Genomic DNA, 144,179 nt, shown 5'->3' on the forward strand with positions numbered 1-144,179 from the left:
ACCAAGAATGTATTTGCTACTTCAGCACAACCAGCAACTACAAATAAATTTTGAAATAACCATTAAGCAAAGTGGTTTCGGTGTTAAGATTTAACATGGGTGAGACGAGACAAGTAAGATGGCGGAAAAGGCTTGAAGCTTGTCTGTTATATTGGATTGATCTCAAAATCTGAATTTATAATACGTCGTTGAATCTTCTAGATCAAATCACATTGACAACTCAGTGGATCATGATGACACCTCATAAACATAAGGCCTACAACTCATGTCTCAGGCTTTGTGATTGTCTAGGGACTCGGTCTAACATTCGAAACTCAGTATGTCTTCAAATGGATCGTCCCATTTATCAACGTCTCAAAATGTGAACTTGAAACTTTTGTTCAGTCTAAGATCTCAGTATGTAAAGAGATAAAATAGCGTACTTACAGAAACTGCCTGGATCCAGTTCAAAATTAGAAAGGTCCCATTACCTATTGCCGCGCTTGATCTCAATGTAACTCACTTTACCAATGATGATACAACCTGGTAAATATATAATCAAAGACTGAAAAAAGAACTAAGCTATGAGATAGTGTGGCCTGCCAAAATTCATACAAGGGAGGCTAGCAAGTAATGAAATAGAACCGTTCGATTGTAATTTACACTTGTAGAAGAATTTTTTTTTAAATTATTTCACAAGAGCTATATCATCAATACCCAGAGCAACAATGACTCCAACTGTTTCCAAGCATTCCTCCAGCGTAACATCGCAAACAACAGCCTTTATTAAATCTCTTTGAACTTCAACTCCATATGACTTCTGAACCATGAGTGGTCTTGAATTCAAAATTGAGACCTAATCAAAGTTCTATATTTAGATAGACAATTGCAGGGGTAGCCACCCAAAAAATTAAATAATAGGATCAGCTATATGTGCACACTAAAATCTATCATGCCCGTGATTGGCAGTGTGTCTTCGGATGAGAGCTCACTGTTTATTGACAGCAAGAATACATTTTTCGCCCAATAATTAGACCAGCCAAATCCTGTGAAAACAAGAGAAACCTATGCTACGAGTTGAGCTGTTCATGGATTGATAATGGGGTAACCAGCTCCTAAATTTAAAGGTTGTCCCACACCATTAGCCACCATGTTCGAGTTCAATGGAGATGGCTGCTCCCCTGAGTGAGAAGACTTTCGAGACTTTGAATTCCTCGGTGAGCCTATATATGAACTTGGAGACTGGTACCCTCGTGCACTCAAATCACCATTCGCCATTGCATAGATGGAAGGCGTAAGACCATGGACCCTAGGTAGGCCTGTGGCATCCATGCTTGTGTTCGAATTTCTCGATGATGCACCAGCATCAAGCGGCAATTCATCCAATGTCTAAATTATCAAAACCCACAAAACACAATGAAATTACACTCGCAAATAAAGATAATTTACTGTAAACACTGAATTTTATTCATTAGAGCTAATTAAAGCATCTAGGTATAAGTTTTTGGATTCCATCAAATGCTTCATCATCAGCTACAGCTTATCCGTTAATTTCGAAACCAACAACTTATTGTACTCACCCTTGCTGCTTGTTGTAGAACCTGGAAAAGTTCAATGCTGCGGTGTCTCCTTACAGCTATCTCCTCCCTTTCTTGCAGCATCTCTTCGAACAGATTCTCCCTGCAGATAATATTTTGTGAATGACTCGTGACTATCTTAAGAAAACGAAAACAGAACGTGAATTGTTGTGTATTAACAAATAAATCCCCAAGCAACCTGTCAAACCCATAAAAATGACTAGGATTTCTATTAGAAACAAAAACACTCTAGGGTCTTGTCATAGGATACAAGGTGCTTACGATACATCTAATGATCCCAAAATTTTCCCATACCTCTGTGGCCTTCCCAAATTAATGATAATCAACAAAATAATTTAATACCCTACAGATTGCATTGGTTTAGAAAGTCAAAATATTTCAGCATGTTAAATGACTAGGGACCCCGAGTGAATTTTTATTTAATTCCTTCTGTACTCTATTACGAAATCAAAATGATGCCTTTGCATACCTATATAGTTTCCTGATAAAAACTCCATGTAAATCCCGCTTTGAATGATTTACCTAGCAATCATGAAAACCAAAATTCAGAATCCAAGAGAGCTTTAAAAATCAACAATTTTATTCATGGAATGTAAATGTTGGGAAAATCTCACATCTAGGAAAAACAGCTCAAACCATCCTTAAGCAGCTAAAAACCCCTCGATTCATTTCCTAAATTTTCAAGGGTAAAAACCAATCACTATATTTTGAAGGAGCAGAATTTACCAGAAAATGCATGATTGTTTTAGGCACCAAATCTTGAATGTTTTTCCTGACAATATCATAATATGATTTCAGAAGTAACTTTGTCACTGTTATTTCAATTGTCTCGTGCTCTGTCAGTGCTTCTGAGGGCCTTAGTAGTGGAGGAGGCTGAAAAGAACAAAAAACTTTACTCGTCACAAAAATAAATTGTTGACAGTATCTATTAGATGACAGCATGTGTGTGAACATTATTACTCATTGCTTGATTGGAGGAAAAAATACAATCTCCTATTAAGAAAAATAAATCTGATGTATAGCTTACCTCTTTCAAATGGATCATGGAAAACACCGGTTCCAGTTTATGTACAGAATCATTGTGTGTCTTGTTTGTTGAACCATCTTTAGCAGATGAACGTGAGTCACTGCCTCCAAAAATTGAAGAGATTCCCCAACTTCCACCAGAAGTGTTACCTATTTTGTTTTTTCTTGTAATTTAGAAGATTGTAACAGTAGAGAATCCAAAACATTCTAAAGTATTCTTTACCTGCTCATAACAAGGGCTTTGAAATGCATAGACTAAATCCAAAAGGAATTAAAGGCTTTCCAAAATATTGAATCTTTGTGGTTTACCTGTGCGAAGCTCTATCATGCTAATGTCACTCGTGTACAATGACATCAGTAATCATGCATTTAACTTTGATATAAATAAAATTATTTACAGACTGCGAAAAAAATTAAAATTATTCTTTACATGCATTTATTTGTGCAGAATTTTGTTGAGTCCTGATATTTTTAGATCTATATGGACCATTAGCAAAAAGCCACTGAAATTTCTATGATACTAGACAGTAGTTTATTTACCAGCTAAACCTGACTTATCATGGTTTGCAATTGGTCGCAGACCCTACATTCAAGATTTTAAAAAAAGGTTAGGCAGACATTACCAAAAGAAAGAAAGAAATGTACAGATTGAGAAGGCAATTTGTAAAGTAAAAACTCAAACAACAGACTAGTACATACTGATTCTGCAGCAACTCCAGATGCACTGGACCTTGCAAGTATAGCTCGTGATTTCGGACCTTTCTCAGAAGTTGAGATTCGATCAGAATCAGCATCATCCTGATTTCAGAAGTACATTGTGATACATAAAATGAGCATAAATGGTTACTATACTTATTGCACTGACAGAACATGCCATTTCATCTCAATAACAGACCTTAGATTTACCCATATGAGCTGATGTCTTGGATGACCTTTGCTGTTGTAAAGCAACCTCTACTGCCTTACTGCCACCAATAAATGTAGGATGTGAAGTATTTATGTAGTCCATCTGCAAACAACAGCAAAGAAATTAACAAACTCTGAAACATATGATCGATGAGTTCTTAAAAATCAATAACCAGTGAAAATTGTATAGTTCGCAATACATTATGTACAGAAAATACCAACATTATTCTTTGTTTATACTTCACATTGTGCAATAAAATTTGACAGCACAGATTGTTGAAGAATGTAACTAGGTTCAGTTTTCACATTTATATTTGAGTCAAAGAATGAAAAAAAAATATTATTATTACAATGACTTAGTAAATCATGGGTTTCATGCTTGGGTCATCATTTTATAGGTCAAAGTCTCCATTGTGGACTTCCCATTAAGAGTCATTGTCCATTTAATGAGACCCTTCTTGGGCTTTTGAATCATGTAAAAAGAATTATTATAGAGTCAAAAATGTAATTTGTCACCTCCACACCAAGTCGGCCCTAGCTTGATGAAGTCGGCCTACATGAGGACAATTTGACCCACAGAAGAGGCTATATATACAAGTGCAGTTCAATCTATTTAGACATCATCTCAACAAGTTCGATACACATCAAGGAAGTGCAGAAAAAGTGCAAAGTTCAAGGGGAAAAAGGAAGAAGTCCAAGTCGATGTTTCTAGGCTATCTCTATCTCTCTTTTATGCGAAGTTACTGGGCTATTTGCTGGATTGAATTTACGCTGCTGGGAGGGTCAAAATTATGAATGTGTTAGGTCGAAGATTCTGCTGCTGGAAGGTCGAAATTCTGGATTTGCTAGGTCGAAGTTCTGCTGGTGCAAAGTCGAAGATCTAGATCGAAGTCGCTGGAAGGGCTGACTTGGTGGTTGGGGGAGGTTTGTGTCTAGGTTGAAGAGTCTTGTATTATCTCGTCTCAAGTACTCAAGGAAGAAGTTTGACTAGGTTTTCCCCTTGATAGGGGTTTTGCCGTGGCAAAGTGCCTACATCTTGTGTCTCTTGTTCTTGTGATCTTCATACACATAATTTGGTAATTGCTTGATGAAAGATAATATAATAATGAAATAAAAGAAGCCAACATAATTCACAAGTAATAATCAAGAAAGAGAAATCTAACCCTAATTCTACTAGCATTGATTTCTCAATCCCATTGAACTATGGCATAGAAGATATGGAAATTTACATTACAAGGTTATTCCCTCTCTCGATAAATTGGTAAATGACATTCCTAATATTAAAGAAGATCGTGAAGTAATATGCAAGGGATGTGCCTTAGGAAAGAATACAAGGAAACCATTTACAAGCAATGAAACAAGGTCTAAACATATACCTCATTTGTTCAGATGTGTGTGGGCCTATGTCTGAAAAATCACTTGGAGGTCATCTTTATTATGTAACCTTCATTTATGATCACTCTAGAAAGACATGGCTCTATCTACTCAAAACAAAGGATGAAGTACTTGAAAAGTTCAAGGAATGTAGGTTTGAAGTAGAGACCTTAACCTAAAGAAGAATAAAAACTTTGAGATCCGATAATGGTGGAGAATACACTTCAAAAGAAATAATTGCATATTGCAAAGAAGTTGATCTGAAATGAACATAAGTTAACACTGATGTAGAATTGATTAGCCATTAATGAATAGAATGTTAACTGAAAGTGCGGAAACCGAGAGAGTTGCTTGAGAAGAAAGACTTTACCACTGCTAATAAAACATAAGTAAAATGCATAACGGAAATGAAAAGAGCAAAAACACAGCGATACCAAACAGCAAAATTGATTACGGAGTTCGTCCCTGATGGACTACGTCTCCGGGTCCGCTTTCAAGATGGGCGACCGCTTTATTAGGATTGAAATCAAGGAGGTCGATTACACAGCAATTTGACCGAACTGAATGTGCACGCAGGCACTTATGGTCACTGTCAAATGATAGCTCTCTGAACCAACTTTCCAACGCCTGTCACGGTTCCCAATTCCGACTCTGGATGCTCCTGTTACACTAAAAATAAAAATGACTATGACCTCCAGAACCTGCATACAAAAACTAAAATCACTCTCCTCTTTCCTTCAATGAACAAACTGCCTTTTAAAACCCACCAAGTGCACTCTAACTCCTTCATGTTGATTTTAGGAGTGAATCAACTCAAAATAGGGTTTGAATTGGTTCGGTCTTGTCATGGTTGGACACCTTAGGGTTAGGTTGCCATGGTCTTCGAATTAATAACTGCATAAAAACAATTAAAAACCCAAAAATACCATAGTCTATCCCCTCGAACCACCGGCGATTATCAACCGGCGCACTGAACAAGCAATTGTCACGTGACTAGGCGAAGTTCCCTCGGTGGTTGACTGGTTGACTACCACATAGGGGTTTATCCTCCGGTGGTTCCGATCAGCAGCGTGTTCATGTGATAGCTATCGTTACAACCTCCGCCCAATTATCCTGTCCGCTACAGTCCGTTGTAACCTTCGTCGTTGTCAACACACCGCTCACATGTCTACGGTTCCAACGCGTTTAGTGCTACGGTGAAGGCATAACGTTGTTACCCAAGAGGTGTTCACATGACTTAACATCTCCGACACGGTACTCTGTTCGCGGTCTAGGTTGATGCGACGTTATCTGCTAACTCCGCTCACATGAGTCGCAATCCCGCTGCGGTTAGCGATGGCAGTTAGGGACTGTGGTGCATTTTATATTGTAATGTTTTTAATGTTATATAGGCCGAGAGTTAACACATGGTTTACCACATAGTTTTGTGTAATGTGATGAGATTCGATAGGTTTAGAACTTAGGGTTTAGGTCTAGAGCTTAGGTTTAATGGTTTAATACATGGATTTGATAGGTTAGGGTTTAGGATTAGGTTAATTTTTAAAAATAACCTTTTACATCAAATTGTCACAAAGTGACATTCACCCACACACATATGTTCTACAACAAGCTGCATTTGCGATCACATGACGACAAATCCACGTCGACACCAATTCCTGCAAGGTGAATGGTCAACCCATATTGACAACCCAAATCCTACGAGGCGGACAACAAACACATCTCGACGACCAAATCCTGGCGGAACTGACAACAACCATATGTCGACAGCCAAGTACAAAACCACATCAACTGAACACCATGAAAAAACCATAAACATCACCTAAACAACCTGATCCATAACCAACACTGTCGAAGTTGATGACACTGAACTGAATGTTGACGACGACACTGATCACTTACGATGAACCTCTCCACTTGAAAGCTTTTGGACCACAAAAGTTTGACTAAACAAATAGTCGATGAGGATAGAGCTCCCTCACTTTCCACCTTGTTCTAATGATGTACCAATACATTCGATCAATCACCTACAAGTGATGACCCTGATGATGTTGACCATGGCACATTTTGATTTGGTGACCTGTTCCATCCATCTGTGGTATGAACAACATGCGACGACCGTCAAACAACCTGTCATAAACATGGCAATTGATTTCATTCCATGAAGAACCATGAGTTAGTGATTCATAATCATCTTTGAAAACAGTCTCTACAGGATATTGTTCAATACCATTGACATGTATTAACAATCTATTTTGCGGAACAACAGAGACAATCAAAGACATTCTTGACATCAAACCAGCTATACTTTCCCGATTCTTGTTTACTAAGTGAACTTGCTGCAATGAACCCTTCAAACTGGAAGGTGAAAACTGCTACAACTTAGTTTGTCTTTGAAAGTATTGAATTCGCTGTTGATTTGTTTGAATCAATGTTTCTTCACTTATTAAATGATGTTTCCATTGATTATCACTTCCCCCTGATGCATAAGTTTCCCTTAAATACTTTCACACTGCTTTAGAAAAAGCTTTGATATGAAAACAAATGGGCTTCCTCTCCACTTGAAAAGAGGCTTCCAAACTGTTCGAAACATGAAATGGTGACACAATACAAGAGAAATGTAACACTGACTTTTCCCAATACTGACCTGCATCCCTGTGACTGTTAACTTCCAAACTTGGACTGAATTGATTCATTCTGACATTAGGAAGAGGAGCTTTAGGCACAAACTGTAATTCATGTTGTATTCCCTGCTTATGAGTAAGATGTTTGGTTTTACATAGAACTGGAATAGTTTCTATCTCTTTAATCAAACTATCTTTAAGTTGAGTCTCATAACTTGAACAAACATCATGTTGTTTCTTATGTTGTTCCTTTACACACATGATTACAAATCTTTTATTTGAACTTATTAATCACTTCATCTGATTAGCAACAATATTCAAGTGATTTTTGTTTTGATGTGCCCTGACAATAAATTCAACCCCATCTTTCTTAAGGTGATATTTATGCTCTCTCCTGTAAAATACTGCATCACGATCATAAAGATAAGGACTTCCTAAGACAACTCCACATATGTCTACTGGAACCACATCTAATTCCACTTCATCAATGTAATTAGCTGTAATGGAAAATCTTAATCGACACTGTTTGGTGACTTTTATCTGAGTTGATTTATTTAGCCATCCTAATGGGTAAGGTCTTGGATGATTCCGTGTTTCCAAACCCAAACTCTTAACTAAATATTCAGATATTAGATTGGCCTGTGATCCACTGTCAAACATTGTATCTATCTTTGTGTGCTTCAACTCTTTTATCCTCATTTGAAGGATTTATGTTTGATGAAGATACAATAGTATTCGAATTTGAACCAGTGTCAGAAGTTTTACATGTCGTAACCATGGTAGTTATCCTCCTTTCATCCCCTGAATCTGAACCTAGATCTTGCTAGACTGCTGCAATTGCCTTCTTTTCATCCGTCTCCTTGGGGAAATTTTTGAGCTTAACTTCTGGATAAAATTTTCAACACTTCGATTCATCATGACCGATTCTCTGGCAATGAGAACAAGTAGGTCTTTCCTTCTGAGCTATCATTGATTTCCTTCTCTTAGAATTGTTCTTCCCTTCACTGCCATTGGAATCTTTGATTTCCAACTCTTTGGATGATTGCGATGAAAACTTGAATGGTCTGCCACCTGATTCAATACGTATGGTCTAAACACACACTTCATCAAAATCATCAAGATTAAACATCAATAACATATGCTGCAAATATGAATGTAAATTGTCGATGTATTTTAACAAAGTTTCACGTGTATCCAATGAAATACCAAGCGCCAATGCTTTCTTTCTGAATTCATGAGTAAACTCCTGAACACTTTGCCCTTTACCTTGCCTCAAATGCTGCCAATCAATAACAGCTTGTTGCATGTATCCTAAAGGATAGAATTGTTTCCTAAGAACTTTAAAAACTTAGACCATGAAGAGATGACTTTTCCTTTTCGCTTTACATCTATCTGAGTTTTACTTTCCCACCAGATTAAAGCTGTTCCCCCCATTCTAAGTGTAGCTAACTGAATTTTCGTTTTATCGTCAGAGATGTTCTGAATATGACAATACACTTCTAACTGCTTAATCCAGTTATCTAACTTTTCAGGATTCATTTCGCCATCATAAATAGATAATTCAAATTTTACATCAAGTTTCAAAAGAGATGTTTTCTTAGGTTTCTTTTCTATTTCAGATTCTGCACTGGAAGAAGAAGAAAAAGAAGAGGATGATGGAGATGATGGAGGTGAAAGTGGTTTATCTGCCTTGGCTTTACCTTTTTCCTTCTTCGATGTCTTTGAAGAAGTTGCATCTCTCGCCTTCTTGTCTTTGTACAGTTCTCCCAACATCTATTGCATAGTCATGAACGCTCACTAAAATTGTTCATCACTCATCTTAGTTTTAGTGTTTTCACCTGCATTAGATCCTGTCATGGTCGACTTATGAACAACTCATCACTTTCCAATCTCTGGATCAATCTGCTCAAGGATTCCTTCTCCACATTGCGACTTTGACCTGGTTAACATTCAATGGCAAACTCTACAAACGCAACCTGCTCTGATACCAAATTATATGATTTGAAATGATCATCAAGGAAGGAAGACATATCGAAGTAAGCAGGGACGTTATATTTGATGAAAATCATGCCTACAAAAGATCCAAAGACATTCCTATTGATTCTGATGACGAAGACATACCATTATTCAAAGAAGAAGAGCATCATGACAATCCTACTACAAATAAAGAAGAAGAAGAAGGACCAAGTGAGCCTATTCAACCTGTGACCATACCCGACACAAGGAAGAAGGCCAAATTGGTTAAAAGCTACTCTTGAAGATGCTGAAGGACATGGAGCTACGAAAGGAACTTTTAGAAAAAAGCAAAAGACCAAAAGGATATTTTGGATATGTTGCATACATCACAACTTATAGAAGCTGAACCAACTACATTTGAGGAAGTTGCTCATCAAGAACTATGGAAGAAGGCTATGCAGGAAGAATATCAATCCATCATGAAGAATAGGGTTTGGGAAATCGTTCCTAGACCAAATGACAAATCGGTTGTCACCTCTAAATGGATCTACAAGATCAAGCACGTTGTTGAAGGAAGCATAGACAAGTAGGGAGGGTGGCGTTGGTCATAGAGCTCTGACCTTGCATTACGCACCTAGTTCTCTAGGCCGATGGTTAGCAAGTAAGCCTAATGGTACCTAGAAAGGCTAAAAGCTTTAGTCCATCTTAGTCCCACCCGGATAGATTGCCCTAGTAAAGAATCTAGTCTTTGGAACCGTGTGTCAACAACTACTTGGATACAACACATTTCATTGTTGTCGTTATTTTAATCTCTTTTATTTTTAAAATATTTATATATATATATATATATAATATATATTCTCTCTTTTTTGTTTTTTGTCTTTTTTGAATTTATATCTTTCTTTTTTGTTCTCAAATACTTGGCCAAAGACTAGATTCTTTGGATACTTTGAAACTAATGTTTCAAGAGAATGAAGAAACAGTATAAAAGAAGCAGAAAGAGTTTGAAGATTTCATATCCAACAAAAACAAAGAAAATTCATGTTTGAAGGAAAATAATAAGAAACTACTTGCACAAGTCAAAAAATGTAAAGCTAAGAAGCACAAGTTAGAACAAGAAAAGGAAATTGTTTAAAAGAAACTCAATGAAATTCTATCAGAAAAAGAAAAGGATTTTTTTGCTTAAGGAACCTTAATCAAAGGTTATTAGAACAAATCAAGTGTTTAAAAGATGAGAAGCTTGAATACCAAAATAAAGTTGACTCAAAAAATGAGGAACTCTTATGTCTCAGAAACCATAATCAAAGTCTTCTCATTCAAATTAAGAAACTTAAGGAAGATAAGAAATCAAGGAAAAACAAATTAGAAAAACTTATCAGAAAAGAAGTGTCAAAGTCTTTAGTCCAAGTTGAAGAAAGAGCAATGAATACCGATCCAGTCAACATCACAACTCAAGAAGTTAACCAATCAGTTGAAGTAAAAACATATTCAAATATTGCAATTCAAACGATGAAAATTCCAAGTGAAGATTCCATAACCAACTCAATTAGATCAATACCTAAAGTAAGTCACGAAATTACCACACACATGTTAAAGGAAGGTCAAACAAGAAGAACTCCTTATCTACATCTAAATCACAAGAATAGACACTTCAATCAATCTACGAATCTATATCACTCAGAACATAAACAACAAACTTATGTTCCGAAGAACTCTGAAGTTTGCACAATTCAATCTGGTGATAACAATTCATCACAAGTTTCCAGTAACTGCAAGATTCCACAGAAGATTGATCTAGGATGGTCAGATCCCTTCTCAGTTCGACAATTTTACTTATCACTCAAAGGATCCTATAATCATGAATCAACGAAGACAACTAGAAGAACTATGTGTTGAGAAATCAAGGGGCAGCAGTAAAAGGTAATTTCTCATGCTTATGATAACTGCTTGTGAAGACTTTTTATTTTTTTTATTAGGTTCTTCTTTAACTTGATTATTATTGTGTTCTCTTCATCAAACGGCTACCAAAACATAATGAGACAAAAGAACACAAGATATAGGCGATCATCTAGGACCAAAACCTCTCCAATCTTGAGGAAAACCCATAAAATTCTTCTTATAGAATCTTTGTTGGGACCCAGAAATGTCATATTTTCATCCACCTTTTTCTTCACTATTCCTTACATTTCATCATCCCATTAACCTTTTATCATGTCACTTTCATACATACATTTGGGTTTCACCTTCTTATTTTCCATTTTATTCATTTGTGTATTATAAGTGAATTTATGATTAATTATTAGAAAATGTACATATTTTTATATATATCTCAAGAATATGTGAGTTTTGTGATGTGTAGGAAATATGTGGAGAATTAATATCTCCTCCACCATATCAAGGAGATAATTATGCAAGCCTTTTTCTAAGGAGAAAATCATGGAGGCATATCTTATCCTAAGGAGAAAATCATGGAGACATATCTTATCCAATTCCTAAGGAGATAATTAGGAGAAAAGCATGGAGGATTTGGTTGGCATATCTTATCCAAGATATGTGAGAGATTTGTGGGATCATGTTTGAGAGATTTGTGCGATGATATCTTGTAATAACGGGAAACTAGTTGAGAGTGCTTGAGGGAATATTGGATATGTAATTATGGAAAGGTTATCTTCTTCATGTATATAAGAGAGTGCTCTCTCTTCATTGGGATGAATAATGAATAATAGAGAATGGAGATTAACTTTGATTCATATTCTTATGCTTTCATGATTTGTAATTTAGTTTTTGTAATTTGACATAGTTTTATTGTTGTGAGTTCACATATGTTGTTTGTCGTTCACTTCTTCACATGTTGTATTGCTTTTCTTTAGGCAATTTCCTGCTTTCCTAGTTAGTGTTTCAATGCTTTAATTTGATTTCAGTAATTTTAGATTAGATTAGATTAGTTCCACTTCAGTCCTGCATATATAGTGCATGTGTCTCGTAAGTCTACGGACCTCGGATTGACAAATTAAATAGTTGGGTAAGTACTACAACGGAATTAAACGAACATAGTTTCACCCAACATTTTGGCGCCGTTGCCGGGGAGGCACGATGGATTGAAGTTTAGTTTGATTTTTCTGCAAGTGTGTTTAGACATGTTCCTAACTCCGAGGTGTTAAGGCGGTAAGACGTGGGGAATAGCCTACGCATCGCATTCGAGATACCGTAATGGGCTCGACCTCTTATGGATCAGGGCATGTAGGGTGTGTTTACATTTATGCAAGTGTGAATTTTAATTTCTGCAAGTGTGTTTGATTTTCTCAACTGTGAAGAGTGTTTGATGAATTCATGGCTCATGGTTATAATTGAAGCATTCGATTACTCAATTAATGAGCAGTCCTTGTAAGAGGGTTTAATTGAGTATTGAATTCAAGATTATTTCTGTGGTCCTTTTGTTTTTAATTCAATTGTTAGTGTGCTGATTTTTATTTGCTTTTCTCTTTCAACATGGTTTTATAATGAGTGTCAGCTTGGAACTACTCACTCAGATCCTTGCAGAAGTTGGAATCTCCTCTTCCCTAGAAAAGGAGATCTTGACAAAAATTGAAAGTTCAACTACTCCCCAAGAAATAAATGAAGATTCAACATCTGAAGAATCCTGTGTATCTGATGGCGAACAACCATTCGAACAGGAGATCGAGGAAGAAGAGCAGCAGATCGGAGAAGAAGAACAGGAGTTACAGCATAATCTGAGTGAGAGTAACTGTGCTTATCAAAGCTTTATCGACCAATGGTTCCAGGTAAGTATTAGATTAGATTCATCTTTTTATTTTTTAGTTGATTTGCAGTTACAGCAACTAGACTCATCCACTCTCGAATATTTTCATTTTTCATTTGAAAAATTGCTACTGAATCTATTGTTGTTACTGCTGCGTGAATGGCTTCATTGGAAGTTTAACTACACGTAACTAATTTGTAAATTCTAATTAGTATAGAGTAGGTAGGCTTTCAGATTTAGCTTTTGCTTTCATTTTCAGTTCTGCTTTTACCTAGAATAAGTATGCTCTCCTCCTGCGTCTTTGTACGATCTCGAGGATCAGAAAATAGGTTTCAGCGTTTGCTTTCATAAGTATGCTCTCCTCCTGCGTCTTTGTACGATCTCGAGGATCAGAAAATAAGGATGATATAGACTAGTTTCAAGAATAAATTCATGTTTTGCAATATGCTTGATCAAAAACATCTTTCACTCTACCAGTCATTGTGTCCATTTGTAAAAATAAAAAAATAAAAAAATAAAATTTAAAAATTTTCCTAAATTTTAGTTTTTCATTAATTAAAAGAAAAAAAACACTAACCATGTTCGTTTTTACCAAGCACTTCATATAAAAGTAATGGCGCTGGAGTCTGAGGCAGATGCACTCAATCACCTAAGCACTGATATCCTTGAAGGAAAGTTTGCATTGCTGGAGGGTGCTTCTGTCGACAATGACCTAGGGTAAAAATTTGTCACTTTAAAATTTGCATTCTCTGATTTGTCGTGTTGTTTGCTCTGCTCACTTCAGCCCAGAAGGAGACCTTCTTGTTCACATCGGAGTCCGTAAATGAGGGACACCCAGACAAACTCTGTGACCAGATTTCTAATGCAAAGTTGGATGCATGCCTCACCCAGAACCCCGACCGTAAGATGAGCATGCAAGACTTGCACTAAAACGAACATGGTCATGGTTTTTGGTGAAATCACCACCAAGGCCGATGTCAACTATGAGCAGTTTGTTTGCAAGACCTACAGGGAGAGTGGTTTCATTTTTGACGGTGTGGGTCTTGATGCTGATCACTGCAACGTGCTGGTTACTCAGAAAGCGAGCGAAGCTCACCGAGGTCAGAAAGAATGGCACCATCTCCACTCAGCACGATGAGACAGTTCCCAATGACCAGATTGTTGCAGATTTGAAGGAACATGTGATAAAGCCGGTGATTCCGGAGAAGTACCTGGACGAGAATACCATAGTCCACTTGAACCCGTCTGGTCGATTCGTGATCGGAGGGCCTCATGGAGATGCAGGCCTCACCGGCCGGAATATTATTATTGATACTTATGGAGGGTAGCCATCCAATGAAGGCGCGATCTCACCATGATATCGAACAAGTTTCCACTGCAGCATCGAACGGCAGATCAGATCTCGCCCATTATTGCCGAGAAGGTTTACATTACCACAGTTCAGGAGATCTGAGACCATCCCCGAAAAGAATGATGATCCTGTAAAAGTTGTTGTGGCAGATACTCTGCATGAAATGGTCAATCGCTTCTGATTAACACGGCTTCTTTTACTGCCTTGAGGTCTTGGGTTTATTTTCTTTTAATTGAGCTGTAGAATATGTTTCGGATGCTAATCTCCATTTTTCTTTGTGTTAACCGGAAAGAGGGACTGGTCAGGTGTGACGAGATGCAAGCCTTGATCGCGTCATGGGTTCAATTGTCTACAGGTGTGTGAAAACCTTTGCCTACATTACCTCGTTGACTCTTATCGCCTGGTTTTCCTGATTCGAGTGCTAAATGTTTGCGTTAAGAATGAAGGCGGTACTGTTGATTAAGAATCTCTCTATTCACTGTTTTTTTTTCCTTCATCATTTTCGAATCGCGTTACCAGAAATGATTTTCCTTTGATATGGTGAAAGCGGCCTCTGGGTTTGACCTGTTGTTTCTAATTTCTTATTTTGTGGCCTTTGGTCGGCGTAGAACCAATTTCCCCAAGAAATCGAGGTTTTGTTTGAGCTGGTACCCATATGTTCAGCTTGATAATGGCGTCCAAGAGCCTGGGAATCAGAAAATTCCTCTCCACAAAGCTTACATCTCAGCATCTGACCAACATGAGCAGCACAATTGCCAACTATCCCATGATCCAGTGTTCCATTCTCTCTACTTGCTTTCAGTCTTCCATCATCTATTGATGCATCAACAGGAAATTCAGGAACCCATGGAACTATTGCTGTGAAACTATTTTGTCCTTCTTCAATGCCCAGATGTTTCCCGAGTTTTTCCTTTCCAACCAATTGCCAACAATGCTTTTGCAGCTTTTCGATCTTTTGACACCTCTTCAATTATCCAATCCAGGATTCTGGCTTTCGAATTTGATTGATAAAGACAAACATTCATGAATTCACGCAATAGATCTGTAGCCCGACACAAATGGATCCTGTCTTTTCCTGAACATGTATTTCTCAAAAGCCTGTTCAAAATTTCTGATGAGATGTGTCTATCGCTAATCTTTCCACCATGCCCAACTGAACTTGGAAGATGCTTTTCGCAATAGGAAGAACCTGGCTTTGCCCTATGAGAACACTGACCACTATTGTTGCGGCACCATCCAATGCAACGGGACCAATTTACACTCTGATGAGAGCGCTTAACATAAGACTTCTCTTGTACCACAAAATCTTGAGACTGAGATTCAAATTGTTGATGCCTCCGAATGGTGCTACCATCACTGCTCGACCTCTGAGCTGATCTCTCTGATATGGCGTCCAAGTCTTGGATGGGTGTATCCAATGGTTGATTCTTGTCAAAATGTTGCTATGGGCAAACCGCTCTCATCTTCCAAGCCACTTGCAATTGATGGTAATGTCAACAAACATTCATTGAATATTGAAAAAATAGCATGCTAGAATTTCATATTATTTCTTGATGGATGGTTAATGTCTGGTAGTCAGCCTCATCTATTGTTGGTAGGTACTGGCTTTGCCTTTGGACATTTGTGTGACGAACCAAAGGGCTTGCAAACTGAAATGAGCATGTCGTTATTATTCCTTCCTTTCGCAATTGCAAATGCTTTTTCTGCCAAAAAAAAATTTCGGCGGAACTCTCCTCATTGATGAGCGATTGCTGCGTTTTGGATTCTGTGTTTTTACAGTTATTCTATACATGCATTTAGTGCTTCAGGATAACTACGAAGGAAGTTTGAAAAAGTACACTTCAAGTAGCTCTTGTGCCAGATGGAATGCGTTTTATTGTATTGATGCTACTTTTTGTTGTAGTTTGGCAGGCCAACGTAGAAGCAAACTGTCCTCAATCATATTTTATTGACTAATGTCCTATTCAACCCATAGATTGTACACTACAGGTTCGACCTCATATTTATAGGCAGTTTGCTTGGATAAAATACCCTCATTGCAGTGGCTGGGTACACTGTGATTGCTGAGATGGCTCGAGTTGAAGCAAAGCGGTAAAGAGATTTGCCATATTCGCACTGCTTTGGTTTAAAATATATATGGTCCTGTGAAATTTAAGAACAAGAGAAAGCTCTTTGATTTATATAATCATTATTTTTTTAGAACGCTTACCTAAAAATAAAACAAAAAAAAAATTAAAAAAAAAAAATTAAAAAAAAAAATTGCCCTCATTCATTTACATCAAACTTCATAACACCAACTACTTCCCTAAAAAGATACAAAAGCCTTTTCAAATGTTTTAAATCAATTTTCTTGCACACCAATAAAAACATTTTGAAAAAGTAATTGCACAATCAATGAATACATTGCATGGGGACATGCAATAATTTTAGTTGGGGGAAATCAAAGTATGTTGGATTTTTTTTTGTGAATTTATGGGCAAAAGTTAGAATGCATAAACTAATAAGATAAATGAGATTGGTGTAACTTCGAAAAATAATTTACAAATGGACATTTCATAAATTCTTGAAAATAAGCTAATTTATTTTTGAAGTCACTTCATACAGGAATGATCGATGGAGATGGCACACGAAGATGACAATTTTTATGCAGGAATGGTGCTAAGTTTTTCAGAGTATGCAAAGTGATTTTTCGAAATCACAATGAAACATGCATCATTGGACGCTTGAAGGAACAAATTCTTCACTGCACATATCATGACATTTTCCACTACACACCTTTTGCGTCATGATTACTTCCCTTTTTCCTTCCACATACCTAGACCATCCTTGTGTTGCAGCCCATCTTCCATTTCCTTATCTTTCACGACTTCATGTTTCTGAATCGCATACATCCCTTTATCCTTTTCAGTTTAGTTTTTCCTTCTAGTTTGCCTTCTGAATAAAACTCATTCCCTTTCCATGATCACATTACCTTGATCTCCTATCCATGCTGATCCACACTGCTTGTCCGTGGGTTCTTTCCATTTGTAGTCCTACCAAATCTTTTTGTACAAACTCGTGTTGACTGATGTGGGATTCCTTAAGGCCCACCTTTCAACAAGTCTTGCCCCATCGACATCAGCACCTTATCTGGGAAATAGACTAAAGTTCATTTTGAGTACCTAGAGGCTTGCATGCCTTAATGGCAAGTTTTCTTGCTGGCGATCATGGGAATACATCAATGTCCCTTGACCTTCAGATCTTGCAAGTGGCTCGACCTCGACACATCCATTCGCACTTCGCAAGATGTACTCCGGTACCTTGGCACTCATTGACATCAATGGTGAGTTGCCTCGCATTGGTTAACGGCATACATCAATGGCCGGTAATCCAATGATTTCTATTCATGCTCGACATCGACACATTCATTCGCATGTTTAGAATTGTACCATCGGGTTTGTAGCGGGTGAAGACTATACACTTTTTCATGACTCCCTCAGCAGTTACAGCAGTATGCATTCTGATCTATGAGAGTACCACAGTACCACTTTCAGCTTTTATCTTTTCCATGATTCAGCATCAGCAGTTCAGATTCCTTCATTTCCCAGGATCCAGTTACATCAGTCACATTTTCCTGATCCAGCAGCAGCAGCAGCTACATTCCTATTGCATAGTTCATCATTCTTGGGTAAGTAGAGGTATGTTGTTTTCTAATCTTTAATCATGCAATTCCTTATATGCTAACTTGAATATTTTGGAAAATTCCCTCACCATGCTACATTTCCTTTCATGCGCCATGTTAAGTTGCATGTGGACATGCAACCCATTCAGTTGAGGGGGGGGAGAACTATATTCACTACATATTCACTACCATGATTCCATTTCTTCACCACTATCACTCCATTTACCATTCACCAACATTTATTTTCCAATGATACTTTGTTGCACTTTGCTTCATACGCAATATTGGCATGCTTCATTAATATTACAAAAGGGCTTTCTTATGCACATTATGATTTCCAGTGAGTGTTTACATTATTGAAGAAAAGAGAACAGAAAATGAAATGAATGTTGTTAACACAAGAACCAACATTCTTTGTATTCATGGTTGTCACACAAGAACCAACCATAAGAAAATGTAAATTGTTACTAATGTCTCTCACATATCCTGGAAACATTTAAGACATCATCATGTAAAGCCAAAGTTCAATATGCCAAATGTTCTTAAAAGATACCCATGCATGGTTGCATGAGGACATGCAACAAGTTCAGTTGGGGAGGATGTTGGGACTCAGAAATGTCATATTTTCATCCACCTTTTTCTTCACTATTCCTTACATTTCATCATCCCATTAACCTGTTATCATATCACTTTCATACATACATTTGGGTTTCACCTTCTTATTTTCCATTTTATTCATTTTTGTATTATAAGTGAATTTATGATTAATTATTAGAAAATGTACATATTTTTATATATATCTCAAGAATATGTGAGTTTTGTGATGTGTAGGAAATATGTGGAGAATTAATATCTCCTCCACCATATCAAGGAGATAATTATGCAAGCCTTTTTCTAAAGAGAAAATCATGGAGGCATATCTTATCCTAAGGAGAAAATCATGGAGGCATATCTTATCCTAAGGAGAAAATCATGGAGACATATCTTATCCAATTCCTAAGGAGATAATTAGGAGAAAAGCATGGAGGATTTGGTTGGCATATCTTATCCAAGATATGTGAGAGATTTGTGGGATCATGTTTGAGAGATTTGTGCGATGATATCTTGTAATAACGGGAAACTAGTTGAGAGTGCTTGAGAGAATATTGGATATGTAATTATGGAAAGGTTATCTTCTTCATGTATATAAGAGAGTGCTCTCTCTTCATTGGGATGAATAATGAATAATAGAGAATGGAGATTAACTTTGATTCATATTCTTATGCTTTCATGATTTGTAATTTAGTTTTTGTAATTTGACATAGTTTTATTGTTGTGAGTTCACATATGTTGTTTGTCGTTCACTTCTTCACATGTTGCATTGCTTTTCTTTTATGCAATTTCCTGCGTTCCTAGTTAGTGTTTCAAAGCTTTAATTTGATTTCAGTAATTTTAGATTAGATTAGATTAGTTCCACTTCAGTCCTGCATATATAGTGCATGTGTCTCGTAAGTCTACGGACCTCGGATTGACAAATTAAATAGTTGGGTAAGTACTACAACGGAATTAAACGAACATAGTTTCACCCAACAATCTTCAATTGACAAATTCGAATACCTAGACCCTTGACTTATAACCTCCAAGACCAAGTAAATGCCTTTCTTTAATGAGTTCTCCTTCCAAAAAGTCAAACTAGCCTTTCTGTAGCAGAAGCTTCTCCTTCGACCTCCCTTTTCGGACCTGAAACTTCTTGATTGAAATTTGGCCTAACTTCTTAAACCCAAGGTCGTACGTGGAGAATTCATGGGGAATTCATCCTCCTTTCTTCCTTGCTTGGTGAGATACTTCTTCAACAATTCGACCTTCGATATGATTCCTTTGCCACCCAAGTTCGGACTTCTATGGTGACTGTAACTTTCGGTTTTCCTGCAATAGTCAGAGCCCGAATTCTCTCCGCACGTGTGAGATATTTCTAGCCCAAAACAAATCAGAAATTACTTCACTCTCCTTTCTCCTTCCTTCACTAGGTGTTAGGCTCCTTTCTTCTTCTTGATCAAACACTTGATGATACTTGAGTGTGTCTGGAGTGAGGTCAAGCTTGCCTTTATATAGTCCTTCTTGAGTCCTCAAAATAGGCCGACATCATCTTCTAGAGAGGCCAATTGCTCCTTTGTAGGCCGACTTGATCATTTAGCATTTGACAAGGTCTTGGAGGGTTAATTTACTTGACTTTGACTTAAACAATTTTCTTACAATATGTAACATGCCCAAGAAGGGTCTTCCATATATGACAATGACTCATAAGCCCTAGAAGCTCTCAATGGGAGCTTTGACCTATAAAAATAAATTCCTCTTGAGCATGAAACCCATGCTTCAAGAAAACAACACCAAATTTATTTTTCTCATTACATCAAATACATAAAATCATGATCATATATGTCATTATGAAGAAGACCAAACCTAGTTACATATTTCAACACTCCCTCTTAACAAGGGAGGCATTCATAATCCATACAAGGTACTTAGACATTCTCAATCTGAAGAATTCTCATAAGAAGAGTTGGATTGGTAACCCATTTGTATAGCATCATATCATCCAGCATTGTCACATAGCAAGGCCTTGACTAACAGCTCTATCTCTCCACAATATCAGAGCACAATGTTGGCGAGACCAATGATTTATAGACACCATTATCATTGTCTCTCAAGGAGCATACCCCACCTGGATGTTCACTGAGTATGTCCTTCTAGGAATATTCTTATCTTGGATTCTCAAACCTCAAAGAATATCGGTCCTCTACGACTACTCTTATCTTGGATGCCCTACCACATCTTCAAAGAGTATCGGATGCCAGATGCTTACCCAATCCTCCATTCTTTCTTCCAAAGTGAAGACAAGAATGATGTCTCCATCTCTCCTCATGGCCTTCACTAAGACTTACGGCTGTTAGTCCTGGTCTAGTGCATGACACATGAAATAGAAAACCATATATGTCACTCCCTCTAAACCAGGGATGACCAACCCATTCCATAAAAGGAATGTACCCAAGCTCCCTCTTAACCAGGGATTTGTCCAAGCTCCCTCTTAACGAGGGACTTGCTTTCGGCAGCTCATTTGTGGAGATCATGGTACCTTCAACTGCTTGAAGAGCTTCTCCTTTCGATGTCATGAATTTTTATCATTATGGAGCCTTCATCTTTTGGGACTTCTTAGTAGGGCATTAGCGATTCATCACTTTCCTCAAGTCATTCATGTCATTCTTCCTCTTGTCTAAAAGTGATCTTCTATATCTGGTTTTCATTCATACAGCTACCTTCTCCACATCATGTTTCCTTCAGGATCTTTCATCCTAGCACATGAGTGCCAGTTGTAGATGACATCCACAACTCTTCCTTCAATAGCCTTGTATTAGCTCATCCAAATATTGTTCAAAAACAAAAAATGATCATCATGACCTTTATGATGGCCTTACATCATGACATCTTTTGTTGCACCATCATCATCTTGCATATTGACATATCTCCAAGATATACAATGTCAAGGGTCTCCTCCCTTTTCCAGATTGCATCAGTGTCTTCATATATTTTTCATGGAGATGTCATGGTCAATCCTTCTAGTAATCAGCTATTGATTTCCTTTTATCTGACCATAGTTGCATCTTTCATGATCTCTCCTTACTTTCTTCGCATATTGGTCCCCAGGAACTTCCATCCATATTTCATTTTGTCAACCACTTCATATTCCATATGAGGACTTATTATGTTGATTTCATCTAGTCAATATGTGAACCATGCCTTCATGCATCCTTCCAAAGGAAGAGATCCCTTTCTTGATCTTGCTCTTGAGGTAGAACATTTATTCATGTTATCTGCAACTATATGACATGACTCAATTTTATCACATACATGCATACATACCTCTTTTCTTCTTTTTGGTCATCTAGACTTCCTTCTCAGCTTCTCTAATTGAAAGTTCTTCAATCATCTTGACTTGCTTGACTTTTTTGTCCTCGTACCATCATCCCATGAATCCCTATCCAATTTGGAATACTCAGCGAGGCACTTGCTTCTTTCAATAGGTGAATCTTCCAATGAAGATTCCAATAGAGGATCTTGATCATCCTCTTCCTGCAAATGCTCCTTTTGAATGAAGTAAGATGAGCTTTATACTAGATGACTTTCTTCTATCCATAAGTACTACTTATGCTTCTAATGAGGTTATCAAGAACTTCTTCCTTCTATTGATGACTTTCGTAGACTTCTACTTTAGCTACTTTTTTCAAGCTTCTTATGATGATGTCACAAGCTCTTGTTTCAATTGTATGCTTCTATGGTGCTATCTCCTAATATGATACATGCTTTATAGTGCTTTCTATCTGACAATAATTCTTTAACCATGGTAGAGGTATTCCACATTCTACTTCTTCCAAGTATCATGAATAGCGTTCAAGGGTCCATATAGTTCCCTCCTTCCATCATGCTTCTTGAAACAAAGGCTTAGCCCATCCATCTTTACTTCTTACCCCTGCAATATTTATCGACAAGTACCCCAAGCAAAGTGTACAATACCAAAACATGATGTCAAGATGTCTTTCTAGGGTATAATGCAATCAAGAGGTCATCTAGGGTTCCTTAAGTTCAAAACCTAGATCATGTTTTTCTCTTCATGTCATTCTAGGATTTATCCCTTGTCCTCAAATCCTAAAAAAACCTAGAGCTCAAATTATAGGGAACAAGACTAAGGTTTCTCATCACTAGAATTTGTTATGGTTCAAAATACAAACCCTAGAACAAAAACTTCACCCCTTATGATGGACACTTAATAACACAGATTTTATACATAACTCATGGATACCTACTTGTAGTGCTTCGTTTTTCTGAATGTTGTGATTTTTATTAACCCTTTGCTTCCTTCAAGGCTTCCTTTAAATGAGACTTTAACCAGGAATATGACAGCTTTTCCACAAGCTCTTTTCTATTTGATAGTTCCAAGATTTATTTGCTCCAGATCTTCATAGTAAATAATCTTCTTGTTGTCTGTAGATTCTTGTTTTCATTATCTTTTAGAATGTATTAAATGATCAACAAGGCACTTCCATTGAAAGGTTAGCCTTCTTCAATGATTAATCGTTCCACAATGAACGAGTATATGAGAGTTGTTGATGTTTGCACTCTTAATGCCATAGATGTTTGATTCACCTCAAACGCAAGCTTTGCAAACTGTGATATAAATATGAATTATCTTCATGACGTTCTTCGGTCTTTTTGAGGAGTTTGATTCTTTTTTGAGGATGCCTAGAAATTAGGCCATGAGGTTGCTACATATGATTTGGTGATGAAACAGTCTTCTTCTTTCTAGGTTCAAAGATTCGATCTTCTTCCCATAGGATTCAAATTACTTTGAGCATTTGAATTAGGCCTTCAACCTCTTGAAACAGTGATATAATATTCTCAGAAATTACTCTATTATGCACACAATTCAAAGGTCTACTTACTTGATGAAGGACTGATATTGGAGGTCTGCTTACTTGACTTTGAGAATTTTTTTGTGCCCAGAACTTGATCAAGCCTTCTTCTTAGATTCTGAGTATTCCTTCTTTGATGTCCTTAATCCTTCTTATGCCTTCGCTTCTTGGAGGAGACACTTCTTTATTAATTTGAAACTTCTCTGTGATCTTCAACATGTCTTTGCTCTAGATGAACTTCCTATGATTTTGCCCTTGAATTTCTTTCTTTAAGCTGCCCTTCCTTGAATTGTCACCTTAGCTCTAATACCATGTTGAAAACCTAGGCGCAGCAATAAAAGGTAATTTCTCTTGCTTATGATAACTGCTTGTGAAGATTTTTTATTTTTTTATTAGGTTCTTCTTTAACTTGATTATTATTATGTTCTCTTCATCAAACAGGTAACAAAACATAATGAACAATGAGATGAAAGAACACAAGATATCAGCGATCATCCAGGGCCAAAACCTCTCCAATCTTGAGAGGAAAACCTACAGAATTCTTCTTCTTATAGAATCTTCAATTGATGAATTCCAATACCTAGACCCTTGGCTTATAACCCCTCTAAGACCAAGTCAATGCCTTTCTTTAATGAGTTCTCCTTCCACAAAGTCAAACTCAGTCAAACTAGCCTTTCTGTAGCAAAAGCTTCTCCTTCGACCTCCCTTTTCAGACCTGCAACTTCTTGATTGAAATTTGGCCTAACTACAGAAACCCTAGGCCATACGTGTGCACAGGATCATGGAGAATTCATCCTCCTTTCTTCTTCGCTTGGGGAGATACTTCTTGTTCAACAATTCCGCCTTCAGGATGATTCCTTTGCCACCCAAGTTCGGACTTCTATGGTGAATGTAACTTTCGATTTTCCTGCAGCAGTCAGAGCCCTAATTCTTTTCGCATGTGTGAGATATTTCTAGCACAAAACAAATCAAAAATTACTTCGCTCTCCTTTATCCTTCCTTCACTAGGTGTTAGGTTCCTTTCTTATTCTTGATCGAACACTTGATGATGCTTGAGTGAGTGTGTCTGGAGTGAGGCCGAGCTTGCCTTTATATAGTCCTTCTTGAGTCCACAAAATAGGTTGACATCATCTTCTAGAGAGGTTGGTTGCTCCTTTGTAGGCCGACTTGATCATTTAGCATTTGACAAGGTCTTAGAGAGTTAATTTACTCGACTTTGACTTGACCAATTTTCTTCCAATATGTAACATGCCCAAGAAAGGTCTTCCATGTATGACAATGACTCATAAGCCCTAGAAGCTCTCAATGGGGGCTTTGACCTATAAAAATAAATTCCTCTTGAGCAAGAAACCCATGCTTCAAGCAGTGTTTTAAAACTCCGACTCCGACTCTGACTCGGTATCGACTCGGTCGGCTCGATTTCAATGACTCGGTCGTTGTAAAAAATACATTAAATATTTATTTTTTATAAAAAACACAAAATTTTAAAGATTTTCATTCATGTTTCCAAACACACAGCATTAGAATATAGATAGAAGACAACATATGATCAAAGTAGGCTCATGAATATATCCATTATATCAAAATGGCACCCAGTGCATTGTCCAATACATACACGATGATGATATAGAGATCAAAACAAAAACACATAACCAAGGAGGCTATAAATGGCCTCTACAACAAAAGTCTGTGACCAGTACTATTGGCTACTGCTAGAGTTGCCAACATCATCTGGCTCAGTGTTACTTGGGAGCAGGAGCGAAAGTGGGGAGCGAGAGCGAAAACAGGAGCGGTAGCGACATTTTCAGAAGCTCCTGGTTTGGGAGCGAATCCCAGAGGAGTTCGACAACCAATGTCACTAACATCAAGGTACATAGAGGGATTGGTGCTCTTGATTAAATACGAGTTCCATACCCTAATACATGACAAAATTCAATGGGAACATTGCAATCCTCCAATCCTGAAACCCTGAAAAACTGATAAATCTGCTGGATTTTGAATGAAATCTAAAATTCTACTTTCTCCATATGAAATCCATTGAGGCCGAAACCACTCTCAAACATCCTGAGTCATTTCATGGTAATGTTAAAAATTTAAGTAAAAGGATGAAAATGAAGATTAAGGAGAATGTCACTTTTACTTTAAGAATTTAACATTACCATGAAATTTGAATAGCATATCAATAGTAGAGAGCATTTGAGTGTGTTAAATAGGGTTTGGGAGGGGGAAATGGACCCCAAATAACATTTAACTAATTCATAAAACACATTGGAGTCCAAACCAATCAGCAAACACTTCAAAATTTCATTAAAAAAATGTCAAATCGCTGTTTTGATGGGGTTACGGGCCGTTGTTTATGACTCAGCCGAGTCAATACGGAAACGGCCGAGTTGGCCGAATCAGCCATGACTCGGCCGAGTCATGGCTGACTCGGCCTACTGAACCGTTTCCTCCACCGAGTCACATTTCTGGGCAATGAAACAGATCAACTCAGCTGTTTCCGTTTCGAATCGGCCAAATTTTAAAACTATGGCTTCAAGAAGACAATAACAAATTTATTTTTCTCATTACATCAAATACATATAATCATGATTACATACGTCATTATGAAGACCAAACCGAGTTACATATTTCAACACTACGAAGGATACAAATAGATTAAAAGAAAAAGAAGCAGATGACACACCTTGTTAGCAATAAGTTTTGAGAACAAATTTTTTTGAAGAGGAAGGCAATGTTATGGATATAATTTATATAAAAATAATAAAAATGTAAACATAAATAATGATTTTAACTAGTAGTTAATAATGAAGAGGCATGTCTCTAAGGACATGACCATATGTGAAAAGGTACCTACCTAGGTTATATAAGCAGGCTCTCACTCTCATTTAGATCATCATCTTACTTATATTCAAATATTCTTATATACAATTACTTGTCCTACAATGGATGTCTTCGTCTTTTAAGTATTTTGAAAATTATTGCAAGTTACGAACTTTGTTTATTACATGTTTCTTGAAGGGAAATAAAAATGAATTGATAATTACCAAGGTCTACGGTGCATATGTGTCGTTGCAGGTGCTCCAATTTTTAAATTATGAGTTGAGAGAGATATATATAAAAGAATGTGCAAATGTTGAGTAAAAATTAAAATATAAAACAATATAAAATATGATAATGACAATAAAAAACAATTAGCTCTTCAGTATGTTCTACATCTTCTAAATCTTCATTCAAGATGATCTACAAGTACTCATCACTCTCAAGCAATGGTCCATACTTTGGTTTCAACTATCGCTAATCCCACGAAGTCATCTAGTTGGATCACATCGTCCAAACCATTATCTATAAATTAGTTGTGTTTCTAGGAAGTCCTTCCTTGTACTCTGGGTACTTCCAAGCAAAAATACAGTGGGAATCGTGAATGTAAACAAAGTGTGTTGCCTTCTCAAATCCTAATTGGTTTCTCTTCACTGAATCAACAAAAGATATAAGTACTACAAGTTTCATCACCACTTGATTGCCACAAAAGAGGGGTGTAGACTCTGTTTGCTGCATATGCATATTTGAGAGCATGCTTCTATTGAGGAAAGGGGTATTGCATGTTGCTTCTTGTTGGTCCATGTCAATGCACCTGTGCCAAGGATGAAGATATATCTAGAAGTGGATTTTCTGTCATCAACAGAACCTGCCCAATCTGAATTTGTATACCTACAAAACCTAGGTTCTTTGCTTCTGTATTACAAAATGCCAATGTCAAGTGTCCCTTTCGCATATCTCAGTACCCGCTTTGTTGTAGTCCAGTGCTCTACTTTTGGTGCTCTCATGAATCTAGAAATGAAGCTCACAGCGAAACATAAGTCAGGTATAGTGATTGTAAGATATATCAAGCTCCCCACTAGTATCACTAATCCTTCTATGCAACCAATAGATGGACACCATGTATCATGAATCAATCTAGTGCATGCTAAATTGCCCTGCTCCTGCATAATCACACAACGGACTATGATATCTTGTCTCTTAGTGATGAACCCAATTATTGTCTGGAGCCCACACGCCTTCCTGTAAAAGAGGCCTACAATCCACTACGTCTAATGCTCATACAATGCCTCCAAATGTCTTGTCGAAAGTGTGCCATGCAACTCTATCCTGATCATCTCCCTAAGTGAGAACTCAGGGGCGGAACATACGCTACCTCTGTAGTGGGTCACGCCATCCCTAATCTTGTATTCGTCAACTCGCACTCCGACCATATGCCTCAACTAGGAAGTCATTCTCTTATCCACGATGCACTGTGTCTCACCCAACTGTCTCAGTGACCCCCATGTGTCCTACTATATGTGATGAGAGCATCAAAGAACAACAACAGAAGCCTCTACAATAGTATGTTGGACTGGAAAGTGACAGATGCATGGGTCAATCCCAAAGGTGTGATCAAGAACCCATATGGATACCCATGGGTAGTCCTGCGAGTATCCTGCTCTCTGACTCTAATCAGGTGATGTTCCAATTGAAGATCAAACTTCGAGGAATGCAATGCTCCTTGACACTCATCCATCCACTCATTGATCCTAGGTAAGCCAAGCCCATTGGTATGCCCAATGTCCCAATCAATTTGTCTCCCTAGAACAATACTCTGAGATTTCTTTGTGCAGCACCAAACACCACTGCATAAAACCATGCATCACCATACTCCTTTGCATACCTATGCACACCATGGCATATCCTTGTACCCCACTGGGTATCACCACTTGCTACGAACGCACCCTTGTACCATCTAGTATCCTGCATGCACTAATGTATATGTCATCCTGCTAGTGCACCCACCATGATGTGAGCCATATCTCCTCTGTCCTAGTAGACCTAAGTGGCATGACTCCTCACATACTAATGGGGATGTCATTGTTGTGTCGAACCTCGATGGCTCTTGTGACCAATACAGCAATGGAAGAACATCATCCCCATATACTGCTCTATTGGGTGGCATACAAATGCCATCCCATCTAAATAAATCTCGTCGGGGCATGCTAACCACCCTGCAACCCCATGCATGAATAATGTGTCAAGACATCTCCCGAAGTTTACACACTCCTGCATCAAACCAACTCGCCCCGAGCGTTGACCATATCTCTGATGGAAGTGTCAAGGAACGTCAATGCTTGGTCACTAGGTCAATCACCCTGTCAACTCCATAGTCATCCTTCACACCTAGTAAATGATTGAAAATCCCACTTGGATCCCAACACCAACCAGGGTCTCCAGTATCCACTCCACTCGTGTCAACCGAACCTGGATCCCAGATGGATGTATCCTCATCTGAAATTTATCTATATCCACATCTTGTGGTTGTATAATTAGAAACCTCTGAAACATGCCTCTTTAAATGACAGTTCATCTAGTTGCTCCTTGTGCTCCATTATCACAAGAGGCTCCTCTAGCAAATCATGAGTGTCCCTAACATCCTCTTGTGTGATGGTTGCCATAGAAGAATGTACACAATTCAACTCCATATAAAGTTGGTCAACTTGCAACTCTGATTCTTGAAGGGCCATCTGAGTGCTCTTCAAGGACTGTTGGGAAATCTCAAGCTCATAAGTCTGTCTACTTCCTCCTCTTTCCCTACTAGCGCATCATGATATATCTCAATAAGCATAAGTAGGTGATCTCTGTCTGAAAGGAGATACAGATAGTTAGATTTCATCTCTACCAATGCCTTCCTGAGAGTCTGAAAATCTGCAAGTGAAGGCTCTCCTCCTAAACTGTCATGTGCCACTGCACTTCTCCAACAATAATCTGTCACCAATACCAATGCATCATCATATTGCCTTGTGGCTGCCCTAATCTTGTTTGCGTTCATCTTCAATTGGTTTTCCAAGTTATATGCATAGGTAGGCTTGTGAGCAACATCTACCTCATCAACTGATGGGTCTAGGTTTGCATTGTTGACTGTCTATGTATTATCATCTTTGCACACCCCTTGGGAATCATCATCAATTGTCGTAGCCTCATGATTTTCTTTGTACCCATCATCTAATTCAACAATCTCGCTAAGTGACGACAAACATTCTGTAGCAATTTCTGATTCCCTTTCATCCCAAACTCTCATTCCAACTTGTTGGGGTGAATCTGTGATAGCTTCATTTTCAACGAGTGTGCCTTTTCTTAGTTCGTTATCGAAGGTTTGGTCATGGTTTTCATCTTCAATCTTTGCTTCCTGGTCCTTGACTACATTTCCATCTTTGGATTTGCAATTCCTTTTTCTATTTACTACATTTGATGATACCCATGCTTCGATGTGCTATATCACCTTTGCAAAGGTTTTGTTATAATTTTCAAATTTTTGGGCAAACAATTCTTCTTAACTTGGAAGCATTTTTCCCCTGTTATAGACCCTTTAAACCCAGTAGTTGTATCTTGGCACCTTCAAAACCAAGGTTACTTGGGAGTAGAAGTAGAAGCGAGAGTGGGGAGTGACATTTTCAAAAGCTCACGGATCGAGAGCGAATTTTTATATAGTAAATATTTTTATAAATTTTGATGCATATATGCCAACAAAAGAATGTAGAATGTTGAATTAGATATAAAAAGCATAAAAAATGGATTAAACCATATAACATCAATCATCTAGAAGTTATAATCTTCATCAACCACGTCCCCAAGTTACCAGTTCTCATTTATATAACACGTAAGGGTGCACATAACCAAAATAGCATCAAGTGAAATGCATCTCTGAACCAAAAATACATCAACAAATAGGCTCTATATGGCCTCTAGGATCTAAAAAAGTCATGCTACAAAAAATAGCTACATATCGTCAAAATCATTGTCTATCTTGGGGTCTTTGTCATTAATATCACCCTCTAAGCAATTAACATAAGATAGAAAAAATGTAGCATGTCAGGTCATGATTTTGTTTGAGTGATGGGTACATTTTTATTAGGGTCATGATGGAGGAGTTCGACAACTAATGTCCACTAGCATCAAGGTACATAGGGGGCTTGGTGCTCTTGATTAAATACAAGTCCCATACACTAGTACATAACAAAATCCAATGGAAACATTGCAATCCCCCCAATCTTGAAATCCTTAAAAACTGATAAGTCTATTGTATTTTGAGTGAGATCTAAAATTGTACTTTCTCCATATGAAATCCAATGAGGTCGAAACCACTCCAATGAGGTCGGGCCGCTCCTGCTTGGAGCATTCTCTGGGATCGATTCGAAAGGGGGCTCCCCCGCAACCATGTTCAAAATAGAGCTCTCAAACTTGGCTTTTCAAATATAACCCACAGCTAAGCCAAGATCAATGCTTTGATACCACTGTAAGAATCCGCTTTGACAAACTTTTGATTTTCTTTTAAAATTTCCGAGTTTTTAGTTTTAGTTTCAGTGTGGAATTTCTTCAAATAGTTGGTCTACACTCTACACTCTATTGTAGTTGTTCACTGTGAATTTTGTTGGTTGGACCATGTACTCACTACTTCATTGAATCAACAAATTCACCAAAACACATTTATATTTCTTATAACACCTCAGAAATTTATAAAGTGTTGATACATTGACTTCAGTACAATGAAAATACCAATAATAGTCCTTTTATTTCATTATTGTGCAATGCATTGAAGAAACAATGGACTAGAGGAACATGATAATGTAGCTTCAACATAGACGACCCCGACTTATCCGCTCCTTTCAAGGAAAACAGTCTTACATCCAACAGTGGAACTCTCTTTATAACTCGCCCAAGTCATATGCAAAGTGCACCAGGAGCTTCCACGTTCAACCAGCTAGCCAAGAGATTGATATTTAACTCGATTTGGACTTCAATATTGGTCCTGTCAAAACCTATAGGCAAACTTCTAACTGAAAACTTCTTCTCATGTCCCAGCAAGGCTACGCACAGCAGAATGCAAGAGGAATTCGACCCAAAACTAGCTGAAGGTAAATGACCCAGTTTATTGATGAGAAACTTGGCCCTATAAGCACTAGACTCGGTCCAACAAAGAGAGGAGGTAACTTGAATCCCAAAAATAAAGGAAAATCATGCCCCAAGCTCCAAAACGCGTGCTAACTTCTCTCCAATACTCAATCCCTTCTTCAAGTGTATTTCGACCAGCAAAAATAAGGAGAGATTCATTCTGCTTCAGCCACTGTGATGGCTTTAGATTTGGCTAGGTTTCTCCTTGAAAATCGACCCCAGGTGGTAAACTATGCAGTGGCTTCACCTCAAAGACTAAATCAACCCCAACTCTGCTTGGAACTCGTTATTCTTGTGGTGGTGTTATGACCTATCACATGTGAAGTAGAAAATACCAAATACGACTTTAAAATCCACTAATAAAACCTTTGATACCTCAATTTTTCTTGTGAATCTCGTTCTCCATTAAAGCTCAGCGGTGAACTCTGAGCAATTTCACTCTCAAACCCAAACTAGGGGTATCTAGTTTCAACACCAAAGTCTGCTGCGGTGGTTAGATTTCCAAACCCCAAGTTTCTCCTCAAGAAACTCTCGAAGAGCTCTCTCTCCAATGACTCCAAATGCATGAATGAACGAGGAAAAACCCCCTCATTTCCCTTTTATTATAACTCACTTACCATTTCCTTCCAATTGAATATTTAAAAGCACTTTGCCTTTCTTTATTTAACAAAGTGACTTTTATAAACTAATTAAAATCACTTTTAATGTTGAAAAATGCTTAATTCACCTATGTGGTCACATTGGCCACCCAAAGCCCCTTTTTATCATTTGCCCTATAGATCTTTTCGCCCCAATTCCAAGGAGCCATTACACTAAGGTGTTTCTATAAGTAATCAACCTGAAACAACACCTTAAGCATAATTAATTAAAATACGTCATAACGCCATTTTATAGAAATCATTGGAATGCAACGAAAACAAGATAAAACCATGTGGAATTGATCCTGATGATGAACTATGGTAAGCGATCCAATCAAACCCATAAAACTCCTCTCAAATCCTCTAGGCCCACCAATGGAGTAATCTTGCTCTTATGACCAAGATAACACAAGCTCTGGAAATCCCTCCTAACCACCTCACCAGATAATCCAAAATTTGCGGACATTACATATGATAAAGTTCAAACTGCTCCAAAGGATGTGGAACCAAGGCCCCGGGAACCTGTATCTATGAATGAAGCTCCACATTAAGAAGACACTGATCATGAACCTACTGAATCTACAAAAGCTCCTATTGTCGAGACAAGAAAGAGACTTGCCTAGTTAGAGAAAACATTGAAGGAAGCTAAAGGTCATGCTGCTACTCGTGGGACTTTTAGTGGCTTGCCTTGATGTGCAATATCATTGAGTTTGAGCCACCCTCCAATGAGGAAGTTGTTGAACAGCAAGTATGGAAAGAGGCGATGACTAAAGAATATCAATCTATATTGAAGAACGATGTTTGGGAGGTCATGCCTAGACCTAAAGGAAAGTCCACAGTGTCTTCAAAATGGATCTACAAGATAAAACATGCTACTAATGGAAGTGTGGAAAAATACAAGGCTAGATTCGTGGCCCGTGGATTCTCCCAGAAAGAGGGAGAGGATTATGAAAACACCTTTGCTCCCTGTTATGTATAAAATTATTATACTAACTTAATTAACTTCATTTTTAGACTTAGGGGCATGATCAAAGATCATGCCCCCTCATGTAATGGCTCTTCGGCTATATTTAAAGCGAGAGACCTCATCCATTACAATCATCATTTTTTACTCAATTAAGAAAATATATATTTCTTTTGCAAATACCGAGCGAGTTCACTACATATAGTATCAAAGTAGACAATCCTCGGTTGCTCTACTGCTGCACAGGTCGAGTCGTCGATTCACTGTCACCTTCAATCCACTGCTCGTCACTTTCCCTGTCGCCATCTGCATCAATCGACAACTGTCACTTTCCCTATTATCGTCTGCATCCAATTCTAAGCCTCCGCCTCCGCAGCTACATCACCCTTCTCTGCCTTCCACCGAGTACCAACAACATGTGCCGCTTGTTCGAAGACTCTCTACCTGCAGTCTGCATCTACCCCACATCTGCACAAACGTTGACTGGCCCTCACATCCCACGGTCCATTTCGTGTTCCCCACATTACTCACCCGACTGCCTTGTTCTTCCCTTGTTGTTCATCTGACGTATTCTTTCGGTTGCATCCCTTCCCAACCAACTCGTTGTCCTTACGTCTATGCTTCACCGCGTTTACCGTGTTGTTCGTCGTCTGCCCGAGTTCTGACATTTGACCCAATTCCTCGTTATTCGCTATCGGCCTATCTTCCTTTCCATTGCCTTGACATTCAATGACCTGACAGCACTGAAATTTCGACCATCCGCTCTGTATATGCTCCATCTAGTATATGCCCAAGTCACCCGTCACGTTTTCCCTTCTAGCTATCACATCTATTAATTTTAGTTCAATATAGTTATAGAGCTATAACTATCATTGATATATATGGTTCATGTTAATATAGTTATATACTTAATATATAATTAATATTAATATAATTATATAAATTATATAACAATTACAATTATTATATAGTTAATAATTATAATCATATTATTAAGTTATAAAATTAATTAAAGAAATAATCGAGTTAAGCTGGATAAATACACTCTACCACATACTCTATCAATATCGTCAGCAATAACGATGGTTGATTTTAATAAAAAAATTGATAGATCTTGAGAATAAGGTCACTGGACACGCCAAAAAAATCGACGAACTCTAGGACACAACAAAAAGAATAGAAAATCAGCTCAAGAAAAATCATAACGAATTTAAAAAGGATCATGCAATCCTTTCAAATAAGGTAGATTGAAATCATAATGCAGCATCAATAGCTCATGATCAAGCAATGGCGATGTTGAACTATATTTGTGAAAAGTTGAAAATTACACATGATCAAATACCCCAGAATAACAAAGCTTCTCAACATCCAAATTCTTCAGATACATCAAACTCAACAAATTCACATTAGATCCCCGAGTCTCCAAAAGCATCTTCCATGCCCAATCAACAAAATAGTAACACTAATTTTCAAAATATGCACCTCTGGAATCAATACTCAAATATGCAGCTCTCCAATCAATACCCCTTCTTCACCCTGCCATTTGCTACATATCAACGAAGAGAAAAACTTGAGCTCTCCAAATTTGACGGTAACAAGAAATATAGTATTGTATCGTTCAATAAAGCAGAAGAATATTTCATGATTTACGGTATTGACAATGATAATGAAAAGACAAGGCATGCATCCATGCAAATGGAAGGCGAAGCATATAATTGGTATATGTGGTGGAAGAAAACGACACGCTATCAGTTGGAAGAAATTAAAAAATGCATTCTTTAAGAGGTTCCAAGGTGTCAAAGAAGAAGAGTTATTCGCAACACTCACTAGGGTGCAACAAAAAGGAGATATGGATGAATATAATAGAGAATGGGAAACTCTAGCTACACGAATACTTGCGTTGTCAGAGACTCGTCTTATTCAATCATACATCGCGGGACTTAAACCACATCTTCACGTTGAACTTAAGCTTCATGAGATCACTTTTATAGAAGAAGCAAGACATAAAGCAAAAGCTACAGAAAAGAAGCTCAAAAGGATACAGTGGCCAAAAGTTGAAAGAGTATATTTGAGACGAAGATTTTCCCAAACTGCTAACACGGATAGTAATAAATATGTTCCACCACATCTTCGTGAAGGAGAAAAAACTAATTTGGAAATGCAAAGAATGAAATAAGGTAACTGCAAAAGTTGTGGCGAAAAATGGGATTCTAAACATAAATGTGTTGAGGGAAAAGAGACCAAGAACCTATATACATGTGAAGCAATGATTGATTCAGACAGTGAAGAATCAGAAGTAGAAGAAGTTGACAATTCTCCACAATTTTCTCCAGAGTCAGAGAATGAGAATATTTTGCAAGTGTCATTATCAGCCATGACAGGTATATCTCAGCACCAGACATTAAAGTTAAAAGGGCATAAAAAAAGCAATGTAATGGTTCTAACAGATACTGGCAGCATCCACGACTTTTTTGGACTCAAATATGGCGAATAGGCTCAAGATTTTCACATATCCCATGCCCAACATGAAAGTGATGGTAGCTGACAAAAAGAAAATTGAAGTAGGGAAATGCCATAAAGTAAAATTACAGATTCAGGACTATAATCTAGAATATTCATTCTACATTGTACCATTAGGAGGAGTGGATGTGGTCCTAAGTATCCAATGGCTACAAACCCTAGGCACTTACTATGCCAACCATCAAAAGCAATTTATAAAGTTTAGATGGGAGGGGCAAAAAATACAAGTTATTTGGGTTCCAACCCCCCTCATAATCAAATTGTATCATCATACCAGATGATGAAGTTGATTCGGAAGGGAGCACCAACATATGTAGTTCATTGTCATCAGATGGAGATGCTAGCTTCCAAATGGTTAGTGAAGAAACACCTGAAGTTCAAAAACTGATCCAAAAACACAAAAAGGTGTTCCAAGATCTCCCTATGAAGATGTCACCTAAAAGAGAAATCGAGCACAACCAAAATCAAATCGGGGTCAAACCCTGTCAACATCAAGCCGTATAGGTATCCACACCACCAAAAAACTGAAATCGAAAGATTAGTCCAAGATCTTTTAAAATGTGGAATCATTACAAAAAGTAGAAGCCCATACGCTACTCCAGTGGTTTTAGTCTGAAAGAAGGATGGGTCCTTTAGACTGTGTGTAGATTATTGAGGATTGAACAAGGTAACGATTAAGAATAAGTTTTTGATCCCCTTTATAGATGAAATGCTAGATGAACTTCATGGAGCCCAATACTTTTCAAAATTGGACTTGAGATCGGGATACTACCAAATCAGAATAAGGCTAGAAGACATAGCAAAAACTGATTTTTGAACACATGAAGGTCATTATGAATTTAAGGTAATGCCCTTCGAATTAACTAATGCTCCAACAACCTTCCAAGCCACCATGAATGAGGTATTTCGTCTGTATCTAAGGAAGTTTGTGTTAGTGTTCTTTGACGATATTCTAATCTATAGTAAAACCTGGAAGGAGCATCTACAACATCTAGAGCAAGTTCTCGCTATATTAGAAGAACATTAGTTCTATGCAAAGATGTCCAAGTACATTTTTGGAAAAGGAGTGGTAGAGTACCTCAGACACATAATATCCGAGGAAGGAGTAAGAGTATATAAAATAAGATCAAGGCTATAAAAGAATGGCTAAAACCAGTTAACATCTCCAAATTAATAGGATTCTTAGGGTTGAAGGGGTATTATCGAAGATTTATTAAAAACTATGCCCATGTAACCGCACCCCTAACAAAGTGTTTTGAAGACTTAAAAGAATTTATGTCTAATGCACCTGTATTGGCAACTCTAAACTTTTCAAAGTTGTTTGTAATTGAATGTAATGCTTCGGGATTTGGCATAGGAGCAATATTAATGCATGATGGTCACCGAATCGCGTTTGAAAGCAAGAAACTCAACAAGCGAGAATGTATCAAGTCTACATACAACAAGGAAATGCTCACCATTATGCACACATTAGCCAAGGGGAGACAATATCTATTGGGAAGTAAATTCGTAATACGAACAAACCATAATAGTCTTCAGCACCTCCTCTAGCAGAAAACACTCTCTATAGAACAACAAAAATGGATCGAAAAAATTGTTGCCTTTGACATGGATATAATACATAAGAAAGGAAAAGACAACGTAGTAGCAAACGCTCTCTCCAAGGAAGACGAAGAATCATCATAACTTGCAATTTCAGTTGTTATCCCAAAATGGCTAGTGAAATTCGAAGCAAGTATGCAAAAGATCCAGAAACAAGTACTATAATCAATAACCTTCCTCAAAATTCAAAATTTGAATGGAAAAACAATATTGTAGTACAAGGGGAGAATTTACCTAAGTCCAAATTCCAAATTTAAAGCCAAAGTTCTCAAAGAGTCCCATGATTCATTGTCATTATGACATGTAGGTTTCTTTGAAACCTATTATATTGCACGCCAATCATTTTTCTAGAAGTGAATGAATAATGATATTCAAAAATATGTAGCATAATGCGATCAATGTCAGCGGAATAAAAGTGAGAACATTATGACGAGTCTGCTACACCCCTTAAATATTCTAAACCAAAAGTGGGAAGAAATATCAATGGATTACCCATGTCAGACGGAAAAGATAGAATTCTTGTAGCAGTAGACAAACTCACAAAGTATGCACACTTCATAGGAATGAAGAAATCAGATTCAACAAAAGAGATCGCTGAAATATTTTGCAAGAATGTCTACAAATTACATGAATTTCCCAAAGTCATTGTTAGTGAAAGAGATGCCAAATTTAAAGGGAATTCCTAGAAGGAGCTCTTCAAACATATTGGAACATACCTCAACATGAGTTCTGCATATCATCCTCAAACAGACGGTCAAACAGAAATTGTTAATAAATGCTTAGAAGCTTACCTTTGTTGTTATGCAGCAGACAAACAAAATAAGTGGGCCCAGTGGTTACACATGCTAAATGGTGGTACAATTCAACTTATCACACTTCCGCAAAAAAGGCCCCATTTCAAGCTTTGTATGGATATGAACCTCCTAAATGGAAGGACTTAGCCATCACCAAGACAAAAGTTGCAACAGTGAAAGATCAGTTAGAAGAAACCCAAAAAGACTTTCAAGCATTAAAAGAAAATCTAAGTATTGCAAGAAATCGCATGAAGTAGCAAGTCAACCAACACAGAACAAAGAGAGAATTTCAAGTTGCAGAATGGGTATTTGTTAAACTTCAACCTTACAAGCAATTATCCCTAAAGCAGAAAGGAAAAAACAAATTGGCGCCAAAGTTCTATGGACCATATCAGATTAACAAAAAAATCAGCCAAGTAGCATATAGCTTAAGCCTACTAGATAATAGTCGAGTTCACAACGTTTTCCATGTATCTTGTCTTAAAAAAGCATTGGGCAAACATCAATCAGCACAGACAACGCTTTTGACATTAGATGATCAAGGCAAGTTCGTTTTAGAACCAGAAGGAATTGTTACCACCAGGGAAAGGAAATTACAATCTCGAGTAATTAAAGAGTACCTTATCAAGTGGAAAAACCTATCAGAAGAGGAAGCCTCTTGGGAGACAGAAGTGTTCCATTAACAATACCCATCGTTATGTATGCTTTGAGGACAAAGCATTGTTTCGAAAGGGAGGCAATGTTATGTATAAAATTATTGTGCTAACTTAATTAACTTCATTGTTAGACTAAGGGCGCCCCCTCATGTAATGACTCTTGGGCTATATTTAAAGCCAGAGCCCTCATTCATTGTAATCATCATTTTTTGACTCAATTAATAAAATATATATTTCTTCTGCAAATACTGAGTGAGTTCGCTCTACTCCCGTTGCCAGGTATGCACCTATTAGATATTTTATTGCTCTTGCATCTATTGCAACCTTTGCAGGTTGGAAGTTGCATCAAATGGATGTCAAAACAGCGTTTCTAAATGGGGTCATTGAAGAAGAATTCTATATTGAACAACCTCAAGGGTTTGAGGTCCACGATAGAGAGACACATGTTTGCAAATTGAAGAAGGCCTTGTATGGCCTGAAGCGGGTCCCTCATGCATGGTACTACCATAATGATGCTTATCTATTGAGTCTTGGCTTCAAGAAAAATGATGTTGATCCAAATCTATATTTCAAGGTTGTTGAAGGTGAACCCCTAATATTGTTATTGTATGTAGACAATTTGTTTCTGACAGGAGCCGAAGTATTGATTTTTCAGTGCAAGAGGGAGTTGATTTCTGAATTTGAGATGGAGGATCTTGGCCTCATGCATTACTATTTGGGATTGGAAATTTTGCAAAAACCAAATGGGATCTCTATGGGACAAGGCAAGTACATTGTTTCGATTCTTCAGAGGTTTAGCAAGACCATGGACACTCCTATGGTTACGCACTTGAAGAAGATCCAGGACAGTGACTCAGAGTTGTTTGATCCTACTATGTATCACAAATCGATTGGCTCATTGAAATATCTTGTGAACACCAGGGCTGATATTTGTTATGCAGTGAATACATTGAACAAATTCTTGGTGGAGCCTCATCGTGTACACTGGGTTGCAGCGAAACACATACTGAGGTACTTGCGAGGTACCATTGAGTATGGTTTGATGTATGCTTCTAATGGTGAATGGCAACTATATGGTTTCACTGATGTTGATTAGGCAAGTAGCTCTAATGATAGAAAGAGCACCTATGGATATTGTTTTAGCCTAGGCTCCACTATGGTTTCATGGTCTAGCAAAAAACAGACCTCTATTGCTTTGAGTACAATTGAAGTTGATTACATTGTTTCCAGTGCTGCTTGTTGCGAGGTTGTATGGTTTCAAAAATTATTCTCTGATTTGTTTGATCAAATGTTGGAGCCTACTACTATCTATTGTGATAATCAAAGTTTTGTGAAGCTATTTGGGAACCCAGTGTTCCATGACAGATCAAAGCATATTGAAATCAAATATCACTACATCTCGAATATTGTCCACAGAGGAGTTGTAAAGCTCGAATATGTTCCTACTGATAAGCAAGTTGTTGATGTATTGACAAAGTCGTTGTCTTGGATGAAGTTTGGCTATTTTAGAGAACAACTTGGAGTTGTTAAGAACCCCTCTCTGGGTGAGAGGGAGCACTGATTACGTAGCATCATGGTTAGACCATCTCCCGAAGGTTGTGTCGTGAGACATTGTGGTCCGGGAGATGGATTCCTCTAGTAGGTTGTGTGTTGTTGGACATTGTTGTCAGGGAGATGTATTGATGGATTCCTCCCGTAGGGTCTCTACTGTGAGACATTGTTGTCCGGGAGATGTATTGGTGATTCTTCTTGTAGGTTGTGTGTTGTGAGATCTTGTGGTCCGAGAGATGTATTCCTCTTGTAGGTTGTGTACCATGAGACCTTGTGGTCCAAGAGATGTATTGGTGATTCCTCCTATAGATTGTGTGTCGTAAGACCTTGTGGTCAAGGAGATATATTCCTCTTGTAGGTTGTGTGTTGTGAGACCTTGTGGTCCGGGAGATGTATTCCTCCTGTAGGAGGTGCGTTGTGAGACATTTTTGTTCGAGAGATGTATTGATGATTCCTCTTGTAGACTATGTATCGTGAGACCTTGTGGTCTACGAGATGATTTATTGGTTCCTCACTTAGGTTGTGTGCCATGAGACCTTGTGGTCGGGAAGATGCTTTGGGATGGATGCTATGCATCTTTCCTTATGATGAATTTGAGAGAGAGAAGCTTGGATTGTGTTCTTTTGTTTAAGCTATGGATCGTGAAACCTATGAATTGGTTGGGAAGATTGATCTTGAGAGGGAATGAAAAACTACCTCCCTAGCTAAGAGGGAATTTTGAAAAATAATGGTTATGGTGGGCATTTTTCATTGCAAACATGAAGAAGAAATCAATTTGTGGACACCTACCAGTTGGCCCAACTAGCCCTACAAGTCGGCTCCAAGAAGACCTACATGTCGGCCCCATTAGGGATAATTAGCCCACATAAGACGCCTATATATAAGTGCTCGTTGGCTCTCATTTGATTATCACAATCACACAAGTTCGGTCTTCTACTTCAACACTTATCCACACGTGCGAAATTAGGAGGAAGGATTATCTTTTGGCTATATTGTCTATCTCTTCAAGGCTCATTGATTACAGTTGACTTGGGCATCAAATTGACTTTTGTTCTGTTCATTTTAGAGGCCAAAGACTTCAAAAGGACCTTGATTTTTTCCCTGACTATAACTTCACTCTTTTGTGATTTTGACCAAGGGTTTTTGGGCCAAGTTTTATGACTGTTTGTTGAGTTTTCTGTGGTGTCTTAAGGACTACATTTCGGGATTTTATTACAATGATTACATGCCCTAACTTCAGCCTTCTTGAGCAGTGTATTACAAGGAATTTGGAGCTGATCTATCTCACTACATTGACAGACTACGTCTGGTATTTCTCATTGAAGAGTATTTTGGATTTATTGGAACATTTTGATGTAACTTTAATGGATAGATTCTCTCTCTAATAAGGAAAGAATTTTGGGTTTTCCCCTCGTGGGTTTTCCCTCGCTGTGAGCCTAATCCTGGTGTCTCTTGTCTCTTTTTTATTGTCTCGCTTGTTTATTGTCTATTGTTCATTATCTACTGTGATCTCTATTTACTGCTCTTGTTGAAGGTTTGAATGGTTGAAGTTTTTCATGTATAGCTACTTGTTGATTAAAGTATAAAAAAGGAATTGATTGTAGAAGTAGTTATCAACTGTGAAAAACTATTCTAGTCCTAGCTACACTATAATTTCAACATGCACAGATCACAAAGTTCGGGAACAAAAAAATACAACAAAAAAATCTAAAACAACTCATCAACAAAACAAAAATAATGGATCCACGATGCCTCTTGGTGAATGGGCATGATCTTTGATCATGCACTTTGCCTAATAACTACTTAGCTAACTAATTTTTGTATAACATTGCCTTCCTCCTAGAAAATGCTTTGTCCTCAAAGCATATGTAACGACAGATGTTGTTGACGAAATGCTTCAGTCTCCCAAAAAGCTTCTTCTTCTGATAAGTCCTTCCACTTGATCAAGTATTCCTTGATTACATGAGATCGAAGCTTCTTTTCTCTCGTGGATATGATACCTTCTGGTTCTAAAATGACCATTCCTTCATCATCTAAGGATGGAAGCGTTGTTTGTGTTGACTGATGGTCACCCAGTGCCCTTTTAAGGCAAGATACATGGAAGACGTTGTGAACATGACTTTTATCCGGAAGGCTTAAACTATATGCAACTTCGCTAATCTTTTGATTGATCTGATATGGTCCATAGAACTTCGGTGCCAATTTATTTTTCCTTTTTGTTTCAAGGGCAATTGTTTGTATGGCTGGAGCTTGACAAATACCCATTCTCCGACTTCAAATTCTCTTTCGATTATGTTTCGGTCCGCTTGTTGCTTCATACGGTTTCTTGCATTATTTAAATTTTCTTTTAGGGTTTGGATGATTTTTTGGGTTTCTTCTAGTTGGTTTTTAACAGCTGGTAGATTTGTTTGGATGGTAGCTAGATCCTTCCCTTTTGGAGGTTCGTATCCATACAAAGCTTGGAATGGAGTCATTTTTGTTGACGTATGATAAGTATAATTATACCACCATTCAATGAGATGCAACCACTGAACCCATTTATTTTGTTTTCCTGTAGCGTAACAACATAGGTAAGCTTCCAAACATTTATTGACAACTTTCGTTTGTCCATTTGTTTGAGGGTGGTAAGCAAAACTCATATTTAGGTAGGTTCCTATATGGTTGAACAATTCATTCCAAAAATTACCCTTAAATTTGGCTTCTCTATCACTCACAATGACTTTCGGAAAACGATGTAATTTATAAATATTTTTGCAAAATATCTCAACAATTTGTTTAGCCGAATCTGATTTCTTCATTGCAATAAAGTGAGCATATTTGGTGAGTCTGTCGACTACTACGAAAATCTTATCCTTGCCTTTAGATACAGGTAATCCCTCAATAAAGTCCATTGATATTTCTTCCCATTTTTGATTCAAAATGTTTAAGGGGTAAAGTAATCGAGGTGTCATAATATTTTCACTTTTATTTCTTTGACATGTGTCACATTCTGCTACATATTTCTGAATATCGCGACTCATCCCCTTCCAAAAGAATGATTGACGTGCATTGTAGTAAGTTTTAAAGAATCCTACATGTTCGGCTGATAGTGAATCGTGTGACTCCTTGAGTATCTTGGATTTAAACTTGGAGTTTGAATTCAGATAGATTCTTCCTTTGTACCATACAATGTCGTTCTTCAATTCAAATCTTGAGTTGTCTGGAAGGTCATTGATAATCGCAGTTATTTTTGGATCTTTAGCATACTCACTTTAAATCTCATTAAGCCATTCAGGAACAACAACTGAGACTGCAAGTAGTGTTGGTTCTTCGTCCTTCCTAGACAAGGCATCTGCTACTACATTGACTTTTTCCCTTTTATGTAGTATCTCCATGTCAAAGTCTGCAATTTATTCAATCCATTTTTGTTGTTCTTCGAAAAGTGTTTTTTGTCGAAGGAGGTGCTAGAGATTATTATGCTCTGTTTGAATGGAAAACTTATTTCCCAAAAGATATTGGCTCCACTTAGCTAGTGTGTGCATAATAGCGAGCATTTCCTTATTGTATGTGGACTTAAGACGTTCTCTTTTATTGAGCTTCATGCATTAACACTGCGCCTATACCGAATCCGGAAGTATCACACTTGATGATAAATGGTTTAGAAAAATATGGATTTGCCAATACCGGGGCATTAGACATAACTTCCTTTAGGTCCTCAAAACACCTTCCTGCTTCCTCATTCCATTGAAATGAATTCTTCTTTAAAAGGTTTGTTAGAGGTGCAGTTACATGTGCATAGTCTTTAATAAATCTTCGGTAATATCCAATCAATCCTAAGAACTCTCTTAGCTTGGATATATTAACTGGTTTGGTCCATTCCTTTATAGCTTTGATTTTATTAGGGTCCACTTTTACTCCTTCATGGGATATTATGTGTCGGAGATATTCTACTTCTTCCTTCCCAAAGGTGCATTTGGATTTCTTGGCGTAGAATTGATGCTCTTTCAGTGGTGTAAGGACTTTATCCAAATGTTGTAGGTGCTCCTTCCAAGTTTCACTGTAAATTAAAATATCATCAAAGAATACTAATACAAACTTCCTAAGATATGGATGGAATAACTTGTGCATAGTGGCTTGGAATGTTGCTTGTGCATTGGTTAACCCAAATGGCATTACTTTAAATTCATAGTGACCTTCGTGTGTTCGGAACGTCGTTTTTGGTATGTCTTCCAACCTGATTTTGATTTGGTAATAGCCTGACCTTAAGTCCAATTTTGAGAAGTATTTGGCGCCATGTAGTTCATCCAACATTTCGTCGATAAAGGGAATTGGGAATTTGTTTTTAATCATCAATTTGTTTAATCCTCTGTAATCAATGCATAGCCTGAATGATCCATCCTTCTTCTTTACCAATACTACTGGAGCAGCGTACAAACTCTTACTTTTCGAGATGATCCCACATTTTAAAAGGTCTTGGATTAATCTCTCAATTTCAGTCTTTTGGTGATGTGGATATCGATACGAATTGATGTTGATGGGGTCTGATCCTGATTTGTCTTCTATTGTATGCTCGATTTCCCTGTTAGGAGGCATTTTCATGTGCAGGTCTTGGAATACCTGTTCATGCTTATGAATTAGCTCTTGTACTTCTGGTGACTCTTCGTTGATCATATTTGCAAATGAAATTTCTAACTGGTGACATTGTACTACATAAGTTGGTGCTCCTTTCCAAATCATCTTCATCATCTGGGATGACGACACAATTTGATTCTCTGGTGCTTGGAGTCTGTATAACTTGTACCTCTGCCCTTCCCAATTAAAGCTTATGAACTCCTCTTGATGGTTGGCAGAGTAAGTGCCTAGGGTTCGTAGCCACTGGATACCTAAGACCACATCTACTCCTCCCAATGATACAGTGAAGAACGGGGATTCTAAATTAAAGTCTTGAATCTGCAATTTGACCTTATGGCATTTCCCTACCTTTTCAATCTTCTTACTGTCGGGTACCATCACCTTCATGTTGAGTAAGGGAAATGAGAAAGTGTTGAGTCTCTTTGCCACGGTTGCATCTAAAAAATTGTGGGTGCTACCGAAGTGAATGAGAACCACTATGTTGTTCTTCTTTATATGTCCATTTAATTTTAGAGTCTGGGGTTGTGATATACCTGTCATAGCTAATAGTGACACTTGTGGAATACTTCCGTTGTAGTGCCCTAATTTCGAATTTACAGCAACCATATAAATACACATAAAATTTGAAAACAATAATGCATAAAACTGTAAGCTGCACCTACCTGAACTGCTGGCGGACTTCCGATTCTGTTACTGAACTGGCGATCATGAACTGCTGACTGATTTGATTCAATTTCGAGATGGCCAATACCACCCGACCAGACAGAGCAACCTGGTTGCTCAATCCAAAGAAGCTCTCCACAGAGGCTCTCTGTCCCTCCGTGCCCAGAACTCAGATCACTTAAGCTCTTCCACTGATAAGTCCTTCATCCCGGTTTCCTGCTGATGAATCTATCTCTCTGGTTTTTCCCCCCCCACTTCAGGTTCAGGCCTTGCTATTTAATCACTGGTCTGGCGGTGGCCGCCCTCCCACTTGCAGCCACCGCCTTCCTCGCATTGAAGGCTCTGGGATATTTTTTCACTGACTTCTGCGTTCAGCAATAAGTACCTAGCTGCTTCAGACGCGCTTTTATTAATGGGCTGGGGTGACTCATAGGTAGGTTATTGTATAGAATATCATGAATCAATTTATTGACCTTAGCATATACACCTTTTATAATCTGTAAAGTTTTAATTTACTTACTTTATAACATTCCTTTCTATAATGTCTCATTTATACTTTATAACATCGTATATAAAATCTCATTTATACTTTATAGCATTATATATAAAGTTTTATTTATACTTTATCACATTTATACTTTATACAAGTTAGATATATATATATACATATTTTATAAAATTCAATTACATGTTTTATAATATTAATATATATATATATATATATTATAAGGTTAAGTTATATATTTTATAAAATTTAAACTTATATATGTTTTAAATTTAAATTATATATATAACTTATCATACTTATAGTTTTAAATTCCCACATAATTGGTTTTATTATAGAGTTTAAAACTTTATAAAATGGATTAATTTAGCAGGGTTGTTACATACATTCCCCCTTCTGAAAACTTCGTCCCGAAGTTAGAGCTTTAGGTTCAAGGTTTTAACGGACATGCCCTTTTCTATTCAGGTCCCCAAGCTATTCAAACTCATCCTATCCTTCCTAATCTCTTCTGCTCCCATCATATCCATCCTCTACTAGAGTATGCCATGGCGTCAATTTACTGACCTAGCCATTCATAACACGAAGGTAACAGCGTCGGCTATACCGACCTGATTCCCAGTAGGCATCCGGCAGTCATCATCACACGTCTAGGGGAGCGTGACTTGCACAGTCCTCCCATGACTCCAGGTTTCGGAGGATAAACGGTGGGTAACACCTCCACCCCTCCAGTAGTATCAGGGCTACTACCCTATCATAGAATCACTTTGAGCTTTAACTGATCTGAGTTCTGTCATCACGTGGTCATCTCGAAAATTGGATCAATTATCTGCAATCATAGTTTATCTGCAAGTTTATCTGCAATCTTACACTTACCCAGCATTTGTAAAATGTGCATCAGCATGTTCGAAATAACTTATGTACTATCTACATATGATACTATAGCATAACAGAATTTTGTTATTTTCTATGCATGTATTCTGACTTTTCTATAGGATGTATTCACTTCCTGTCTTTTATTTCAGTTGCTCATTTTGACATGCATAAAATAAAACAGATTTATATTGTTTCAATTTCTACCAGAAGTAAGATCATTTGACGGTCTTATCTTTACTTCAACATTTATAATTTAGTAATATAATCACATATATTGTTTTGGTATCCATGTACTAGCAGGAATTAAACACATATTATTTTGGTATCCACGTACCAGCAGGAATTTAAACATATATTATTTTGGTATCCACGTACCAGCAGGAATTTAAACATATATTATGCCGCAAAGTTTCATGTTTATCACTAATCATTCAAATGTTTTTGGTTCTCTGACAGAGGTGAAGTAAATATATACTAAACATAGTGTAAAGTTCTTCAAAATGGACATAAACTAGGGTATCTCTGACATATGTCTTCTGTATTTTCCCAAGTCGCTGATCCAGGACTATACTTGTCCCACTGGACCTTAACTTGGTCCACCAGGCGGTTCCTCAGCTGTCGGACTCTACGTTCCAGTATACGTAACGGTTCGACCGTTATGACTCCCTCGTCCGATACCTGCAATTCTTTCCACTGGATGTTATGAGATAGATCAGCTACATAATGTCGTAACACAGAAACATGAAATACATTATGAATTCTATGCAGGTGAGATGGCAGGGCAAGACGATAGGCAACAGGTCCAACTCTTTCCACGATTTTAAACGGTCCTATAAATCGGGGTGACAGCTTTGTCCCTTTTCCGAATCGAATAGTACTTTTATTTGGCTTGATGCGGACGAAGACCTGGTCCCCTACTTCATACCTCCTATCAGATCGGTGAGCATCAGCATAACTCTTTTGTCTATCCTGTGCTTCCTTTAATCGCTGTCTAATCTGTCTGACCTGCGCTTCCATTTCATGGATTAATTCTGGTCCTATTATCACTCGATCTTCTAACCTGTCCCAACTTAACGGTGTTCTGCACGGTCTGCCATATAAAGCTTCAAATGGAGGCATCCCAATCGAACTGTGGTAACTGTTGTTGTATGCGAATTCAACCAAGGGTAAATACTTTTCCCAGTGGGATTGCTGATCCATTACATACATCCGCAACATGTCTTCAAGTACTTGATTTACTCTTTCAGTCTGCCCATCAGTCTCAGGATGGTAAGCCGTGCTTAAATTTAGCTGAGTACCTAAGGTTGTCTGCATGCACGTCCAGAATCTGGAAGTGAATCGCGAATCTCTATCGGATATAATCTTCTTAGGTACTCCATGAAATCTGATAATTTCGTTTATGAATACTCGAGCTACGTCAGCAACATCATAAGTATCTCTTACCGGAATAAAATGGGCGCTTTTTGTTAATTTATCCACCACTACCAGAATGGCATTGTGTCTTTGAGAAGTAAGAGGTAGTCCAGTGATAAAATCCATAGAGATGGTCTCCCATTTAGACATAGGTATGTCGTGGGGTTGTAAGAGACCCGCTGGGTGACAATGGTCTGCCTTTACTTGCTGACATTCCATACATTTTGCAACAAATTGAGCGATATCACGCTTCATGCCTGCCCAAAAGAAGAGTTTCTTGGTATCCGCATACATTTTCCCTACTCCAGGATGAGCACAATATACGGCTTTGTGAGCTTCCCTGAGGATGGTATCTCGAAGATCTTTATCATCAGGGATGTTCATCCTTCCATGGAATCGCAAGATCCCATCGCTTTCTAGTTCATAACCCTCGAACTTAGATTCTTTTGCCTTAATCCCCTCAAGACTTGCCCTCACCTTTAAATACCAACTGTCTTTTATAAGACGATCCAGTACTCGTTGTCTTAAGTCCACTTTAATGGGTATGAGAAAAAATATCCGGGGTCTCCTGCTTAAGGCATCGGCTACTACATTTTCTTTTCCCTTAATATATGATATTCCGAAATCATATTCACTTAGGAATTCACTCCATCGCCTTTGCCTGGCATTTAAGTCTCTTTGGGTGAACAAATATTGTAGACTTTGATGGTCGTTTTTAAGTGTAAAATTTCGTCCCACCAGATAGTGTCTCCAGATCTTTAAAGCTAGCATTATAAGTATGATAAGTTATATATATAATTTAAATTTAAAACATATATAAGTTTAAATTTTATAAAATATATAACTTAACCTTATAATATATATATATATATATATTAATATTACAAAACATGTAATTGAATTTTATTATAGAGTTTAAAACTTTATAAAATGGATTAATTTAGCAGGGTTGTTACATACATTCCCCCTTCTGAAAACTTCGTCCCGAAGTTAGAGCTTTAAGTTCAAGGTTTTAACGGACATGCCCTTTTCTATTCAGGGCCCCAAGCTATTCAAACTCATCCTATCCTTCCTAATCTCTTCTGCTCCCATCCTATCCATCCTCTACTAGAGTATGCCATGGCGTCAATTTACTGACCTAGCCATTCATAACACGAAGGTAACAGCGTCAGCTATACCGACCTGATTCCCAGTAGGCATCCGGCAGTCATCATCACACGTCTAGGGGAGCGTGACTCGCACAGTCCTCCCATGACTCCAGGTTTCGGAGGATAAACGGTGGGTAACACCTCCACCCCTCCAGTTCAGGTTCAGGCCTTGCTATTTAATCACTGGTCTGGCGGTGGCCGCCCTCCCACTTGCAGCCACCACCTTCCTCGCATTGAAGGCTCTGGGATATTTTTTCACTGACTTCTGCGTTCAGCAATAAGTACCCAGCTGCTTCGGACGCGCTTTTATTAATGGGCTGGGGTGACTCATAGGTAGGTTATTGTATAGAATATCATGAATCAATTTATTGACCTTAGCATATACACCTTTCATAATCTGTAAAGTTTTAATTTACTTACTTTATAACATTCCTTTCTATAATGTCTCATTTATACTTTATAACATTATATATAAAGTTTTATTTATACTTTATCACATTTATACTTTATACAAGTTAGATATATATATACATATTTTATAAAATTCAATTACATGTTTTGTAATATTAATATATATATATATATATTATAAGGTTAAGTTATATATTTTATAAAATTTAAACTTATATATGTTTTAAATTTAAATTATATATATAACTTATCATACTTATAGTTTTAAATTCCCACATAATTGGTTTTATTATAGAGTTTAAAACTTTATAAAATGGATTAATTTAGCAGGGTTGTTACATCCGTCATCTACTTCTGGGCCATCTTCTACTTCTTCTATGTCTGATTCATCACTGTTTGAATCATTAGTTGCTTCACAATTATATAGGTTCTTCAATTCTTTTCCTTTCGCACACCTATGTTTAGGGTCCCACTTCTCGCCACAGCGTTTGCATTTGCCTTATTTTATCCTTTTGCATTTCCACGTTAGATTTTTCACCTTCACGAAGATGTGGTGGTACATATCTTGTATTATTCATATTCACAGAGTGGGGCATTCTTCGTCTCAAATATACTTTTCCCGGTTTTGACCACAGTATCTGTTCAAATTTCTTTTCAGCAGCTTTTGCTTTTTGTCTTGCTGCTTCTATTGACGTAATGTCATGAAGCTCAAGTTCTACTCGTAGATGAGTTTTAAGTCCAGAGATGTATGATTGAATTAGACAAGATTCTGATAACCCAGGTACTCGTGTTGCTAAGGTCTCCCATTCTCGAGTGTACTCATCCACATTTCCTTTTTGTCGCAATATGATGAGTGTTGAAAAGAACTCTTCTTCCTTTACACCTTGGAATCTTTTAAAGAATGTATCCTTAAATTTTCTCCAATTGATGTTGATTGTCGTCTTCTTCCACCACAATAACAATTATATGCTTCCCCTCCATTTTCATGGAAGCGTGTCTAATCTTTTCATCATCATTGTCAATATCGTAAATCTCGAAATATTCTTCTGCTTTATTCAGCCATGCAACGCTGCATTTTTCGTTACCATCGAATTTGGGTAGCTCGATTTTTGCTCTTCGTTGATATGTCGCTAACGGTGGAGCGAAAAGAGGGTATTGATTGGTGCATGTATTCCAGAGCTACTTATTTGAAAAGCTCGCATTATTATTTCCTTCATGGTCCGTGGATGATTTTTTGGAGACTCCATTTTTTCACGAGAATCTGTTGAATTTGTTGAATCTAATGAATTGTGTTGTTAATTACCTCCATCATCTTGGAGTAGTTGTTCGGGTGTAACCTTCATCCTGTCACACAAAGTGTTCGGCGATGACATTGTCTGATTATGATTTATTTCGGATTTGATATAGTTCTGCCCGAGCTATTGTTCTATTCGATTTGTCGTATCCTGTAGCTTCTTGATATCGTCGAAATGTCCGATAACCTTACTCTCGAGATCGACTAATTTTTGGTTCAAATCATCAGAGTGGCTAGTAATCCTATTCTCCAAATCAATCAATTTTTTGTTGAAACCAATCATTGTCATTGATGACATTGAACAGGTTTGTAGGGGTGTATATTTGTCCGCCAACTTTTAATTTGACTAATTTATATTTTTTTAATTAATAATAATAATAGTTTTTAATTATATAATGATTTTTTAAATATAATATATAGTATTAATTGACTATAGTTATATTTATATATTCCAAACGTTAACCTTATAGGATGCGTCCCTCCAGCAATTGAATAATCCATGATGTCAAAGAACGTTTGCAGTGTTGACAGAGACACGATGCTACTCGGAGGTGTGTTGACAGCGGCAGTGTGGTCTGTCGAAAGGGAACAACAAACCGGGAGTCGGGGTACACAGCAATTGGGTGCAGAAGACGTCGGCGGGGACAGGGACAAAACCAGACAACGTGTGTTGACAGTGGCGAAGCGATAGATTGCAGTGGAAATGGAATACGAGGCAGCGAATTAGGTGTAGAGACATCGACGGAACGGAACTGGAAGGACAGAGCCGAGAATATGCAGTGGATTACGGTTTGGAGAAAATGCAACAAACTGCACAGTGGAAAACACAATGCGATGAGACAGTGGGATGCACAGTGGGAGTAACTGTGTGCGGAAAAGTAGTGAGGCTTTCCAGAGTGTTAAAATTTGGGTACTAGAGAACAAGTGGTTCCCTAGGCTTTGATCTTTGGCCTAAGGAAAAGTGTCCAAATTTATTTTTTACTTTTCTCCTAAAGTGACTTTATAAGTGGTAAAGTCAATTTAATTTAAAAGTGACTTTATAAGTGGTAAAGTCAATTTAATTTAAAAGTGACTTTATAAGTGGTAAAGTTACATTCTAATTTATAAGTGACTTTATAAGTGGTAAAGTTACATTTTAATTTAAAGGTGACTTTATTAAACTCGATGAAGAATTAGAAAGTGAAAAAATGACTATGGAAATAAAAGGCTAAGTGGGTCTTTATTTAAGTGGGTGAGTTGAAAAATAGAAAGTGAGAATTAAATGCACATTTATTCTCATCCCTAGATCTAAATGAATCTCAACCATTAGATCTTAGGGTAACCCAAAAGGTCATTTAAAGAATAAAAGGAGAAGGGAAGACGAAAAGGTCAATTCATTCTTTCATGAACATTTGAGAGAGAGAAGAGAGAGCAAGGAGAAAAATTCTAAGCAGTGAGGAAGTGAAGGAGAGCAGAGAAAAGACATTTCAGCAAATCTGGGCAGCAGCGTTTATAGGCACGCATCCCAAGGCAAAACCGTACAGCAGGAGAAAGGCACAGATATCGTGGAAGAGGGACAGCAGTTTGGGCAAAAATTTTGAGGCAGTCGTTCTGCTGAAATCCGTACGGTCCGAACAATCCGTACAGCAAGTTCTGGGCACATTTTTCGAGGTTGGTCGTGTAGTGTTTAATATTGTTTTATTGCTGTAAATATTTATGTTTTAACTGTTTGCTGATTGGCACGATTTTTGAGGTGGAGTTCAAGCACGAAAATCGAGATAAGTTGTAATTTGTGGTTGCTGGAATTTTTACTGTGTATTTCAGTGTCTCTGTAAAAGCATTTTCAGAAATAAAGAAGAGCTCTCCAATTGGTTTTCCCCAAGAGTTGTAGGGGGTTTTTCCATGGTCACGTTGACCAAAAATCAATGTGTTATTTTCTGTGTGGCTATCATAATTTTGGTGTGTTTTATTTCTGCAATTTCAGCAGTTGTGAAATCTCTAAATTTGTGTTTTCAGAAAATTATTGTCATTTCCAGATTTTAGAATTTTTATCATGCTTGGATTTAAAACTAAATGCATGGTGTGATAAGGAAAATTGATAACCAAAGTAGGGGTTGAAATTTCTTCACAGAGGCCCCAGGTGCTCTGCTACCAAATGGCACAAACAACTTAAATATTTGGCAAACTCATATTTATTATTATTAGAAAAAGACAGAAGATGATTACAACTTGGGGGAGACCCTTGGCTTTATACTGTCCTAGGTGCCTCTTGGTGAATGGGCATGATCAAAGATCATGCCCTTTGCCTAATAACTACTTAACTAATTAATTTTTGTATAACACATGGACAAGGGAACAATCACATATGCAACCAAAGTATTAAAAAAATTGAGTGACAATTTATCTATAGTCACCATGCCATCTATCTAGTGAGGACAGAAGGTCCATCTATTGCCACTAAAAATCTTGGTATATCAGAGAGGTTAGTTCTGCTACAAAATCTGTTAAAATTGGCAACTAGGACCAAACTCCATGTGGGTCATCTTATTTATGGCAACTAATATTTTTCTTGGATCCCTCTCATCGAGAGGTGTAGAATTGATCTAAAGATCATCCGATTCTGATAAGTATTCATGGAGTTATGAATTTATTTGTGTTATAAGACATTTCGTCAAGGTCGACCAGCAACCAAATAAACCCCACATGTGTTCAACATTTTAGTATAAAAGGAGATGACTGGAGAGTCATTTTGACACACACTTCTATCTTGATTTCTCTCCACTTGTCTTGGGTTTTAGTGGAAGAGAAATTTAGGAGTGGAAGCCCCAAACATTGGAGGAAAAGAGGCTGCCCTAACCGCAGCAAAGAAGGCAAGCCAGCAAAGCGATGGAAGGGTTCTATGCATTGACCTAAAGGAGCTTAAGAAAGAAACCTAAATGTTGTCTTAAAGGCAGCCATAACGTTGTCCTAAAGGCAACCCTAAACGTTGTCCTACAGGCAGCCCTAACGCTATCCTAAGGCAACCCCAACCTACGCCATCTCAAGGGTATCCTAGCCGTTGTTAAGATGAAGATAGACGTTGTCCTAAACATACCAATGGTGCCCTAGCCGCAGGCATATGGTGCCCTAGACGCAGGCCTAATGCAGCTGAAAGGGAGGATTGTTTTAAGGCCTAAAACAAGGTACCAAGCTGTTGAAAGGAGGCCGAGAGTAGGCCGAAGTTGAAGAAGGGTTGTTTGGGTCAGCGAAAAGGTGAGTTGTAGGCCACAGTTCTAACCACCTCAAAAGAGGGACAACATGGAGAGTTTGAGGGCTCAAACATGCCCAAGACAACAGTGCTAGTAAATGGGACAGTTGGGCTACATGGTGTTGCTAAGACACATGGGACAGTAGCAAGGTATGGCAAGGCTAAGGGGACAGCAGCAAGGGGACAACAGCAAGGTATAGCATGACTGTTAGGGACAGCAACTACAACAATATATCTAGGCAGTAGTGGCAAGGGACAACTGCATAGTAAATGGGACAACAACAAGCATGGACAACATGACACACATGGTGCTGCAAGCACATAAGACATGTTGTATGTCATCATGGTTCAGCATACCACATGGGACAGCAGTGTGGCAACATGATGCAGCTATGGCACATGGGACAACAGTGGTAGCATGGTACAGCAATGGCACATGGGACAGCAGTGCAGCATAAGGTGCAGCAGTATGATGTGCACAGCATGGTCATGAGGTCCAGCATTGTGATGATGGGTGCAGCATGGTGAGGTGCAGCATGATGACAAGATGCAGCACAATGATAGGTGAAGGAGTCACCTTGGAGAATCAGTTGAAGCAGCATGTCTTCAACCTCATGCATCATCTTCTTAAAGATGATCTATGCCCTTATCTAGATAAGTCAAAGTGTTGACTATTGTTGTAAATGTATTCTCTCTCTCTCTCTCTATTGAACTATTGAAGAACATATAAGAAGAATTAATCAAGGGTTTCCCCACATTGGGGTTTGTCCCTGGCTAGCGCCACATTTTGTGTCCTCTTATCTTGGCTTGTCTTCTGCAGTTTGTCCCTGGCTAGCGCCACATTTTGTGTCCTCTTATCTTGGCTTGTCTTCTGCGATTTATGTTTATGTTCTATCTGCAATTTACTTTAATGCTGATGTGATTGCTAATCTGGAAAAGATATTGAGCTAACTGTGAAAATTGAAATAAATTCCTCTAAGCATAGAACATACCTAAAATTAACATGGTATCAGAGCTGAGGTGAAGACAAAGCCCAAGCAAGAGTGAGAGAAATCACAGAAGACAGTTGGGAAAGGACAAAAGGATCAATGGATTCCTCATCCCTCTTCAAATTCGCCAAGAGTGAAGTTGAAGCAGAGAATATTATCAGAATGGCACAGCGGAAGCTTCTGATGGCCCACCTAAAGATCGGGAAGTCTAGATCTAAGGGTGGAAAGAAAGACAGATGCCTTATTTGTAATAAGTTCGGCCATTATGCGAAGGAGTGTCTGAATGGCAGGGACACATCTCTTGATGAAGATAACAATCATTCCAGGGACATCTTCAATGATCGGAGGAATGACAGGTAATGTAGGTCATCAAGGAAATGACCGACTCTTCAAAGAAAGCAAGGAACCCCAGGTATGAAGAATTAAATGTTGTTTCTGATAAGACAAATAAGCATTATCTTGTATTGGCCCTCTCCTTCAGATTTTGTGGGAATCTGGCTTATTGATTGTAGTGCTTCAAGGCACTTCATCGGATAGAAGGGTGATCTCTCCAATTTAATAGAGATGGAAACAATCGTGGGATTGTACTTGGAGCCAATACCACCTATCCTAGAAAGGGTGTAGGGAATATTACCCCTCAATTGAATGAGGGTAACTCAATTCATTTACAAGAATCTCTTTATGTACTTGATCGCAAGAAGAACCTGGTGTCCATTTCGGCAATGGAAGTTGTTGAAGTTTCTAATTTTCCTTAGTTAGAAACCCTTCATGCACTTTTTCTAGTTTATTCCTACCTACTTGTTATTTTTTCTTTAACAAGTTATTTACAAAGTAAATACTGAAAATAAACACCAGTGCATGCTCAACATATTACAAATCAGCAACTAAAAGAAACAAGAACAAACACACCATATAACACCATTATTTTTGGACCAATGTCCTCGGAAAAACCTAATGCGGGAAAACCGATGCAACGATTTGAGGGTTTTCTTATTAAGCAATATCAGAGTACAATCTGGGTGCTGGAACTGGCCTACCCAACAAAGAATTTCCTTAGCAGCTATACCTCACAGCTTGAGAGAAATCTCGTGGCTTAAACCCCCGAAAATCCTTCCAGCAGCTCCTCAGCACAAAACTGCTCCTGCAACCCCAGCATCTGCCCAATCTGGACTGCGTCAGCCCCTCTCTTTCTCACGTTGGCCCTGCGTCAGCCCCAAGAAGCCCTGCGTCAGCCCCAGGAAGCCCTGCGTCAGCTCTAGGAGCCTCTGCGTCAGCTACGCTGGCCCCTTTGGTGCTCTGCGCAGCACTTGGCTACCTCTGTGTGGCCCTGCGTGAGCCCTTGCTGGCTCTGCGTCACTCCCCTTGGCTGCTGCGCTGCTCTCCCAGCACAATCTTCGCCTTCTCTGTTTCTCTACACTCAATGCCCCTCAGCAGCTCTCCCGATCACTGATTCTATCTCTCTTAGCAAACCCCGCTCTAGAGAATAGAATGACTGATCATCTGGTGTACTCTCCAAGTGACCCTCAAGCCTCCTCTTATACTTTTCCTGTTGACATCTCAATGGCCGAGATTAAGTCCCTAATCAACTGCTAAGATTAGATCTAGCTTGATCCATGTCTTTTGGACCATTCTAACACAAATTCATATTAATACACATTAATATTTTATTTTCCCTAAGTTTAGACTTAGGGACTCCATTAAAAATATTAATTATTTTAATATCTCTTGACCTGTTTAGAATTTGCACAAACCCTTTCTAGGTATTGGAGATCTCATGTGACCCAACCTCTCCACCAAATTTCGTGGCCAGAACACATCTGATGCTACCCCAAATCAACAAAAGTCAAACGTTTCAAGGTGGCATTCATCGATGGAAAGGTACGTGTTTGAAAATGGAATTTTCAAAAATGCTTTTGAGTTCAAGGTTGCATCAAGTTGCAAGAGGTCCATTGGGGACCATGTTAGTGGTCACATCTCATCTATAGCACCGAAGGTCTACTTATTATGGGACCCTACCCGATGTGAGTCAGATGATGACAGGGATGCCTGAATCCAAGAAGAGCATGAAGGTACATGTCCGATATGTACCGAAGTAAAATCTTACAAGGGGACCATTCCCCTCATGTAGCAGGTCCACGGGTTTGGAACAACCCAAAGAGTTTGAGATTCATGATCGGGAATCTCATGTATACAGGTGGAAGAAAGCCCTATATGGCTTGAAGCAAAACACCCCGAGCGTAGTATGAGAGGATTGATAGTTGTCTGGTGACGCTGAGATTCACTAGCAGTAAAGCCGATCCAAACCATTGCTCGAAGGTTGTGGATGATAGACCTCTCATACCGGCACCTTCTGAGGACAACCTATTTTTGACATGTGCAGACCCTCTCATTTGCGGAAGTAAGAGGGAGTTAGATTCCGAATGTGAAATGGTAAACTAAAACCCTGTGACTACCTCTAGGATCTTAACTTTCAGAAGTTATATGGTAGTGATGTCGAACCAGATTTGGGAAATGCCTCTGAGTTTCATAAACTCATTCGCATTGATGTTCTTGGTGAACTTCCGTCCGGATATATGTTTTGCAGTTAGCATGTTGGGCTCATATTTTGGTTGAGCCTCACTAGATTGGTGATAAGAATCTTCTCAGATATCTTCAGGGCACAATCCCTCATGGATTGAGATACACTGCCGGAAATATGAAACTGCATGATTATTCGAATGTTGACTGGGTAGGCAATGTGAAGGATCTCAAGAGCACTTCTAAGTGTTGATTCTCTTTGGGTTCTGCTCGATATTCTAGATGAGCAGAAAGCAGAAGTCGGTTGCTATAAGCACTGCTGAGACCGAATACATAGCTACGAGTATGACCTCGTGTGAAGCTACCTGGTTGCGGAAGCTCTTCAGTGAGCTGTTTGTACACATGATGGATACCACCGTGATCTTCTGTGTCAACCAGGGGGTATTCAATTGTTAAGGAATATTGCTCCAGTATATAGACATTAGATACTACCTTATCTGGGATATGGTACGTTGATGAGCAAGGAGGCTCTATCGTATTGAGACTGATGTACAGGTCGCAGACATTCTGTCAAAGCCCCGGGGAAAGGTCAAATTTGTGACTTTCCCAAACGACTTGGAGTCGTTGAGAGACCTTCGTATGAGGGCCCTACATGTTGCATGCATTGAGCTGTGGGAGCTCCGGAGGGCTTGGGGTACTTATTGGAGCAACAAGCGACCATAGGGCGACTCACCCTCCCCTAATGGTGCACTGTGTACAGGGTGAATGGCTCAGCCTTCCCCCGTGATACCCCGTGGCGACTTAGGGATAGAATGAGTGGTTCTCTTGTCGAGGCATCCTACCCATGCAGTCTGGGACTCATGGGAAGTACCTCTCATCTGGCCAATGAGCAGGGAAATGGGGTTAGGGACCACAGTATTACTATTGATGGACGCATAGTTGTATCTACCGTACTCCCTATGCTAGGATGAGCTCCATTGATCTGGGATCAGTATGAGTGGTTTGAGACACTCTCTTGTGATATTGATATGGGATCAATGAAACTGACTTCGGGTAAATAAGAGTGACACACTCTCTTCATATGGAACTGACTTTGGGTCAATAGAGAATGGTATGAGACATTCTCAATCAATTCTTCTTCTTCATGGTTCAGCAGAGCAGAGCAGAGTAGAGCAGAGCAGAGCAGTGCAAGGCACTGATGGTAGAGATAGTACAGTCGAACAGATGGATAAGCGGATTGAGTTCTCCCTAGTTGAGAGAGAGTGTTAAAATTGGCAACTAGGGCCAAACTCCATGTGGGTCATCTTATTTATGGCAGCGAATATTTTTCTTGGATCCCTCTCATCAAGAGGTGTAGGATTGATCTAAAGATCATCTGATTCCGATAAGTATTCATGGAGTTATGAATTTATTTGTGTTATAAGACATTTCGTCAAGGTCGGCCAGCAACCAAATAAACCCCACATGTGCTCAACGTTTTAGTATAAAAAGAGATGACTTGAGAGTCATTTCACACACACTTGAGTCTAGGAGTGGAAACCCTAGACGTTGGAGGAAAAGAGGCTGCCCTTGCCATAGCATAGAAGACAAGCCATCAAAGCGATGGAAGGGTTCTATGCGTGGACCTAAAGGCGCTGAAGGAAGAACCCTAAACGTTGTCCTAAAGGAAGCCCTAACGTTGTCCTAAAGGAAGCCCTAACACAGTCCTAAGGCAACCCTAAACGTTGTCCTGCATGCAGCCCTAATGCTATCCTAACGCAGCCCCAACCTACGCTATCTCAAGGGTATCCTAGCCGTTGTTAAGATGAAGATAGACGTTGTCCTAAACATCCCAATGGTGCCCTAACCGCAGGCATATGTTGCCCTAGACACAGGCCTAATGTGGCTAAAAGGGAGGACTATTTTAAGACCTAAAACAAGGCACTAAGCGGCTAAAAGGAGGTCAAGGGTAGGCCGAAGTTGAAGAAGGGTTGTTTGGGGCAGCGAAAAGGTGAGCTGTAGGTGACAGCGTGGGACTGTGGTAGGTCGCAGTCCTAACCACCTCAAAACAGGGACAACATGGAGAGTTTGAGGGATCAAACATGCCCAGGACAGCATGGAGAGTTTGAGGGATCAAACATGCCAAGGACAGCATGGAGAGTTTGAGGGATCAAACATGCCAAGGACAGCAGTGCTAGTAAATGGGACAGTTGAGCTACATGGTATTGTTAAGACACATGGGACAACAGCAAGGTATGGCAAGGCTAAGGGGACAGTAGCAAGGTATAGCATGATTGTTAGGGACAGCAGCTACAGCAATATATCTAGGCAACAGTGGCAAGAGACAGCTGCATATTAAATGGGACAACAAAGGAATGCTAGGGCAAACATGGGACACCAGCAAGCATGGACAGCATGACACGCATGGTGCTGCAAGCACATGAGACATGTTGTATGTCATCATGGTTCATCATACCACATGGGACAGCAATGTGGCAACATGATGCAACTATGGCACATGGGACAACAGTGGTAGCATGGTACAACAATGGCACATGTGTTAAAATTGGCAACTAGGGCCAAACTCCATGTGGGTCATCTTATTTATGGCAGCTGATATTTTTCTTAGATTCCTCTCATTGAGAGGTGTAGGATTGATCTAAAGATCATCTGATTCTGATAAGTATTCATGGAATTATGGATTTATTTGCGTTATAAGACAATTCGTCAAGGTCGTCCAGCAACCAAATAAACCCCACATGTGCTCAACGTTTTAGTATAAATAGAGGTGGCCTTCAAGTCATTTCAACACACTTGGGATCTCTTCCTCTCTCTACTTGTCTTTGGCTTTTAATAGGAGGAGAAATCCTAAGGAATAGAGTTGCCTTGATCCAGAGGGCAGAAAGCTGGAACTGCCGGAAAAGCCAGAACTGCTGGAAAAGCCAGAAAAGCCAGAACTGTCGGAAAAGCAGGAACTGCCGAAACAACCGAAAAAGCCAAAACTGTCGGAACAACCGGAAAAGTCGGAACTGCCAGAAAAGCCGAAAAAGTTGGAACTGCCGAAAAAGATGGAACTGTCGGAAAAGTCGAAACTATCTGAAAAGCCAAAAATGCTGAAAAAGCCAGAAATGTCGAAAATGTCGAAACTGCCGAAAATGTCGAAACTGTCGAAAATGCCGAAACTGTCGAAAAAGCCGGAACTGTCGAGAACAACCAGAACTGTCGGAACTACTGGGAACAGCCAGAACTACCAAAACTACTAGGAACTCCCGAAACAGCCAGAGCATCTGTCTCCGAAGGTGAGCAACATGCAAGGAACAACTAACTAACATTGGGACATTTGTATGGTACTTAGCAACAAATACACCAAGCATGCAATGTCACAGCTAGCATGCAACAACAAGCATGCTAAGGACTGCAAGCATGCAAGTGACAACAAGCAAGCAAGGTGCAGCCAACACATAGGTCAAGATGGCAACATGGTGCAGCAATGGCACATAATGCAGTACAGTGATGGGTACAGTCATGATTAATGAAGCATGATGAGATGCAGCGTAGTGATGATGGGTGCAACATGGTGCAGCGCAGTGAGGTGCAGCATGATGACGAAATGCAGCACAACAATAGGTGAAGGAGTCACCTTGGAGAATTAGTTGAAGCAGCATGTCTTCAACTGATCTCATGTATCATTTTCTTAGAGATGATCTATGCTCTTATCTAGATAAGTCAAAGTGTTGACTTCCGCTGTAAATGTACTATCTCTCTCTCTCTCTCTGTTGAACTATTGAAGAACATATAAGAAGAATTGATCAAGGGTTTCCCCACATTGGGGTTTGTCCCTGGCTAGCGCCACATCTTGTGTCCTCTTGTCTTGGCTTGCCTTCTGCAATTTATGTTTATGTTCTATCTACAGTTTACTTTAATGCTGATGTGATTGCTAATCTGGAAAAGATATGGAGCTAACTGTGAAAATTGAAATAAATTGCTCTAAGCATAGAACATACCTAAAATTAACATGGTATCAGAGCTAAGGTGAAGACAATGCCCAAGCAAGAGTGAAAGAGCAATCAACGAAGACAGTTGGAAAAGGACAAAAGGATCAGTGGATTCCTCATCCCTCTTCAAATTCACCAAGGATAAAGTCGAAGAAAAGAATATTATCAGAATGGCGCACCGGAATATGGCCTACATAAAGATCACTTCATTGGAAGATCGGATCTTGGGGTGGAAGGAAAGGCAGAAAATTAGTCCGGCCATTATGCGAAGGAGTGTCCGAATGGCAAAGACACATCACTTGATGATGATAACAATCATTCCAGGGACATCTTCAATGATCAAAGGAATGACAGGTAATGCAAGTCATCAAGGAAATGGCTGACTCTACATAGAAAGCAAGGAACCCCAAGTCTGAAGAATCAAATGTTGTTTCTGATAAGATAAAGAAGCATTATCTTGTATTGGCCCTCTCCTTCAGATTCTCTGGGAATCTGGCTTATAGATTGTAGTGCTTCAAGGCACTTCATCGAATAGATGGGTGCACTCTCTAATTTGGTAGAGATGGGAACAGTTGTGGGATTATACTTGGAGCAGATGCCACCTATCTCGAAAAGGGTGTAGGGAATGTTAACTCTCAATTGAATAAGGGTAACTCGATTCATTTACAGAATCTCTTTTATGTACCTAATCACAAGAAGAACCTGGTGTCCATCTCGGAAATGGAAGTCAAAGGTTTCAGGGTGGCATTCATCGATGGAAAGGTACGTGTTAAAAAATATAATTTTCAAAGATGCTTTTTCTCATGGGTTCAAGGTTGGCAATTTGTATCAAGTTGCAGGATGGTCCATTGGGGATCATGTCAATTGACATATCGCATCTATAACACCGGAGGTCTACCTATGGGGCCCTACCTGATGTGAGTCAAATGGTGATAGGGATGTCTGAATTCAAGTAGAGCATGAAGGTACATGTCTGAGATGTACCGAAGGAAAATCTTATAAGGGGACCATTCCCCTCATGCAGCAGGTCCACAGGTTTGGAACAACCCGAGGAGTTTGAGATTCATGATCGGGAATCTCATGTATACAGGTGGAAGAAAGCCCTCTATGGCTTGAAGCAAAACACCCCAGGCATAGTATGAGAGGATTGATAGTTGTCTGATGAAGCTGAGATTCACTAGGAGTGAAACCGATCCAAACCATTACCCAAAGGTTGTGGATGATAGACCTCTCATACCGACACCTTATGAGGACAACCTATTTCTGACAGGTGCAGACCCTCTCATTTGCAGAAGTAAGAGGGATTTGGATTCCGGATGTGGAATGATAAACTACAAGCCTGTGACTACCTCGAGGATCTTAACTTTCAGAAGTTATATGGTAGTGATGTCGAACCAGATTTGGGAAATGCCTCTGAGTTTCATAAACTCAGTCGCGTTGATGTTCTTGGTGAACTTCCGTCCGGACATATGTTTTGCAGTTAGCATGGTGAGCTCATATTTGGTTGAGCCTCAATGGATTGGTGCCAAGAATCTTCTGAGATATCTTCGGGGCACAATCTCTCATGATTGAGTTACACTGCCGAAAATATGAAACTGCATGATTATTCAAATGTTGACTGGGCAGGCAGTGTGGAGGATCACTAGAGCACTTCTCAGTGCTGGTTCTCTTTGGATTTTGCTTCAATATCATGGATGAGCAGGAAGCAGAAGTCGGTTGCTATAAGCACCGCCGAGACCGAATACATAGCTACGAGTATGATCTTGTGTGAAGCTGCATGGTTGCAGAAGCTCTTAAGTGAGTTGTTTGTACAAATGATGAATACCACTGTGATTCTCTGTGACAACCAGAGGGGGGATTCGATTATTGAAGAATCTCGTATTCGATGATTGCTCCAACAAATAGACATCAGATACTGCCTTATCTGAGATATGGTAAGTCAATGAGCGAGGAGGCTCCATCGCATTGAAACTGATGTACAGGTCGCAGACATTCTGTCAAAGCCCCGGGGAAAGGTCAAATCTATGACTTTCCCGAATGACTTGGAGTCGTTGAGAGACCTTCTTATAAGGGTCCTGCATGTTGCATGCATTGAGCTCTGAGAGCTCGGGGGGGCTTAGGGTACTTACTAGAGCAACATACGACCACAGGGCAACTCACCCTCCCCTGGTGGTGCACTATGAATAGGATGATTAGTTCTTCTGTGGGGCGGGATGATTAGTTCTCCCGTGGCAACTGTGGAACAGGATGATTAGTTCTCCTGTGGGCCGGGATGATTAATTCTCCCGTGGCAACTGTGGAACAGGATGATTAGTTCTCCTGTGGGCCAAGATGATTTGTTCTCCGTGGCAACTATGGAACAAGATGATTAGTTCTCCTATGGAACAGGATGATTAGTTCTCCTGTGGGCCAGGATGATTAGTTCTTCGTGGCATCCACTGACAGGATGATTTGTTCTCCTGTGGACAAGATGATTAGTTCTCATGTCGAGGCATCCTACCCGTGCAGTATGGGACTCATGGGAAGTACCTCTCATCTGATCAATGAGCAAGGAAATGAGGATAGGGACCATAGTAGTACTATCGATGGACGCATCGCTGTATCTACCGTACTCTCTATGCTAGGATGACCTCCATTGATCTGGGATCAGCATGAGTGGTTTGAGACACTCTTTTGTGATATTGATCTGGGATCAATAAAACTGACTTCGAGTCAGTAAGAGTGATGTGACACACTCTCTTTAGATGAAAGTGACTTCGGGTCAGCAGAGAATGGTATGAGACATTCTCGGTTAATTCTTCTTCTTCATGGTTCAGCAGAGCAGAGCAAAGCAGACCAGAGCAGAGTTCAGCAGATCAAAGCAGAGCAGAACTCAGCAAATCAGAGCAGTGCAAAGCACTGATGGCAGAGATAGTACAGTTGAACATATGGATCAACGGATGGAGTTCTCCCTAGTTGAGAGGGAATGTTAAAATTGGCAACTAGGGCTAAACTCCATGTGGGTCATCTTATTTATGGCAGCTGATATTTTTCTTGGATCCCTCTCATCGAAAGGTGTAGGATTGATCTAAAGATCATCCGATTCCAATAAGTATTCATGGAGTTATGAATTTATTTGCATTATAAGACAATTCGTCAAGGTCGGCCAGCAACCAAATAAACCCCACATGTGCTCAACGTTTTAGTATAAATAGAGGTAGCCTTCAAGTCATTTCAACACACTTGGGATCTCTTCCTCTCTCTACTTGTCTTTGGCTTTTAGTAGGAGAAATCCTAAGGAATAACATTGCCTTGATCTAGAGGGCAAAAAGTCAGAACTGCCCAAAAAAGCTAGAAAAGCCGGAACTGTTGGAAAAGTCAAAAAAGTCGGAATTGCCGAAAATGCTGGATAAGCCGGAACAACCAGAAAAGCTAGAACTGCCAGAAATACCGAAAAACCGAAACTGCCAAAAAAGCCAGAAAAGCCAGCACTGTAGGAACTGCCGGAAAAGACGGAACTGTCAGAAAAGCAGAAATTGTCGGAAAAGCCATAAATGCCGAAAAAGTTGGAACTGCCGGAAATGTTGGGACTGCCGAGAACAACCGGAACTGTCAGAACTGCCGGAAACAGCCGGAATTGCCAGAACTGTTGGGAACTGCCGAAACAACCGGAGCATCTGTCTCCGAAGGAGAGAAGCATGCAAGGAACAACTAACTAACATTAGGACAGTTGTATGGTACTTAGCAGCAAATACACCAAGCATGCAATGTCACAACTAGCATGCAAGGGACAACTAGCATGCAACAACAAGCATGCTAAGGACAACAAGCATGCTAGGGACAACAAGCAAGCAAGGTGCAGCCAACACATAGGTCAGGATGGCAACATGGTGCAGCAATGGCACATAATGCAGTACAGTGATGGGTACAGTCATGATTAATGAAGCGTGATGAGATGCAGCATAGTGATAATGGGTGCAGCATGGTGCAGCGCAGTGAAGTGCAGCATGATGACGAAATGCAGCACAACGATAAGTGAAGGAGTCAACTTGGAGAATTAATTGAAGCAGCATGTCTTCAACTGATCTCATGTATCATCTTCTTAGAGATGATCTATGCTCTTATCTAGATAAGTCAAAGTGTTGACTTCTATTGTAAACATACTATCTCTCTCTCTCTCTCTCTCTCTCTCTCTGTTGAACTATTGAAGAGCATATAAGAATAATTGATCAAGGGTTTCCCAACATTGGGGTTTGTCCCTGGCTAGCGCCACATCTTGTGTCCTCTTGTCTTGGCTTGTCTTCTGCGATTTATGTTTATGTTCTATCTGCAATTTACTTTAATGCTGATGTGATTGCTAATCTAGAAAAGATATTGTCCTAACTGTGAAAATTGAAATAAATTGCTCTAAGCATAGAACATACCTAAAATTAACAAAATCCTATTGTCCCAAAAGTCACAAATTTTGTTGCAAGGATCCAAAATGATTTCCCATTTCTAGATATTGGGATTTCAATTCATCTCATGTCCAAAGGTGACTAGATCCTTTGCATGATATTGATGCAGGATGCTTTCCACATGGTTCTAGGATAGAACATGAAGTGGATGGACATATTAACATAGCAGGCTCATTCAATCTTTTCATGGGATAGAGAAATTTTCAGCAAAGTGGATATCTAAGGAAGTCAAGGTGAATACCTCCCTAGCTAAGAGGGAATGTTGACTTTTGGGTAGCTGCGGGAGGTATCCCCCAGCTACACAAGTTGGCTAAAGAAAGAAAAAATAATTAAATTTTAAATTGGTCAGGTCAGCCCCAAAAATTTAAGTGCACCAAAAGGACACTATAAAAAAGTATTTGATCTCCTCATTTCACCACTCAATTCATCAACTCGGAGCATCTGAGACAAGAAGAAATCTGGAGTAGACGGAGACACAAAAGGAGGAGCAAAATTTGAGACTCTTCTAAGGACGGATTTGTGAAAGAAAAGCTTTCTGACCAGAGGACGAATTAGAGACTCATCTGTATCTTCCTTCTCAGTCTGAAACAGTCCTTCACCACTCAAGTTGGCTCAAGAAAGACAAAATAATTAAATTTTAAATTGGTCAGGTCGGCCCCAAAAGTTTAAGTGCACCACAAGGACACTGTAAAAGGGTATTTGATCGCCTCATTTCACCACTCAATTCATCAACTCAGAGCATCTGAGACAAGAAGAAATCTGGAGTAGACCGAGACTCAAAAGGAGGAGCAAAGTTTGAGACTTTTCTAAGGACAGATTTGTGAAAGAAAAGCTTTCTGACCAGAGGGCGAATTAGAAACTTGTTTGTATCTCCCTTTCTCACTGAGACAGTCCTTCTGAGGCTGGTCCGAAATTTTCTAAGGCAGATCTGAGCTTCCAATCTGAGGTTTCTAAGGCAGAGGTTTTCTGAGGCTGATCGAGTTTTATGACAGGTCCAAACTAGGGGTTCTTTGTAAGGTCCAAATCTACAGTTTCGGAGGCTATCTGAAGCATGTTTTGGCCTCCTTTCAAGACTGATCCCTGAGGCAACCATCCAAAATCGTGAGGCACAACTCAGGCTGACTAATGCTGAGTATAAGGCTAAGTCCAAGACAGTTTCGAGGGTGATCAAGGCTAGCTGAGTTTGCTTGCAGTATATGCTAAAAGTTAGTAAGGTTTACTGAAGCATATGTGTCCTGGACTAAACTGAAGTGTGTTCCTTGAACAGCCCTTTATGCGAGAATAAGTTTAGAGCAGATATTGGTGCCTGTCTTTGATACTTGTAGAAGTCTTGAAGCAGAAGCTTTGAAGCAGCCCTTTGATGAAGTTGAGTACTAGCAGGCTTTGACAAAATTTTGAGCAAACCTTGGAGAAGCTTCTGCTACCTAGGTTGACTAGTAAATATCAGATTGTACTTTTGCTGAACTGAACAATTTATCCTAGAAAAGATTGCTGGGTTTTCTCCCGAGTTTGGGTTTTGTTAAATTGGCAACTAGGGCCAAACTCCATGTGGGTCAGCTTATTTATGGCAGCTGATAATTTTATTGGATCCCTCTCGTCGAGAGGTGTAGGATTGATCCAAAGATCATCCAGTTCCGATAAGTATTTATGGAGATATGAATTTATTTTGTTTATGTAATTATTATCAAGCCGACCAGCACTTATGTAGGGTCTAGAAGCCCAACTGACGTGTCTATTCAACCCCTACAAGTTAGTATAAATAAAAGAAGATTTGATGTCATTTGAGACATACATTAGTGTGGTGATCTCTTCCTCTCCACGTTTTGGGTTTTTGGAGCAGGAGAGAGACACCATGAAAATGTACGCTGGCCTATGATGCCCTAGCCACAGTAAATCTATCAGCGACATTTAAGGGTGCCCTAGCCATAGCATTTGAGGGTACTCTTGACAGCAATAAATGATAATCTAATGCAGCAAAGGGAGGCACTTATACGCAGTCTAGAAGAGACTTAATTCCACTAAGAAAGGAGGTTCTAAACGCAACCATAAGATGCCCTAAGTCACAGCAAAGGGAGGCTCAATATGCAGTCCATGAAGGCACAGTAATTAGATTCTTATACGCTGTTCTATATGCAGCAAGAAGAGGGACTTCGCTGTCCCTATAGACACAGTCCTAGGAGACCCTTTAACGCAGGTAAGAAGATGCCCTAGGTACAGTTCAGTGGGTGCCCAATCCGCAGTCATAATGTGCCCTAGCCGCAGGCTTATGAAGAATCTTATAATGCAATTCTGTTCACGCAAAGGATACATGCAGTCCTGTACACTTGTTATATGCAGTCAAATGGATTAGAAGTATCCTCGGGAGGGTCTAAGGTACAGTATCCCTGTAGCAGACAGCAGTATAACTTGGCATAGGAATATATTACAATGAGAAGACCAGATCTATTATTCTCAGCATACTTGTAACTTGATGATCTCATAACAGTATACCTCAACGTCCTTCATTCTTGCTTCAACCACACATATTTGTGATCACTGTCTCAGTCCGGATACCTTCGTGGAAAGATACAACAGAAAAATGATCTTGGTGATACAGCTGTGAAGTTGTAACGGCGATGGTTTCAGTATCAAGTAAGATCTTGTTAAAGGCTGTTGTAGTAATGACAATGATAGTTACATTCTCGGCATATACAGAAGTATTTTTGTGCCTCACTGTCTGGGTCTAATGGAGATCATAGTAATGCTGTAGTTGCTATCTCAGTCTCAGCATTGATGTGATCATGTTGGAGAGGATTTAAGTGATGACTGTGTCCACTACACTCTAAGCATAATCTACAGTGATAGAATGGCATACCTGTAGCAGCCACATGACAATGAATAGCAGTGATAGAATGTCATCTGTTAAGGCAGCAACATGATGATGATGCACATTAGTATGGGCAGCATGAAGTTGAAAGATGATCATGGATATGAAGGGCAGCATGATGATGGATAAGATCATGGACATGGGCAACATGATGTAGATCATGGACAGCATGATGTATGAGCAGCGTGATGTATGAGATCATGAGCATCATGATGGTGCTACACAGTAAGGTGCAGCAAATGGACGAGATGCAGCACGATGATAGGTGAAGGAGTCACCTTGGAGGATCAGTTGAAGCAGAATGTCTTCAACTGATCTCATCGTTATAGAAGATGATCTATGCTCAGATCTAGACAAGTCAAAGTGTTGACTTCTGTTGTAAATGTACTCTCTCTCTCTCTCTTTCTCTGTTGAACTCTGAAGATAAAAGAAGAATTGATCAAAGGGTTTCCCCACACATTGTGGGGTTTGTCCCTGGCTCGCGCCATATCTTGTGTCCTCTTGTCTTGGCTTGTCTTCTGCGTTTTATATTTATGTTCTATCTGCAGTTTATCATTATGCTGATGTGATTGCTATCTGTGAAAATTTAAATAAATTGCTCTAGCATAGAACATACCAAAATTTAACATGGTATCAGAGCTAAGGTGAAGACAATGCCCAAGCAAGAGTGAAAGAGCAATCACCGAAGACAGTTGGGACAAGACAAAAGGATCAATGGGTTCCTCATAATTCACCTAGGGTGAAGTCTAAGCAGAGAATGTTATCAGAATGGCGCAGCGGAAGATTATGATGGTCCATCTTAAGATCACTTCATTGGGAAGTTCGGATCTAAGGGTGGAAGGAAAGGCGGATGCCTTGTTGAAATAAGTTCGGCCGTTATGCGTAGGAGTGTTCGAATGGCAGAGACACATATCTTGATGAAGATAACAATCATTCCTTGGACATCTTCTATGATCAAAAGATTGACTGGTAATGCAGGTCATCAAGGAAATGGTTGACGCTTCCACGAAAGCAAGGAACCCCAAAATCTCTTTTATGTACCTGATTGAACCTGATGTCCATCTCGGAAATGGAAGTCAAAGGTTACAAGGTGGCACTTATCAATGGAAAGGTACGTGTTTGAAAATAGATATTTTAAAGATGTTTTTGAGTTCAGGGTTGTATCAAGTTGCAGGAAGTCCACTGGGGACCATGTCCATTGACTCAGCTCTAGAGGTCTGTGAGTCAAATGGTGACTAGGATGCCTGAATTCAAAAGGAAGCATGAAAGTACATGTCTGAAATGTACCAAAGGAAAATATTATAAGGGTACCATTCCCCTCATGCAGCAGGTTCACAGGTTTGGAACAACCCGAGGAGTTTGAGAATCATGATCAAGGAATCTCATGTATACAGGTGGAAGAAAGCCCTCTATGGCTTGAAGAAAAACACCTCAGGCATAATATGAGAGGATTGATAGCTGTCTAATGCAGCTGAGATTCACTAGGAGTGAAACCATTACTCGAAGGTTGTGGATGATAAACTTCTCGTACCGGCACCTATGTCTGACAGGTGCAGACCCTCTCATTTATAGGAGACAGAGGGAGTTGGATTCTGAATGTGGGAAGATAAGATGCAAGCTTGTGACTGCCTCGAGGATCTTAACTTTCAGAAGTTATATGGTAATGATGTCGGACCAGATTTGGGAAATGCCTCTAAGTTTCATAAACTCATTCGCATTGATGTTCTTAGAGAACCTCCGTCCGGACATCTGTGTTGCAGTTAGCATGGTGAGCTCATATTTGGTTGAGCCTCACTAGATTGGTGCCAAGAATATTCTAAGATATCTTCAGGGCACAATCTCTCATGAATTGAGATACACTGCCGGAAATATGAAACCACATGATTATTCGAATGATGAGTGGGCAGGAAGTATGGAGGATCTCTAGAGCACTTCTCAGTGTTGTTTGGAATCTGCCTTGATATCCTGGATGAGCAGGAAGCAGAAGTCGGTGACTCTGAACACCACCAAGGCAGAATACATTGCTGATAGTATGGCCTTCTGTGAGGCAGTCTGGTTGCTGAAGCTCTTCAGTGAGCTGTTTGTACACATGATGAATACCACTGTGAATCTCTGTGACAACCAGAAATGGGATTCGATTATTGAGGAATCCCGTATTTGACAATTGCTCCAGCAGATAGACATCAATTACTGCCTTATCTGGGATATGGTAAGTCGATGATCAAGGAGGCTCCATCGCACTGAGATGATGTATAGGACAGAGCCCTGAGGAAAGATCAAATTTGTGATTTTCCCTAACGACTTGGAGTTGTCGAGAGACCTTTGTAAAAGGGTCCTGCTTGTTGCATACATTGAGCTCTGGGAGCTTTGGGGGGCTTGCAGTTCTATTGGAGCAACATACGACCACAGGGTGACTCACCCTCCCCTGGTGGTGCGCACTGAAACAAGATGATTCGCTCTCTTGAGGGACAAGATGATTCGCTCTCTTGTGTAGCAGGATGATTAGTTCTCCTGTGAGGCCTGGATTGATGTGTTCTCCATGGCGATTGTAGCAGGATTGATGTGTTCTCCTGTGAGGCCTGGATTGATGTGTTCTCCATGGCGATTGTAGCAGGATTGATGTGTTCTCCTGTGAGGCCTGGATTGATGTGTTCTCCATGGCGATTGTAGCAGGATTGATGTGTTCTCCTGTGAGGACAGGATTGATTAAGTTCTCCTGTCGAGGCATCCTACCCATGCAGTCTGGGACTCATGGGAAGTACCTCTCATCTGATCAATGAGCAGGGAAATGAAGTTAGGGACCATAGTAGTACCGATGGACGCATCGTTGTATCTACCGTACTCCCTACGCTAGGATGTCCTCCATTGATCTGGGATCAATGATACTGGTTTGGGACCAGTGGTAGGAGTTGTACATGCTATGACGCTGACTTCGGGTCGGCTGAGACTGGTCTGGGACCAGTGGTACATACTCCGAGACTGACTTCGTGTCAGTACAGTACTGGTCTGGGACCAGTGAGAGTGGTACATACTATGACGCTGACTTCGGGTCGGTTGAGACTGGTCTGGGACCAGTGGTACACTCTCTGAGACTGCGATACTGGTCTGGGACCAGTGGTAGGAGTGGTACTTACCTTGAAGCTGACTTCGGGTCAGTTGAGACTGGTCTGGGACTAGTGGTATGCACTCTGAGACTGACTTCAGGTCAGTGGAGAATGATATGACTCATTCTCGATCAATTCTTCTTCTTCATAGTTCAGCAGAGATGAGCAGAGCAGAGCAAAGCCAGCAGAGCTGAGTAGAGCCAGCAGAGCTAGGCAGAGTAGTGCAAGGCACTAATGGCAGAGATAGTACAGTCGTACATATGGATCAGCAGATGGAGTTCTCCCTAGTTGAGAGGGAGTGTTAAATTGGCAACTAGGGCCAAACTCCATGTGGGTCAGCTTATTTATGGCAGCTGATATTTTTATTGGATCCCTCTCGTCGAGAGGTGTAGGATTGATCCAAAGATCATCCAGTTCCGATAAGTATTTATGGAGATATGAATTTATTTTGTTTATGTAATTATTATCAAGCCGACCAGCACTTATGTAGGCTCTAGAAGCCCAACCGACGTGTCTATTCAACCCCTACAAGTTAGTATAAATAAAAGAGGATTTGATGTCATTTGAGACATACATTAGTGTGGTGATCTCTTCCTCTCCACGTTTTGGGTTTTTGGAGCAGGAGAGAGACACCATGAAAATGTACGCTGGCCTATGATGCCCTAGCCACAGTAAATCTATCAGCGACATTTAAGGGTGCCCTAGCCATAGCATTTGAGGGTACTCTTGACAGCAATAAATGATAATCTAATGCAGCAAAGGGAGGCACTTATACGCAGTCTAGAAGAGACTTAATTCCACTAAGAAAGGAGGTTCTAAACGCAACCATAAGATGCCCTAAGTCACAGCAAAGGGAGGCTCAATATGCAGTCCATGAAGGCACAGTAATTAGATTCTTATACGCTGTTCTATATGCAGCAAGAAGAGGGACTTCGCTGTCCCTATAGACACAGTCCTAGGAGACCCTTTAACGCAGGTAAGAAGATGCCCTAGGTACAGTTCAGTGGGTGCCCAATCCGCAGTCATAATGTGCCCTAGCCGCAGGCTTATGAAGAATCTTATAATGCAATTCTGTTCACGCAAAGGATACATGCAGTCCTGTACACTTGTTATATGTAGTCAAATGGATTAGAAGTATCCTCGGGAGGGTCTAAGGTACAGTATCCCTGTAGCAGACAGCAGTATAACTTGGCATAGGAATATATTACAATGAGAAGACCAGATCTATTATTCTCAGCATTCTTGTAACTTGATGATCTCATAACAGTATACCTCAACGTCCTTCATTCTTGCTTCAACCACACATATTTGTGATCACTGTCTCAGTCCGGATACCTTCGTGGAAAGATACAACAGAAAAATGATCTTGGTGATACAGCTGTGAAGTTGTAACGGCGATGGTTTCAGTATCAAGTAAGATCTTGTTAAAGGCTGTTGTAGTAATGACAATGATAGTTACATTCTCGGCATATACAGGAGTATTTTTGTGCCTCAATGTCTGGGTCTAATGGAGATCATAGTAATGCTGTAGCTGCTATCTCAGTCTCATCATTGATGTGATCATGTTGGAGAGGATTTAAGTGATGACTGTGTCCACTACACTCTAAGCATAATCTACAGTGATAGAATGGCATACCTGTAGCAGCCACATGACAATGAATAGCAGTGATAGAATGTCATCTGTTAAGGCAGCAACATGATGATGATGCACATTAGTATGGGCAGCATGAAGTTGAAAGATGATCATGGATATGAAGGGCAGCATGATGATGGATAAGATCATGGACATGGGCAACATGATGTAGATCATGGACAGCATGATGTATGAGCAGCGTGATGTATGAGATCATGAGCATCATGATGGTGCTACACAGTAAGGTGCAGCAAATGGACGAGACGCAGCACGATGATAGGTGAAGGAGTCACCTTGGAGGATCAGTTGAAGCAGAATGTCTTCAACTGATCTCATCGTTATAGAAGATGATCTATGCTCAGATCTAGACAAGTCAAAAGTGTTGACTTCTGTTGTAAATGTACTCTCTCTCTCTCTTTCTCTGTTGAACTCTGAAGATAAAAGAAGAATTGATCAAAGGGTTTCCCCACACATTGTGGGGTTTGTCCCTGGCTCGCGCCATATCTTGTGTCCTCTTGTCTTGGCTTGTCTTCTGCGTTTTATATTTATGTTCTATCTGCAGTTTATCATTATGCTGATGTGATTGCTATCTGTGAAAATTTAAATAAATTCCTCTAGCATAGAACATACCAAAACTTAACAGGTTTCCCACGGCAAAATTTTGGTGTTTACTATGCATGGCTATTCTACTGTGATCTTTACAGTTTCTATTGCATTTACTGTTGAATTTTCCAAGTGTAATCGCTTAATGAAATTCTGGATGTGCTAAAGTAATACTATATATCACTGGAAGTAATTATCAGTTGCAGAAAATTGTGCTTGTCTAATTAGCGCTAGAAAATAAATAGCACTAACCCTTGTACAATGCAATAGTTTTATTTAGCACTTCAAAAATAATATTATTTGATCTCAACCATGACAACATTGAGGACAAAGCATCAAGTGACGGCATTACAGGCAAGAACATAGGCATGCACTTCTCCAAACTATGGTTTAGGGACAAAGCATCTTTGAAAGGGGAAGCAATGTAACATACATAAAAATATATAAATAGCACGATGTGATAATAATTAAATTATGATGATGATAATTATTCAACAGCTAAATGAATGCAACCCTTCACCCTTGTGACCAACCAATGACACGTATGTCATCACAATTGGTCTTGTAAAGCATCACATTTGAAGTCATCAATTATACGTTATATCCAAAATGGATATTTTATTTTATCCTATTTATTTTGGATATTCAATCAACGAACTAGTTTAGTTCATCACAGTAACCCTCTAGGCTGAAATAACATGAACAAGAGCATCTAGTCATGTTATTTCCCAAAGGTTAGCGCAATTGCTAGATGCTCTTGTGCAAAAGTTCACAAAGGTCTCCAGATCAGATCTCTTTAAGTCCTTTGGGTTTACAAACCAATATTTCAGTTGACAGTTGCTATCATCCTTCACCCAGAAGGTTAGGGAAATCATCACATCATCGCTCAAAATGCCTAATATGTGGGCAAGTGAGGGGCTGTATTTATTAACATGACCATATATATAAATATATATATCCCTGAGGGTTAGCACAATTGCTAGATGTAACCGTGCAAAAGCCACAAATGTCTTCAGATCAGATGTATCTAATTCCTTTGGGTTTACAAAGCAATATTTCAGTTTGCAGTTGCTATCATCCTTCATCCAGAAGATCAGAGAAATCATCACATCATCGCTCAAAATGCCTAACATGCAGGCAAGTGAGGACTGTATTTATTTCAAGAATATATATTTTTTCCAAGGAAACCCTAGGGGCCCTTCCCTACATTCTTAGATGACATCCCTAGCACAACCATGAACATAGACTAGTGTATCTCATCCAAGGGATTCAAACCAATCACCTGCTAGCACTGAACTAACAGCATACTCAACAGCATTGAAGACAACCCTATGTGCCTATATATATATATTGAAAGATTGATAAACCCGAAAAGAATCTTAATAGCTTATTTATGAATTAAAAAAATGGATTTCCATTAAAAACATTTTTAAATTACCATTAAATTTGTTCATATGCTTGATATTGATCAAATTTTGAAATTTGTCACCAGATACAGTAACTATGACTCCGACTCCTAAGACTCCTCTTTATCCTTTCCTCTAAATCTATTCCCTCCTAGGCATCTAAAATGAAGGAAAAATAGAGCATTATGAGATGATGAAAAGAATTGATGAGATATGTTCATGTTGACAAAATACCTCCATTTCAATAAGGTGCCCAATCATTGTCTCTGCTGGAGCCAAGCCTTCACGTAAAAAGTTTCCTACAACTTCATCCACACGCCTCGAGAGTACCGGAAATCTTTCCAGCTCAGGTACCTTACATTTATGGGCAATCTGCAATGCATGACAATATCCAATTAGCTTATCCTACAAGTATTCAACAGAAACAAAGTAAAAATGCATACAGTAAACAGAGTGTCCTCACTACCTTAATTAACTCATCATAAATAAAGCGTGCACACTGAATGCTCGGATCTAATAGCCGAGCAATCTGTCTTCGCACCAGAACTTCAAAGGGAACCTGCAAAATTGCATCAATCATTATAATCTCACTTGCAGCACATTATAGTGTTTAACTAGATTGTTAACAAAATTGACCCGTTACAAGTCTAGGTATTCTCTAATCAATAGACTTAATAAACAAGTAAGCTTAGGTTTCATAAGATCATTAACTACACGGTAACTGGCTGGTTGATGCCCATCTTCTCTGGTGATTTCCATTAGTTGTAATTTCAGTTTTAAAATTTTATTCTACTACAATATCACAGACATTCAAAAGTCTATTTCAGCATCCTCAAGGGACTCATTATTGACATACTGATACACTTAACATATTTAGGTAAAAAGATTATTTCAGCCAAAGAAACTTCCAAATTCCATAAAACTAAACATGGAAGAGCTAAATTAAAAGACATTTCTAGGGCATATAAGAAACCTACATTCAATCAAGGATGGCTTAAAAAAGGAAGATGGATAGAAAAACCCAAAGAAGACCCAATCTAAAGTAAACCAGCTGGCGAACATTTAAATACACTCGGAAATATTGGATTGAAAGAGAGGTACCTCAGGTACAAACAAAGCATTTCTTGGGCCAGTGGCATTTTGAATTGCCATTCGAATATCATCATCAGTTAAATCCTCACACGGGTCAACCTCCTGCAACAAACACAGTTTAATTTATAGCACATAAGACATCACATTATGCATTGCTAAAACTGTTAGAGAGCAATAATATTAATTCAACGCAAATATGTCAATGTCAAGACATTAAGGTCTATACAAGGTTTCACAAAAAGGTAAAGAAGATATGTTTAACATGCAATTTTTCTTTCAGCCATATAGTTAAAAATTAAGAAAATCACCTCTAAGCTCTTGACAAAAATCAACTGAAATATATAATGGATGCGTGCTCCTCCTGACAACTCTGCTGTAGACATTTCCTCATTTTTACCCTCCACCATTGAGGAAAATGCTGCCAAATCAAACAGTGGCAAGAGAATAAGACATTAGTAATTTCTTGTAAACATTGTATGCTAACTTGCTGTGTGACAATACCTAGTGAACAAAGAACTATGATCCTAAGTTTCATTACCCAGGGAAAACATAAACATACTGGAAACATGACCCTTAAAAAATTAAGAAACAGGGAAATGTGATATATGTGTTTTTTCAGAAAATTATATTGAAACTTTGAAAGAAAGAATTCAACATTACAACTGAAAATACAGATTCATCAATAAATGAGCAAGAACATTTAAATGAGAAACATAAGAGACATGGGACAAGTGATACATAATGCAAGGTGATATCTAAAAACAGCCTTCATTTTTTATGAGGCTATCTATCCAAAATTAACATTTATATATGAGCCTTCGAGCTACAATGTTACATGTATGAACTATGAACAGTGAGCTAAGGTAGTAAACCCAAAATTGAATAACAAACATGTTCATATTCATCATTGAAAATAGAACAAGCATATTCAACGATGGAATGTGGATTTGTGAAAGAGCATTCCACTTCTAGGTTCATCGAGATTCAATGCAGCAAGAGAGATGTCCAAGTCAGGGCATTCCAAATCCACATTCCATTATTTCAAAGGTCCGCTACTATACTATGGACCCCAACAAGATGCAAGGCAAAGGTTGGAATGCACATAAACAAGATCCTCAGCCTTCTATGAACTCAAACTAGTGTGCTTCACTATATGAATAAAATCATAGATGCTCCAATTTATTTCTGTTGATGAAGGCCTTGCCAATTGTGAAAGAAGGCTTTCCATGACAAATTCACAATCTAACTGGATTAATGGTGCTTCTCTCATCCAAAGCCGATATCTCGAAATATTCATCCCAACCGGCAGCAAAACTAGCAAATTCTTCCTTCACCTTGCTACATTCATGGGCTAGAAGATTCTCATAAGGGTCCTTTTCACTCAATTGGCCACCTCCCTATCCTTACATGGTGCTGAACTCTTAACATTGCTTCGAACAATGACGTCTTGTTAAATTTAGATAACAATGGTAAGTTCTATGCTTAAGCACAATTTACTTCAATGTTCCTTTAGCAGTCCAATGACAATTTCCAATTATATCTAGTAGCAATCACATTAACTTATAAACATTGACAGTAAATGCAAATAGAACATAAAATCATATGTAGAAGACAAGCCAAGACAAGAGGACACAAGATGTGGCAGATGCCAAGGACAAACCCCAATGTGGGGAAACCCTTTGATCAAATCTTCTTATTCTTTTTCAATAGTTCAGCAGAGAGAGAAAGTGTACAAATATCATAAATACAAGCCCAAAACAGATCTGCCAAATCAGCAGTCAAATCAGCAATCAATACAGCTAACCAGAAAGTCACCGGTGGTCAAAGCTGCCACAAATCATCCTCTAATCAGCTCGGTCAACAGCAAAAAAATGCGGCCTCCAAAGAGTGTCAAAGTCAACCCAAAACAGCTCAGTCAACCCAAACAAACCTTGCTGTAATTTCTGCGGTCAAACCAGAAAGTCAACGCTGCAGTCAACACGGTCAAACAGTCCCCAATCACCTCAAATTTCATGCCAAAGAATGCAGCCTGAAAAGATCAAAAATATGCCCCAAAACAGAAGTCAATGCATCATTAAAATGTCCAATGACCAAGTCAATGCTGCCCTAATCACAGAAATCTGCCTTCCTTCCACACATGCAAAGAAGAGAGAGCCTCCAAGTGTACGAACCAATCAAGAGAGGAGAGAGAAGATGATGTGATGAGATGAGTGATGTCCAAATGAGAGAAGGGTCACTCCTATTTATACAATTCATTGAGGGTGAGGAGACACATCCATTGGGCTTCATGAGCCTACATTTCACTGAGGCCGACCTTGACAATTTGTCCATGAGAAAGAATAAATTCAAAATTCCATTTCTGCTTGTCAAAATGAGATGACCTTTATATCAAAATTGTACCTCTCGGAAAGTTGAATCCAATGCAATAATCATCTCCACCATATGAGCTTTCATAAGGTGGAATTTGGCCCTAGTTGCCAATTTTAACATGTCTTCAACATAAAATCTTCGGTTTAGGGCATGTGCTAGAGTGTGCAATGGAGTATTCAACTAGTTCCACCTCTCGACAATGATTTTCTTCACCGTGTCAGTGAAATGAGCATCAACAAATAAAATCTGAGCAGACTATTGTGCAAAGATTTCCATAGTTTTTTCAATCATGGTATCAATACCATCGTAAACCTCTCCCAAAAATGTCTTGTCTATGACGGCACTTTAGGGAAGCTCAAATGTAGAGGATGTGAACTTGAGCAAGAAATTTATCTTGTTCCACCACTCCTCCTCAAGACGCAATTTACGCACCATAGTGTCTCACTCTATATTTGCTTGACTCGATTCAACCCAATGTTGACTCAACCCCATAGAAATTAATAATTGCTTAACCTCAACAAGGCAGCCCAACATAATGAAGTCTAAGACATATTCTGTCTCAGAAGCTTTCAACAACTCTAACTTGGAGAACTCTCAAAATATTGCGTGACACTGGTGGTTGTTGGTGATGAATTCGATTATCACCCTTGTTTGTCCCATGAGTTCCTTAATCCTTGGAACCTTAGTGTCAATCTCTTCTAAGATCAAATTTAAATAATGGACAACAAAAGAAGTCCAAAAAATGTGATCATATATGCTCTCAACAATCACTTTGCAAACTGGTGCATTATCAATGATCACTTGCACCACCTTAGCAGGCCACATTTTCTTAATAGCTTTGATTAAAATATTAGCAATGAATAGAATGTCCTTAACCTCCAGTAAACAGTCTTCAACTTTCAAAAACATTGCTCCTGTTGGTGCGGTGGCAATGATATCAATACAAGACAATGGTAACCCCAGAGCTATTCCATGAAGCACTAAACAAGCTCCTTTTTGAGTAGTTCAATTCAAACTTTTCATAGTTGGGTCCCTTAAAACCTTGAAGAGTTGTGTTAATTGTGCTCACCATGTCTTGCCAATAAGGGAACCGAACAATGATAAAAGGGATATAACAAGCATATATGGCCCTTGCCACTCTTGTTTCAACTTGTTCTCTCCCTTAAAGAATCACCATCTTAGCTATTCTACTCTCTTTAATTGGAAAAGATGGACTTCTAGCACTTTATGATGCTACTACTTGTTGTTGAGTTGCTCTACTCTTCCTTGCTTCATGCACAATCCTTGGCTCAATGTTTGGAGCTTAAAGAGTGGCATTGGCAAGTTGTTCATGTCTTTTCTTAAGCCCATCAATGTCTTCCTAGTCAATCTCATACTTTCTCCTCTCTTCTAGGTCACTTGCCTGTGGGCAACAATGAAAACCCTTTCCTGAGTCATGCTCAAATCACCCTAGTTGAAATTGTTGAAGAAAAGGGTAACTAGGTTCAGTATTTGTCAATGTAATTTTGACAATTGTACTTGTCAAGAAAAAGAATTATTATTTTTATAAATTATATGTTCTCACGTCTAAGAAAGTCAAAGAGTCAAAATTATATTGAGGAGCTCTCCTTGAGCATTTATGTAATGAACATGAGTCAACCTAGTGTCAAGTAGCCCTCCAAGACAAGCACCATCCTCCAACGAAGAACACTGCAAGCAAAATGATGGAAGAGAAACATTAAGTCGGCCTCAAATGAATATTAACATCAAGTCGGCTCACATATGGAGACACATCTCTTCGCTGGACAAGTTGGTTCAAATACAGGGGCAAACCACTATATATACCCAGTCAGGGTCTGCACAGAAAAGGAGAAGACAGAATTTCGAATTCCTCTGAAACTTTGGAGGTGTAGGAAGGTACAGCCTCGGCGATGATTGCACTCCCCTCTGAAATCTTGGTCAAGTTCAGGCTTACAGAAATCTCAGATAAAGGTGCAGGATAGTGTTTCGGTTAGGAGAAGGATCCCTTTGGTTTTTCGGATAAGGATGACTGTTGTACACACTCACATACTCTCACAGTTTCGGATAAGAAACTCAGTAATACCACAGTGATATATATTCTCGACATAGCCATGACAAGTAAGATCTCAATAAAGATTGCAGTGCAATCATGATGAACATAGTTACATTCTCGGTCAAGATGCAATCATGATCCTAACATGGTCGTGATCTCGATAAAGGCTACGATAAGACATTCATGATCTCAGTGGATCAAAAGGCAGCTCTCCAATACATATCACAACATGGAAGATCTAGTTGATGAAGACTTCGATGAAGGGACAGCAAAGATGTTGCAGCAGTAATGAAGTGATGTAGTAGTGATTGCCTTGATGGTGCAGTAATGAAGATGATCTCAACAGTGACAAAGAAGAGGATTGGTGTCTTGGTCTTGGAGTGGCCTAGTAGGTCAAGGATCATGGTCTTGGTATTCGTCAAGTAGAATCTCTATAAGAAGAATTATGTGCAGGATTTCCTCTCCAAGAGGGAGAGGTTTTGGCCCTGTCAGAATGCCAACTTCTTATGTTCTTGTCTCTTTGTTTTGTTAGCAGTTTGATGAAGTAAAGACACACACTCATAATAAGAAGAAGATCAAGATAAGATAAATTGTAAAAGCATTTCACAAATTGTTATCAAGTATAGAAGAATCTATCTAATGCTAACTGCCCCGGATTCTTCAACAGAAATCACCCTTGCTCAACCAGTATGGAGAAAATGAATGTGAACATTGAAATCGTTTATACAATATTTTGGACAATCTCCCACTTATGTCATATAAATCAAGATCTCGGGCATCTAGATCACACTTTTTTTTACTTTTATCGCCAAATTTGAAATTCAGTGAGCGATAAATCTTAATTTCTCCTAGTTTTTTTCATACAAGTGTATGTGTGAGAGATATATCTTAGCCATAATTGTGTGTGTGTGTGTGTATTTGATATATCTTAGGCATAATTGTGTGTGTATTTGACATGTCTTACCCATATCTTTATGTGTGTATTTGACATATCTTAGCCATATTTGTATGTGTGTGTGTATCAAATTTGAAATGCATGTATTTGACATATCCTAACCATATCGTGAGTGTGTGTGTGTACTTGACATATCTTGGCCATATCATGTGTGTGTACAGCGATGCAGCCCATTTTAATTGCATGGTAAATCCATGGCAAAATCTCATCCCCACCCCATCCAATCGTAGTATGTAGCGAACAAAGTTTGTATGCTCTGATACCAATGTAACGAACAAAGTTCGTATACGCCAATAATTTTCAAAATACTTCATAAACAAAGAAATCCATTGTAGGACAAGTAATTATATATATAAGAATATTTGGATACAAGTGAGATGATTACAATGAGGGTGAGGGCCTACTTATATACCTAGGCAAATACATCGTCCTTAGAGGCATTCCTCTTCATTAACTAGTTACTAGTTGATTAAACATTATTTATTATTATTATAGTTTTACATTATTTGTATTATTTTATATATATTTTATTCATAACATTGTCTTCCTCTTCAAAAGCTTTGTCCTCAAAGTTTATTGTTGTCAAGGTGTGTCATATGCTTCTTGTCTTGTAATTTGTTTGTATCTTCTATGAATTATTGAGTTGTCATCTTTGTTGATACAAGATGATAGGATCCTTGGAGTGACAAATAAATCTGTCGAACTGAGAAGGGATCTGACCATCCTAAGTTAATCTTATATGGAATCTTGCGGTGACTAAAAACTTGTGATGACTTGTTATCACATGAGTGGATTGTACAAACTTCAGTATTCCTTGGAAGATAAGTTTGTTGTTTATTTTTTGAGTGACACTGATAAGTAGATTGATTGAAAAGTTTGCTCTTATGATTCGGATGTCGATAAGGAGTTCTTCTGTTTTGACTTCCTCTTATCATGTGTGTGGCAAAATTTCCTGATTTACTTCAAGTACTGATGCTGCTTAATTGGTTACAAAATCTTCACTTGGAATTTCTATCGTCTGAATTGCAACATCTGAATATGTTTTTCCTTCAAATGGTTTGTCATTTTCTTGAGTTGTGATATTGATTGGATCAGTGTTCGTATCTTTTTCTTCAACGTAGACTGAAGACTTCGACACTTCTTTCGCAATAAATTCTTCTAATTTGTTGTTCAATGATTTCTTATCATTTTTAAGTTTCTTGATTTGAGTGAATAGACTCTAATAATGATTTTTGAAACGTAAGAGTTCCTCATTTTTTGAGTCAACTTTGGCATTCAAGTTTCTCGTCTTTTAAACCCCTGATTTGTTCTAATAACCTTTGATTAAGAGTCTCTTCTTTCTCTGATAGAGTCTCATTGAATTTCTTCTCAAGACATCTTTTTTCCTCTTCTAATTTTTCTTTGTAGTTTTGGACTTCTTCGCCTTCTTATCATGGCCCTTAGACACCAAATTTCTTTGTTTATTTATGTTGATTCTTCGTAAAATTGACCTTTGAGATCTTTATATTTATTTTTTGATGCTTCATTTTTTCGTTGAAGTTCTATGAGTTCTTTTAATCTTTTAATTTGTGTCTGTAATATGTATATTACCTTGATATTCTTCCAAGATAACCAATTTCCAATTTGTTGGACAAAATATTGTGCGATTTTTAAAAATTGATGAATACTCATACTCCATTTGACAAATGGACATTTGGTCCAAAACGTAGAATTATGTATGGAATCCATAGTTCTTCATTCATCTTCGAATTAGGCTCCATTTTTTTTTATTTTTTTCTTATTTTTGTTATTGGACACATCAGAGATTACAAAACAACTCACACCAACAGAGTTAAACCCGTACTGCATGGAACAGGTCACAATTGATCAAATCATGGACACGCAAATAAAGAATACTTGCCAACAAAAGATCCAACTAAATCGAGTTGTCAAAGCTAGCAAACTTCTGCACCAAGGCAAATGGCTTAACAGGGACCAAGTTCAGCAAAAGTTTCCCCATCTCATAGAAGCAGTAAACGCAATGGGGACCATTGCCTCCTAAGTGGGGAGGACTGATCCAGGTGGATATTGGTGGCCACCCGCCTATTCCACATGGACCCCCACCATTACACCATTATTTCTTTCAGTTTCCGTAATTGTAGAACAGTTTACTATTTTTGGCAATTTTTCGAGTCCTGAACTTTCAAAGCCGTTTTGAGGCCCTAAACGACGTTTTTTTTGGAAAACGGGCAAACGTGAGTCTTTGACTAGTGTTTGCAGTCGAAAGTTGTAGTCCTCGGATAAATCTTTGTTAAGTTTAGGTATGTTCTATGCTTAGAGCAATTTATTTCAATTTTCATAGTTAGCTCAATGTCTTTTCCAGATTAGCAATCACATCAACACTAAAGTAAAATGTAGATAGAACATAAACATAAATCGCAGAAGACATGCCAAGACAAGAGGACACAAGATGTGGCACTAGCCAGGGACAAACCCCAATGTGGAGAAACCCTTGATCAATTCTTCTTATATGTTCTTCAATAGTTCAGCAGAGAGAGAGAGAGATAGTACATTTACAACAGAAGTCAACACTTCGACTTTCTAGATAAGAGAATCGATCATCTCTACATGAGATCAGTTGAAGACATGTTGCTTCAACTGATTCTCCAAGGTGACTCCTTCACCTATCATTGTGCTGCATCTCATCCATGTGCTGCACCTCACCGTGCTGCACCATGCTACAACATCATACCATGTTCCTGAGCTGCACCATGTTGCTCCACTGTTGAGTTGTACCTCATCACGCTGTACACAACTTGCTGCTCTTAATCATCATGCTGCACACATCATGTTGTTGCACTAGTTGTCACTACTTTATGAGATAGGTCATCAACACTCAGTGCTCTTCCTTCATACGGTCAACAATGCAGGTCTTCAAGGTGAGGCTCTACCACTTGAGCGATCCTTAGATCAAACTGTGTTGTTGGCTATGGCTTACGGCCTAACCCAACAGCAAGTTAAGCCTATGATTATTGAGTCCAACAAGATTGACTCAATCTGAATATACACAAGGACAGTTTTCTTCATTGTAATGACAACCTTATAAACTGTCCTCATGAACAGCCTCATCATTGCACTGTCACCACATTTCTATGACACAGTCTTTGATGCTGTCATGATGATTGGTTAGGGCACTTCTTGGTTGTAGCTTAGGGATCCAAAGCCCTAAAACAGCAACCTCTAGTTCCTCCTTTCTACTGCCCCTCAAGAATAACATTAACTTGCCCAAACAATCCTTAAATAGGCCACGTTGTCACCTACAACAATGTGGCATTATGACAGCTGCTCAAATGAATGTAACAGGCCTCTTAAAGCTGCGTATAAGGTCTTCTTGTTGCGGAATAAGGGCTGCACATAACAATGGCTAGGGCATCATCCTAAATTGTGTCTAAGACCTTTCCTTGACAGCGTTTAGGAGGAGCTTCTTCAGGCAGCATATAGGTCCTCCCTTGACTACATAAAGTCTCCTTCAGAATTGCGGATTAGGGCTCCTCAACAATGAATAGATTAGGTCTCTTTTGACAGTGTTTAGTCCTCCTTTGTGCAGCGTATAGAAGCCTCCTTCAACTGCGGATATAGGGTTGTATTTAGACCTTCTTTTGTTGCGTAATAGGACCTGCGATAGGGCTCCTTCCAACTGCGGCTATGCCTCTTTTGTGACTGCAGCTAGGGCTTATTAAGGCCTCCTTTATACAGTGTATAAGGATCCTCCTTGACTGCGTCTATAGGGCTTGCATCTAGATGTCCAGCGTATAGATCTCTCCATGGCTGAAGCTTGATCTTCATTAGGGCAGCGTAGAGGTCTCCTTCATGACAGTGTATAGGATAGGGCATCCTCTAGGGCAGTGTATCCTCTTTAGGTCTCTCCTCCCACCAAAACCCAAAGACAAGTGGAGAGGAAGAGATCACCAAGAGGATGAGTGTCTAAATGACTTGAAGTCCTCCTTTATTTATACTAAAACATTGAGCACAAGTGGGGTTTATTTGGTCACTGGCCGACCTTGACGAATTGGCCCATAACACAAATAAATTCATATCTCCATGAATACTTATCGGAATCGGATGATCTTTAGATCAATCCTACACCTCTCGATGAGAGGGATCCAAGAAAAATATCAACTGCCATTAATAAGATGACCCACATGGAGTTTGACCCTAGTTGCCAATTTTAACAATCTTTCTAACGAGGTATTGTGCGCATCAAATGAAGATCTTATGCCAAAATTACAACCCCGAAAAATTGATGTACCAATTTACCCTAACGAGGCCCACAATTTTGGCACTTCATCTCTTAGGGTTAGGGTTTTGGATGTTTAGGGTTTTCCATTGTTTCTCAATAATAAATAGGCCTTCGAGCTTCACTGTAACACAATTTGGAGGCATGTAGCCACCACATCTGTTCTCAGAGGTAAGCGATCATCGCTCGAGCTAGTCTCTTTCCATTTTGTATGTAAGCATCTTTCGATTCTTTGATATTACTGAAATGAAGATTTATTTCTGCTACATCTCTGTGTTTATGTTTATATTTGTATTTCGTTGTGTTCCGTGCATAAGTCCAGATCATATTTCTACCTTCCAAAAACAACAAAAACAATGTTAAACTCCTGGCACCAAAAACTTGAGGATTATATATTCAATACAGCATTTGTAAAAACCACATCGAGAAATGCATCTACTTCCTACTTGGGAAACAAAGGAGCAGATTTTGCCAGATTGTGAACTCAAACAACATCTCATGGATTGATCAAAATGTAGAAAAAACCAGCTTAGTATTCAATCCAGATGCTAGCAAGTAGTTTATTTGTCAACAATTACTAGCTGGTGAATGAGGTGCAGCATATCTAAAAAGTGTTGAAGCACATTATAGCAAGAGTATATGCACATAGATAAGTATGCATAATGATAAGTTTTAATTTTCAGATAAGGAAGAATATAAATTACTCTCTGAGTATTTTGTAAGAAGGCCAAGTAATAAAGTTCCTTGTCCAGCCTGTCAATCACCAAAAACAAAGAATGAAAATACTTAGAAAGTTCTATGGAATGCCTAATCAAAAATAGTAAGACACAAAAGAGTGACCAGCTTAAAGAGAATGAGGAAAGTTACTAAAAAACAGTCAGAAAACTCAAACTCACGAACTTACTTTGGATTCTGTGATCTCGCCATATGTGGAAAGCTCTTTCACCACACTGACCATTTGAGAATTTATCCGAGCTTTTAACCCAGGTAGAATTGCTCTAATATGCAAAACCAATATCTAAAAACAGATTACAACAAAACATGGTTAAGACTAGATGACTTCATTAATTTGATTTAATAATAACATGTTACAACACCTAAGTTGACAATTGCATCCTTGCAACGATATTTAATATCTTTTCTGAGAAATTACATCAAGTGTTCACAAAACTGTAAACAAAGGGTGAAAAAAACTATGGAAATATTACGTGATTCAACTTCTTTGCCAGTTGTGGAATGCCACATCTATCTGCTAAATTGTGGTATACCTACATAGATGCATAAGGAAGAGAAAGCCATGGTTAGCTCAGGCCGCTAATATTACTCTGTTTACCATACAACAAACTACTTCAGGAAGATATAGATAAAACTCACCGGACGGCTGCGGAAAAATTTCTCCTCATATGCAAGTGCATCTTGGATGCTTCTGTTCCCATTAATATCCTGTTCCATATAATTGCAGTACCATGAATACATTTTCAAATAAATAATCAATAGTAACATCATAACATGTAAGGTGACAATAGCAATCAATAATAACACAGATTCGTATAGATGCTGATGGAATTGTCAGTTGTGATTGAAACATTTTTTCCGGATAAACTCATTCTTCAATTACACGAGATAAGGAGATACACTAAATAGGATTGGCAATCCTAGTACTGCAACGATGGAGACAAGGTTGCCTTACTGCGCAGGAAATTGGTTTGAGTGCTAGCTGGCATCAACACTAACAAAGTGGGTTTTATTCTTTATACTTCTGATAGACACCACTTTCCCAGCAAAAGTATTGTCAGAGGAAAAATATTGTTTTGATATCTTTCTTTTTTAGAAGCCTGGAAACTTTATTGGTCATGCCTTAAATGCTTTGATTTTCCTTGTTACTTCATTATTAATCCACATTAAATAATTTGCACCAAGTTAATCAATAACAAACAGATCAATTCCTCAGCTTAAATCATGTAGGTTAAATTCCACACTTTCATTACCTGTTCTACTAGCCTTCCAATTTGTGTTTGTGTTTGTGCCAAGAGTGCACTTCCAGGATAGCAGGTGTTTGTGATCCCTGATCTCATATGAGGTTATGGGCGTAAGAATGTCATATGTGACAAATGAAAAGGGAGTAGAGCTAGAATGGTTAAATGACTATTAGCTGGAGCAAAAACAATAGGAGAGACTTCAAGTTGAAGATAATTCATTGCAAAGGTTAACAGTGTCTTGACTCAATACAAAACTTGCAAAACATATTATGTATGAGTGCATGTGTGTAAGCCTAAAAATTACAAAAGCAATTTCTAGAAAAAAGGAGATGCTTGACAGTTATTACACATACCGCTTGACTGCGATTAACAACTCCAATATAACCCAGGCGTAGGGGAATTACATTTCCCAAAAGGAAATTAGCAGCATCAGTTCCCCGGTCCATAATATCCAGCTGGAAAAATACATTAAAATGGCATCACTTTCACAACTCTATAGAAAGCATTACAATACCAGTATATCTTCAGATAAGTTTTGTAACAATTTTACCTTTGTAATCACACCTATAGTTCGGTGACCTGCCATGAAGATTTATGTTCAAAAATTAGAATACCCCAATTCACTAAAAATATAATAATGGACATTATTTTGCCAAGAAACATCTAAAACATCCATCAAAGCACAGATGTTAAAATGGAAACAGCTAAACTCGGATCTCTCTTGTCCATCTTGAACACCCTACAAATGTACTTACCATCAGGATCAGCAATTCTTGCCATCTGAAGTGCATCAGAATTTGACAAATCTGCATTTGCAGGTGAAACTGCTAGAATGATGCATGTTTCATGCTTGATGTATGACAAAATCATTGTTCTAATCCGGGCTTCAATATCAGAAGGTTGATCACCCACTGGAACCTTGGTTATACCAGGCAAGTCCACTAGAGTTATATTAAGAACATTTGGAGAAAATATTTTCAACCGAATTTGCTTATCTGAGACGCCCTTGTTTACTCCAACTTCCCTCTCTGTCTCCGCCTGCAGTATTTGGCCACAAAAAACCCTTAGAAGTTCAAAATAAAAAGACACTATAATTTCACCAGCATATCAGGGACATTTGCAAAATCATGTGCATATCCACAGAAATAAATGAGAATAAAAAGATTAACCTTTTTTCTAAAATGATGGACCTAAAGGATCTAATTAAAATCCTGTGTAGATGCTTCGGAGCCTCTTATGTGCAGGAACATGGATTTCTTTCAGAAAATAATGGAGTGTTCAAAAAGAAATAATGCACATCCTCAAAAAACTGGACGGCCAAAGAACGCACAAAAAGGTAAAGCACAGTCGCATGGCAGCAAAAGCTGGGAAGCCAAGTCTGTTTGTTGAAGAGGATAGTAGATTCGGAAAAGTGTTTTTGGCCATTGATGTAATAATGAATATATGAAGCTTTGTTGTAAGGATCCAAACTATACTCATCTGCGGAGAACCATTTCTATATTGCCCACCTAGATCCAGTATATTAGTACCAGTTTGAGTGTCTCTTGAACAGGAACATGGAGACCATTAAAGAAGGTGAAGTTTTCGGTGTCAAAATCTGGACATCCTCAAAAAAATCGGATAGCCCATAAATGTTCAAAACGTCGAGAACAGTTGAATGCGAGGAAAGGTAGGAAAATAGTTTCAGTTCTTGAGGCAGGATACTTTTGAGGAAATTTACAATATTTTATTAAATCCATCAAAGGAATCTATGAAACGGTAAATGGAAGGTCATTATAATCATCCAGTCAGACCAGTGACAACAAAACCGATCTCTTTCTCAGAAGAGTCTGAAATCTTGTGCCAAGAATTAGCTGACAGACAGCTTACTTTATGGAATTTTTCCAAAACAATGGTTTAATGTAGAGAGTTACTGATAGATTGCAATTGGTCCGTTTCAATATTGAGGTTTTTTAAGTCAATATTCCACTCATATATGTGGATGCATGATGATAAACGTATTGCCGTTGGTGCTCACGTGTTTTTGGGCCTGTTATGTGAGTTTTCTTTGGACTGTTATGTGGTTCTTTTGGACTGTGATGTAAGAATCTTTTTATGGACTGTCTTTTCAAGTCATATGTGTACAGGAGTTTCTTCTGAAGGAGGGGTAATTCCAGTAGGATTACCTAGATTTCTCGCATTGGGATCCCGTTGAAGAAATCAAGACATGCTATGAAGAATAAGAGAAATTTAATTTTGTTTTTGCTTATGAAATTACTATTTCTTTTCATGTAGAAAAATAGCTATTACGATGATGGAGATAATGGGATATGAAAATAAAAAAGTTTTATAGGAAAGGTACAACTTAAAATGATTAATTCTAGTTGGACCAAGAGAAGCAAGGTACTCTTACAGCCGAGATTGGAAGAGGTCTTTTCCTGTAGAAAAATAGGTATTACGATGATGGAGATAATGGGGTATGAAAATAAAAGTTTTATAGGAAAGTTATAACTTAAAATGACTAATTCTAGTTGGACCCAAGAGAAGCAAGGTACTCTTACAGCCAAGATTGGAAGAGAAATGTCACATGTCTAATGCTAACAGACTAAAATTTATAAATAAATCAAACAAACAAAAACCAACATCCAACCCCCAATTTCAATATTTAAAAAATAAAAATAAAAATGTAGTATAGATCCATTTTAAAAACTTTTAATTGGTAATGGGTTTGCATCTGGGATTTTTTTTATCCCTCTTGGTGTTTAATATATATGGGGTTACGATGGATCTATGCTTGTAAAAGCCAGCTCTGGTATGGAAAGTTGATCAAGGAAACTAGCAATTTTGAATTTTGTAAGTAAAGTAAATATTTAAGCTGACTAACATTTCCAAGAAAATCTCTACAACTAATGATAGGAGTTGTCTATAATGCGACTTTTTGGAGATTCCAGTGACGAAATCCGGCGGAAGAAATTGAGGCTAAATCTTGATTTGTTGTAGTTAAAATGGTTTTTTAACTGCATATTTGGATTCAGCACCCTGGAAAACCCCTGTGACGCTTTCATTGTGCAGAAAGTAGCTATCAAACTTGCGATTCCAATAAATTCCTGCCGGATTTCGACCGGAAAAACCCGCCGGAAAGGCTTTCAAAAAGTCGCGTTATAGACAACTGCGTAATGATATATCAGTGAAAGTTTATGTCATGCAACAGTAGAATCTCATAATCTCCTTAAAAAATTCTTGAAACAACCCAAATGGCAACGACTCAAGACTACGATTGTGCCAATGCCAATATAACTTTAGTTTGAACCTTCCCAAAATGCATTAAAAGTTAATCCCTTAGCTGTGATTTACGGGCAGTAAATTCACAGCATTAAATAGAAATAATTGTGAAACTCTTCTGGAATACAATTGCAGAAAACAAGCCCAGTTGCAAAGCCTGGTCGCTAAAAATATCGTATTGTGAACAGCATTGCACAGTACCTGGATCTCCCTGCGAATCGCTGCGAAATCGGTAAAGCGTTTTCCCGGAATGTGCAAAAATTCACCCCATTCAGAAGCCTCATCCGTTCGTGCGGAGAATTGAACAAGCTGCAAAACGAGAGGCCTTCGCGTGCAAATATCTGATCCTCGGGGAAGAAAATCTTTACCGACAAGGGCTTCCAGAACACTGGATTTACCACTACTCTGACTGCCTACAACTGCAACTTGGGGCAGGTCAACCGTAGAGGCACTGCCTAGCTGTGCGAATATGTCTTGCAATTTATTTATCACAGGGATGACAGATTGACCCAGAGAATAAACAGCAGAGGTGCTGGAATTTGAAGAAGATGGAGACATGTCTTCAGGTGTGATCACTTGTTCATCCATGATATGGAAAAAGCTGCATAAACCAAGCCAAAGATAAGCAAAAACTCGTTGTAAAATGGATCGAGCCCATCAAACAAAATGCGAAACCACCTTAAACTGAGCATAACCCTAAAACAACTGATATAAGTATGGCGACCACCAAAGTAAGCTGTCAACACACACTAAAAATTTATTTATTACACACCAAAAGATATTAAACCCCTGTTTATCCGAAGTGGAGATTTACCACTAAAAAACGGATCAGCTCCACAAATTCCGGGTGTTAAATCGACTAAAAAGCTCTGTTAATCGTCCAAAATGATAACTATAATAACCCTACATATAAAAGGATCCAAACCACCAAATTAGTCATAAAACATAGAAACTGAAATTGAAGGCTATAGAATCCGCTATCAGTTTAGTTAAACCCGCTGCAAAACCCTCCAAAAGGTCGATTGAATTCAGCAAATCGACTATCAAACCAACAAGCTTAAATAATTGATTAAAACCAACCCAAACAAAGCATTTAAAACTCATAAGAAATGCATCAGAACAACCAGAACAATGGGGAAGATTTTTAAAATTTTAAATAGAGCGAAAAAAAACTGAAAGAACACCCCAACCTGGACAAATTAACGGCGATATGAAGTCCAAAATGGCTGAATTGCGAGAATGTTCACTGCTTACAGCATTCAATAGCTTAACCAGGGTTAAAATAGGCCGGCGAAAAGGCGCCCTCGGATTAAGGATGCAGAACGCCGGTAAGACTGTGCCGAAGCTTTAACGAATCGATGGAATTTCGGAATTTCTGATAATTCACATGTGGACAGCAGAGTGAACGGTACTTTTAAAATTAAGAGTATGATTTTGAAATATCCAGTGTGGCTTTCTACACTTTTGACTTTCCAACCTTTACGAGCGGGCACTCGCAGGTTGGGAAAGCCCATTAAAAAATAAAAATTAAAAAGAATATGTGGTGGATGCGTGCGCTTTACTAAAGCTACTCTTTACTCAGTCACGCTCAATGGTTAAGTTTGGTTGACGATATTATTCTTAATTGAATTTTTTTGTTTTTGATTCAAATTTAGAGGAAGGTGTTTAAGTTGGATTCAGTTTGGGTTTGAGATAATTGTATTTATTTTAAATTTAGATTATTTTGTATGTGTATTTATATTTGTGATGATAATTTGAAAATTAAATTATAATATGGTATTATATTGTTAAAGTAAGTTTAAATTATGATATGGGTTTAGTATTATTAAGGAAAATTTAAATTTGGTTGCTTATTATTCATGTATTAATATTAAAGTAAGATATTTGGGAACAAGTTTATGAAGAGATTTCACCGTTGTTGAAGTTCTTTATATTTCTAACACTTTTTTTTAATTGAAGAAAGCACATCCTCCCCAATTTGTCTATTAGATGGAAAACATTGGATGGAAAAACAATCTATCCACTAATTTTCTCAAAAGTGGCTTTCATCCTCAACCCCCACACCCCCCCTTTAGGTTTGAACTTAGACCTAGTAGGGACTAAACACCACTCAAACCAATTGGTTTACACCTCATAGATGATCTTTTAAATGTTATTAAAATAGGCCAAAATCTTTATTGAATATTTAAACATGTTAGACATCGTAATCCTTCGGGATTATGGTAAATATTAATAGGCGTAAATATGTAACGGATGGTTGGGCAAACTGACAACCCACGTAGTTGAACCGTTTATCCTTGTAATAAACATGTTTCACTCAATAATGAATAACCATTGCATCTTTTTGCACAATCCTCGAGCTAACATGGTATCAGAGTTCCACTGCCTAAAAACCTATGTTTTTCTGCCCTCCTCTTACATTCTCTCTATATGTTATTTTCTCTTACGATCATTGGAATTGATGATTTAACTCGTACTTAGCAAATCCACCTGGAGAATTTATGTGAGAGATAGCACCTACAAGAGCTAGTATCCTGACACTTGTTGACAAGCCCATTCATTGTCACCCATTTTGTATCAATTCAATTGATTCCAACATTACCTTGGTTGCATGGTAACCAATCAAACTGTCGAGTTGGAAATGATAATTTCTTGGTGAAACATTTATCATTAAATTGCTAATAGGTGGAACACCCTCGATTCCATTAGTGAGGCGTTGTGCAAATGATTTGGCATCAAATTCAAATCAAAAGTTTAGGGTTTAAGACTCTTAAAAGTTGTGCTTGTTGGCACCAAAGATCAAAAGTGAGTCTCATGCCTAAAAGCATGAAGTTAAACTATTCAATTTGTGTTGCCTAGGTGAAAGCATCGCCCTAGGTGATTTGCAACAAAAGCATTGGCCTATTCAGCAACAATTAGTAAGAACCAAGGTTGAAAAAATGCTTTGATATTTTTTTGAGGCATATATAGTTGTTGCACACAAGTAGAACTAAACTCTTGGGCGAGAAGCATTCTCACTATTGGCTAAATGAGGTTGTCAATCATTTGATTGCACATCGATGTATAGACTGCAGAATGGTCGCATTTTAAATCTGATTTATCTTTGAATGGAGAAGTCCATGCTAAAAGATTTGTAGTACATTGATGCCTACCTCATGGATGGGTTTCCTTCCCTTCCCCGGAGTCCCGAAATGAATGAATAATCAAACAGAACGACACCTCAAGGCGATGCAATGAATGCACCCACCTGCAAACTCGTTTCTTCATATGTTCACTCTTCAAGGAGAATGAAAGCGTTGAGTTGCTTCTAGTTAAGGCGGGAGGTGTGAGTTATAGGCTCCACCGCCAATAAACACCAGCATCGTTGGTGCACTTGTGCTATGAAGGTAGGTAGTTTGGCATGCAAATGTTTGTGAATTAGGTATGGTTCACCTAAACATGAAGACACTATTGTTTTCTACCTTGAATTAATTGCAAATACTTTATATAATCATGATAGAATTATTCTCATGTGGCAAGGTATTTATGAGCATATTGTTGGTATAATCAACAACACTCTTGTAGAAATGGTTGTATTCTGACTGTTATGCATCTATCAATTTTTGCTTCCTTACAAAGAAAATTTTGTAGATGAACTTTTGATATCTTCACGCAATCATACTACAACACTCCTTCACTTGCAATGGACTGTTTTATTTCATTGAATTGCAATTTTATTCAGAGATGAGTTGCACTTTCACATATTTAAAAATCCCAAACTTTAATGAAATAATTAGAAGTTTTAATGTTGTCTTGGATTTATTTTCTGAGAGGGTTTTGATGTATATTCTTTTGTTGTAAGGGTTTCTTGGAAAAAATGAGGTTTTTATCTAAATGCATTCACTAAATTCCATAGTTGGCATGGTTTTAACTAGCAAAGAAAACTGTGTAGAGTGGCTCAAAAAAATAAAAATCACACTCATTTTTAATGATCTATGGGATGGAATTTGCGAAGGAGAAGCCGCAAAAAAAAAATGATGACGAAATTGAATTAGAAGTGAATCCGAAGGAGGAAGGACCATTCAATCTTACATCTGCTAAAGAACTTTCCATTTAGAGGAGCAAGGACAAGAAAGCTTGAGTTTAGCAAACACATTGTCTCAGTCACTGATTCATATGGTGCACTTAAAAAATTGAAAGATTCGTATGATTCTCATTCAAAATTAGAACTCATGTAGTTGCTTTTGAAGTTTTTTTGTTATGCTCTTGACCTGAGAGAAAATTCTAGAATACCAAATATGCGAAGAAATACAACCCAGAACACATAACCAAATGAGAAAAATAGAAAATATTTTATTATTCAGAGATGAAAGCAACGTTCACTTGCCTCTTCGAGGGGGCAACCTCCGGCAAAGCAAAGCTCAATTACAAAATAAGACACGACACTCCTCAATGGGGAGTATCTATCCTTTATATAGGATTCATACATACAATACCATGGGTCAGTACCATTGTTCTCTCAATACCATCTATCTAATACCATGGCCCGTTTGCAACTAATTGTGGTCCCTTTCTTAAATGCGGGTCAACCACTTACAATTATTAATATGGGCTTTATTGACTCTTTAACTAACTATAACTATGACTCGACCTTATTACACAAATAAAGGGGTGAGGGTTGGACCCTAACATGCCCTCCCCCATAAAAAGTAGCCGTGTCCTCAAGGTTGAAGCTGCAGAAACTGTTGAAGAATAGTGGCTGGTTCCTAGGTTTCATCTTCTGGAGAAGTGTCTTTCCACTTAACGAGGACTTCCTTGATCGTGCGGCCGTGCAGATGTCATTCTCGCTCGAGGACCTGATTAGGTTGGAGCCATAGTGAACCTTCTTTATCCAATTCAGGTAGACTAGTTTGAATTCTGCAATTGTTCCCCACCACTTTCTTGAGGCATGAGACATGGAAGACTAGATGGATTTTTGAAGTTGGTGGCAAGGCTAGCTTGTAGACTACTGCTCCAATGCTTTGAAGTATTTGATAAGGGCCATAGAATTTTGGAGCTAATTTTTGACAGCCCTTGTCTTTGAGTGATGTTTTCTTATATGGTTGCAGCGTCAGGAATACCTGATCCCCTATTTGAAATGTGCGCTCTAAACGATGTTGGTCTGCCTATTGCTTCATGTGATTCTGAGCTTGATGGAGATTATCTTTGAGATGGGCTAGCATGGTTGCACGGTTCTGTAGGAGTTGATCCACTGCTTGCACCTTAGAGCATCCAGGGATATAAGAAGTAGGTGAAGGTGGGAGTTGACCATACACTGCTTCATATGGAGTCATCTTAGTGGCTGCATGATAGTTAGTATTATACCACCATTCAGCTAGAGGTAGCCACTGTACCCATTGATGTTGCTTTTCTGAAGTGAAGCACCTTAGGTATGTCTCCAAACATTTGTTGACTGCTTCAATTTGACCATCAATTTGGGGATGATAGGAAGTACTTAGTTGGATTTGGGTGCCTTGTAGCTTGAAAAGTTCTTGCCAAAAGTTACTGGTGAAAGTCGGGTCACGATCAGACACAATGGAAGTGGGCATGCCATGCAATTTGAAGATCTAGTCCATGAAATCTTGAGCCACCAAATTTGGGGTAAATCGGTGGGGTAGAGTGCAAAAATGAGCATATTTAGAAAGTTTGTCCACAACCACCATGATGACTGACTTGTTGCCTGACTTCGGATGACCAGTACTAAAGTCCATAGAAACATTCGTCCAGATTGAGGTAGGGATGGGCAATGGTTGTAAGGTGCCTGGTGACTTGACTATTTCTCCTTTGTGGTGTTGACACACATCACATTCAGCTACAAAAGTAAGAATGTCAGTTTTCATGCCTGTCCAAAAGAAAGAACGATGAGTGCGAGCATAAGTCTTCTGAAAGCCTGCATGGCCTGTAGTGGGAGATGAGTGCAACTCTGCCAAAATGCGCGTTTTTGGAGCGGATGTAGGTGATATAACTACTCTATCCTTGTAGTGAAGAATATCATCCTTCCAAGAGTAGCCAACTGAGGAATTATGATTTGCTTTCAAGTTATTAATGAGTTGGGAGAGAGAGGGATGTGAAAACCATTCCTTGTGGGCTTCTTCAATCCAATTTGGTATGGGAAGAGAGATTGATAGCAGGGTGCTTTCATCCTCAAATTGGCATGATAAAGCATCCACTACTACATTGTCATGCCCTTTCTTGTAAATTATCTCATAATCATATCCCAACATTTTGGCCAGCCATTTATTTTGTTGGGGCGAGGATAGATATTTCTCCAAAAAATATTTGAGGCTTTGATGGTCTGTGTAGATTTGGAAACGCCACCCCAATAAGTATGGTCGCCAGGTATCTATTGCATGTAAGATGGCCATCATCTCCTTCTCATAGGTAGATTGTCCCAGATGTTTCCCACTTAGTTGTTGGCTGGTGAAAGCCAAGGGTCGACCTTCCTGCATTAAGACAACACCAATACCAGTACCTGAAGCATCACATTCAATCACAAAAGATTTGGTGAAGTCGGGTAGTGCCAATACGGGAGTGGAACACATGGCCTGTTTGAGAGCCATAAATGCCTATTGTGTTGCATCAATCCATAGGAATGATTTTTTCTTGAGAAGGTTAGTGAGGGGTCTAGCAATGTGACCATAATTGTGGACAAATTTGCGATAGTAGCCGGTGAGACCCAAAAGTCCCCTCAAACTCTTCAAGGTTTTTGGTTGGGCCAATCTTGCATTGCCTGTATCTTTTTGGGATCCACCCGGACACCTTCACGACCCACAATGTGGCCCAAATACTCGACTTCTTCCTTGCCAAATGAGCACTTGGACAACTTGAGAAATAATTTATGATTCTGGAGCAGTTGCAAGAGAAGGTCTACGTGCTGAAGATGTTTTTCCCAGGTGAGGCTGTAGATGAGAATGTCATCAACGAAAACGAGGACAAATTTTCGGAGATATGGTTTCAACAAGTGATTCATGAGGCTTTGAAAAGTGTATGGGGCATTACAGAGACAAAATGGCATGACCAAGAATTCATAATGGCCTTCATAAGTTTGGAAAGCAGTGTTGGGAATGTCTACTTCTTTCATGCGTATTTGGTGATAGCTCGAGCGAAGATATAGCTTAGTAAAGAATTGAGCACCATGTAGTTCATCCAACAGATCATCAACAACCGAGATAGGGAATTTGTCTTTGACCATGAGCTTGTTGAGGGCCCTGAAGTCTGGACACATGCACCATTCCCCATCTTTCTTAAGCACCATGACCACTGGTGATGAATAAGGACTGATGCTAGGACGAATGACACTGGCTTCAAGGAGTTCCTTGATGATTTTTTCAATTTCATTCTTTTGGGCAAAAGGATATCAATATGGTCGCACATTCGACGATTGTGCCCCTGGGACCAAAGTGATGCTATGATCATGTTCCCCTCTAGAGGGTGGAAGCTCTTTAGTTCTGCCAAACACCTGCTGGTATCGATTCAAGACCTATTACATGTCAAGATGAATATGAAGAGTAGTGGGTTCGATGGCCTGGATGGCATTAAACTGGGTGATAACTCCATGATGGCCCTTTTTCAACAACTTTTCCATGTGATGCAAGCTGATGATAGAAGGAGCACCTACTTGGAGTCCACACAGGGTATGCATGTGGTCATTCTACTTAAAGCTCATATATAACTCCTAGAAATCCATGGTGATTGGGCCTAGTGTGTGAAGTCATTTAGTCCCCAAGACAATGTCACAACCACCCATGTTAATCGCAAACATGTGTCTCTTGAAGTGGTAGTCTGCCATCTGAAGTTTGATATTTTTTGCAGCGGCCTTCACATTTCATTGTCCCCCCATCAGCAATCTGGACCTAGAAATTAGAGACTGCCCTGACAAAACAATGAACAGCTTCGCCAACTCGCTGATGGATAAAGCTATGAGTGTTTCCACTATCAATCAATACTACTATAGGGTGATGTTTAATAAAGCCTCTGATTTTGAGAGTTTGGGGCGCAAAAATGCCCGCCAAAGCATGCAGCGAGATAACTGGTTCCTCTGGCGTAGCTGGGAGTTCATTGTCTTGTTGGGTTTCATCAATTTCGTCCTCTGGCCCTCAAGGGGTGGGGCTTCCTCAGATGACCTGTGATCAGTAACATCAATTTGAAAGAATTTGGGTTCCTTGCATTTATGCCCGAGGGAGTATTTGTCATCGCAGTAGTAGCATAATCCTTGTTTTCTTCTTTCAGCCATTTATGTTGGAGACACCTTTTGAACCTTAAGTGTTTGGGTAGGGCCCTGAGCCTGGGTGGGGCATCCCTTGGCTATGAAATTTGGACGAGGAGATTGGGCAGCTAAAGCACGTTCCACTTCGATAGCCTTGTTGCAAGCATCTATCCATGTAGGTGGGTGGTGCATCCGGACATGTGCTTGGATGGCTTCTTTGATACTAGTTATAAAACATTCCAAGTAGAATTCATCTCCCAGACCTTTTGTGTGGATGGCCAACGTCTCAAAGGCTGCAATGTATTCTTTTATTGTGCCTGTCTATCGGAGCTTAGTAAGACGACCCAAAAAATTAGAGTCTCTATCAAAGCAGTCACAAAGAGATTTTGAGAACACCTGCCAAGTTATTTTCCTAGGATAGCATTTATGATGCCACTGCCACCATTGCCATCTCGCTTGGTCCAAGTTAAGGGCTCCCACATGTCATTTAGTTGGATCATCTTGGATATTGTTCAAAAGGAAATATTGTTCCATTTGTGCTACCCATACTGTCGGATTAGAGCCATCAAATTTATACATGTCCAACTTGGGTGGCCGAGGGTGGGAATGTTGGTGATTTCCATGAAGGTGAATATGATGGCTAGATTCTCCTTCAAGGTCTTCATTAAGACCATGTGCCTCCAGATGCCACCTGGACGTGCTCACTTGGAAAGTTTCCATGAATTTCTACATCTAGTCCGCTGTGTTCTTGAAAGTAGCCAATTGTTTTTCAAGGCTCTCAATCTTCTCGTTGGCCATGACTTGAGCTCTGGTTTCTACCATACACAGATCTTGGTCACTTGTCGTCACTTTGAAAAAATTTGGGACCGCTCGAAAATTGAAGTTGACAAGTGAATGGTACCACTGCGATCAGCTCGTTGTGAATAGAACCACAATATTTTTTTTATTACTCCGAATGGAGTTTTACTCCCCTCTTATCAATACTGTAGTGGCCAATTTCCAGAAAACTTGATCCTACCCAATGTCCTACGAGAATCGCCCCAAGGTATAGGAGCCACAAGCCTCACTGCACAAATGGTCAGATCTGCCTGTGAAACCCCCAACTGCTGAATGTGAGTTGGACTGCAGTGGCAACAGAACCCCAACTGCTAGATCTAAATGGTACTGTGGCGATAGAACCTCAACTAGTGGATCTGATTGTTGCTGCGGTGACAAAACCCCAACTGCTAGATCTAATCTGGAAAATAAGATAATGGCGATCTTCAGAGAGTCAAGGGAATTATGGTATCAAAGGAGTGTCAAGTGCTATAGATCGCAATATACAGAAGGGTCTAACAATAGTACTCGACCCAATCTTTCAGGGCACTAACTAAGGAGGATCAACCGTTCCCTTAGCCGTACTACCCAACTACCCTATCGTACGCGCAAGTAATCTCCTTGAGTGTTGTTCTTGGTGTAGTGTAGCAGTAAGACGACCGACAATTTATCTAAGGCGAGGTTTCAGGTGAGCCTAGGGGGCTTCTGATATACCCAGAGGGTACGTGGAAGGCAATCCGTGCGCGGTTTTGTCTAATGCGCTACTACTCGAAGGGGTACCCACAGGGGTTGCAAGGGAGTCCAACAAGCGTGACCACCTCTTGTATTTCTCGTGTGCATGCCTCCCCAAATCCACAACTTTATGCGCTCAACAATAGATCCTATGGTTTAAAGACGTTGGAACACGTCTCTAGCTTAAAAAAAAAAATCTGCCAAAAATGGAGATACCAGTGGCCCTGGAAAGTGCTTTGATACCACTTGTTATGCTGTTGACCTGCGAGAAAAATCCAGAATACCAAATATGCGAAGAAATACAACCCAGAACACAGAACAAAATGAGAAAAATAGCAAATATTTTATTATTCAGAGATGAAAGCAATGTTCACTTGCCTCTTCGAGGGGGCAACCTCCAGCAGAGCAGAGCTCAATTACAAAATAAGACACAACACTCCTCAATGGCGAGTCTCTATCCTTTATATAGGATTCATACATACAATATCATGGGTCAGTACCATGGTTCTCTCAATACCATTATCTAATACCATGGCCCGTTTGCAATTAACTGTGGTCCCTTTCTTAAATGCGGGTCAACCACTTACAATTATTAATATGGGCTTTATTGACTCTTTAACTAACTATAACTATGACTCGACCCTAATAAAGGGGTGAGGGTTGGACCCTAACATTTTTTTTATCTTGAACTGAAAGATGATGACCCCATGGCATTAGCTTCATAAATTAAAGCTATCATGCATGATATAGATGCAGTCGAAGTTAAGATATATCTGCCTTTCGCAGCCTTCATAAAGGCCTTCTATACTACCTACTCTCACTACCTTGAAATCTCTGCAAGCAAGTGGCTAGACGAAAAACCTGACGTTTGACTCCCTAGTAGATAAGGTTGCAAAAAGAGAAAAACATTTGGAAAGAAGATGCAAGCATCACAGTCCATAGAAGAAACTGTATGCATTGCTCGGAAAGGAAAGACTGATTCTACCAGAGGGAGAAAGCAACAAAAGAGGGCGTGGGAGAAAGAAATTCAAGTGAAGGGGGGTAAACGGAATCATACATATAAACATGATATGCATTGTGTCCATTGTGGCAGAAAATGACATGAAGCCAAAACATGCAAAATTCCATGGGAGAAGATTAAAGAACAAGAAGAAATAGAAAAAGTTCCAGAACAAGCAAAACGTAATGCACCAGAGTCAACTCATTATATTGTTGCCCACTATAATATTAGTTAGCATGTGGATGTATTTAACATTGCATATGCTTATTGGAGAGACACATGGTTGCTTGACATAGGTGCCACTTGCCACATGACATTTCAAAGAGAAGCATTTGAGTAGTTTGATGAAAACATAGATGGCATGTTATACTTTGCTAATAGGTCTAGTCTCAAACCTTTAGGGATTGGAACAATAAGACGCAAGCTACCCGGACTTTCATATTTTTCCTACATGATGTTCTCTATCTTCCTTAGTTGCCAAGAACATGTTATCTCTTGTGCGCGTTCTCCAACAAGGACACTCCATTCATATTTTTATGGAGGACTTTCGATAACAAGATCGTGATGGTTGGAAAGGAAGAAGATAGGTTGTTAAAGCTAGAGGGGACATCTACATCTTCTGCATGGCATTCTTCCCATCTCACTTAGTATAATGAAGGTACAATGTCTTTGAGTCTTCTATGTCATGCTAGATTTAGACATATTAATTATGATAGTCTCTGTTTGATGAAAAAGAATGACGTTTTTGTTCTTCCAACTTGTTGATGGTGCTAGACCCGCCAACATGTAAGGGGATCTCCCCGGTAAGAAGTCCCAATTATACCTCAAACCATTTGGTGTAGGAGTCCGAGAAATGGGTCGTACGATATTGCTTTGACTGTAATTTTGCACAGAGGCAAGTAGGATAACTCTGTTGGTAGCAAGGGTGCGACAGCTGCAGTTGTTAGCGTTCGAATTTGCCTCAGGCTGAGGAAGGCAAAACTCGAGGCCACATCAAACCACGCTCAACCTCGTAGCTAGCCCTACGAGGACAAGAGAGGGCTCTCTCCGATCAATCTCGACAAAAGGTAATAAAAAAGGCTCGAGATGACTGAATTGATGACTAATTTTAGGCTAGGTATGAAGTACAAGGATTATGGAATTTATTTTTTGAAGTTTTGTTGAATTCAAGGGAAAGGCAATTTTGGGTGCGAGGATGAGGCACAACTTTTGCAGAGGTCTACTTGGGGCAAGATAGGCGATTGTTTTGATGCCTAGATTGTAGTGCTTTGTTTAGAATTGGTTGAAACAGCTCCTAGGATGATGAGCTCGACCCCTAGAGGCAAGGAAATATGTTAGCTTGCCTATATTATGTATTTTCTTAGTCATTTTCAGGGTTGGACTCTTGGGGATAGCTTGATACACTATTGTACATATTTTATCTGCAATTTTGGCAAAGGATAGACCAGGGTTTTGCAGCACTATTTGGGATTCATGTGGCCTTATGTGTTGATGGTGTGTTTCTCTCAGTACTTGTAAGTTGTGTATGTGTACCACTTTCCTTATTTAATCTTCTGCAATTAAACAAATGAAGTGTTAAGGTAGAATCCATAAATTTGCTATGCTCTGTCTTTAAGTTTGTTTAATTTTCTATGTTTTCTTCAGTTTAAGGAGAATCCTTGAGACTTCCTTGCTCTCCTTAGCTCCTCACCTGTCAGATCTATTCATTCAATCACTTTAAAGGCATCAAAACAATCGCCTATCTTGCCCCAAGTAAACCTCTGCAAAAGCTGTGCCTCATCCCCGCACCCAAAATTTCCTTTCCCTTGAATTCAACAAAACTTCAAAAAATAAATTCCATAATCCTTGTACTTCATACCTAGCCTAAAATTAGTCATCAATTTAGTCATCTCGAGCCTTTTTTATTACCTTTTGCCAAGATTGATCGGAGAGAGCCCTCTCCTGTCCTCGTAGGGCTAGCTACGAGGCTAAGCGTGGTTTGATGTTGCCTTGAGTTTTGCCTTCTTCAGCTTGAGGCAGATTTGAGCGCTAACATAGTGGCGACCATACTAGGGAAGAAAAAATGGTTTACTTGTTGATGTCATTTGTTTTATAAGCTACAGACGGAGCCTGAAGTTATGCCAGGTAGCCTTCGAAACGCTTTTTCTTTGCATCAGCGGAGGTATATAAACGCTGCTTCAGTCAATCTCCGGTCTAGCTTGTAATCGTGACATCTAACTTGTTAATTGCCCCAGTACATGTATCAAGTTCAAATCTGATTGTTGATGGTGGACAACGATCAGACACTGGCAAGGCTAAAATCATTCACCTGGCGACTCCTTTCATGAAGAATCCAGCAACCTGTGCTTCATGGTGACTTCACTGCAGAGAGATCAGTAGCTGTGAGATTTTCAAGATGGACCGAATCACAAGAAGATATGTTCCCATGAGCCGAGATCACATTCCAGGTTTTCCGAATAAGATGCCCAAGATAGATTGGTCAAGGAATTTGCCTACATTTAAAGATGATGGTAGGAAGGACGCTGCTCTACATTTGGTTAGATTTCACATGCATATTCGCAAGTTGAAGGTTGATTTTCCTGAAGATTGCTTGATGAAGATATTCTTGGCCACTCTGGAAGGTAAAGCACAATCTTGGTATGAAAGTTTGCCGCTTGCTTGTATTTACTGTTTAAAGGATTTTCATGCTATGTTCATTGAAAGATATATGGACTCTTATCCATCATTAAATTTAGTTCAAGACTGTTGCAAGCATGCTTATAGTTTTATTGAAAGCCTTGAGAAGTTTTATGAAGATGATAATTTCATGGATGAAGAGATCATGGAAGCCCTGTATGAAAATCCTTTTCAGCAGCATAAAGAAAACTTAGAGGATACTTGTCCAGATGATCAGGACATTTTGCAGCAGAATCAAGATCAGCGGGCTGAAGATGGTCATATGGTGGAAGATGATGAAAGAGAGGGTTCTATTTCAGATCTGCCCATAGAAGAAGACAACGTGCAGGGTAGTCAAGATTCAATTTCAGAATGTGATGCAGTCAAGTCAACTATTTCAGATCAACATTCAGATCATGATGACCAAGAATACCTTGTGCCGAATCCTATAAAGAAAAACTCGGCTGTTGAGATCATCTGGCATGAAGAAAACAGAGTTACAAATCTAAGTGCTCCCATCTCATCAGAACAAAGTCTTCATGAGGAGGTCATTCAGTCTGCTCATGAACAGCAAGGTGAGATCTTTGCTCAAGCAAGTGAAAAAGTTTCTTTGAGTGAATTTGTGGCAGACGATATAAATGATAATATTGTGCTTGATAATATTGAAGAATGTAATAAGGAACTTGATAATTTGGTTGTGATATCATATGAAGATGACCTACCATATTGTCAGACTACAGAAGATCATAGCATACAATATTACCTTTCAGATTCTTCATATGTTTCATGTGTTGAAATGTTTTTACAAGAGGAGATCTGCTCATCTACCTGTTCAGAGTTTTTTGAAGCCCATGAGCATACTTTTACCGAAAACAATGTAAACTTTGAAACGGGAACTGATACTGTTACCCGTTTTGTAGAGGTGGCAAAAAAATGACCCGATTTTCAAAAGTGTTGATGCAGAATACACATGTTTTTTTTAGAACATGGTTTTTGGAACTTTAATTTTTTTCATGTGCATTAAGTTTTAGAATGGTAGTGAATGGTAGTGATTTTCAGCCTGATTTTAAAAAGTGAGTATTCTGCATCACACCCTTTTTTTAAAAGACCTATTTTTTGACTTTAAATTTTCTAGTGTGTGAAATGTAAAAAATTATTTTCTAAATTTGATAGTTTTTGAAGTCGTCATTGTATTCATATTTTCTTGTTCTCTATCTTAATTTTTTTTTTTTTTAGTGGGGTTTTTATTGTTTTGCGTTTTTAAATTAGAAAGTTGATAGTTTGAATTTTAGATAATCTACATATTTAGACATCCTTAATTAATTGTTCAATCCACATAAAATAATTGTTTCTAAAAAACAACATTTTTTAACAATGGACATAAAAAATAACCATTTTTAACATAAATATAACAAAAAACTAAACGTTTTGATAATTTTTTGCTAGAATTAACATGTCAAAATCACAATTTTTATACAAAAATATTAACTAAAAATGGTCAAATAATAGTTTTTTTTATGAATTTCATGTCAAAAAAATAATAATAACAACTTTTTTTTTCAAAAAATAATAATTAACTTAAAAATCAATGCGAAAATCACAGTTGTGCTCTCTCTTTCTTTCACATACCAGACTCTTGATGGAAATTTCACCTCTTTTGAACTTTTCCAATCTGAGATTAGCTTCTTATCACTTAAAGCACTTGAAATATTTGTAGGCGTGAGCTCAGGTGGAGTTCGTTCACCAATGTTTTTTGAAGATACACCTTTAAGATAGCTTAATATGCCAAGTGACTAATTTCACGTCTTTCGTTATTGGTTGAGAACTTTTTTTCGATATATTCCATACCAACCTGCACACTTTTCTATGGGAATAACACCTCTTCTCCCTGCATGCCTACTTTTCTTTGTCCCTAGTCCCTACACTTCTCCTCCCATCTTCACATGAATTTTTTTTTTTGTTGAAATTATATATTGTCATAATGTGGCTAAGCATACCGATAAAAAGTCACAAAAAAATGTTAAATCTATACACCATCATATTTTTAATAGAAGAGATGTAAGGAATTAATATCTCACTATGGATAAAAAAATTAAAAAACGAAACCATCTAGTAAATAGGTAAATTACAAAGAAATGTGATAATCAATCCTCTAAAGACAATCACTAAGCTAACATTACATTTTATGTAATAATTTTTTTTAACTTTATTCCATTTTATTTTATGGATATTTTAATATATTATAAGACTGGTTGGTATTTCAGAGTTAAATAACATGCATGTTTTCTTAAGGTTATCTTCATTATCATAATTAGAGTTTGAATATCCATACTTCATGTCTTACAATTATTTTTTATATTTTTATCAACCCATCCAATGTACTAATATATTTTAAATTCGCTCGAACTTTTTTAAAAAACGAAACCATCTAGTAAATAGGTAAATTACAAAGAAATGTGATAATCAATCCTCTGTAATAACTTGGCTAACTTGGCTAAGAGAGGGCTGATCGTAATTGTTCGATAATTAGAGGGGTTATTTGTATCCCCAATTTTAAAAATAGGGATAATGAGGCTCTCAGTCCAAGGTTTAGGGAACCCTTGCTTGACTGCTTGATTGAAAAGTGTTGAAAATGAGTATGACACTGTTAGGCCAATACTATTTTTTCATGATGAATATTGATTTGAGTGAAGGTTGAGATTTGAAATGAATATTAACTATTAACTATATATATAAAATCTTTACTTTCCCTTTAATAATTTTTTTCAAAGCTACATTTCGTATCGTTAAATTTACAAAACAATGATTAACCTCTATTACAACATTTACTTTCATTAATAATTTATTTATATAAACCCACTTATTTATATCCAATTTACCGATTTGTACGCTAAATATCAAAATAAAATTTTTATTTAATATTCAAAATAGACCTTTTAAGTGGAAATGCAGCAAAAACAATCTAAGCAACCTTATGAAAGAAGTAACTACAAATTTATGACCATAGTTTCTGGAAGGAAATAAAATAAGTGACTTGAGTAATTAACTAGACATTAATGATCTCACAAGCCTCTTCCTATACTACAGAAATATTGAATTATAGTAAGTGCTATGGATATTGAATTACAGTAAGTGCTATGGTGTAAGGAACTTTTGAAATGCAACGGAAGGTTACTTTAAAAATTTAGGTTACTATTACCCATTAAGCTACTCAATCTCAAGGGTGATCAAACGGGTCTCTTCGAGGAAGTGAAGTCTTAATGGGAGTAGAGGAAATGGGTTGACTGGAAAGACCATTTGTGATTCTCTTTACCAGTGTGGGTATGGCGGTCTTTCCAGTTCTACCCATTTCCGCTATTTCACTAAGGAAACACATATAACCAGATTTTGGCTATTTCAGTGCTCAAATACTAGGTCTGAAAATGTTTGTTTAGGGAAATCTGTGGCACAAATGAGTGGGGATTCGAAAGTTTTGGTGAGGTAAAATGCATTAGAAATTAGAAACGTTGTAGCCTTGTATATTTTACTTTCCATGGTATGTTGGGTTTGAGTTTATTTTTTCGTTTTCTGAGCAGTGCAGGAATTGAATTTAAGTGTTTGGGCTCGTAACTTGCTATATGCCAAGTAGGGTTTCTGCCCATTTGCTTCAAAATCTGACTTTCTGTACCAATTAAATGCAGATTGTAAACAGTTTTGTGCATTAATGGTGTATAAATTTTGGGTTTCTGTGTGCTTGTTTGTGCGCAAATTTTATGAAAAGTGCGCATGTAGTCATTGAATATATTTAAAATTCAAAATTCCGAATGTTGTAAGTGGGATAATGCCCTGTTTCTTGCATAGGGATAATACTCTGGTTTTTACGGATTGATGGACTTACAAGTCTAGGCGGTGTGAGTCTGGGTGATTTTTGGCAAAATAAGGGACGCTGACTATAGCATTTGGTAAAAAGAAAAAAAGGGTGTTTCAAAGAACTTCATTGTAATGTGCTGTTTCTTGCACAGGGATGATGCTCTGGTTTTTACAAAGTGATAGACTAGTATTAAACATGTTCTCTGTACTGTGATGACATGACGAACTGGATGTTGCTTTTCTTGCTTGGGATTTGCCAAATATGTTTTGATTTTATATGGAATCTGGCGTGCAATTGGGGCGTTTGTCTAAATTGTTTTGATATGAAATGAAATATTGTGTGCAATTGGAATTTTGTCTAATTTTATATGAAATCTTACGAGCAGTTGGGACTTGCGTAGTGGTTGGATATGGTAGGAAGAGAATAACTTCGCTGCTGGTTTTGGTGGAAATATGTTGAAATTTTTGCAGCTTGTGGTGAGTCAGAACTGGAACCTCCAGAGCGGCGGGTCGATTCCCGGAATCGACCCGCCGCCGGGTCGATTCCGAGAATCGACCCGCAATGATGTTGAGCTGACTTTGTAGACCTGGCTTACTATACGTCTATTTCGCAGAAAATTCAGTTGCTTGCTGCCCAATCTTCACTATTCTTTAAATTCTCGCTTCGCGTACTGCCTATTAAATGCCGGAAGAAGAGTGGAGAGTAGCATGCATGGAAACTTTTCATTGCGGGAAAGAACAAACATCCATTGATAGCAGGAGCTGCAGAGGAGAATATGGAGATCAAATAAATAAAACGTGTTGCCGTTGTTATGATCATGGGAATGGTTTCGGTAATGCTGTTATGGGCAGTGTTTTGGCTTGCAGATTTGTGTCTCCCAGTCAGCTTATAAATTCATTCAATGCTTCGGACACTCTCATCATGTTCGTGGTATGCAATATTATCATAATTACAATCACACTCAACGCCCACTTATCGGAATTGCCAAGGAATTCAAATGAAGTTACAGCTTTTAAACTTTCTTCTCGCGAGGAATTTGGGCATGCTTATTGTCGGAACAATAAGGTCATGTCAGCGGGATCGTTTCGCGCGCTCCAAACACCTAAATCCGAGGATAGCCAACCCACTGTAGAGACGAAGTTTATCTTCAGAGCCGAGTACGCCGATTCAGGTTGTGGACGTTCCAGCGGTTATAGAAAGTAAGGATTACAATGAAATGGCTCCCATGATAGACGAAGATTTGAAGAGAAGAGTGGAAGAATTTATAGCCAAATTCAAACGTCAATTGTGTCTTGAGAGACAACAGTCTCTGTCTTTTATTGGACTCGCTTCATTCCAATTTCTGAATATATTTGGGACTTTGCAGGTGAAGCCAAAGCAGGTGAGATCAGGTAATTATGTTTATATTTTATTTTTAATCAAATTAATTAATTAAAAATTGTAATTTCAGAACTGTACAAAAATTGGCGTGGGCACAAGTGATAAGAAGGTATTTGGCTTCTCACTCTGGCACAGAATGACAAAAGTCATTTATACATCCGCGGACTTATGAAGCCATTAAAATACAATGCATTCATTGAAAAAAAAGCGAGCGGAGGAACCCATTTAGAGCCACGGATCAAGCAGACGCCCATTGAGCCACCTAGCAAACAACAGTTTGGCCGAGCTTTAAAGATGAGGCCACTGACTTTAGAGCCGTGTGAATATCCGTTGTTAAGGGATTAAATTCGCATTATTGTTGTTTGTGTAGAGATTTTGTACAAGTAAAGGTACTTATTTTTTTAATTATTTTTTTAAATTGATAAATATTGAATTAGTCAAAATAACTTTTAAAAATAAAAAATTAGTCAACTAAATATTCTATATTTTGATAAAGTGTGTGAATAATAATAAATGTTGTATCTTAAAAATATTTGTGTTTGGTTGTATGAATATGAATTATTATTTTTTGGGCATGAATATGAACTATGATTTTTTAGACATGTAATTGTATTAATATATGATATTGTAATGAACTTTGTTTTTAAGAATAGATTGTTACATGTTTTCTTTTTCTAATTTTAATGTTTAACTCATATATTAATTATTGTTACAATAATAATAATATTAATAATAAAGTTATAATATAGTTAATTTTTATAATTTTGGTGATGTGAGATGTATCACGAGATAAGTGTTTTGGTGCCTAAGGAAACAAGATACTACTTTTTGTTTTTATGATATAAATGTAATTTCATGAATGTGTTTTGCCATTTATACATAACACTTGAATAAATTGTTAATTTTATTATTTAATTTTAAAATAGGTTTGTAACAACATTAATCAATGAAATTGTATTTATTCAAATTGAAAATTTATTTGGTGCCTTTTTACTAAATCAAGAGTTCATTTCAAACCTTTGCTCTCTAATCCCTCAATCCAATGTAGAACAATGGGTAAGAATACAATAGCCAACCACAATCACAAACTACCAACAATAGCCAACCACAATCACACACTACCAACATGTCATTGCTATTTTTTACTTCTTTTCACTTTTCTTTAATTATAAAAATCCAATCAACAAAGTAAAGTTCCAATTAAGTGTGTCTATCCTCCTCTTCTTCTTTTTTCTTTTGGTCGACATTTATCAACGTAGGCTTCTCTATCATATGACCTATCCCTATCAACCTAGATTTCTCTATCAAATGACCTATTCCTCTACCCATTGTTTTGACGTTGGTTCATGTTATATGATAAATACTTTGGGCATGTCTCTTGCATCTTGCATGATACACAAACTTGCATCTTGATTCCGGGAATCGACCCGCCACCGGGTCGGGCGGGGCGAGGCGGCCCGGGGGTGGCGAGGGAGGGCGGGCTGGGCCGGGAGGGGGAGGGGGAGGGGGAGGGGGGGGGGTGGGGTGGCCCGGGCGGGGGGGGGGGGGAGGGGGAGGAGGGTGGGGCGGCCCGGGTGGGGGGCTGCGGGGGGGAGGGGGCGGCCCAAAATGATATTCTACCAGAAACATTAATGTGTTTTTTCCTTAAAATTTAACTTTGTTTTGAGACATAAAAAATTGGTTTTATTAGCATTTTTTAAAAAGTATGAAAATTGACCCTAAAAAAAAAAATCATTATTCCAGTATCAACACTTTCGTTCTGAAGCTATATTTTGCAGGAAAATTTCGTAGAAAATTTCGTAGTCACTGCCATTTTTAAAACAGCCGCAAAATTGACACCTAAAAAAAAAATCATTATTCCAGTATCAACACTTTCGTTCTGAAGCTATATTTTGCAGGAAAATTTCGTAGTCACTGCCATTTTTAAAACAGCCGCAAAATTGACACCTAAAAAAAAAAACATCGTTCCAGTATACACACTTTTCGTTTTGAGCACTGTTTTTGTGGTTTTTTTGGGGTTTTTGGGCCAGAGTTCCCGTTTTGAGTTTATAGTTCCCGTTTCAAAGTTTACATTGTTCGAAGCACATGATGAAGGCATATCAGAATTTGAAACAAAGGACACCTTGATCTTTCAGCAGGAGGTGGCAATGGTAAATCTTCATGTTTTTTACGATCCTCTAGCAAGTTTGTTGCAGCCAGCAGTGAAAGCGTTTATTACAGTGTTTTGTTGCAGCCATGGTCAACTATGTTTTTGGATGCCCAGTGATAGGTTTGTACTGTTGACCAGAAGATCCGATAAGAAGAATCAGTCAAGAAGCCATCTTCTTGATTGGTTGCATTGGCATTTTGATATATTTTGAGTATATATTGTCTTGTAAGAAACACAGGTGGCCATGTACTGCCACCAAGATTTTGTTTTAAGTTTCAGGTCTTAGTATTTATGAGTACAGTTTGTCGAGTCAGTTGATTAGTCCTTTCAGTTTTAAAATTGAGTCAGTTTTGTCAGAGTTGTATTCAGTTTTCAGTCAAATCTGCAGTCAATAAATGTGTCAAAGTTTTGTGTCAATTGTTGGAATGATGACTCCATCGCCCAATGGACGGAGGCACTGTCTGCTCTCCCAAAGATCTGCGGTTCTTGGCATCTCCAAGGAGCTACCATCCCCATTGGAGCCAATGTTAGAGTCGGTCTAGTTATCCCTCCGTCAGAGATCAAAGCTCTTTTGCATTTCATGATTAGGTGTCCCATCAGTTTTGATCAGTTGCATTTCGTTAGGCATGCCATAACTTTGATGGAGTGGGTTGTGTCACTCATTCCCCTCGTGCTTGGCACTGCTGGTTCAGGCCTGTTTATTAAAATAAGTCTTCAAAGGTCATTTACAATCATGTTTTAAATTTTGAGGTCTTAGGTCTAGGGTTGAGTCAATTTTGTCTTGAAAAGTCTTAGAAGACCAGCAGGCCATAGGGATGTCTTTGATAGATCATCACTTCAATAATTTTCATCATTGTACAGCTGAATTAGGAATTCTCTTCAAAACTCTGTTTTGAAGATAAGTCGCCATCTCATTTTTTTAAAAATTGTCAAAATTTTCAGTTCTTCAATCGTTCAAGTGCAGCCTTGGTCTCCTTTGCCAGAGCATATCAGAGCTATCCCTGCAAAAAATTATCAGTGAAAATCATTATTTCAACCAATTTTAAAGGGGAAACCAAAAAGGTCAAATCCTATTAATTTTCAAAAAGTGTCAACAACCAAACATAAGAAAATGGGTTTTGGGTTAAGCAAAAATCAACAAGGAGTCTATATGAAGATATTTCTCCTCATTTGCAACCCATTCCACATTCCAAGAGCAAAGAGCATTGTTCTAAGGCGATTTTGTGAGTTTGTGAGCAAATCGGGCCGTTTCCAGGGTATGCTACGCATCAGGTTGGGCGCGCGACGCACCAGTGGCGCGCTACGCATCAGGCAACAATTTTCAGTGTAATTTTACATGCGTGAGGCGCATCAGGAGCGCGCGGCGCGTTGGGTGAGGCGCGCGGCGCATTGGAGTTTATGCCCAGACTTTGCCCGAAACACATTCAAACACCTCTTCTCATGCATCAAATCACAGGTAGGCTTTTATCCACGGCTCATTCTTGGTTTTGAAAGGTTTATGTAAAGAAATTATGCTATATTTGCCATGAAAAACCAAGTGTAAAAACCCTCCTTGTCCATTAATTTGCTGTAAGGATTTAAACACCAAGATTGCTGTAGGGTTTTTAAAAATAAATGTTGCCAAGGTTTTCCTATTTCCTTTGTTTCCCACCCCCTATATTCACCAATATTTTCCCCAATAATTCCTCATAAAAACCTACACTATTCTCCCTCAAATCCTAACCCCTCCCTTCTACTACAAACATATTTCCCTACCCTACCTCATCCCAAACCCTAAAACTTCAAGGTTTCCATGCCCCTTCCCTTCCCTAAATTCCTTGTTTTATTTCCATTGTCCCCATTTCCCTAATGTTTCCTCTTTCCTAACAATTCCCTTGTATATTTGTGTCCCCTTGGTCACAGCATTTTGAGAAAAAGGAAAAAGTCTACAGTCGATTTTGCACACAGTTGTATATCAGCATATATATATTCGAGCTTCCTTGTTTTTAAAGAACATGTCAGAGACCGAGTCAGCTTATGAGCAGGATTATGATAGTGATTCTACACCAGAGGTAAGTGTGCCAAGGAGGTATCACAAAGGTGGCAAAGGTGGTCGACATGTCAGGGAGGAGCCTACTTCTTTGGCTCAATTGCAAGCTTGTCCACTTGCAATGCACTGTTTTCAGTATCAATCATGTTTTGAATACTGTGAGCGGATCTCACAAATCCAGCATCATCGGGAGCTAGTCCGTTTATTTGTTCTACATTTGCAGGATGGTCATGTAAACCTTGCCGGAGTGAATTTCACCTTGTCACCCGAGATTATTGCTCAGGCCACTGGGATACCAAATGTAGGGGAGGAATGGAGTAAACACCAGCAGTTAGATAGATTTCACTATGAGCCATATATCAAGCCCGGGTATATGAGACACTTGATTGCAGTTTTTCCTTTCAGATTCCTAAGGGATGAGTATGCACCATTGATGAAACTCATCATTCGATATTTCAGTTGCGAGGGCAGATTCTCATGTCTCTATGTGTACCATGTCCATTTGTTGATGCATTTTACAAGGGTACATATGATGAACATTCCATTTTTCATGTGTCGCAACATAGAGAGGATGGTGCCTTTAGTACAAAGGAAGAGCCCAGCACATCAGCATAAGAGCATCTATCATTATGCATTGATTAAAATTGTAGTGATGCATCAGTTAGCACAAAAGGGCATTACTTGGGAAGATTTCATCTCCCGTGATTACTTTGCACCATTACAGCCACCTCCTGAGATTGTTCATGATGAGGGAGGGCCTTCACATCAGTTTGACATTCCTGAGATAGAGCATGTCAGCGCTCCAGCATGTGTGACATATCAACGAGGACACATGGCCTTATTTGCATCTACACGACGAGTACTATCTCCACTCAGGGTGGAAGGGGTCTCGTTGACTTCATCAACACGACGAGTATTATCTCCACATGGTATGGAAGGGGTCTCGCCTTCTTTTTCAGTACAGGTAAAGGTTTAGGACAGAGGAAAGGAACCAATTTACGAGGAGGGCCATTCAAGTGGTCATGATATTGATGTTGCATTGACTGATGTGGAAAAGACCAAAATTGATAGATTGAATGAGAAGTTGCTGAAAGCAGAATTTCAGATCAAATACTTGGAGCAGTGCAATAAACAGTTAGAGGACGAGCACACACTTATAGAGCTGCAACGAATCCGTGAAGACCGTAGGTTGGCCCGTAAAAGACCGGGTGATTTGACACCTGTTGTGCGGCAATTTGTGCTTGAGAAGGTCAACCGACACTTGGAGGGGTTGTTGGCGAAGGCCAATAGAGACAAAGACTTGCTTCGTCACATGAAGAATCATTACTGGGCCCGCATGCATGTTTGCAAAGCGAAAATGAAGATCCTTAAGAGGCGATTGAGAAAGGCACTTAAACGGCGGAAAAAGCCCGATCCACTCAAAATTTTGGCCGAAGCCTCTTTGGCTAAGCATAATACTTGATTGAGGACTCCCAGCCCAAATTTCAACAAGTTTGGGGAAAATTTTGTCAATTTTGAAATTTTTGTGTAAAAAACAGGTTTTTTTTTACCCAACGCGTAGCGCGCCGCGCACTACCCATAAGATTGGGAGGTCAAAATCACGAAAGGTTTGCATTTTTGGATTTGTTATGATAAAATACACCTGCTTAGCTATTGCCAAGGCATTTCATCAAGGTTTTGGTCTCCAAATGGTCAAAAAACATGCAAAAAATGACCTCACTGCCCCTTTTTGGACACACAGGAAGCAGCCTTGGGAGAATGCACTTTTGGAGGGGCAAATGGACATCAAATTGGAAAATTCCACTTGGGTTGGAAAGTAGACATCTAGGGATTTCCAACAAGCCAACCTGAGCTCAATTTGGATGCCGGGAAGTGCCCCAAAAGCAGGAGGAAAGGCGCACTACGCATAGGGCTTAGGCGCGCTACGCATCGGAATTTTTTGCAAAGTTTTCATCTTCAGCTCAGGAAACGAAGCCAGTTTGACTAGTTTTGACTTGTGATGGGATTTTTCACCCTCCTTGATGTAATTAATGGAAGTTTATGTTGACTTGACACTTATTTACCTATTCTAGACGATTCATTCATAAAATAGCAAAAATTAAATGAATGAATTGGTTTCCTAGCTTATAGAGGCAAGTTGTTTTGACTGCCTAGATTGTAGTGCTTTGTTTAGAAGTGGTTGAAACAGATCCTAGGATGATGAGCTCGACCCCTAGAGGCAAGGGAATGTGTTAGCTTGCCTATATTATGTATTTTCTAAGTCATTTTCAGGGTTGGACTCTTGGGAATAGCTTGATACACTATTGTACATATTTTATCTGCAATTTTGGCGAAGGATAGACCAGGGTTTTGCAGCACTATTTGGGATTCATGTGGCCTTATGTGTTGATGGTGTGTTTATCTCAGTACTTGTAATTTGTGTATGTGTACCACTTTCCTTATTTAATCTTCTGCAATTAAACAAATGAAGTGTTAAGGTAGAATCCATAAATTTGTTATGCTCTGCCTTTAAGTTTGTTTAATTTTCTATGTTTTCTTCAGTTTAAGGAGAATCCTTGAGACTTCCTTGCTCTCCTTAGCTCCTCACCTGTCAGATCTATTCATTCAATCACTTTAAAGGCATCAAAACAATCGCCTATCTTGCCCCAAGTAGACCTCTGCAAAAGCTGTGCCTCATCCCTGCACCCAAAATTGCCTTTCCCTTGAATTCAACAAAACTTCAAAAAATAAATTCCATAATCCTTGTACTTCATACCTAGCCTAAAATTAGTCATCAATTCAGTCATCTCGAGCCTTTTTTATTACCTTTTGTCAAGATTGATCGGAGAGAGCCCTCTCCTGTCCTCGTAGGGCTAGCTACGAGGCTGAGCGTGGTTTGATGTTGCCTTGAGTTTTGCCTTCTTCAGCCTGAGGCAGATTTGAGCGCTAACAGGGTGGAGGAGAACCAGCGGTCAATATCTCTACCTGACTCAATATCCACATGGCCACTAGAGAAAATATGTAGTCTGGTAAACTCTCTCACTAGATAAACAACTCTTCTTTCTATGCATAACACAATTTAAAGTGTCTAGTAGGCACTCCAACAAGTCCACATTGTAGCCAATGATTGTGGATGCAAACAAAATGCCTTCTTAACTAATCTAAAACTTGAACCTAATCCTCAAACCCTTGGTTCTAAATTAATGAAATGGTCAATCTCTCTCCTACATGTACGGTGACACTACACATGAGTTACATACTTCAATAGTCTCCATGTTTGTCATGGTTTTTCAGCTTTAGAATTTTCTTTGGTCATCCATCATAATGGGATTCAATGGAACCCCTTTGGAATTTAGGACTTGGTCATTTTCCTCTAGTGTATTGTTTTATTTTTTTTATCATTGTGCATTGTAATCTTGGCGTTGAAATCTTCTCAAAAAACGTCAAATTTTTTCTCCATCACACTCAATTTATGAAAAACAAATTAACAAGGCCTACCTTTCTCCACCTCCACCTCGACAATGAATATTTTATTCATCCAATACAACTCATACAAGTTAAATATCTTTGTTTCATGAGTTATCAAGTACCTGGGGTCATAAATGTAACCTTTTAACTCTTCTTCCTAATATTCTTTAGACAAATTTTCCTTCTTCTGTGGATAGATTTCCCCGTGCTTACCATCTATTAATTTTTCTAAGAAGTAACTATGGAAGTCCTTAATTTCCCTCATAGAATTTGTTTGGGTTCTTCTTGCGCATTGAGGTGTTTGAATGAGTAGAGGATGCTTTCTATTAGTTTGCGGTGCCTTTAGCAAGCTCTAATTTATTACATTAAGGTGTTGAAACATTTCCTCTGTGTTTCATGGTTTTAGGTTTACACCAAAAATGATAAATTGAGGGTCATTTGAAGTAGGAGGGGCTTTCAAACTGGGGTTAGGGTTTCCCAAATATCATTATATTTATTAAATTCTATCATCAAATAGGTAAGAAAAATTTCCATTTTAAAAGTTTAAAAAAACACTCAAACACCATAACTTTTATAATTTCATTACACTGGTAGGCATCTTTATTTGGAATATGTGTTGGAGAATTCTGATTCTAAATGATCTAGATTTGAGAAACGTAAAATCATTGTATTCTTAATCTTACAAATGAAATTAGGTTTCTGGAAACCTAATCAACATGATTGTATGTTCCAAAATTGATGATGAGGTGTCTACTGGGCCTAGCCTAGTGAGGTGTTAGGTGGCTATGCGAATTGACCATTTCATAGTAGTGTATACATTATCAATTCAATATTTCATGGTAATTTATGCTCGTGCTTCAACAATCAAAGCTATCATTCAAATACTACAAGTTTTAAGTGTTATAAACATGAAACTTTCCATCACGAGCTTCTAATCTCAACACTTTAATATTATCTATTCAAAACACTATCTTTCCACCAGATACCTCTAAACACTCTGAGGTATAAATAATATTGTCTGCCACATTATATGTGCCAATTCTACCTTTTCATGTCCACTTGATTTTGTATTAGGGACTTCTTGTTAAATATTTAGTGTGGTTCATTTTGAAAAAAATCTTATTTGTTTCCCAAGGTGGAAGGAGTTACTTATGAGGATGGAAGAGTCTCTAGCATTTGGGATACATTCTCCCATATTCTAGGTTAAGTTGAAAGAAGGTTAATTCCAATACTGATGCATTTTTAATTGTTGATTTCTACTTCCTTATCACTTTTCTTGACTAGTTAATTATTGTGGATTTTTTTTTGTAATTATAGCCTCCCTTGATTGTTAATTATTGGGGATTTTTAGTACTTATATCCTTTCAGTAGCAAGTGAACATGACCCATGAACCATTATATTTTGGAAAATGGAGATGAAAAATGAATTTTTAACAATGACCCTTTGAATATGCTTTGAAACCTTTATTGAATGCAGCCACATTCACAAGTAGGTGGTGGACCTAGAATATTTCCAATAGTTTCTTGAGTGCAAAATACATTTATGTCCAACAAACTTGTAAGATTAATACATGGAAAATTAACCAACAACTAACAATGAAAGAGGTCGATCCCAACAATTTTGAAATGGAGTTTGAATATCTTATATTTAAGTTGGAAATTACATAACATCAAGTTATTTGCTTCTTCACTTTCATGATTTCCTCATCCCACACCAATTACCAGCCCTAACCTTTTCCTTTGAATTTAATCCCAAACTAGTGTTTTCTACTGCACATGTGGAAAGAAACAAAACAATTTTGTCAATGTCCACAAATGACCAAAATAGGTCAATAAGATTGCTATCACAAAGTTTAGTACCTTAGTGCAAATCCTTCATAAGGTGATAAGGCTAGTGGAACAGGGAAGTGTTACCACTATCATCGAGGCAACAAATTTCCTCATTTTAGTGAAGGATGGCTCCTACACAAGGTAGTCTTCCTTAGTAGCCTCTATGGTCCCTAAAGCGAGATAATCAAGTCTAAGGGCACCTATGCAGCTACCAAACTTACCACCAATAGAATATGATAATCAAGGTAAGATCAAGGTTATTATTGAAGTCATTTCTAGGTTTGGTTAGATGAGGTGTTGAAGAATCTAGGGCAATTATATTTAATAATATTCTTCTTGCCATGATAACTATTTGTGAGGTATTTTAACTTTTGCTTATTAACATAATATTCTCTTGATATTATTAGAGTGTGTCTTCTTAGTTCATCAAATATGTACCAATACAAAAGAGACAAGAACACAAGATGTTGGCTTTCTGCTAGGGCCAAAACCTCTCACTCTTTAAGAGGAAAACCCGCACAAAATTATTCTTATAGAGATTCCAGTTGATGAATACCAAGACCTTGACCCTTGAGTTATTAGGCAGCTCCGAGTCCAAGACACCAATCCTCTTCTTTGTCACTGCTGAGATCATCACCATCATTGTTGCTTCACCGATATCATCATCATAGTACCACAGAGGTCATTACAGTTGCACCATTGGTGTACCTTCACCTAGATCATTGATGCACTCATATTGAGATCATCACCATGTTAATGATGTCTCTATACTGACATTGTATTCATCGAGATCTTCATCATGACCTTGATTCCATGTCCTCATCAATGCACCGAGAGTGTATTACTATGGGATATCAATTAAGCCGAGACAATGATCAGTGTGTAGAGAGTATGTCGAGAGGGTATATCACCTGATTCACAAGTATGTCGAGATAGTGATTAGCACTGATATATTCATCCTAGATATGTCGATACTATCACCACCAAGGACTGTAATTACTCACGAAATTGCAGAGGCATCCAAGATTTTCCGCCCTCCCGTAATGCGGATTTTAAACCCATGTACCCATCCAAAAAATTCAGAGAATCTGAGTTCATGTTTTTTCCTTTTGCACAGACCCTATATGGGTATTTATAGTAGTTTTATCTCCATAATAAGCCGACATGATATAGTGAATTGTCGTGTCTCCTTATTTGAGTTGACATGACTGCTTTTTATTCATTTTGCAAGCCAACATGACAAAGAGGATTGTGCTTGTCATTTGCAGGGCTTCTTGACATTGTTTATGACTCAAATATATTTGATACATGCCCAAGAAGGGTTATTCATGACATTGACTCTTTGACCTTTAAAGATAAATCCTAAGGCTCTCAATGGGATCCTTCTATACATAAATTCTTACTCATGAAACCCATGAAGCAAGCAAAATAATAAATTCATTTTCTTGTTTACAAAAGTCATAATTACAATGTCATTATGAAGACCGAACCTAGTTACCCTTTTTCCAAAACTCCCTCTTTACTAGGGAGGTATTCATAATGGTACTTGGTCATTCTCAATCTGAAGAATTTTTCATAAGAAGAATCAGATTGGTAACCCATCTGTATAGCATCATAGTAACCAACATTGTTTCCACAACAAGGACTTGAATGACAACTCTATCTCTCATTAGATCAGAGCACAAAGTTGGCGAAACCAATGATTATAGACACCTTCATCATTGTCTCTCAAGGTACATACCCACCCAGGTGTTCATTGAGTATGACCTTCTAGGAATATTCTTATTTTGGGTTCCCAACCCTCAAATAATATCGATCCTCTTGCCTACTCTTATATTGGATTCCCTACACATCCTCAAAGAGAATCAGATGCCAGATGATTACCCAATCCTTCCATTATTTCTTCCCAAGTGAAGACAAGAATGTTGTGTCTATCTCTCCCCCTTAACTAGGGAAGATATGCCCATTCCAACAAAGGAATGTACGTAAGATCCCTCTGACCACGAACTTTCCCAAGCTCCCTCTCAATTAGGGACTTGTCAGAGATCCCTCTCAACTAGGGACTCTTCTATTCATTACCATCTTCTTCTTATTGGTCCTTTAATTACTTGATCGCTTTTCTTTCCTTGATGTCATGAAATTCAGTTGAGCTTCTTTCTTATATGGCATCAGCCATTGATCACTTTCCTTCTTAGTTAGTCAAGTCATTCCTTCCTTTATGGAAAGTGGCCTTCTTGATGTATATTTGTAACCTTCTTCTTATGGATACTTCTTCCTCATCACGTTTCTTTCAAGAATTTCCATCCACCACATGAATGCTAGTTGTACTTGCACTTACAGCCCTTGTTCCAGTAGCCCTGCATGAACTCATCTAGGTATTATTCAAGATATAAAAACATAATATTAAATCAAATCGTACCTTTCGAGATGGCTCTTCATCATGACATCTTTCTGTAGGCATCAACATCCTTTATACATGTTGAAACATCTCCCAAATATATCCATTATCAAGGGTATCCATCTTTCTCAGACTTTCATCAGAGTCTTCGTATCTTTTATGGGAGATTTCCTAGTCAATTGTTCTTGATCCTTTGAATGTTGATTTCCTTCATCATGGTTGCATATCTCATTATCTCTTCCTTCCTCACACCTACCATTCCCAGGAGATTTCAATCAGAGTTTCTTAATTGTATTCAACCACCTCATACTTTATATGAGGACATATTATGTTGATTTCATCTAGTGCGAATTATGCCTTCCTGCATCTTTTCAGAGGAGGAGATCATTTTTCTCTTGATCATGCTTCTTAAGATAGAAGTAATGATCCGTATTAGCTGCAACCATACAACATGACATTATAATATTAAACACAAACATACATAACTCATTTTACCCTTAGGTTATCTAGGCTTCTTCCAGTAGCTTCCTTGATTGAGAAGATCTTCAATCCCTTGATCTGCTTCATCATACCATCATCCCATGAATTCCATAACTTGTAGTTCCCTATGAAACACTTGTTTCCTTTCTATATTAGTGAGCCCTCTGATGAGGATTCCATCAGAGAATTTTGAGGATCTTGCATATCCCCATCTGGCAGATGTTTCACTTGTGTATGATGAGCCTTTTCCTAGATAACTTCTTACTTTCCTTCAACGTCCAATGAGGTTCCCAAGAGATATATCCTTCATATTTGACAGCCATGGATTTTGTCCTTCATGATTCCCGTGGTGATGTCATGACCTCTTTGTTCTAATACTTCCATGATGCCACGATGCATCTTATTATCATGGTCATATCTATAACAAAAGATTTAGGAACTTATGATATGACCCTTTTGTGAGGGATACCATCTCAATCATAGTAGAGGTATGTTACTCCCTCTTTCCTTGTCCCTTTTCTTCAACTTCCTCCATCTTTTCGGTGATATGAGCTTCTTTCCATTATATTTCCACAACATTGAATCTTAGCTATACTATTTTGTCTTGTTTGAGGACCAAACTTCCCTTTCCTTCTGCACATGTTTGAGTCCTTTAACCTTCAACACTTTTGCCCTCAAATTGTATTTTTCATAAAGACCAAAAGTTTTTGAATGAGGTAACTTTCTTGTCATATGTTACCTCTTGTATCGGTTACTATATTTCAGAACAATGATGATTATCTTTTTATCATCTCTCCTAGATCTCCCAATTGAGATCTTATGAAGATATTCCTTCATTCTTTGATACCTTTAATCAGGTCTAAGTGATATGACCTTCTTCACTGCATTTTAGAGAGTATATATTCTAGCATTTCATATATCTATTTTATGTCTCCTTTCTTGCTACATAGAGATGAGATGACCTTAAGAGTTCCCTCCCATGAATTCAAAGGAGACCTTTTTCCTTGATACGTTCACTGACTTCTCTTATCTATGAGGATTATGACAATCCTACTTATTCCATGCAAGGCCCTTTGATGACCCATCCAACCTATAGATGTCCTTGTACTCATAAATTCATTTAACCAAACTTGATTATAAAATGAAAGATACTTACTTGGGCAGAGATGATAGAATCTTCACCTTGATCACGTTGAAGATGCATTGATGCTTCCTCCAAGTGATCTTTTCCAAGGGTAAGGATAAGATCCTTGCCACAATGTAGAAATGTTCTAGGATCTTCAATTTATTAGTTTATTGTAATGCCTATTAAACCTCTTAGAAGAAACACGACCACTGTGGTTACTTGTACCACTAATATTGAACTTGTACTATGATTTCTTTGATCACTGTGACCACCAAGACAATGAAATAAATGTAATCTGACTGTGTATATCCGAACTAAAATGTTGTATGAGCTCTCCTAAGTCTTCTGCCTATGATCATTTTCATATTTTTTCCAAGCTTCCTGAGGCTGAGAATGTGGGAAGAATCCGAGTATAGGCCATCAAGCTGTCGGATACTATAATTTGAAATTGTGATTGCGGTCCGAGTTGTGAAAGAGATATGAGTTTATCTTATCAAAAAACATCAAGGGGAATGCTTGATGTAGACTGCCTCCTTGATTATATAGAGAAAAATCCCTTGCCATTGTATATTGTTGTTGTAGACTAATCCTTGAATGTCTCTTTCAGCTGCCCTTCCTTTGACTTCAACACCTTAGCTTTGGTACCATGTTGAACAATCTATGGAAATTAGAGTTAATAAGATTCTTCTTGTCGTGATAACTATTTGTGAGGTATTTTAATTTTTTCTTATTAGCGTAATCTTCTCTTGATATTATTAGAGTGTGTCTTCTTAGTTCGTCAAATAGCTACCAAAGCAAAAGAGACAAGAACACAAGATGTTGGCTTTCTGCTAGAACCAAAATCTCTCACTATTTGAGAGGAAAACCCACGCAAAATTCTTCTTACAGAGATTCCAATTGATGAATACCAAGACCATGACCCTTGACCTATTAGGCCACTCCAAGACCAAGACACCGATCCTCTTCTTTGTCACTATTGAGATCATCATCTTCATTGCTACTTCACTAAGATCATCATCATAGTACCACAGAGGTCATTACAGTTGCACCATTGTTGTACCTTCACCTAGACCATTGTTGCACTCTTACTGAGATCATCACCATGTCAATGAGGTCTCTATACTGACATTGTATTCATCGAGATCTTCATCATGACCTTGATTCCATGTCTTCATCAATGCACCGAGAGTGTATTACTGTGGAATCACAATTAAGCCGAGAGAGTGATAAATGTGTAGAGAGTATGCCGAGAGAGTATATCACCTCAATCACAAGTATGCTGAGATAGTGATCAGCACTGAGATCTTCATCCTAGATATGTTGAGATTGTCACCACCAAGGACTGTAATTACTCACGAAATTGAAGAGGAATCCGAGATTTTCTGCCCTCCTGTAATGTGAATTTCAAACCCCTGTACCCATTTGAAAAATTTAGAGAATCTGAGTTCATCTTCTATCCTTTTGCGCAAACCCTCACTGGGTATTTATAGTAGTATTGTCTCCATAATAAGCCGACATGATATAGTGAATTTTTGTGTCTCCTTATTTGAGCTGACATGGCTGCTTTTTATTCATTTTGCAGGCCGACATGACGAAGAGGATTGTGCTTGTCATTTGGAGGCCTTCTTGGCATTGTTTATGACTCAAATATATTTGATACATGCCCAAGAAGGGTTCTTCATGACATTGACTCTTTAACCTTTAAAGATAAATCCTAAGGCTCTCAATGGGATCCATCTATACATTAAAAATCTTGCTTATGAAATCCATGAAGCAATCATAATAGTAAATTCATTTTCTTGTTTACAAAAATCATAATTACAATGTCATTATGAAGACCGAAACTAGTTACCCTTTCTTCAACTTGAGGATCTAGGGTAATTTAGATTTCTTGGAAAGTCATCACTTAGTACAAGAGGATCCCCAAACACTACAAAAGAAGAAATAGATATTGGTTGTTGCAAACTCACATTGCGATAAACCATAGTAGTAGAACATGTTATATTCAACCCTTAAAACAAATAATCATCAAGCAAAAATAGGTTTAAACTATGGATTAAACTAGGGTTTATCAAGCTATCTATATTTGAACTTTAAGATGCATATATCAATCCTAAGTATTAGGATTCCTAGCCCTAATAGGGTTGTAAATGAAATTAGGAGTATGGTGACAAGAGTAATTTTAGGTCAAATAAATTCATAGTCACCAAGGCATCTAGCTTAGGGTTGTAAATGAAATTAGGAGTATGGTGACAAGAGTAATTTTAGGTCAAATAAATTCATATTCACCAAGGCATCTAGCTTATTTATGGCTGAGAACTTATGTAAAGTTGTTGTAAACCCTAACATAACCCTAAAACATAAAATAAGAACTGAATTTTAGGTTTTAGGGAGAAACTAGTGCCTACTATATTTTTTTGGGCATATGAAGTCAACTAAAGACTACCTTGAGAGGATATAAGTATATCTAGGTTGATTTATAAGGTTGTCTACTACAAACTCTAGAAAATCCATCTAGTACCTTACAATCTTTCAGGACAATTCAAGGGAAGATTCTCCACTAGAAGTCTTCCCAAGAAAAAAAGAAACGAAAAATAAAGGTAGACTTTTACCCCATTCTCATAATTGCACCTTGAGTCTTGGGTTAGCATAGTAAGTACCTTTAGTTAGGTAAGGGGGTGTGTTACAAGTTATGCCAGTGTATGGGTTAAGGGAGTATGACTTGGGGGTTAAAGGGATTGGGAATTTAATGGTCATGGGTTAAGGGCTTACAGGTTGTGATAATGGGGTCCCTAATCCCCTTATCACCACTATTGGGAGTTCCCTTATCAATTTATTTTGTTTCCTTCCATCTATACACCTTAGCCCATACACTTTTAAAGGTGTTTGTTAGAAAACCCCCGAAAAGTTAAAATTTTCATGACTTTCGAGGGGCTTTTCAAAAACCTCCCCTAAATCCCTAAAAACACTTTTATAGATGGTTTTTGTAAGACCATTGCAAGACAAACTACCCCTAAAGGCATTCTTTGTAGTATTGTAGGTGCCAGTACATGCCAAGTTCCAAGTGTAAGTGAATTCTAAGTGCCAAATCGTCCACTATTACTTCTCTCTTACTTTCTAATAATTGATCTTAAATAAATTTAATCTTAAACCATACCAAACCATGTCGATACATGCCAAAGCATACTAAGGCATCTCAATGCATGTCAGGCATGCTAAGACTTTCCAAGTACTAATGTGTATTAGGGAGTGTTACTCATGCTATGAAGTGGTAGGGCATGTTGAAGAGTGTCAAGGTGTGCCAGAGAGTGCCAATGCATACCAATGAGTGTTATGGAGTCTCAGCAAGCTCTAGGTGTGCTAAGGAGAGACTGACAAGGTATTCTAGGTAGTGCTAAGGAATGCTAGAGTGCTAGGGCGACAAACCAAGATGTGTCAAGTGCTAGGGTGTGCCAATGTGTTCTAGGGAGTGTCAGGGAAACATAAGGAAGCACTAGGTCAAAATGCATACACATGAACGAATAAGAGTGTGTGACGGGGAGTTTCAACGAGTTCTAGGTGTGTTAAGAGGGAGTGACAAGGTTATATACTAGGCAGTGCCAAGGTGTGTCGGGAAGTTCTACGGTGTGTTATGGAGTGTCAAAGCATGTCAAGGAATGTAGGGGATGTTAACACATGCCACATAGTGCCAAGGAATTCTAAGACATTCCAGGTGTTATGGCATGTCAAGATGTAAATTGTGTTGCTTAGTTGTTTTACGACCATGGTTGGATGTGATGAGCCTTGTCTTGGTAACTTGTTAAGTGGGATGAGTTGATATTGGACATGAGTAGCCTAAGATGAGTTACATGTAGTTCTTAGGTGAATAAGGAATATTTTGAATTTCCATGACACATGAGAATCTGAGTTTGGTCTTAGAATCTTTGATGTGAACACACTCAAGTGCCACAACACATCTACTTTGCAGAAGAAAAAAAATCTACACACACAGGGAATCAAATAGTGCACATGTTAATTTTTAACTTTGTTGAATTGAGGCTTCTGTGATCCATATCAAGTTTAAGAGAAATTCTTTGGCGTAAATCACAAGATAAATCATTTGTCGACGCGTTTCGAACCAACTAGTGTGGTTCATCGTCAGGACAAGTTGAAGAGACAGATCCAGCTTAGCATGTTAAATAGTTTGAGCAGAGCCTCCAACGACTATCACGACTAACGGCTACTTTTGACTTTAGGACCAGAGTCAAAATTATTACAATTTAATGGAAATTAGTTATATTAGGTGACCAATAAAAATATATAAAATAATTTAAATGGTGTTTAAGGTTAGTTAAAAGGGTATTGTTTGTTAATTAAAAATTACCAATTAGTTCGGTCGCTGCTGAGTAGATCTGCGTTGCGCTCTAGGGTTGGCGATCCGCCGCCTCGGCCCTCTGCGCGCAGCCTCCTTTGGCGATCCGGATCCTCCCTTGCCCGATCTGAGCTGCGTTGGCTATGCCCGCTGCTCCAGGTTGAGCTCGATTGATTCGAGCAGAATATTGATCCAATGGAGCCTCCTCCTTCGGCCCCCTCTGAAACCGAGGCTTTCATCAGCCTTCTGAGTTCCCTGCCCAAAAAGAAATCGACTGAGGCAGCAAAATTTGTCAAACGCCTGGGGGACATTCCTGAGATCTCGCTTCCTCCCGAGAAGCCGATCCAGGTTGCCCTCTCTCTTGCTGAGCGTGCATTAGTTGGAAAGTTCACTGGGCTCTGGCCCTCCCCCAAATCCACAGAGAGTTGGGTCGTAAGGAACTGGGCACCTCTCATCAAGAGCAGAGTCACCTCGTACTTCTTGGGGAAGGGTTTCTTCCTATTTGAATTCGCCGAAAAAGTAGACAAGGAGTTGATATTCCGCAATGGCCCTTACTTCATGGGCCCTCAAGGGCTATATCTGAACAAATGGACGGCTGATTTCGACCCAACTGTAGACCCCTCAGCCGTCCCCGTGTGGGTTTGTTTGCCTAATCTTCCAATGCATTGCTGGAACTGGGAATCCCTCATGCACATCGGGAATACCCTAGGCAAATTCATTGACCGCGCCAACAACAAAGATCAATTTGACTGCGCCAGAATTTGTGTTGAAGTAGATCTGGAAATCGGTCTACCGGAGGCGATAAAGATCAAAGTGGGCAGCTGGTCGCATATCCAAAAACTGGACTATGAGCAGCTCCCGTTTAAGTGCAGGAAATGCCACGTCTACGGCCATTTTGCTAGAGATTGTCCGAAGAACAGTGATGTAGAGAAGGGTAAGGAGGAAGGATGGACTCAGGTTAAAAGAGCCAAAAACAAACCTCCAAGAACCGGCAATAACAATACCAAAGCCCCTCAGGCCGGCTCAGGGCTTCAAACCCCTCACATGGAGGATCAAAGGAACAAATTTAATCAGTTAAGTTCAGCAACAGAAAACTCCCAAGGAACAGAGACACCAAATGAAGGACCATCGCATAATGAGCCCCAACCGGAGTCAAAGCAAGCCGATAAAAATACAGTCATAACGGAAGAGATACCCTCAGAAGAGACTGAGGATGGGCAAAGCTCGGAGGACTCAGAAGAGGAAGGAGAAATAGCAAGCACACAGGCTTCGCCCAGACGGTCAATGAGAGGCCGGAAATCCGCTCGAGAAAAGAGAGAGCAGGAAACATACAAAGACAAAGTGCAAGGAAGTCAGCCCACCCTCGAGAAACTCCTGGCTAAGACTCCGAAGATGACTAGAAACCAGATCCAGAGCTCCAAAGGAGCTCCCCATTCCAAAAGCAAGTAATGAAGATCGTCTCCTGGAACTGCAGGGGTATGGGGAGCAAGATAAAAGAAGAAGCCATGAAAAGTCTGATAAGATCCGATTCTCCTGACATACTCCTCATCCAGGAGACTAAAATGGAGGATAAGGCCTTCCTCCATATAGGCAAAAATCTTTGGAAAAGAAGTGAAGGACAGGCAGTCTCAGCCCGGGGTGCCTCAGGAGGCCTGGGAACTCTATGGAACACAAACAAATTCATGAAGGTACATGAAATCGCCACCGCTCACTGGTTGTTCACAAAGCTGAAGCATGTGGGCTCAGATGAGATCCTTTGTCTTATTAACGTGTATGCTCCAGTCAACGCTGGAGAGAAGAAGGTCTGCTGGGAAACCATTAGAGGACTGGCAGATTCAGAAATTCTGGAAAACATCATCATTGCCGGAGATCTAAACCTTACCTTATCCTTGGCCGAAAAACGCGGAGGAAGCATTGTAAGGGATCCGGCGCGCGAATGGGTGGAGGACTTGCTTCAGGATTGGGACATGATCGACATCAAACCTTCATCAGGCAAATACACCTGGTCCAACAGAAGACTCGGCCCGGGTCACATTGCTGCAAGGTTAGACAGATTTTTTGTTCAAAGTTCTTTTCTTCTTCTTGGTTTAGAATCTAGAATGCACATTCTTCCATGCAGTGTGTCTGATCACAGACCCATCAAGCTAGATCTAGTGGCTCATTTGGATCAAGGCCCCATCCCCTTTAAATTCAGCCCCTTGTGGGTCAAGGAACAGACCTTCATGCAGTTAGTAAAAGATACATGGAAGCAGCCTGTCAATGGCTCAGCCTTTTACGTTTGGGAAGAAAAGCTCAGAAGAGTGAAGGCTGCTCTGAAAACATGGGCTAAGCTCCTACCCAATCCAGCAACAGAAAGGAAAAAGATCCAAAAATGCCTTGAGATCCATCAGATGAAGGCGGAAAATGAAGTAATCACAAAGGAAGTCTTGGATAAGGAAGCTGAGCTCCAACAACAGCTTCTAAAAGCAAGCTTGGCCGAGGAAGAGTATTGGAGGGTCAAATCTCGTAGACTATGGCTCAAGGCTCCGGGCCCAGATGGGTTCACCGCCAGATTCTTGCAAACTTGCTGGCAGATAGTGGAAAAAGATTTAGGCAGAATGGTTCGAAAATCTCAAGCATGCCAGAAAATAGGAGGAGGTACCAACTCGGCTTTCTTAGCCCTTATCCCTAAGGAAAAAGGAGCCAACACTTTCTCAAGATTTCGCCCTATCTCCCTCTGCAATATAGGTTACAAGCTGATAACAAAAGTGATCGCCAACAGGTTGAAATCTATCCTTCCGTCCATCATTCCAGAGAATCAGGGAGGCTTCATCCAGGGTAAACAGATTGTGGACAACTTTATACTGGTCCAGGAGGCGATACACTCAAGCTTGACTCGAAAAGAGAAAGGCATGGTGGTCAAATTAGATCTTGAAAGTGGATTTGATAGAGTAAGGCACATGTTTCTGTTGGATGTCATGCACAAATTTGGGTTTAGTCCCAAGTTCATCAATTGGATTAAGGCTTGTATCAAGGAACCTTGGATCGCCCCTTTGGTGAATGGAAGGGCCGCAGACTTTTTCAAGGCCTCCAGAGGGCTGAGGCAAGGGTGCCCTCTATCACCCTTGCTCTTCGTGATCCAAGCCTCCGTCCTTAGCTTCCTCTTGAACAAAAAGCAGGAGGATCAAGAAATAATTGGAATAAACATTGCAAGAGGCATCAAAAGTATAAATCATGCCCTGTTTGCAGATAATACTCTACTCCTGGGCGCTGCCTCCCTGCCCTCAGCAAAAAATTTCAAAGAAGTGTTGGATGTCTTTTGTGAGGACTCAGGAAGTAACCTCAACAAAGGCAAATGTCACATCTATTGTTGGAATATAAAGGCCAGAACGATTCAAGCTATTTCTAACTGTTTTGGTTTTGCAGCCTCATGTGCCTGGTCATCCTTTAAGTACCTGGGGCTCCCTATCTTCCAAAAAAGAGCCCTCAGTAAAGACTGGTTGCCTCTGCTGGATAAAATCAAGTCAAAAATCTGTTCCTGGGGATACAACTGGCTCAACCTAGCAGGTAAAACAGTGCTAATAAAATCTGTTCTAAATAGTCTTCCTATCTATCAGTCTGCAGTGATGATGGCTCCTCTTGGCATTACAAGGAAAATTGAGGAGTATATCAGGAACTTTTTCTGGAAAGGAGGGAAAGCCAATGAAAAGAGAATACCCTTAATAAACTGGGATACAATCTCCCTGCCCAGAATGGAAGGGGGTCTGCAATTCAAGAACATTAACAATCAAAACATTGCCTTGGGTGCAAAGCTGCTATGGAGGATAATTGCGACAAAGCCAGGCTGGGCTCAACTTGTATTGTGGAAGAAGTACTTCCGTGGACAGAGAACCCGCTGTCTTGATAATCCAACAACCATTTCTGGAACTATGATCCAAAAACTGTGTGATAGAGCCCTTGATTTAATCAAACAGCACTTGCATTGGATCCCGGGGAACGGGAAACGTATCAAAATATGGGAAGACAACATTATGGGCAGCGACCCCATTGTGGAGGACTGCTCTCTGTCCCTGCTAAAAGACTGGATGGACAGCGCTGGAGTCAAAACGCTGTGGGATCTGTCACAGTGGGAAAACAATAATTGGCAGTGCTGGAGAAACATTGAGGTACCTCCGCATCTGACTAAAGACTTCTCCAATCTTCTAAATCATCTTAATGGCAAAGCACCTCTAAATAGCAATAAGGCAGATCAACGAGGTTGGGGATCGACCCCAGGCAAGTATACTGTCGCTCAGGGTTATAAGCAGCTCGTTCAGAAACCATATGCGCTGCCTGATCCAAGACCCTGGCAGGGAATTTGGTCTCACCCTACGATCCCCAAGATCGATGTGTTCTGTTGGCTTCTTGGCCACCATCGGATTCTGACGGAAGACAGACTGCGGAAAAGGGGATTCAGCGGCCCCTCGCGCTGCTCTCTATGTGGAAACAATGAGGAAACAACCGCCCACCTGATGCTGTCATGCAATTTCGCTATGGCTCTCTGGAAAGAGGCGCTAAGTTCTCTGAATGCTAAAGTCATCACGCCCACCCACTGCTCAGATCTCTTTTCTAACTGGGTTTACAGGTACCCTGGAGTCACTAAAAACCAGCAGATAAAAAGAGCTTGGATCGCGCTGCCAAATCATCTGTTGGCACATTTGGTTGGAACGAAACAACATGATATTTAATGACAAAAAGAGTGATCCTGCAATGATCTGGAGCAAAATCAAAAGCCATCTGAAGGACTGTATGGGAGACCAGTTGGACAGGGAAGGCCTCAACGATCAAGACGCAGCCTGGGGGAATTCGTTGGGCCTTCAATTCATTGACAAAATCAGGTCCCCCCCTCCCCTAAACCAATGGCAAATTCGCCTCAATACTGAAGATCTAGATGAATTATGCAAAATAAAGGCAAAGAAAACTCTGTTCTTTGACGGAGCCGCAAAGGGCAATCCCGGCAATTCTGGAGCTGGTGGGGTCATTAAAAATGCAGATGGCAGAATCGAATCTAGATATGCCTGGGGAGTGGGCTTCAACTCCAGCATTCAAGCAGAAGCCTTGGCTCTCCTTCAGGGACTCAAGATGCTCACCTACCTGGGCATCAAAGACGCAATCATCTTTGGAGACTCTCAGTCCATAATTAAGCTCATGGTGGATAAAACCACTCCATCAGATGTAAGACTAGCAAGACTCATCAGCAGAATTAGAATTCTGATTAACACTTTCCAGAACCTGGAGTTCTTGCATGTTAAAAGAGAAAACAATAAAGAAGTCGATGCAGAAGCTAACAAAGTGGTGCTTCTCCCTCCTAGAACGCTTCTAAGAGATGGAGAGGAAAGCTGGGATTTCATTCCTTAAATCAGCCTGTTTAAAATGTTTTACTGTCTTTTAATGAAGCAGTTTGTCTGTATTAGCAGTCTAGGAAAGATAGACAAAGTTGTAAGAACTGCAGTTAGTAAAAAATGCAAGCTCAGTGGAGGGGAAATCAAATGGAGTCGGATAGGAGAGAAACCTGATCATTTTGCATCTCTATGTAAACCGAATTACGGCATTTCAGCCAAGAATTAATATAACAATCTACTCGTTTCTGTCAAAAAATAAAATAAAATTACCAATTAGCTAGTAATAAAAAGGAATAAGTTATATACAGGACCTTTTCTTATAATAAGTGTATAATTATATATAAATATAAAATAACATATAAAAGTTAGTTAGAGTTAATAAAAATAATGGAACGAAAATTAAGCTAACCTGAATGAAAAAAAATAAAAAAATAAAATAAAAAATAAATAAATAAAATAAAAATTAAAAATTAATAAAAATACATATATATATATATATATATAAAAGAAAGTTCTAAAAGGTTTAAAAAAAATAAAATAATAATAATAATAATAATAATAATAAAAATTTACCGAGTCAAAAGGAAAAACCCTAGGATGAAGGAAAAGACAAGGTAGCAAGGAAAAAGATCCGCGAAATAAAGAGAAAACATCGAAATCTAGAAAAAGCAAGACTAGGAAGAAAGGGCAGGGATCCAGCAGCTACTGATCTCCAGCCGTCATCTCTATTGAGATTGCTCGGCCTTCTTTCAATTTCAATAACTTCCCTGAATTTACCGTGATGGAACTGTGCAACCTTGGCAATAACTTTGGCCTCCTCAATACACACCTGATGCTTGGTCTTTTCCGCATGCTCTGCTAACGTTGAAGACTTGGTTCTCCCATGTCTTAGGTCAGCTGCATGTTCACTGATCCTTTGCTGGATGGAGCGCCATGTTTCCCCGATATAGGGTGTCCCACAAGAACAAGGGATCAAGTAGACACCCTTCATATCTTTAGGATCAATGGGATCTTTAACTTTTTCAAACCCTTCTTCATTATATTACAAACTATAATAGAATAGGCTATAGATCCCATACTAAGGATCATGGCCCTTTACAATCACACTCATACAAGGAATACAACTAGGACTTGGTGTTAGTCCTTTGACAACCAATCTACCTTGAACAAGACAACACTTGACCTACTTGTTGATGGTGGCCACAAACAACCCTTTTAGTCCACATGTCCTGAACACATCTGCCAGGTCCTCTTGCCTCCCATTCTGCAACTCCTCAATATGCCTCTATCAATGAAATCAACTCCTTTAGGTTACTGAACTCGGCTCAACAAACTTTTCCCTCTAGCTACCTCCTTTTTCCTTCAAGGTTTGCAACACTTAGGGTCTTCAATCAACTATTCACAACTATGTTTGTTAACAACTCTTTGGTCTGCCCACTTTTTCCATATTACTACTCTAAGATGACAAGTCTAGGGCTATGGAGGCTACCCTTCTTCTCACTGAATCAATCCTCTACTATACAATGAACTAGAGCTAGTTTTCTAGCCCACTTGACTACTACTTTAGTCCTTCAAATTCTGCACGTCCTTAGGCCCAATACACCTACCCTTCTACCAGTCTTGTTGTCCTTCACAAGTACAAGACTTAGGGCTCTTCTTTGACAGTCACCTAACAACCCTTCAACTCTACTTGGACTGCCATCAATTTTCCCAACCACAATCAATTCTTTTAATGATCTAGGGCCCAAAACACTACCCTAGGGCCCAAAACACTACCCTCATCTAGGGCTCTTCAAATATGTCATCTAATAGTGATTTGAGTCCTCTAAAAATCACTATTTTTATGTATAAATTTATTTGTTTTCCATTCTATGAATAAATCTAAACTACTCCTCTTATCATCCTTCTAATAATATGTATATGACTCAACTAGGGTCACAAATCATCCACTAACAATCCATTGACTAATTATTTATAGGCTACTTCAGATATCTGTCCAAACTCTATGGACAGTCCACCAAAATCAACTCCTCTTCATGTCAATCCGTTACTCATATGGTACATGTATTCTTCTCAATATTCTACTTAGTTTCCACCCTCCTTTTGGTGTCTATCTCCACACATACTTCTGCAAACCATCTTCCATATATGTGGTCTATATTGCAGAGATAAACCTCGCTCTAAGGGTCACAACCCCTCTTCTTCTATGCAAATTTGTCACAGTCTTAAGGGCATACCTTATGGACTGAAAATGCTAAGAAACCACCCTAACTAGAGAATTATACTTTTATTCTAATTTCTTTAGAAAAAAACCTTATCCACCCATAGAAAAAATAACAACTCTTGCCTCCATAAGAGACTCGACTTAGCTCATATGGATCCATATATTCTAGGCATTTCTTTGACTGAATCTTGACCTGAACTTTAGATCTCTACGACCCTCAAACTATGATTACCTTAGTCAATATTACACCTACAATTACTTATGTTCTGGCCCTAAATTCTAGTGTAGGCCCTCCTCCATTTGTGTTGGTCTTTATCACAGAACTTGTGGCCTACTAACCACCACAAGACATGGTCTCAACCCTCTCTGTTATTTCATAATTTGATGTGGCCTTCACACAAAAACACCAATGAAATCACATGCCCAGATTCTCATGAGCCGCCTCTCTTAAGCTCGATCTACAAAAAGAGAACCAAAAATATGCTATCCTACTTCCTAGCTCGAACCCATTAAGGTAAGTGACATTCTTGTGAACCCTCACGTGATGATATTCCTCTTGGTGGATGATCATGGCCTCCCTTTAGCAACCCTTACTTAGCCCTCTAACTTGACCTACTTTAGGACTACATCACTCGTCACCTCCTTGATCAAATGAGGTCCTTCTCACTTGATGTTCTTGCCTTCATACTAAGACCTCTTTAAATATATTTTCCTAGCTAGGCCTCTTAGGAACCCTCTAGAACTTACGGGTTTTTATCCACTTAGACCTTAAGAAATATTAATTTTCCTTTTTAATTTTATTTAATATTTTAAACTCCATCTTGGGTCCAAAACCCCTTTTCTTGGGTTCTTTACCCACAAATCCTTTTGTGACCAAACTCACAAACCCATCTCACTAGGCTTTTGGAGTACCTCCCAAGCTACATAATTTAACAAGATAGTCTAGTTGTAGTAATCGTAACTTGGTCAACTTCTTATATTCAAGCGAGGACTTGGTTGGGTTCCCAAGTTTCAAATTAAGTAAGGAGAGTTGTGAGGGCATGATAGCCAGGGAGACTTAGGGCATGCCAAGGAATGAAAAAGCATGCTAACACATTCCAGACAAGGTCAATGCATGATGAGGAGTGTTAGGGATTGCTAAGGCATAACAAGGGATAACTAGGTCAAAATGCATGGAAATGGACAAATAAGAGTGTGTGTCGGGGAGTGTTAGTGAATTCAAGTGTGCCAAGGATGAAGTGTGTTAGAAGAAGTCCATAATAGGATTGCAGGAGGAAAGCCTACAGTTGCGATAAGGGTCTCGACAAAGAAGTTTTAGACAAAGGGAGACTTTGTGCTGGGTAGAACATTATTTTTCCTTTATCTATTATTTTGATATGACATGTGGCACACTTTGGCTGAATTCTCATGTTTTAAACTATTTTAGGCAATAGCATATTGTACATTGTTGTGTATAATCTTTGGGGAACTCGACTTGTACCGACTTATATCTTGTGTGTCTTGCGCATCTGTTAGGTTCCTATAATACTAGTGATTCCCCCATTACTATTGTCATTGTAGCCCTTATTATTATTATTGTGCCCCTATTATCCCCATATTGTTATTATTATGTCCCATAGAAACCCACTATTGTTATTGTTGTGCCCTTACGTTATTACTGTTATGTCGGCTTCATTATATTGTGACCCCTTAGACTCTTATATATAGAAGGGAGGTTTAATCATTTGTATCATCCAAAAATTGATTATTTGTGTAATGTAAAGGAGGTTTCCCCCTCGAAGAGGTTGAATTCTAAGGTGTTGATCTATCTTTCCTCTCTTTTTGTGAGCTGGTTTCATAACATTTGGTATCAAAGCTTTGGATTCTAACGTTTCTCTACTCCAAACAGGGCATCGTGGAATTTTCGCTATAAATTTTTCTGCGACGTTTTAGAAGCTAAAAAAAAACCCATTTGAGCCGAAATCGTTTTGAACTTTGGGTCTAAATCTCACAGCTTTTCCCGCTATACTTTCAGAGATATGATCTGAGGAAGTTAGGGTTTTTGCAGACTCCCGAATTACATTCCAAAGAGGTGTCCCATAACCTTTGCTTTGAGCATCAGATTGAAATTTTGTAAGAAGTTTCAGAAAGAGGACAGCCTGTAGTTTTCTATATATCAGGTTTAGGTATGAAGGTTGAAACAGTGACATGTGGAACTTCGTACAAGTTCGCTCCACTGAACTAGTCTATAATCAGGGCACCGTGGGAGATTTGCCATAAATCTTCCTTGGATAATCAAATCTTGATTAGACTTGCGGGGTTAGAAAGAGGACTCCAAGGGGTACTGTAGGACATGATTTTAGATATTCGATATCTATAGTTACAGAGATACAATAGATTCAATATCGAGCTCTTACAAAGTGAATAAAGGTGTGTAGTTTTTTTTAAATTTTGCATAAGATTGGTTTGAAAAAATAGTTTGAAGGAATTCAAAGGGAATAGTAAAGAATTATTAGCATTAATTGATGCCGTGAAGAAATAAAATGGAAACACCTAGTAATCAACCTGAAATCTCTAGCATGACTCGTGAATAAAATGAAGAAATGCAACATGATATATCAAAATTACAAGACCAAGTACAACAAATTTCACTCTCTCAAAAGGTAACTAAAGCCAAGATGAATGGCATGGAAGCTAATATGAATGGCGTGCAAGTTAATATGGATGGAATGGAAGCTAAGATGAATGGCATGGATGCTAAAATGAATGGCATGGACGCTAAGATGGAAGAATTGAATATAAATTTGAATAAGTTGCTACAAGAAATGGTTACTAATGGTGAAAGGGTAGTAAAGGAAACTCATGATGAGAACAATAGAAATGTTAATCGTGATTTCATAGAATCTAATATTGGATTGAAGACCCGCCATGTTCCAAAAATCAATATGAGGAATTTTGATGGCAAGGATACTGAAACATGGATACTACAGATGGAGCAATTTTTTGATCTCCTTAATGTGCAAAACACACAAAAGCTACATATTGCAACTTTATATTTGGAACCAAATCAGTTTGTACGGTACCGATGGCTTTGCTCTCGTAAACAAATTGTCACTTGGGAAATTTTTACAAAATATATGATAGCACATTATGAGGATACAAAAAGCAACACCTTTTTTAGCCAATTGATAAATCTCAAACAAAAGGGTTCAATGATGGAGCACATTGAGGACTTCCAAAAATTGAACATAAGGGTAAAAGATATTCCGGAGGAGCATAGGATTGATGTTTTCATAGGGACTTTAAATGATAATATCCAACATGAGGTTCACCTTTGGGAACCTGATTCATTGGAGAAGGCATTCACGTTAGCAATAAAAATGGAAAGCAAAATTATGGCAACCAAGAAGCCTACCACTCACAACTATAAAGATGGAAGTGTTGTTGCCCCTAGCCTTCCACAACCTGGTTGACACCACAACAATTGGAAGAAAAAAGAGCAAAATGGATTTGTTACAGTTGTGATAGAAAATACACTAAAGGTCATAAGTGTGCTGAGAAGAAATTATTCTACATAGATTATGAAGAGGAGGAAGAAAAGGAACAAGAAATGTCAAAAGAAGAGGATATACTCTAGGAACAAACCCTAGATAAAGAAGAAATTAATCCGACCATATCTTGTAATGCATTGGCTGGAATTACCACTCCTCAAACTATCAAGATAGAAGGACATATCAAGAAGAAAAAGGTAATAGTGTTGATTGATTCGGGAAGTACCCATAATTTTATTCATTGTAAGATAGCCAAGGAACTGAATTGCTTCCTATATCCAGCACCAGAGTGTCAAGTGATGGTTGCAAGTGGAGGAACCATAAATTTGTCTAGAAAGTGCCATAATATCAAGCTATCCATGGGAGAATATATATTGAATACCCCAATGCTTTCTGTTCCAATGGGTGGTACTGATGTTGTACTAGGAGTCCAATGGCTACAATCTTTGGGTACAATAGCTTTTAATTTTCAAGAACTTTTTATGAAATTTTGTGCAGAAGGAAAGGAAGTTGAATTAAGGGGTATTGCAAGGAAACCGGGAAAGATAATCAGCTCTGATGGTATGACAAAGCTTCTAAATAAGGAACAACGAGGCGTAATTGCACAATTATGTTCGCTAGAGGTTCTCACATTGAAATCATCTATTTCTCCAGATCTCCAAAAAGTCTTGGACAATCATTCCAAGGTATTTGAGACTCCCAAAGGCCTCCCACCTATTCGTGACCATGATCATGCTATTCATTTGATTCTAGGAAGTGTTCCTCCAAACATCAGGCTGTATAGATATCCCTATGCCCAAAAGAGTGAAATTGAACGTATGGTTGCAGAAATGCTAGAGGCTGGTATAATTCAACCCAGTCAAAGTTCTTTCTCTGCTCTAGTAGTATTGGTGCACAAGAAGGATGGATCATGGCACATGTGTCCGGATTATAGGGAGCTCAACAAGCTCAATATTAAAGATAAATTTCCCATTCCTGTCATTGATGAATTATTGGATGAATTGCATGGATAAATTTACTTCACCAAGTTGGATCTTCGTTCAGGATATCATCAAATCAGAATGAATACTGAAGACATTCTGAAAATAGCATTTAGAACTCATGAGGGTCATTATGAATTTTTGGTCATGCCTTTTGGCCTTACCAATGCACCTTCTACATTTCAAGGTTTGATGAATTCCATTTTCAAACCTTCCTTAGAAAATTTTCGTTAGTACTTTTTGATGATATAATAATCTACAACAAGTCTTGGAAGGATCATGTTCAACATGTTGACACGGTGCTCAAAATATTGGAGGAGAAACAATTATATGCAAAAAGCTTTAAATGTTTCTTTGTAGAATAAGAGGTGGAATATATGGGTCATATTGTACCTCATGAAGGTGTTAAGGTAGACCCTAGAAAAATTAAAGCCATTAAGGAATGAAAAATCCCCACATCCATAAAGCATCTGCAAGGATTTCTCAGGTTGATAGGGTATTATCACAAGTTTGTTAGGAATTATGGGAGAATAGCAGCACCTCTAGCAACATTATTGAAGAAAGATGCATTTTCATGGACTCCAGAAGCAACAAAGGCCTTCAAACATCTTAAAGGGCCAATGTGCCAAGCACCAGTCTTAGCTACGTGGACTTCACAAAAACATTTATTGTGGAATGTGATGCTTCAGGAAATGGAATTGGTGTTGTTTTAATGCAAGATGAAAGACCAATTGCTTTTGAAAGTCATCCAATCAAAGGAAAGTATTTACACAAAACTATTTATGAGAAGGAAATGCTGGCAATACTACATGCACTTAAGAAATGGCTACCCTACCTAATGGGAAAACACTTCAAGGTAAAAATGGATCACGATAGTCTTAAATACTTTTTAGAACAAAGATTATCCTCTGACGAGCAACAAAAATGGGTCACAAAGATGTTGGGTTATGACTTTGAAATCATCTAAAAAAAAGGGAAGCAAAATGTTGTGGCAAATGCACTCTCAAGAAAGGATGAGGATGTGGAAGCATTATTGTGCGCCATTTCTATTATCCAACCAGATTGGATAAACGAAGCAAGGGATGAATGGAATAATGACAAAGAAGTGTGGGCAGTCATTCAAAAGTTACAACAAGATCGCAGTACATCTGATACATTTAGCTGGAACAATGATTCGTTATGGTACAAAGATCGCTTATACTTATGTAAGAATTCCCAACTCAAACAAAAGATTCTTATGGAATTGCAAACTTCTCCCTTAGGAGGGCACTCAAGATTTTTAAAAACTTACCACGGGATTAAGAAGGAATTTTTTGGGATGGCATTAAATCAGATATTCAAAATTTTGTGGCAAAATGTTTGGTTTTCCAACAAAATAAAGTTGAAACAATTAAGACCCCAAGTCTATTACAACCTTTATCCATTCCAAGCCAACGATGGGAGGAGGTTTCAATGGATTTTATCACAGGTTTACCCAAATCCGAAGGAAAGAGTGTAATCATGGTGGTAGTTGACAAACTTACCAAGTATGCACACTTTTGTGCATTATCGCATCCATTTAAAGCCAGTACAGTTTCTACTGCATTTATGGAAACAATTCAAAAGCTACATGGAAACTAAAGGATTATTGTAAGCAATAGAGATCCCATTTTCACTGAACTTTTTTGGACATAATTATTTTCTTGTCTCGGTACTCAGTTAGCTCATAGCTAATCTTATCATCGTCAATCTGATGGGCAAACTGAGACAGTAAACAAATGTTTGGAAGGATATATTCGTTGCTTTGTATCTGATAAACAAACACAATGGGTCAAATGGTTGCCTCTGCTTGAATGGTGGTACAACACTTCCTTCCATACTGCAGCAAAAATGACCCCATTTATGGCACTTTATGGAGATCATCCACCATCCATCACATCATATTTAAGAGAAAATTCTAAGGTTCAAGTAGTGGAATCACATCGAGCATCAACAACAAGTTCTCCAACTCTTAAAGGATAACCTCACGTTGGCGTAGAATAGAATGAAACAACAGGCAGATCAACATCACAGTGAAAGAAGTTTTGATGTAGGTGACTAGGTATTCGTACGGCTACAACCATATAAACAAATGTCCCTCAAGCAAGCTAAGAAGGATAATAAATTATCACCAAATTATTATGGTCCGTACAAGGTGTTGCAAAAGTTTTGTACTATGGCATACAAATTGGAGCTTCCTGCAACTTCCCGGGTGCACCCAGTTTTCCATGTTTCATGTTTAAAGAAGGTTATAGGTGACAAGCTCCCAGTTCAAACAATATTGCTAGAATTTGATGAGGACAGAAAAATCATATTAGAGCCGGAAGCAGTCACAGAAACAAGAACTCGATAGCTATGAAATCAATCAATTTCAGATTATCTCATCAAGTGGAAGAATTTATCCACTGAAGATTCCACATGGGAGGATGAGAATTTTATACAGAAGCATCCAAAACTACTCAAGCTTTGAGGACTATGCTTTTCAGAAGGAGAGGGGCATGTTAGGTCCCTATAATACTAGTGATTCCACCATTACTATTGTCATTGTAGCCCTTATTGTTATTATTGTGCCCCTATTGTCCCCATATTGCTATTAGTGTGCCCCATAGAAACCCACTATTGTTATTGTTGTGACCTTATGTTATTATTGTTATGTCGGCTTATTTATATTGTGACCCCTTAGACTCCTATATATAGAAGGGAGGTTTAGTCATTTGTATCATCCAAGAATTGTTCATTTGTGTAATGTAAAGGAGGTTTCCCCCAATAAGAGGTTGAATTCTAAGGTGTTGATCTATATTTTCTCTCATTCTGTGAGCTAGTTTCATAACAGCATCTTGTGGTTCTTACAAACTCTCAGTTAATGCTCCACTATTTATATGAACTCGACATACATGTGAAATATTGCATGTGTAAATTATGTTTCTTAGTTTTTTTATGGACATGGCTAGATGTGATCATTGTCTTGGTAATTTCTTAAGTGGGACAAGTTGAGCTTGGGCATGAGTGGACAAAGATGAGTTATAGGAAGTTCTTAGGTGAACATGGCACAATATTCTTGTAGTAGGTGCAATTGATCAAGTTGTCGCAGCTGAAGCCAACCAATGTCACATGAGCTATAGTAGCTAAGGACTTGATTAGGTTCCCCAAGTCATGAAAAAATGTAAGGTTGGTTGTTAGGGAATGAGAGACAAGGCATACTAGGGAATCCTAACATGTGTCAGATAGTTAAAAGGCATGTCAAATACGCTAAGACCTGTCAAGTGCTAAGGCATGCCAAGATGTGCAAGGGTGTGACAATACATGTGAGGGACTGTCAAGGTAACAAAAATGAGAAACAAGTTAAACTACAAGGAAGTGAACACATAATAGGACTAATAAGTCATCAATTTACCTTTTCCAAGAGAGGCATGATAGGCACACCAACACTAGGTGCCAATAGGTGCCAAGTGCCAAGTGTTAGTGCAATCTAAGTGCCAAATCTTCCTATGTTACTTTCCATATATTTTCCATTAATTGATCTCATATAAATTTAATATTAAACCATGCCAAATCATACCAAGG

The 144,179-nt window shown here is 38.7% G+C and overlaps 1 protein-coding gene across 1 annotated transcript; it reads right to left on the reverse strand.

Annotated features, from left to right (window-relative positions):
- Nucleotides 1-610: 610 nt before the first annotated feature.
- On the reverse strand, nucleotides 611-93,529 carry LOC149243639 (dynamin-related protein 3A-like). The gene is made up of 22 exons (XM_089374592.1): nucleotides 93,227-93,529; nucleotides 92,851-92,939; nucleotides 92,238-92,637; nucleotides 89,531-89,813; nucleotides 89,326-89,354; nucleotides 89,129-89,230; nucleotides 88,171-88,239; nucleotides 88,005-88,064; nucleotides 87,701-87,814; nucleotides 87,501-87,549; nucleotides 77,451-77,560; nucleotides 77,152-77,244; nucleotides 76,517-76,609; nucleotides 76,285-76,422; nucleotides 3,499-3,612; nucleotides 3,303-3,401; nucleotides 3,144-3,186; nucleotides 2,605-2,753; nucleotides 2,304-2,450; nucleotides 2,047-2,099; nucleotides 1,560-1,659; nucleotides 611-1,368 (listed from the first exon to the last, which is right to left on the reverse strand). The coding sequence occupies exons 3-22, from the start codon at nucleotides 92,622-92,624 to the stop codon at nucleotides 1,066-1,068; spliced, it is 2,535 nt and encodes an 844-aa protein (XP_089230718.1). The 5' UTR covers nucleotides 92,625-92,637; nucleotides 92,851-92,939; nucleotides 93,227-93,529; the 3' UTR covers nucleotides 611-1,065.
- Between the last annotated feature and the right edge of the window lie 50,650 nt (nucleotides 93,530-144,179).

Source organism: Pinus tabuliformis, chromosome 8 (assembly GCF_031772625.1).
Source record: "Pinus tabuliformis cultivar Carrire ecotype Pingquan chromosome 8, CPIR1, whole genome shotgun sequence".
Classification (NCBI taxonomy): domain Eukaryota; kingdom Viridiplantae; phylum Streptophyta; class Pinopsida; order Pinales; family Pinaceae; genus Pinus; species Pinus tabuliformis.

Bases quoted from the DNA above. Each gene is read 5' to 3' on its own strand.
- LOC149243639 (XM_089374592.1), bottom strand. From the start codon at position 92,624: ATGGATGAACAAGTGATCACACCTGAAGACATGTCTCCATCTTCTTCA. The intron at 3,402-3,498 runs GTCTGTTATTGA...TTCTGAAATCAG, and splicing joins CTCATATGGGTAAATCTAAG to GATGATGCTGATTCTGATCG. The intron at 2,754-3,143 runs GTAAATAAACTA...AAAACAAAATAG, and splicing joins TGATAAGTCAGGTTTAGCTG to GTAACACTTCTGGTGGAAGT.